The following is a 144179-nucleotide window of genomic DNA, read 5'->3' as shown; positions in this document are numbered from 1 at the left end:
TGTTAGGAATAAAGAAAGATTGGTATGCAAAGGATATTCACAACAAGAAGGTATAGATTATGAAGAGACATTTTCTCATGCTGCCAGAACTGAAGCACTAAGGATGTTGTTGGCTTATGTAGTAAGTACACAGTTTAAAGTGTATTAGATGGATGTAAAGTCATAATTTTTGAATGGAGAACTTGAAGAAGTCTACATAGAGAATCCTAAAGGATTTCCTTTAACATAATAAATGGACACGGTATGCATACTAAACAAAGCATTATATTATCTAAAGCAAGCACCTAGAACCTAGTATGCAATATTGGACAAATATTTGGAAAAATTGGGATTCACTAAAGGTATGACAGATAGCAATTTGTATTTGAAAGAAATTGAGAATGGATTGTTGATTGTTCTGATATTTTTGGATGACATAATATTTGGAGGAAATGATTGTACAGAACAGTGATGGTATCTTCCTATCACAAGCTAAGTATTGAAAGACTTGTTGAAAAGATTTTCCGTGGAAAGTTATAAGACTATTGGAACACCCATGATAAGTGGTCATAGGTTATCTAGCAAAGATTAGACACCTACAATTGAGTAGAAGAAGTAAAAATTGATGATTCGAGGTTTGCAATATCTTACTCACACCAAACTAGATATAGCAAATGTAGTTGGGATGGTAGCAAGATTTTAAGCAGATCCTACAGAAGCACATTATGGAACAGTAAAGAGATTATTCAAATATTTAAAAAGGTACACCTGATTTTGGTTTATGGTATGAAAAATCAAGTTATTTTACTTTTTGTGTTTATATTGATGTGGATTGTGTAGAAAATATGGATGACAAAAAGGGCACTAGTGGTGGAGCATTTTTCCTTGGAGGAAGATTAGTCTCTTGGCTAAGCAAGAAACAAGATTGTATCTCACAGAATACAACAGAAGTAGAGTATGTAGTAGCAACAAAAACTATAATTAGATCATGTGGAAGAAAAAAATGTTGGAGGACACTCAAATAGAATTTTTAGAACTTTTTATCATACATTCTGATAACACAAGTACAATGAGTATGTCTAAGGATCTTGTTTTGCATTTTGAGACTAAGCATATATCTATCAAGTATCATGTTTTGAGAGAGAAAGTTGTAGAAAATATATCAAATTATAGTATGTGAATACAAAAGAGAATATTGTAGATATCTTTATGGAGCATTTACCTAAAGATACATTTGAGTATTTGTGAGGTATGCTTGGGGTTATGCCCCTACCTACTTCTGAGTAGATGATGCAAAAAGTACACCAATCCAGTGGTATAGAGTACTATTGTTTATCTAGACTGAATGACAATGCTTCCTATATGGGAGAGTATCTATGATGAGAAGAATCATTAAGGGATCTCGAGAGATGGTATATAACATTGTCTTTGGACACTTGAGCTAGCTAAATACTTTGAGAAGATGATTAACATAATGAAGCCTTTGTCATTGATGTAAATGGGGGAGAGTAGTGTACATGAAAAACATCCTCTGACATTATGAGGGAGAGTTTAGTATGAGTTAGATGTGTATATGGGGGTGATATGTAACAATGGGGAAGATGCACTATTGAGAGTGATTGATGTCAATGGGAAGAAACATCAAATTATATCAATAAGGGGGAATTTTTGAACAATTGATTTCCATCCATGTAAGAATGAGGAGGCACAGACAGAATAGTGTTCCTGTGAGTTTCAGATTTGATTGATGAAGAGGATTTGAAAAGAAGAGAACAACAATAGCAAGATCATAGTATCCTAAGAATTGGAGAGACTGTGTACATGATTGACATGTTTCATTCATGATTGTGTTTTTCATTAATGTCAACATAGCATTATTTCTATGAAGACTAGCATAGTAGCAGATAGAGAATGAGGTCATATAGATTTTGTATTGATAATTAGGTCAAGTGGATTTAGGGATGTATTCTACATTGATTCATGATGAAGTGGACAAGTGCACATACAGAAATTCTATTGACTCCTAAATTAACAATTTTTCAATAACCTGATGATAGGAACAAATACATCTAGGGGCAACTAATTCCCATCTACAAAATACCTATTCAGACATCAGGACCAACTATAAGGCTATACTCCTTCTTCTTCTTTAGGCTTTGCTAGACCTAGGCATTTGAACCTCAAATTCTTCATATGCTACCAGTTTCAAAGCATACAACTGAATCTAGACAAAGTAGATAAAACCCTTATTTCTCCTATACTCATGCAATGAGAAAGATACACAATAGAAAATTTCAAGACTTATGAAATCCATAAGTTGAGTGAGGGCACCCTTTCAACTCTTAAATGGGAAGGAAAATGAATAATTGATTTAAGTTTGATATCAACAAAACCCAAATATGCAACAACAAGAACATGTTGATCCTATATCTGACCAGTGCCTTATCTATTGGGCAGTTCCATAAATCACACACATACATTAGTGACATATCCCCCTACATCAAGATATCGGATCTATACTATCACTTTGTGAATTAGACATTAGTGTTCATAAAGACCTCATACTCATGAAATATCCTTCTTGTGTAACCAACAACCCTGTCAAATGTATCAAGCATTTACTTGGCTCTTTGTTCCAATAGAAAAACACATAAGACACACAACCTTAGGGGGTTGTCAATGGGTTTAAGTTCTTTGTTCCTAAATCACAAAAAATTGTAGATAACAGAAATAGGAGAGAAGAATCAAAATGAAACTAAGAAGTTTTATGTTCATTGTATTCATTTCTTTGAAACTATACATTCAAGATGCATGTAAATAAATCCTAAAACCACTAAATAGACTAGAACTATCTATATTAACTTTATTACTATTGTTCATACAAGAGAGAATGTTGAAGAATGGTGGAATCATAGCAACAAAAAACCTTCCAATCTGGAACCTTCCTTGTGGTATCACAGTAGTGAAAAATATCCAATAAACTAAAACCAACCCTAGAGAAAGAAAGAAAAGAGAAATATATAGGAAAGGAAAGAAATCTTAGATCTAATCTAGAGGTGACACATGTCCACTTGAATCTCCATCCCCTATTGTTGCAAAGCATCTCTTTTCTCTCTACAACCAAAATCTGAAAGTAATCTCATCATTAAGCTTTAAAAAACTCAAGATATCTTCTCCAATTGATAAGAAACTTTATTCTGATGAAAACACTAGGTATGCATCTGAAATGCTAATAAAATCTTCACTAAAATGATTTAGAGGTGGAAAAACATCACCAACTGGATCCTTAATAACTTTGGCACACACCCAGTTTACCATTTCACCAAAAACCAAGTTTAAATTGTCTTACTTATGTGAAAATAAATGGCAACTATGGAAATTTTTCTCCAAGATCTTTCTATCAGTATATGATAGTCATATGTTTTCTTATCAGAGATGCCCAGAGGATCAATCTAAAAATTAGGTTCTTAACAGGTTCTCAAGACTACATTTGATTGCAAATATTTAGTTTTTCACTAAGGTTCAAACTTTATTATATAACACCTTTTAATTTAAAATGACCCTGTATGTGTTTTCAAAAGGAAAATAATAATAAATTATTTTCTCTCAACTTCAAATTTTCCCTCTCATCTCTAAATCTGGGCCAAACTGCTCTGACTACCTGTGACACATGACATCATGGGATTGATCCATCTTTGATCTATCAATGTCACCTAGGTGCCACATGGCACCCTCTGATTGGTCCACTAGTTTGTAACCAATCACCTGACACACTGCCACATAGCAGCCTCCCATTGGACCTCCATGCATATCACCTTGCCATGTCATCTTCTTGCTGCCACATCATTGCCACATGGTATTTCCTAATTGGTTGGAAATGCTCTATGTCACATCATCACTCACCTAGGCCCACTTCCATGTGATGCCTTATTGCTTCCTCACATTCCCTAACTACCTTGCATCTCTAAATTGTGGTCAAGTGCTAGTCGTTAGATCTGCCATGTGTCACGATCTAGTGAAGTGCTCCTACCCGGTACCACATCACCGCCAATTGCCACGTGTCAACACAGGGCTTCCCCACATTCCTAGTCAGAAAATTGCCATGTTAATGTGGGAATGTGACAATGCACCTGAGCTTACCACATGTGCCAAGGCTGGAGACTACTACCACATTTCATGTTGCTATTTGTCCATCTAGGTACCATGTGTCAACTTTTGGTTGGTCTCTATTCCAGTCGTCGATGCCACATTAGTTGTTCATGCCAACATGTCAGTTCAAAATTTCATTAGTTTTCCTCTAGTCGATCGTTCATCCTTAGTGGGCCCCTTGTGTGAGCATGTGTTCCAAAAGGGGTATGTCCTTTTAGAAACTGAGTGTTTTATGGTTTTTTTAAAACCAAATGGTCTCCTACTTTATGAATGTGGGACTGAGCATTTCACCATTTTTTATAGATGTGATCCTCCTTCATGTTATTGCTTCCATGAAATGTTTACTTCATACCTAAGAACAACCTTGAAACTCATTATTCACCTCCTCTTACACAGCTGAGGATGCACAAGTAGAGTGGAGGGAAACTTAAACATAACATATAACCAATAGGCTCTTTTAGACTTCATGTTCTTGCTCACATGGACCTTTGGCTTCCATAGGAAAAACCAATCCCTTCTTAACTACCTCACATTGACTTCCAGTCTTCATACAAAATCAACCATGAAAGGAAACCAAATGGGCATAATATAGGGGAGACAGTATAGATGCAGAACTTATGCACCTTTGTCAAAACCAATTTGAAGAAGAAAACAAAAATATTCGGTGTTGGCCAGTCACTCCTATTCGATCCCCAAACATGGTTCAGCTCCTACAAATTAAAAGAGCATCAACTAGGAATGCATTTGGTCTTTATAAACTCCACTTGCTATCTTCAATTCTCAAACAACTTCTCTCACACATGTTGCATTTGTCAATTTTAGTGATCCTATATAACACACTGTACTCTGTTGGGTTTTCCTTCAAATTAGATTGTAGTCACCAGTTGACATCCACCTCATATTCTCTTTTATGCAAGGACATACACAAATGCTCATGATTTATCCAAATTTGGCCTTATCTACTACCTCAAGGCCCATTAGATGTTGTGTCACTACACAACACTAGGTTCACATTAGTTTTAGCTGTCAATATCACAATTTAAGCGGATTGAACTGATTCCAATTAGTTTTTATTGAATTTAAACAATCACTACATAGTGCCACCAATTTCCATAAGGCAATAATTAGGCCTAATTTGATTGTATAAGGAAATTTCATAGATATCTTGTCTTTGTGTTCCATTATCCTTTGACCTACTATTTTCACCTTCAAAAAATCCAACCTCTAAGCAACGATGGATGGTTAGGTTTAGACCTTCCCTCCTGTGCTTCTCCATCCCCATCCAGCCAAATGGTGGGTGAGAAAAATGCATTGAATTACAGTGCATCAATAGAAACGAAGGAGAAGAGGATGGGTCAGTCGGTGACCTAATAAAATACTCTACTAGATTGGCTTCGTTACTGGTGAATCTTCTCTACTATTATTTTCTTATTTAAGTGGTTCCTATGTCTTTGAAAGTGTCCTTTGCCACATAATTAGCTAATAGAAAAATATTTGTTCCTTTATTAACTCATTTCCATCTCAAAACCTTGGAGTTGATTTACACCTAGATAGGACACCTCCCTTCTGCTAGTTATGAGAAATGGATTTTACACCTAGTTAGTGATATCTTCAAACAATATCTCTTCGAGATGGATCACCTAGTTATGAAGCTGCAACTCTTCCTCCAACAATGTTCATTATGGTTATACCTCATACCAATGCCTTCATCATTCTCAATGGTAGGCACCTCATTCATTTAATTCTCATCTCCATCTCATCTCCATATGGCTCAAAATGAAACACACTACAAAAGGCAACATTGTGTTGTATTTAGAAACAACACCCAATCAATCTAAGATACAAAAATCTCAACCTCAAATGTCCTACCAATGCCACGATATCCTTATTATTTTGGCCATTCATCCTTAAAAGTTATAAATATACCTTAAGACTATGTGATCCAATCATCATCATTATTCTTGACACTAATTTACTAGTTTGATAAAATTAGTCGAGCCCCAAAGTGGGTCCGGCTAAAAAAAAATTCAAATCAAAACACTTGATCCTTCGAACTAATCAATTAAGTTAGCTATAATAATTGGAATCAAAATCATTCATTGATTGGTCATTCAGAAAACAACTTCTACCCCTTTTGCAAATTGTAATTATCTGATAAGAAGGCTCTGAAACCAACTTTAAAAACTAACCAAAACCAACAATCAAGCCCTAAGATCTGACATATTGATTCTTTGTTCCACATTCTCGTACCCTATTAGATTTCATGTCATGACAATATCTGGGTCAAAAGATATTGAGCATCAAAGCTGCCTTCTTAAAATTAACTGCAAACAAACATGTCAGAAAATAATAAAAAGTGTTTGGTTTTGACTTTGAAAACATGTTAAATGGAAATTTGGAGTCACAAAAATTGGAGCATTAGCTCATTGTCATGAGGAGAGTATCAATCTGTGATTTGGGATCATGATGAATAACTAGATGCATTTGGAAAGTGGTCAAAGTGTGGTACTCAAAATTGTAGAACTAGAGACATTAGTGGAATTGTGATTTTTACAAACAGAATGGACCTGGGAAAGTGTGTAGATGGATTCATCAAAACCTAAAAACTAACACACTTAAAGTATTTTCAAAATTGAAAATAGTGGTACAATTCATTTAATCTCATCAATCATAGATTTAGAGTTATGACATCCCGAATAGGGGTACTAATCAATTTGCAATTTTAGACATCAGTAAAACTTTACAAATTGTATTTGGAATCGCATTTGAAAACTAGTCAAAATGGATTCATCATAAGCTCAAATCCGAAACGTAACAAGTGTCTAACCTCTAGAATGCAATACAAAAGGAATTTTCTCATTATGGGCAATTGGTTCAAAGTTACAACTAGTCAAACAGGACTTCCCAGATTTTTGAACAATACGCAAGTTCATGACAAAGATAAGTAACCAACTTCAAGGGATTGAAAACTTATTCAAAACAAAGAGAAATGACTTAAAAATTAAAACATAGGTTCACTGATATGTATGCTAAATACTCCTAAATCAAGGAGTCATGAAACATAACTACGTGTAAGATATTCAATTTCAAACTAGGCTTTTTGTCATTGTTTGACACTTAAGCAAAAATTGCAGATCTGAACATTGCTCAAAATGAAACTTTACGGGATGACTTGGAATGGAAATTTATCATTATAGGATGTATGGACATATTGAATGAAATGTGTTAGAAATATAAAACACCTCATAAGCCTCAAAATGATAGTTATGTATACATGCATTAAAAGCGCTTATAGGGCTCAATTTTCAGGATGGTACTCAAATCAAGGCTTCAATTTTGAGTCCCAATAGATTCAAAGACATGTAGAAGTTGTTCATGAATTACAAAAGACAATAAGTAGACAAAGTACCTAATAAGTGGTTTATGATGTTTGGATTGTGTCCCTTTACAGGGATAGAATCATGATAAGCACAATTAGACAATGACAATAGATAGCCTAATGATGTTGGTAGTAAGTGTGCAAGGTCATCGGTTGCATGTGTGAGAAGTTGTAAACACTGTGAGCCGAAAGTGTTGTGTAATTGTAAAATAATTACAACATCTTAATGAGGTCCTATTATAATTAATTAAGAAATCCTTAAGGCTGACTCAAGGAATCATTTTTTAGGATATGGATAAAGGAGGTTATTTTCCTTGTTGTGAAGAGTGTGATTTTATGTAAGAAGTGCAAATTGTACAAGTGATATGCGAAGTGGTAAATGTGTGTAAGAGATCAAGGGATTATTGGATGTGATGAGTTGGAAGATCTGAATGGGGATTGGTTTGGTCAAGATGATAGAGGAGTTCAATATTATTTCATTTCTATTATTCTGCAAGGAATAATACAGAGACCAGTTGGACAGTGAGTTTGATGATCTTGCCCCTAAATTTGTTTGGATAGTGGATCCCTGTGTCTTCTATAATTCCTACTAGGGTTGGAATCTCCTAATAGGGATTCAAAGTCTCCTAACATGTACTAATGGGTACTAAATGAATTTCATTGACTCCTTAAAAAGTCCATCCTTTTACAAGGAAATTTTATATTAGTACATCATTTTATGGGTAACATCCCCACCGGGGTTTTCCCTCTGATCAAGGGTTTCCCTATTTAACATATATGGTGTTATTGTGTATGAGTATCTTCTTATGGTTGTTGATTGTATTTCTCATGTGGTTAAGGATTAATAAGGTTGATAAATGTTTTAATAGTTGGATAACTAATTAACCCACATCCCCCCCCCCCCCCCCCCTTCGGTTGTCTTGGTGGACTTTAATTTCAAACAATATTTTTATGCGTAAGCTTGGAGTTACAGGAAGACTCCAAAAAAATAGTCCAATCTTTTTTTTTACACTCCTCAAAGAGCATAACAAGTTTTGATTTTCAATTCCTAGTTGTTAGTGAGAAGTCTGATAACTTGATATTGAGACAAAATTAGAAGTCTAGTATTCTATTTCCATTTTTCTAATTTTGAAACAAACACAAAAAAATTCAAATCGAGATTATAAAAAAGCCAATTCCCATCATCTTCCATGAACCAAATGGGCCCTTAGTGTGAAAATAAATCATCAAGATCATTTTGATGAACGAGCTAAAATGTACACCCCAATTAGTACATGTTGGTTTTTGAGAGAAATGAACATACATTTAGAAGAAATTATAGTTGAAAGTCTTGAAATAGTATGAATTCGAAATAATTATATGGGTATATAACTAACACAAAGATCTACAATATCATGTAACCTAATTTTATCAATGTTCAACCATGAGGAAACTTGAAGGAGAGCACACAAGAAAAATCAATCATTTTTCTATGCTTGTTGCAAAACACCTCTCAAACTAGTTTAGAGACTCCAAACCTTTGGGTTGGATCCCCAAGGAAAATCCAAGCCTTAGGCTTGGTAGAATCCAATAAATTGAAGGCTTACATAGCACACACGCACTATAGCATGTACACATTATAGTGCGCATGCACTTTGTAAGCCTTGTATTTCAATAGAGAGGATGGATAGGGAGAGAGGGAAGGAGAGAGGGACAGAGGGTAGAGATTGAGAAATATTAGAGGATGGGGAGAGAATAGGAGATGGGAGAGGGTGGGATAGGGAGAGAGGGAGGGAGAGGTGGAGAGAGAGAGAGAGAGAGAGAGAGAGAGAGAGAGAGAGAGAGAGAGAGAGAGAGAGAGAGAGAGAGAGAGAGAGAGAGAGAGAGAGTAGGTGGGATAAGGAGAGAGGGAGAGAGAGAGAGAGAGAGAGAGGGAGGGGGAGAGAGAGAGAGAGAGAGAGAGAGAGAGAGAGAGAGAGAGAGAGAGAGAGAGAGAGAGAGAGAGAGAGAGAGAGAGATGGTGTGAGAAATATATAGTAAAAGAAAGGAGTGGGAGATAGATTTAGCTAGAGTGGGCCTAGTTACCGAAGTGTCAATGGTTTGAGTGTACTAGTTAAGCTTGGTCATACAGGGTCACAACAGAACAATAGATCCAAGGACAACTCATGCCTTCTCTAGGAACCAAGTGGGTGTATTCTTTTGTGTAGGAGCACCCTGCTTTGACCTACATTTGGGACCTCCATGAGGATCTTAAAATGCAAACTTTTGTCAACAACTCTCGCGCCTTTCCCTAGCTTAAATGGGTCTTCTACAAAGTCAAATGCCACAATTGTAACACCTAGTCAACATTTTTCCATCACCCTCACATTTTCTTGGTACAAGGGGGAAATTTTACTATTGATCCAATCACAATATGCCACATCAATAAGCACATGCCTAGTCAATAGTCTAGTCATCTAGTGATTGGCCCTTTTCTGCCATGAGTTCCAACTCGATGTGCTAAAATTGAATAGTAATTTTATTTTTCCATTGACAAATTTGACCATAAAATTTAATGCATACGCTTGTTGATGTCATTGCAGTTTGAATTTTCTATGCCCTCACCATTTGTAGTTCTAGTTTTGCATTCCAACATCAAGCGGATTTAACTTGGTACTACAAACTCCATTTTTACCATTTTCAGTGCAATATTTTTGAATTTTAGACTAAATTTCCAAAAACATTTCAATGTTGTAACTATTTTCTAATTTTGGTGAGCATATTTTCTAGAATTTATATATATTATCAATTGTACTTTCCCTAACCTTGATTTTTGCAACTTCAGAGTCTTCGTTTGAGCTCATACAGGCACATTTTTAGATGCCATTTTTTTTAAAGAGCATAACTTTTAAAGAGAAATCCAAATTTGCTATCATAGAATAGTCTTATTTGGATAAAAAAATCACTTTTAACATTTGGTCTATTTTGGTTTATTGAGTATACAACTATATGGATCCTTTAGATGTCTTTTATATATATATATATATATATATATATGGAGTTTGTTATTGCTTCATACTTTTTGTTGTAATTATCAAAATTGGAAGTCCACTTTGGCCAAATTTGGATAAGTGGAAATTATGTTCATCCATTTTGGGAGATACATTATTGATGTAATCATCACAACACTACATCATGCATTCATATATTTAACTAGGGATAATTATGTATTATGGGCCCAAGGAATCATCACACATTGTAGATGGCTTAATATCTTGCCTCATCTTTATGGACTTATTCTCAAGCCAGAGACATTTTGGAAGAGAGAAGATTGGGATACTAAAAATCATCATATTAGAGGTGTGATTTGTTTGAGTCTTCTCTCTTTTATGAGATATCATTGAGTCTACTCAAAGATCAGGGATAAATAATCCCCTCACCTTGTTTGGAATATATTCTTTGGGAACAATTTGGAGATTCAAATATTCCTCAAGTACTAAAAAATATATTTGCATTTTGTCTCAATACACTTGATGATGCCTATAATATTCCCTATGATGACAAAGCTTTGAAGTTCATCATAAGAATTGCATTTAAAGAGTCTTCATGATGATCAAAATCCTACAATTGCATCTTCTACTTCTCCAATTGAGATCACATATATTATTGTTCATGATTATACTTGCATTCACATAGCCATAGATTCAAGTGATTCAGTGCAATAGGGCACTGCGTGTCTTCCACTGACAATTTTGTGGGATGATTTCTTGATAGACATTGGAGGTTTGTTTATGGATTCCTATAGTGAGGATTTGGGAAACATCATTAATGATATTCATCTTCTGTTTGTTGATGATGGTCCTTTTTCAATTATTGCAAGGGAACACTTTAACCCTCATCATTCTTCATTGATCATTCCTTTGAGTTTGACATGATTGTGGATCATTTGATACAACAATTGTAGGAGGTCTCTTTCACTTTAGATAAGACATTTGAGTCTTTGGAAATTGGCATTCATGAATCTCAAACTTCACTTGAGATGTCACATTTCATAGTTGATCATACTCATGTGTTGGAGTTTCCTATTCAATTTCCCAATACAACATACATATTGAGGGTTCTTCCTACTGATTGGGGAGGATTTTTTGATACACCTATGACGCCATTTCTTCCTAAATGGAGGAATATCATCCACTTCATGGATGAAACTTCTATGTTGATCTTGGAGCATCTATCATTGGTATAGTACATTCTACATTGGAGGATTATTTGCTTCTCTTCCTCTTTCTTCTTTTGAGGATACATTTTTTTCTTTGGAGTTTGAACCATATTCTTATATATATTAGTCACCATTAATTTATTGTTTGTCACCTTCTTCTATTGGGTTTGATCTTGATTGGTTTGTGCATCTTCATCAAATAAGGATATGGTGATATCATTAGACTTCAAATGCATCATAATTCATATGGGTTCCCCTTTGTTATTCCTATCCATAATGGGAAGTATTCTTGCATTTTTACTTGGAATGTGTCCTTCGTAAGGGGATAAATGTTGTGTGTATACATTGGAACAACATTTTTCTTCAAGCACTCATCATTCTTGAAGGAGATCACTCAATATGGGGGGGGATTATATGTCTCCTAGTTTCCTTCCTTTAGAGGGATTCTTTATTGTATATGCATGATATAGGTGGGGGGGGTGGTGTGTGGGGGGTGGGGTCTTGATTTCTTCACTCATCCATGCATCATGTTTTTTCATCCCTCTTTTTCGAGGATGATTTTCCACATGAGGCTTTCCCTCTTTCTCTGAATTATGAGAGATTGCATTGCATATCTTTTGCGCTTGTAGTTTGTACATAGGTACCCAACATGGCCTAGTAGATAGGACCGATCATTATTTTGTAAGCTTTAGTGCATTCCACTAAGTTTCACTTAAGGGAGGGTTTTGGTGTAATTAAATATTACTAATTACACTTTACTTGATTCTACTTAGGATAATGCATTTTCATATTAGTTGTCATGTAGACACCTAGGAGTTTGCATTCTATTTGAGAACATGGTGTAGGAGAAATCCACATGCATATAGTTTTTGTCTCACACCTTGTTGTTTGTGAGCTTCACCTTTGTATTCTTATCACATTATCATCCACCCATTATTGCACATGTTGTACATACTTTTTTATACAATGGAGGATGATACATCTTTAGTGGACATGTGATTACACCTTGTCTAGTTGATAGGTTATCTCTATCATCACTCCTAGTTATCATGCATTGCCTATATATTCAGGCACATGTATGGTGTATTTATCTAAATACCCATTATCATTTTATTTTTATTGATATTCTCATTTGATCATCATTTTGTCTCTCTTATGCTATCTCACGAGCTTCTAGATCTTGGCATTGCATTCATTGTTTTAGGAAAATGATTATATGGTATCAAAGTCATTTCTCATATTTTTAAACTCTCAAATCATTAGGCACATAATAATAGATCATCCTAAGGTATCATTAAGCTCAAACAAATAATCAAATCCATCATATTGTTTTAAATCTGCCAATATTACATGCTCCACCTCAAGAACATTGTTATCCTTAACTAAAATGCTTGTAAATTCCATGTAAATTATTATAATAAAAAAACCTCTAAATGGTAGAAACATTTCTATGTCCTTAAAACATTCATAGTTGTGCAACCAAATATCTCATCATGTGTTCTTGGGAAAACTCAATCTCTACAACTATGTCACACTGTCAAATGATAAATAACCAGTCTTTATTTGTGACATCGTGACTTGATCAAGTAACTATGTTGGCATCTGAAAAATGATATGAATCATATAGAAAAAAATCTACATCATCCCATATGGTGAATGAATTTTTATCTTGAGTAACCTTCTTATGCAACTTATCTAAACCTTCCCTATAATTGGAAAAAATACACAACAAACTTTCAAATTTTATGATTGTCATGTAAACTATATGAATAGACATTCAACCTTCATAATAAACATATTGACATCAAATGATAAACATTTTGATGTCAATGAAAAATGTTCAACTTTCCAATAAAACCTAAGGTCTCTGCTAAATAGAAGGATTTTAAGAGTTTTCTATGACATGTCTCTTACTTTACAAAATTCATTAAGAAATTCAACAATATTTCATCACTATTATTTTTTGTATCAAAAAATGATACATAATTTGATTGGATTCATTCTTCTCTGAAATGTTTCCAAGAATTAGAGGATATATGAATTAAGGCACCTATTCTCAAAGGTCCAAGTTGGAATCTCCCATTACATATCAATATTGTTTTCTTAGATCATGTTGTTGGAGTGGCTTTTGGACAGAAAGGAGTTATGGAAAATTAATTATCTACTATGTTGATACAAATTTGCACACAATAAGCTGAACAACACAACTATAGAAAATGAGATGTTAAAAGTCATCCATGCAATAAAACAAGATAGGCATTACAAAACTAGGTACAAGTAATTGCCACATAGATCATGCAACAATAAGGAACTTGATGGTTAATCTTGTTGTTGAGGGGAGGTTAGTTAGATGGTTTCTCTTATTTAGGATTTTGATTTTAGCATAATGGACAAACCACGCAGGGTGCGCCAACACTTTTGCAAATCCACCTTGACATATACCATAAAATGAGGAGACTTACCAAATATGATGAAATACATTTTTAGCCTCAACTAGTGCTAATACCCTTGACAAATGAGATTAGGCATTATTGGTCCCATTTCTCTACCTTCCAACAAAAAATATATATTCTAACATGTATTATTTATTTAGCAAAAATGGTGGACATAAGAGGTATAAAACATGCAAGAGATTATAGGTTTACAAAATTTATCTACAAAGAGATATTTCACTAAGTATTATATACCAAGAGAAGGATGCATATATCAAGTTCCACAATTTACAACTACCTTGATACAAACATTGGTGGAGTATAAGATGGAACATAAGACAACTAAACAAAAATACACACACTTAGATAGACATGTGGAACTGAATAATAAACTATTAGAGGCAATAATAATGAAGATAATTTTACAATAAATATTTTCTTTATACATCTATAAGTTGTTTGGGTGTATAAAATAACCTAAAAAATAACTATTGATTTCACATTGTTTGAGTTGGTGTATTAAATAAGGTTGTTCTTTTGATACATTTTAATAGAAATTTATATCAAATTATCATGATCACAATAAGATTAATTCAATAACTTGAATGCTTTGGATGATTTTAGGAGAGAAGCACTTGATCACATTGAGATATAGAACTAAAGAACTTAGTGACGATTAGGAATAACAATGTGCAACACACAACTAAGAGTGCATGAGAGACGAATCAGTTGTGATTGAATTAAAGTATTGAACCATTCACCATATTTTAATTATAAAAACTTAAAAGACAAATCAAATCAAATATCACCATACCACATAACACCATTTTTTTTGCATGGAAACCCTATTAGGGGAAAACCACGATGAGGATTAAAAAAAATCCACTAGATGGCATACTAGCACATGTAGTACCCTAGTAAAGGTAGATGAAGAATGCAAATGCATTCAAACACTCACTTAGAGCTCAAATATCTATTATACATAATAAGGGAAACAACCTAGAAAATAGAAAATATAAACTATGCTGAAATAATTCCTTTGAAGAACATTAAAACATTCCACTCGCACCTCTTCTCAATCAACATTGATCTTTGTCTCTAATCAAAACTTGCATAATTAGTTGTACATTATATCATGATATCATACTCTTCAATATCATCCACACATCCAAATTCAAAAATGAATTCACTCCTTTATACAAGTATCTAACACTTATTAGATTGGCTCAATATGTACCTAATTACAGAATAAATTACATCAATCAATTTAATTCCATAAGTTCCATTTGAAACATATATAGAATACATAATAATATTAATCCAAATTCTACCAACCAATAATTAATCATAACAATCCAATCAACACACTGCCTGACTGAGTCAACCAAGAAATAATTTCCCTTTACTATCCAATGAGAAAACTGACTTCCAAGTCTTCAATCCTCAAACAAATTTGAATAAAGATGCAAATAAAAATCTTCACAATGTATGTAGAATCACATACCATAATTTTGTTTTACTGAAATTAATTGAAAATTATATCAGACATATGTTTGAAATGGTTCTCAGTAAATATTGTCTATAGCCAATTGTTATCATAACTTTATTAACATCTTAAAATCAATTTAGAAACATGTGATGAAAAATATAGCATGTAGACTCGCTAGTCATCATCCCATAAGGTTTCCAAGCGTAGATTCAACAAATAGTTTATTTACCAAAACTCCCTTTGTATCGTTGATCAATAGGAACATTGTTTGATAGACATATATATTGACATCAATGACAAAACATTAATGTGAAACATAACCAACAACAATTCCTAACAAACATCTCTTACATTATCCAAAAATATCCCTCTTTGGCATGGGTGGTAACATATGATGTCAAAAACCTTCAATGTACAAATTACCATCATTATCTTTTTCTAGAATATCTCTCTCCCATATCTCTTTCTGATAATTTTTTTCTCATTTTTCACATAATCCTCTCACCCCCTTTGATACCATTGGAAAAAAATTACCTCTTCCTTTGCATAGATATCATTCAAAGATTCTCCCCTAATGCATATGTACCTTAGTATACCAACTACTCAATTACTTGAATACTATTATTTAGCAACAACTCTCAAAAAATCAAGTCTAAATATAAGATAAGTTAACCAAGATCATTAGATTTATGCCATCCTATACTAATTCCCATTATTAAAAGGAGGGGACATCAACCCAAGCATACCTCTAAGATTTTAAAAGGTATCCTTCAATAAGAGCTTTATAAAGATGTCAAAAATCTATTCCTCCATAGCCACATTCACTTCCTTCTTATTCACCTTCTCTCTCAAGAAATGATGCTTGACTAAAATATGTCTTGTCTTCAAATGCAACATATGATTCTTTAGAATATTTATATCACTCAAATTATCACAATGAATAGTAATAGGTTCTTCATAGATAACTCCAATATGCTTCAGTATTTTCTTTAATCAAATTACTTGTCTATAGTTAATAGTAAAAACAACATATTTAGCTTTTGTAATAGATTCTGAAATAGAATTATGGTTTTTTACTCAACCAAGAAACTAACTTTCTTCATAAGGATAATTCTCCTCTAATAGTGATCCTTATGTCATCACTATTTCTTGCCCAATCAATATTAGTGCATGCATGAAGTGTAAAATCATAAGATATTTCATACCATAATTCATAATTTATTATTCCCTTCAAGTATCTAAATATTCCTTTAATAAAAATATGTGATTCCTTTGGTTTAGATTGAAATATTGCAACAATTCCTATTGCATTAGATATGTCAATTCTTGTGTGAATTAGGCATTGCAATCCACCCATCATAGATTTGTATCCAACCTAATTATTACTCAAAAATTCATCATCCATTTCCAATTTACATCTTGTAACCATCAGTGTTCCATGAGAGATGGGTCCATGTTAATCAAATACCATAAAACATGGGTCAATGAGTTTGACTCAAAAACTAAACAATTAAATCCTGATAGTAATATCACAATTTGACATGTTGAGGAAAATATCTCCTACTTATAAATTGATGAGTTTGAGGGGATTTCTAATGAATGGTTCATAAGGAAAAACACTTGGTGAAGGTTTTGCAAATGGGGTTGCAAGAAGAGTGGGTTTAACCATGTAGGAAACTTTGTAGTTAAGTGCGCTCAAGTTGGAGTAGTACTGGGATGGGTGACTACTTGAGAAGTCTTGGTGCATCACCTCTATGAGCATCATCTAGATCCAATGAGTACTAATTGTTCCATTTATTCTTATGAGAGATGGATTCATGTGAATCACTATTCATGGAACATGGGTCCATGAATTTGACTCAAAAACTACACAATTAAATCCTGATAGCAATATCAAATGGTATTCCAACTAGCTTTGAATCTTCCATACCAAATTTCTTAAATAATTCTTGCATGTACTTTCTCTATGATATGAAATTCCTTGTCTCAATATGAATTTTCATACAAGAAAGAATCTCTCCTCTCCTATGGTAGACATCTCAAATTCATTCTACATATGATTAGTAAAATGTTAACTCATCTTGTCATCACCACCAAAAATGATATCTTCCACGAAAGATTCAATAATCAAAATGATTTCAAAATGAAATTTAAAGTATAAATTACTTTTGGTGGTAGCTTTATTGAATCCAATCTTTAACAACTATCTATCTAATCCTACATACCAAGCTCTAGGAACTTTCTTTAATTTGTATAAAACTTTCTTCAATTGGTAAACTATTTCTTTCAAATCATCCTTAGTAAATTTAGATCAGGCTATTCAACGTATACTTCTTCCTCTAGATCTCCATTTATAAGCACTGATTTAACATCCATTTGATATATCTTGAATTTTTTTAAGAAACATAGGCAAGAAATATTCTATCAACTTCAATTCTAGTAATAGATGCAAATATATCATCAAAATCTATACCTTTCATATTTGAACATCATTTTCGAACCAATCTAGATTTGTTTCTTACCACTTCACCATTTTCATTATTATTTTTTCTTCATCAAACCCATTTAGTTCCAATAAAATTTTATTTAGGTCTAAGAGCTAAAATCCATGATTTTTTATTTTCAATATGATATCATTCTTCTTTAATAGCTTTAATCTAGTTCTCATCTTTGCGAGCTTCATTGACACTTTTAGGTTTAACTTATGAAATCAAACAAATTTCATCTCTAGAAATATTTCCTATAGTCATAACTCCTAGAATCTTATCACCAATAATCTATTATTTGATATGATTAATCTTTACATACCTTGGATTCCTAGGGGTGTGAGACTCGTCAACTTCAATTCAATTTTCAATTTATTCTACCAAACCTTCTTCTATTCTATCTTGATTTTAATCGTGTTCTTCTATAACCTGTATCAAATTATCTTCACCATCATCTAACTCATTATTGCACAAAATATTATACATCTAAAATCTTTCCTCAACTTTCACATTAGAACTCTCAACAAGTTTCTTTAACCTCTTTTTATAGCATCGATAGGATATTCTCTTAGTACAATAACCAAGAAAATTTCCTTCATCACTTCTATGATCACAGTTTCCTATGTCATCATCTCTCTTAATGTACCAATTTCATTCAACTTTTTGGAAATACTTAACTATATACCATAGCTCATAGGGTGTCTTATTGGTTCCATGATTTATTTTAACTTTGATCAATGTGTAGACAAACATAGTAATAACTTCTCCCCATTATATCTGAGGTACTTTCCCTTCCAACAATGCAATCCTTGTAGTTTTACAAGATTTTTCTATTTATTTTCTCTACTAGTCCATTTTGATGAGGGATTCTAGAGGCAAATATTTATCTCCATATCCTATATTCTTCACATTATGCATTGAATTCTCTTAAGTGTAAATTCTCCACCATGGTAAAATCTCAGTCATTTATCTTTACTCCACACTCATTCTCAACTTTGGCTTCAAATATTTTGAATTTATCAAATATTTCCAACTTTTTTTTCAAAGATAAAACCCACGTTATTCTAGGATAATCATCGATAAAAATAAAAATGTATATGTTACCATAACAAGTCCTTGTATTAGTAGGACAAAATAGATATATATGAACCAAATATAAAATCTCGGTAGCAATATATGTCTTGCTCTTAAAAGTTGTTCTTGTTTTCTCTCCATAGTGCATTCCTTGTGTAATGTATTAGTAGGCTTCATCAACTTCTATAGATCTCTCACAACATTAGTAGTATTGATATTCACAAAATTATCAAAATTATCATGAAAAAACCTTATATTTCATAACCAATTATCATTATTCTTTACAACCAAACACCTATTCTCTCCTCAATTCAAATGAAAATAAGTTCTTTTAGTTTTTGTTCCAAATGCAATCTCAACTTTAGATTCATTTGTAATAGTGTGCATTCCATCCTTAAATGTACATTGTAACCTTTTTCAACCAAGTGTCCAACACTCAAAATATTATGCTTTAGTCCATTAACAAATAAAGTATCATTAGTATTATTCTTACCATCGAGAGACATTGAGCCTGATCCTTTAATCAAGCAAGGAGATTTAACCAAATCTAAAAACACCACCATTATACTTATCAAAATTTACAAATTTATTGACATCTCATGTCATATGATGTGAGCATCTATTATTTATTATCCATTCATTCTTCTTCTCAATTAAGGAAACTAGGGCTTTTTCTTCAATCATAGGACTTTCATCTTTAATAGCAATTATGATGGTGAAAATGGGATGCATCTCCGCCATGGAAAAATAGCGATCAAGATGAAGAAACAAACCCAATAAAGTAGATGTAGCAACAACCACTAAGGAGAGAGGGAAAAATCATGGGATCTACTTTGGGATCTTTCTAGGCTTTGACCTTTGTGATAAGAAGATAAGTAAAGTAATAAAATACACAAATCTTTGATCTAGGAATTGAAATGCAAAAAATTAGTATAGAAATGTGTGGACCCATAAGATAAATGTAACAGAAAGGGACAAATAAATGATTTGGTACCATCTGGAAGCCCGAAAGGACTTGATTTCTTATCTGAACCCCAAGAAATTGCAAATTCTAATCTAGGCTAGAGTAAAAGAAAAATCCATCTATCTTTTTCTAGTCATGATTAGGAGTTCATGTCCAAAAGTGTGCCCATTATCCCATCCTTGGTGCATTTCAATCATATCATTTATGTGAATCTGTTCAATTCAAGGAACATGGTTGGGAGGTGTTAAAGTTCTATAGTACTTAAAATAGTATGGCACCATCTACATGTGTTCACAAACATAGGTGGGGAGGACCATTCTAATAATTTGAAAGGCCCCTCTACAAGTAGGAACAATAGGCTGGGGGTAGGGGAAAATGACCATCGATGTAATTGACCTTGATCAATAAAAGTCATAGGTTTTTGTAATTTCCATACTTTGGCAGTCATTGCAGCCATCTTTGCAACCTTTATTCATGGTCAAAATAAGTTCTTCTTGAAAATATTTTATTTTCAAATGTTAGGGAATTGAATCAACTCTATTTTGGTTTTTGTGGCATAAAGTTTTATTGAGTATGAACAAAGAAGTCAGTGTTTCCTGATAATTTGATCAAACCCTCAAATAGGGAAACCCAAGGTTCTCCAAAATGTAATATATCCAAAATTTGCATGTGATAAGTCCCAAACTTGGACAAGAAAATGAGAATAAACAAGTATTATGTCTTACAAAGGTTTATGATTGACATGCAAGAATTGATGTGCAGGTTGACCATCGAAAGATGATTGAAACTATTTCTATATTAACATATGTATGATAAGGTAATTTGGTTAATACTTTTTCCATACAAAATAATTTGAGAGTGTTATAAAAAGTTGTAGGGATAGTCCTTGGAGGGACTTAAAGAGGTTTCTTGGTTTTTGAAGGATCATGACTCCAAGATATGAATAGTGAGTTGATAGCCTATAAGAATAGATAGAGTTGGAATGCCATGACAGTAAAAGATAAACAATGTTCTTGTTTGGGAATAAGTTGTTAGTTGGAGTTGTGGATAGTATGGGAAAATTGTAGAGTGGTGAGTGTTCAGAACCCAAGAGGTAAAGAATTGGCTTAAGAAAGGGTCCTATTGTGAAAGTCATAGTAGATAGGGCGGTGAGTAGGAAGTTTAGATAGAGAGTAGTTTAGGCACATTGTTGGCCTTAGCAAGTGATTGGTTGAGTTCTTAAGGGAGTGAGGAGCCCAAGCATAGTTTTGAAGGGGTAAAAGAGTGAGTATGGTGTTAGAAGGATATATACGTGCAGTCAAGTGTATGACACAAGAAAATGGATAAGGAACTATTGAAGATAATAAAAAATGGCATGTGATCAGACCTTGAAGTTGTGAGCAGATTACTATATTGGTTAATGGACACCAATAAGTTAATGGGATCAATAGGAGAGAGAATGGTCCAAGGATGAGTATAAGAGGGTATGCTATCATAGGGTACTAAAATAAGAGTGAGTGATCAGTGGGAGAAAGGGTTTGAAGTATGAAATTAGTAAATGAGTTTGTGAAATTAGTTATGTGATTAGTTAAAATGAATATAATTTGAATGTGATTAGAGCTATAGGAATAGACAATGAGTGTCTTGACCATTAAGATGTCATGAAGAGGAGGAGTGCAGAGGTGAATGATCAATAGAAGGGATCTAAGTATTGATCCAAGTTGAATCTAATTAGTGATTAAGAGAGTTCATTTTGATGTGAGAAGTTGTATCTCACAAGGAGTTGGAAGTTGTTCTTATTGATTAGGACATTGGGAAAAAATTTCAAGATGCTTATCATCAAGGGAAATTGTCATTTATTGATCAAGGTCAATTACACCAAAAACACAATAATCAACATTGTTTGTTCCACAAAACACCTAAATTGATTTCAATACCTATTTATAACCATAACATTAAAACCCCTTTCACATGAAAATCAGTCATATTCGACAGCCCAATCAGTGCATTCGACTAATCCTATTATAGCACTGATAACATTGCTATATATATGATGTTTCCTTTTGTCATAGGTATAACAACTTTTTCAGTCCTATGATGGTTCCATTCATTGAACTTTTGATGAACCCCATCATATCAAAGACAAGGTTGTTGTACCTGCAAAATTTCTCTTTGTTATAGGTACAATGTAATGTCCCCACTAGCAAGGACAATAATATCTACAAAACCAATGTTAGAATTTATACAATAATAAAATATATTTGACTATTCTACCCTCTATCTTAACCCAATCTTAAAGATGTCTCCAAATCAGGATTAATAACCCTCTTGAGGATCCTTAGATCCCTGGTTACTTCTCTATCTTCTATGAAGTGCTCCCTTTAAGGTCCTTCCTAGAAGAGACTTTTTTATCTAGGGCCCTCAACACATATGCATATGTTAACATCTATGGAATATTCCAGCTTATAATTGAATTAAGATCACTCTCTTCCCTCAAAAGAGACTCTCGTGAACTTAAATCTTTTACTATTAAGTCATGTGTGTTATCCATTTCAAATTACACCTTTATATATATATATATATATATATGATTAATTAATATAAATAAATTCACAACTATAATTAAGAAAATATAAACCATAAACATACCTTTCTTACCTTCCTCTTTGCACGGTCTATTTAGATCCTTATTTGGCCATTTTTGTTTCTTCTTTCTCAAGAGTCACAACCTTTCATAATAGAAATATTTTGAAAAGTCACAACACTTCATAATTATAATCCTTTCGAAAAGTTACAACACTTCATAATCAAGATCCTTTAGAAAAGTCCAAATTGTTTATAATTAAAATATTTTTGAATAGTAACAACTATTCATAATTATGACCCTTTCAAAGGTTCACATCCTTTCAATATCATTGATACCTTTTCAAAAAGTCACTTTCTTATTTTCTTTATATTATATTCCTCTTTCGTTTTTCCTTTTTGAACTCCTATCTTCTCCTCCTTTTTTTCTCTCTCTAAAATAAACTCTCTTCCCTTTTATATCTTAATTTTAAGTAGTCATGTCTATTTGTTAAATATCTCTTGACTTTTCATTAGATTTAGTTAATTTATATTATTCTATGTTATATTATTTATTTATTTACTTATTTATCTTTATTATTAATATATTATTTATTTCTATTTAGAAAGTTAACATACTTTCTACAATATTGTCTCTTGAATTTAATTTAATTTATTTATTCATTCATTTTGATTTTATTATTTTTTAATTATTTAAAATATCATACTAAATATGATTTCATTGATAATATAGATTAAATAATAATTTTCTCCTATTTTTATGTTTTAGTATTAGTTTTAATATAACTCTATTGTCATTATTTATTTATTAACATTGTATAATCTAATTATTATTAAAATTATATCTCAAAATAGGGATATGATAGTCTACCCTTCCTCAAATTGCTTGTCCTCAAGCAATTAGATTATTTCTTCTCTTGACTTTAAATAGAGATTTATTTTAGTCTGAATTCTTACGTTGCTATCATGGATACGTTTGAATCCTTTCTAATAGTTATTAAATTTCTACATTAGTATTTCATATAGATTATTTTTCTAGATCCTATTTAACCCTAGAGGATGGCAAGATCATGCTTTGATACCACTTTAATGTCCTCACTAGCAAGGACAATAATATCTGCAAAACCAATGTTAGATTTTATACAATAATAAAATATATTTCGCTATTCTACCCTCTATCTTAACCCAACCTTAAAGACATCTCCACATCAGGATCAATAACCCTCTTGAGGATCCTTAGATCCCTTGTTACTTCACTGTCTTCTATGAAGTGCTCCCTTTAAGGTCCTTCCTAGAATAGACTTTCTCTATCTAGGGCCCTTGACACATATGCATATTCTAACATCTACAGAATATTTCGGCTTATAACTGAATTAAGATCACTCTCTTCCTAATGGAACTCTTGATCTTAAGCTATTAAGATCACTCTCTTCCCAAAAGGACTCTCTTGATCTTAAATCTTTAACTATTAAGTCATGTGTGTTATCCATTTCAAATTACACCTTTATATTTATTTATTTATTTATTTATTTATTTATTTATTTATATACACAAGTATAATTAATTAATATAAATAAATTCATTACTATAATTAAGAAAATATAAACCATAAATATACCTTTCTTACCTTCCTCTTTGCATGGTCTATTTAGATCCTTATTTGGCCATTTTGTTTCTTCTTTCTCAAGAGTCACAACCTTTCATAATAGAAATATTTTGAAAAGTCAGAACACTTCATAGTTATAATCCTTTCAAAAAGTTGCAACACTTCATAATCAAGATCCTTTAGAAAATTTCAAATAGTTTATAATTAAAACATTTTTGAATAGTCACAACTATTCATAATTATGACCCTTTCAAAGGTTCACATCCTTTCAATATCATTGATACTGTAAGAATTTGCCTAAGATAATAATTCAATGCCAAGATCAAGAAACTCAATAGATAGCACAAGAGAGACAAATGATGATCAAATGAGAATGGATATAAGATGATTGGATAATTGGATGAATACATCATAGAGGGTATATATATAAAAGGGCAACCGATATGTCTAGAAGTCACACAAGAGATAAGGATTACAACTCAGCACATATCCACCAAAGGTGGATTATCCTCCATTGAGCACGGGAGTTTGTGTGATGATGAGAGGATAAGTTTACATAGGTGTATCTCATAAAGAGATGTTGTAGACACCATATGCTTAAATAAGTTGCTAACTTATGTGTTGTCAACAAGACAACTCATATGACTATGCATATTCCTAAGTAAACTTAAGTGTAATAATAATTATTTATTTACACTAACACCCCCCCTCCCTCCCTTAAGTGCAACTTAGGGGAATGCACTTAAGCTCACAAAGCTAAATGCAAGATGCAATGTGAGTCTAGGCTACTAGGGCATGTTAGGTACCCATGTACAAATGTAATGCTCTACATACAGTGTGATGCAATGCAATACAATGCAATCTCTCTGAAAACAGAAAAAAAGGGAAAACCTCATGAGAAAAACCTCCTCCAAAAAGATAGATGAAAAAATACAAGATGCATGCAAGAATGGAGTAATCAAGACCCCCCTAGTATGACATACATCATGCATGTACAAGCATATATCCCCCATAAGAAAAAATACATGATGGTATCCCCCCATATTGAATAATCTCCTACAAGGATGTTATGAATACAAAAAAGTATCTAATGTCTACAAATGACATTTCTCCCTTTAGGAAGAAGATACACCAAGTATAGGTGCAAGTATACTTCCCATTGTGGATAGGAAGATGGATGATAAATCCATATGTAGTATGCTATGGATGTTGCCTCTAAAGTCCGCTCATATGTTGACAAGTCCTTAATGAATGTAGATGCCACAAGCCAATCTGGTGGATGCCCAAAAGAAGTTGAAAAACAAGGTAACATGTCCATGTATGAAAGTGAATCAAACACCAAAGATAAGGAATCATCCTTATAGGAAGATATGGGAAGAGAAGCAATGTAGCCTCCCCTCAATGATGAATGCACACCCATGAAAGAAGCTTCTTGATGACTGAAGAAGCTGCACCATGAAAACTAAATAATGTTCATCCTTGTAGAAAGAAGTGGTGTCATAGGTGTAGTACAGAATGCTCCCCAACTAGTAGGAAGAATCATCAAAAGATATGATGTCTGAGGAAACTGGAATACAATCTCCAAAAATTGATATCTCTCCTCTAAAGTAAAAGAGTCCTCCTCCAACTGCTGAAAACAAGTGTCCACAATCATGCCAGTCTCAAAAGAAAGATTAAGTGGTTGAGGGTCAGAGTGTTCCCTCGCAACAAGTGCAAAAGAATTCTCCTCAACAAAGAGAAGATGGATGTCGTCAATAATGTCTCCCACATCTTCAATGTAATATTCCACAAACAACACTACAATGTATGGAAGGAAGTCATCCATGAAGCTAAAATAGGAAGACATGGTGTTTCCTACTGCACTAAATTAGGAGCATCTGTGGCTGAAACTGGATTAGTAGAAGCAACAGGAGCATCAGGAGGTATGATCTCAACTGGAGTTGTAGGTTCCACAACTGGAGTGACTGGAGGGAGAATTTCCTCTGGGAATGGAGGGACTTTTGGATCTCCGTATGCTTTCCAAAGACACATCTAAAGTTCATAAGGATTATTTGCCTTTCTAAGGACAGCAAAATAATTCATACTGATATTTATAAAAATAGCTTGAAAAATCATTCTACGAACCATCTAATCAATAGAAGAAGGCAGTTATTTGGAACATAGATAAGGAAATACTTCCTTATGTTCTCTTAGATGATCAATCATCAAAGCACTCCATTTTCAATAGTTCCTTTTTGTCAATTTAAATCCTAAACCAAACTGACACTTGCGACATGACTCCATGAGATCAAATGAGATCAAATAATGTATTCACCCCCAAAATGCAAAAAAGAAATCAAAGAAACCCCACCCCTAATGCATGATTTGGCACTTTACATTTAGTGTCATTACAATGGGCCACTTGCCAATTTAGGGTGTAAGTGGACTTCTAATTTTGATAGTTACAACAACAAATATGAAGCTATATCAAACTCAACAAGATAAGACACAAGACCTCTCAAGGATCTAATTAATTACAAGTGCCAATAGGCCAAAATGAGACCAAAATTTGAAAGTACTATGTCTATTCAAAATTACTCCAAACTGATACTAGATCTAGAAAGTAGACAAAAATTCATGCACTCTCAAAAAAAATAGCACCTAAATATGTGTCCAAATGAGCCCAAACGAAGCCTTTGAAGTTGCAAAAATTGAGATTTGCAATTTGCAAAAAAATTCAAGAACAGAGATCTCAAACAACCTACAGAAATGTGTAGATCACAAAATTCTACCCCAAAACAACAAAAAAAATGCTTGAAAAAAGGATTCCATATGAGGGAGATATCATTGTTTGAAAATCACCTCTATAATTATTTTTTTTGAATCGCCGTTGTCACACCTCCAAAAATCAAATGACTCTAGATTTCACCTTAGATGTTCGATTTTGATGAAATAAAAGTCAATTTGGGAGTTTTTTGACCTTTTGAATATGATACCAATATCTAATTTGCACCAGCAAGCTCCAATCTTGACCTACAAAAAAAAAACTCTCCAATGGCTATGCAATGAAACTCCCATGGCTCTGATACCATGTAAGAATTTTCCTAAGGCAATAATTCAATGCCAAGATCAAGAAGCTCAGTAGATAGCACAAGAGAGACAAATGATGATCAAATGAGAATGGATATCAAATAATTGGATAATTGGATGATTGGATAATTGGATGAATACATCATAGAGGGTTCCTATATATAAGGGCAACCAACATGTCTAGAAGTCACACAAGAGATAAGGATTACAAGTGAACACATGTCCACCAAAGGTGGATTATCCTCCATTGAGCATAGGAATTTGTGCAATGATGAAAGGATACATTTACATAGGTGTATCTCATAAAGAGATGTTGTAGACACCATGTGCTTAAATAAGTTGCTAACTCTTGTGTTGTCAACAAGACAACTCATATGACTATGCATATTCCTAAGTAAACTTAAGTAAAGTGTAATAATAATTAATTATTTACACTAACAAATACCTTTTCAAAAAGTCATTTTCTTATTTTCTTCATATTATATTCCTCTTTCATTTTTCCTTTTTGAACTCCTATCTTCTCCTCCTTTTTTCCCTCTCTAAAATAAACTCTCTTTCCTTTTATATCTTACTTTTAAGTAGTCATGTCTATTTGTTAAATATCTCTTGACTTTTCACTAGATTTAGTTAATTTATATTATTCTATGTTATATTATTTATTTATTTACTTATTTGTATTTATTATTAATATATTATTTATTTCTATTTAGAAAGTTAACATACTTTCTACAATATTGTCTCTTGAATTTAATTTAATTTCTTTATTTATTCATTTTGATTTTATTATTTTATAATTATTTAAAATATCATACTAAATATGATTTCATTGATAATATAGATTAAATAATAATTATCTCCTATTTTTATGTTTTAGTATTAGTTTTAATATAACTCTATTATCATTATTTATTTATTAACATTCTATAATATAATTATTATTAAAATTCTATCTCAAAATAGGGATATGACAGTCCACCCTTCCTCAAATTGCTTGTCCTCAAGCAATTAAATTATTTCTTCTCTTTATTTTAAATAGAGATTTCTTTTAGTCTGAATTCTTACGTTGCTATCATGGATACGTTTGAATCCTTTCTAATAGTCATTAAATTTTACATTAGTATTTCATATAGATTATTTTTCTAGATCCTATTTAACCCCACAGGATGGCAAGATCATGTTCTGATACCACTATAATCTCCCCACTAGCAAAAACAATAATATCTGCAAAACCAATGTTAGAATTTATACAATAATAAAATATATTTCACTATTCTACCCTCTATCTTAACCCAACCTTAAAGACGTATCCACATAAGGATCAATAACCTTCTTGAGGATCCTTAGATCCTTGGTTACTTCTCCATTTTCTATGAAGTGCTCCCTTTAAGTTCCTTACTAGAAGAGATTTTCTCTATCTAGGGCCCTTGATACATATGCATATGTTAACATCTACGGAATATTCTAGCTTATAACTGAATTAAGATCACTCTCTTCCTAATGGGACTCTCTTGATCTTAAGCTATTAAGATCACTTTCTTCCCAAAAGGACTCTCTTGATCTTAAACAATTAACCATAGTAAGATCTTTCTCTTCCCTCAAAAGGGACTCTCTTGATCTTAAATATTTAACTATTAAGTCATGTGTGTTACCCATTTCAAATTACACACACACACACATACAAGTATAATTAATTAATATAAATAAATTCATAACTACAATTAAGAAAATATAAACCATAAACATACCTTTCTTACCTTTCTCTTTTCATGGTCTATTTAGATCCTTATTTGGCCATTTTTATTTCTTCTTTCTCAAGAGTCGCAACCTTTCATAATAGAAATATTTTGAAAAGTCACAACACTTCATAGTTATAATCCTTTCAAAAAGTTGCAACACTTCATAATCAAGATCCTTTAGAAAAGTCCAAATGGTTTATAATTAAAACATTTTTGATTAGTCACAACCATTCATAATTATGACCCTTTCAAAGGTTCACATCCTTTCAATATCATTGATACCTTTTCAAAAAGTCACTTTCTTATTTTCTTCATATTATATTCCTCTTTCATTTTTCCTTTTTGAACTCTTATCTTCTCCTCCTTTTTTTCCCTCTCTAAAATAAACTCTCTTCCCTTTTATATCTTAATTTTAAGCAGTCATATTTATCTATTAAATATCTCTTGATTTTTCATTAGATTTAGTTAATTTATATTATTTTATGTTATATTATTTACTTACTTATTTGTGTTTATTATTAATATATTATTTATTTCTATTTAGAAAGTTAACATACTTTCCAAAATATTGTCTCTTGAATTTAATTTAATTTCTTTACTTATTCATTTTAATCTTATTATTTTTTAATTATTTAAAATATCATACTAAATATGATTTCATTAATAATATAGATTAAATAATAATTATCTCCTATTTTTATATTTTAGTATTAGTTTTAATATTACTCTATTATCATTATTTATTTATTAACATTTTATAATCTAATTATTAATAAAATTCTATCTCAAAATAGGGATATGACATACAACAATCCCTTTCATTAGAATTTTGATGAAAACTAGAGTCATCATTGCTTTTCTGGCGACTACAAACCCTCTTTGCATAGGTCTGATGTAGATGTCATATTTATGATGTCTCTGTCTCTATCAGAACTTTTGATGAAAAAATAGTGGCAAGCATCTTTGTCATCGTTTATCAGAAGTTCAACATTTGCTTGTCAAAATTCTAACGAATTCTCACCAGAAATCAACCCCAAATGTATTAGTGTGACTCTATATATTAGAAACATGCATGCATACCTAAGACATATTATCTATTGCGGTAACTTCATTTGAAAACAATATAATAAAGTTTGAATCTCTTGATTTTTTAATATATCTATCTCTCTTTTAACCTAAGAAAGACAACTATCCATTCCTATCAACTATTTACTAACAAATGATTGTTAGGATAGTTAGGAACTTTCAAAAAGTGTAAGAAAACACTCATTCCTTGGTAGTTGTCATAGCATAACATCTGCTCAAAAAATAATTTAGAATGCTTAACTCACCAACTTTTCCCATTTGTTTTATTGCCATTGCATTTCTAAAAATAGCTTCAATGGAACCTTTATATTCAACATGCTTTCTTTATCTTTTCAAATATAAATTATATTCTAAGATATTCTCAATATGTTGACATTGATCCTTTGTTTCCCATCTTATCAATAATTTTTCTATTCCATTTATGATTTGTTTTCATAAACTTTATCGATATGTTTTCTATGGTGTCAATTTTTAGCTACAACCTCTTTTCCTTTGTATGTTTCCACCTAAAAACATTACACCTAGATTGGGTGCTCACCTTTATTTGGATTCTCTATTTGTATCAATGAATGAATACTTTTAACACCTAATCACTTTGAAAATTTCTTGGCATATCTCACTCTCAACCTATTTTTTTCCCCCTTCCCAACATCATCATTATTTGTGGCATTGTCTTTGTTACCCAAGTTGGTGATCTCATTTGTGATACCTTGGGTATTGAGTAGGAAATCTTCTTCAACTTAATTGTCATATGAGATATTAGGTTTATTGTCATCTTCAATATTTGGTGCAAGTTGTGAAAATTATAGTTGTGATGAAGATATTAGGTTTTTTGACATCTTCAACATTTAGTGCAAGTTGTGAATCTTATGGTTATGATGATGCACCTTCATCATTTTGACCACAAGTATTGCCAAAGTACTTAGTTAAAGTTATGGTTTTGTATTTTTATGGTCTCCCATGGCCTTTTCCACATTTAGGGGCCTGACCTTTCTTCCTATTTGGCATCTCTAACAAAGAAAAGGCTACAAAAAATTTATCTACTTGATTAAAAATCTTAAATAAGACTATATGATTATTTGGCCATAACACCTAGAATCTAAATATGATTCTTTGACCGTGACACCTCTAATATAGATTCTAGGCATCTAGGATCTCCTCACTCAATAAGAATGAACTCAAAATTTTAAATAGATTGGCATGAATAATATTATAGCACTTTAAAAAAATGATAACTTACCTTTAGATTCTTAGTAAGTAGCACTAGAAGTTGACAATGCACCAGTACGTGTTCCTAGTCTAAAACTTGGTTATTGCTTGGAATTGAGAACTCAAAATCTACCAAATTGAGTAAAAATAAAAGTGGTCTTTAATAGTATGTATACAAATATATAATTGGAAATTTTATAGAGGATTGTAAATGGCTTGTATATGTGATGAACTCATTGAAAATATAACATGTATTAAATATAGAGAAAATCAAACCTCCACAAAAACATATTAATTATAATTTTCTAGGCAATTTATTGAATGTGCATTGGGATGAAATTGTAATAAAATTCATTAATATTGTGGTGTATTACTATGAACTTTAGAACAATCCTAGGTGAATTGGATCCTCATGAAAATATAACTTTTTGTGGCTTTTGGTGAATTATGACCACCATTTATGACATCTTTATAAAATTATGGACAAACATATTAAATAGACCACTTCGAAATGTAGATTTTATTGGCAAAATATTTGTATCAATACAATTAATTAATTTAAAATTTGGGTTAATAGAAGAACATGTGAACTGTGTCTTCTTTTGTCCTAAATTATTTGTCATTTTTAAAGTGCCAACATGAAATATTCATCAATTAGTGAATATTCACAACTAAAGATCTCCCTAGTATAAGGTTCCTTGAGGCTCAACCAAGATTGACAAAATTATAATTTCAAGAGGTGTGTCTTTTGATTCAGCCCTAGTATCTATACTCCACCTAAACACAAGACTTGATGTTATTCCATAGAGTGATCTCTTCTCTAGGAATGATCATTAAAAGGAAAAAGTAAGATCCCTTATTTATGGTCAACTCAATCTCCTTACCAAGAATGCAATAAAAGAGCATACATAAGGAAATGCTCAGGATTAAAATACAAAGGTATTCATATTTAAATCCTAAATCCATATGTTAATGATAAATTTTAAGTCCCTTTTTTTAAAATGTGAGAAAGACATATGAGACAATTTGATCTAAAATAAGGAAACATCCTATGTTGAAAGGAAATGTCTATGATTACTTTTTAGAATGTACATTAGGGCTAGAGACAAGTGTACTCAAATTTAAAACTGCAAATAGTTTTGAAGTCCCTTTGATAAAAAATGACAAGCCATAAAGATGTCAAATGCACATAATTGGTTAAGCAAATGTGCAAAAATAGAAACAAATACTCATGTTGGGATGAACTATGCCTTGTTTTGTCCTAAATTATTTTTCATTTTTGAAGTACCAACATGAAATATTCATAAATTGGTGAATATTCACAACTAAAGCTTTCTCTAGTATAAGGCTCCTTGAGGCTCAACCAAGATTAACAAATTTATAATTTCAAGAGGTGTTTCTTTTGATTCATCCCTAGTATGTATACTCCACCTAGACACAAGACTTGATGTTATCCCATAGAGTGATTTCTTCTCTAGGCATGCCCCCCAAAAAGAAAAGGTAAGATCCCTTATTTATGTTCAACTCAATCTCCTTACCAAGAATGCAAGAAAAGAGCATACATAAGGAAATGGTGGGGATTACAATACAAAGGTATTCATTTTTAAATCCTAAATCCATATGTTAATGATAAATTTTAAGTCCCTTTTTTTAAAATGTGAGAAAGACATGGGAGACAATTTGATCTAAAATAAGAAAACATCCTATGTTGAAAGGAAATGTCTATGGTTACTTTTTAGAATGTATATTAGGGCTAGGGACAAGTGTACTCAAATTTAAGACTGCAAATGGTTTTGATGTCTCTTTGATAAAAAAATGGTGAGCCATAAAGATGTCAGATGCACATAATTGGTGAAGCAAATGTGCAAAAATAGAACCTAAAAAACTCTAGCAAGACAAAAAAAACAATTAGAGGTCAAAGTGCATAAATATAAACCAAATATAAAACTTTTAGAGAGAGAAATTGCAAGAGGATGAAGAAAACAAGACTGATGAAGTTGGAAATTAAAATTGCATAGAAAGGAAAAGTGTTAGAAGATGAAACATGTACGCAACTTTAAATTATTTTATAAGTGTATATGAATCAAACATGTAGAAATATGAAGTATATGTGCAATTGTAAAGAGAGAAAGAAAATTTTGCAAAATTAGGGTGCAAAACATGTAAAACTAGGTAACATATGCATAGTTGTTGTGACTGACAAGTTTTCAACTTACAACTCATAAAATGATCTCTAAAAAGATAAGAATGATTAGTAAAATGAGATAACAGTCTCATTAGGAATGCCAAGATAATGTGATAGAATTTGGTTGGTTATTGTGCATACCCACTAAGCCAATCCATAAACCCTAGCTAAGAAAAGAATTCAGCATCATCCAATAGAGCTATTCCTCTTAAGCACATGAACACAAGTTTTTTTTTTTAAATTACCAAGTTCACTAAAGAGATGCTTGACTCCATTACACCCCCTATCTTCCAGTATATTGAATGTGAAATGCACTCTCATATTTTTAGCACATGCACAAGAAGAGCTATGAAAGAATGGAGCTCGTTTAGCAATGTAAATCAATGATTGCGAGTAATATGAAGGAAATGATATCAAGATGATAAAATAATATATAAAGATGGAAAGAGTTCTCCAAATTATAAGATATATACACTTGTCTTGATTGATCAATTTGATTGAGTGATTGATCACATTACTCTCTTTAGTCTTTGTTGCCTTTGATTGATTATGGTATAATTGTGATTGTGAAAATGAAGAAATATATTCTTCATAGAGGTCCTCATGAAAATCAAGGGCTAGGATTAAGAAGTGGAAAATGAGTGGATAAGATTAAAGAATAAGTAAGGGTGATGTAGAAAATAATGATAAATAAGGAAACTAAGAGGTTAATGCAAATGAACGGATGAGATTAAGTGGTAGGTAAGGATATTGATTTTTGGTAACACATCACATGATGCAATGAATTTAGATATGTTGGGAGATGTGAGAGAAAATATATAAATGAATTAATTAAATTAATTAAATAATTTATTTAATTAATCGAGAAAAGATGAAATAAAGAGAAAAGTGATATTTGTTGTACACCTACAAGTTTAGAATTAATCCATGTTGATTGGGATTAGAAAACAAGGATCACAATTCATAAAATAGTTAATTAATAACAACAAAGTAAAAGTAAAAATTAAAATTAAAAACTATTTACAATAAAAGAAGAAAAATCTAATTACTATTTTTTAAATCAAAAGAAAAAATAACAATATATCTATATAAGATATACAATTAGCCAGATTACATACTTTCAACTTTGGATATCAAAACTCATATACATAAACCTTTTCCTAAACTATTAAACCCTATCAATTTGCATCACTAATTTGATGTAAGAAACCCAACATACTAATTTTACCAAAAGTAACATTAAGATTATTTTTTCCAAAATTTCAAAATTTCACCCAAAAATTACATTGTTGATTGAATCCTTTGATAGTTAAAATTTGAATATCATTGAAGTATTTTTTTCCTCCATGGCTATTGGTTGAGTATCATCGGCACGATATGCTCCTTGGCCTTGTTTATCCTCACCAATATTGCTAGCGTGACCTACTTCTTCACCTTGTTCATCGTCATGATCCATAGGAACTCCATCTCTTGCAACTCAATTACCCTTCATTGGTGATTGATTGGCACTTGTGACATAAAAAATACCCTCTCTTGTAGTAGTGAAATCAACAACATTGAAGTGCACAACTTGGCAATGCATGTCATCATATATCGGCTCATACTCAAGAAGAACCATAAGAGCATTTATTTAATGATGAATGTGAAGAAACATATCTTCACCTAAATCATGAAGAAAATGTTGAATGCTCCCTTTTAAGAATGACCCTTGAGGCATTGGATCCTCCAGGGAATTTTGTAACACAATCAACACATTATTATGTGAAGTACTTGCACAAAGTGATGTAAATGGGGCCCTTCCTGAGCCATTAATTTAGAAAAGAAATCAACAACACAAGGTTTCCCTCTTGCACCCACACTATTTGTGATTGTATCTAATGTTGTCCATTCTCTAATGTGAAACAAAAACCTCAATTTCAAATAGAGAAGGAATCACTCGTGCTCCTTAAATGGATAAGGCATCACACATATTTTTCAATATCACTAAATAAATAATTTATGTTGCAAATTAGTTTGAAAAAAAAAACAAAACAAAAAAAAATAGTTCAATGTCATTGGCTACATAAACCTCATATATTGAAGTCAAAAGTGGGTAGCAAAAGGGTCAAACTAGATAATTGACTAGCCAAAATCAAAGACACAAAACCTCAATTGGAATGATATTACCTAAATGTGGAGAAAATGGAGTGGAAATGAAGATAGCTCACAGTGATACTAAGTATGAGGACACTAATTTAGATTGACCAACAAAACTAATTTTCAAAGAATCTAAAATGGCTAGTTGATAGACAATAGAACCTTCTCATAAAACCAATATTTATCATGCCTTTAATATGTTATCATGGTCAAAATTAACTCTAAGATTGTAAAAGAAAGTGGAACAATTATAAGAAAAGGGACAATTACATTGAGAAAAAAATGATAAGAACTTAGGATATAGGATAAACAAAATGAAAGGTAAAGTGAACACTATAGAAATTGTGGTTCCACAAATCATCAATTGTAGAGGTCTAGGCAAGGTGTATAATGTTTTCCTTAGGGAATATTTATTGATTTTTCTGTTTGTACAAGTTTAGTGTGACCCACCTTTCTCTATGGGAACTCTTAAGGAGTTCTCAAAAGTGAATTTTACTTGTATATTTTTGTTTTATTCTTAATGACATTGATCTAAATCCCCTAATACATATTAGAGATTTGCAAGTAAGGACATTTTTCTCTTACATAAATAATGAAGAAAAGGGGGCACACAAATAAATTATTACAAGAAAAAATAGAATTTTTTTGTCTTGGAGACTACTAGTCTCATAAGGTTAAATCTAAACACTTGGATGTCTTTCTCAATAACTAAGTTATATTGATGAATTTACACGTTTCTCAACAAAAAGTGCAATAGTTAGATGGAAAAACTACGATGTCTAATAGATTGGCACATGTTGTAGGTATAAATGTCGTGGAGTTCCCTAAAAAGAAAATATTGCAAGAGCTCATTGATGAGCTAAAAATGAAGGAGCCTCATTCTCTATACAACTACCTTAATGCAACCATAATGATGATAAGGAAGTATACATCTAGTGGGCCAGATGTCATGATGATGTAGTGCACCTAGATTAGAGAGTCCGAAAACAGACTATCCAACCAAACTGTTGAATAACCACAGTAGAAAAAACATCACAACTCAAGAGATAAAATCAAACAAACTCCTTATTCCATTCAAATGTTGATTCCACGTGATGTGTCAGGTTGTAAGGCCTTCCCGATTACGACTAGCTACATCAATGAAATCCACAAAAACAAGATCTCACAAGACCCAACGAACCCTAGTTAGGTCAGATCTGCACTACAATAATTCTTTGACAGAAACAACCAAGAAGATCTAAACTTGTACTTGTAAGCCACCCGAGCAACCTATTTGTTTCATAAGCCCTCAAACCACTAGCTCTACTACCACCTCTAGTTCTAACTCTAGACCTCTACTACAACACCAGAATCGCAAATCCAACTCGAGCTCCACTTTAAATCTCAAAATTTGCTCTACAACACTTCCCCAAACCTTCTATTTATACTACTCAACCACAAGTCTGCTTACAAAAGAAATTAAATGAAAACATAACAAACCCAGCCCTAAAATAGGTCCTTACACATCCCAAGAATTGATTACAACATGATACTTACAACACATATTAGATGCATAGGTTGGTTATCCAATATCGGTAACCAGAAAATGGAGAAACAACAACAACCACTGAGCAAGGGAACCACCACTGAGATAGCTTGATAAAGCATCAATCGAGCACCAGAGGACACTAAGCCACTTGGTCACCGAGCAAGTCAGTGAACAAAAATTGAGTATCATCTAGAACTTTGCCGAAGTAATCGAGAAAAAAGCTAGTTTCAACCGAGCTCACCCACTTCCTTCATTGAGATCCAGAAATCAACTAACATCCATTCAAGATAGTCAACAACCCTGAGATGCTCATGATGTATCAAATACCCCAGTTTCGAAAAGAAGTTCTAGTAGCTCAAAGAACATTTTCTGGGATCCAGCACCCAAATCCTATGTTGTTGATTCTGGACATACATGTTCTCTAATTCCTTTACTTGTACACTCTTTCCTCTATTCAAGTTTTGTGAATCCTTCTCAGCAACAAACAATTTCTTGCCATGCCTTCTCACATCTTTCTTTGAGTGCTACAAGTCTTCTTTCCATGTTGATCTCTAACCCTTTTGGAATTCTTCAACTCAACTTAGTCATCAATACTCAAGTTCCTCCTACTAAAATCTACATACTGCAAAGGAATCAAGGTTGTTGCCACCCTTTACTAGAGTAATAACATTCTTGACATAATCATGTGCAGCCCTACAATCATACTACCAAGGTCTACCAAGCAATATGTGACTTGAGCTTATGTCCACAACATCACATAACACCTTATCTACATACTGTCCAATCTAAAAATTAACAAGACACTCCTCCCTCACCTCTAAAGCATGTTCATCTTGTAACCAACTAATCCTATAAGGACTGGGATGTCTAACTCTCTTCAAACCAAGTTTCTAAACCATCTCCTTGACAACTAGGTTATCAGTACTACCACTATCCACAATCACATTACAACATTTACCAGCCGACTTACATCGATTTCTGAACAAGTTCATCCTCTGACAAGGTTCCACCAGCTTCTTATCGAACAACGCTTATCGAGCCAGCAAGTTATCTACCTTAACCTCAGGCTCATTCACCAAGTTCTCATTCACCACAACATTCCTTCTTCCACCAACCTTCTTCTAACGAGCACATTCAAAAGATCCATGTCCTTCACCACAATTATAACACATACCTTTAAATTCACCTCTACTTGTTCTTCTCCTTTGTTCAACATGTATTGGTTCATTCTTAGCCACTAATTTATCATTTATTGATTATTCTTGCTTCTCCTTCCCTTGAGAATTACCTAGATGTCTTCTCTTCAACTTATCTTCTACCTTCAGGGCATACTGATAAGCATCCTCAACTAAATCAATTTTTAACATATCAATCTCATCCTAGATATTGAAATCTAAACCATTGACATACATAGCAATATTTTCCTTAGAAAGTTCTCTATGTCGAGATCGAATAGTCAACTTGTAAAGCTCTACCATCTCTTACGCTAATGTGGCTACTTATGAGGCCGGCATTGGAGGTCAGACTATGCATTCGGGGCTCCGTGATGTTGTGTCAGTTGTTGTAAGTAAACCAATAATGATTGATTTAGAACTTGATATAGTTGATGAGATCCCCACTTATGTGGATGATTTTTCATCCACTGTTGTTATCTTTCGTTTTAAGGGTTTCTAGCCCTCTCTATCAGATCTGCACACCTGGATTACCCGTGTTTGGGAGCCCATCATTTTGGAGACAGCCCAGATATACCCTGTGGCAAGGGGTTTTTTCATTGTGAAATTTGATACTATTAAAGATAGAAATGCCATCCTGCGTCGTGGTTTCTCATGGGGGGAGAAGTATCCCTTGATGGCTAAACCTTGGTATAAGGATTTTGCCCCATTGATGGAATCCTTTAATAAGATCCCTCTATGGGTTAGGTTGTCGAATCTCCCCCTTCACCTATAGGTGGATTCTGTCTTGGAGGTGGTGGGGGAAGCCCTCGGGGACTTCTTGCTAGTTGATATTGCATCTTCCAATGTGTTTCGGACATTGTATGCTCGAATTTTAGTTGAGATTGACATATCCAAGGGACTCCTTGAAATGATTAAGTTGGCCTCTCCTCTTGGATCTTGGATTCAACTTCTTGATTATAAGGGTATCCCCTTTCGTTGCAAGAAATGCCACAAGACTGGCCACCTTGATGCCCACTGCTCCTCTAAAAAATCTAGACTGAAGAAGTCCCCTTCTTGGTGGAAGGGGATTTGAAATAATTACTACACGATTTAGAAAGTCCCCTCTATGGGGGATCGTGACTCTTCTGAGGACACTTTGTTGGCAGACTCGACTGTTGTCTCTGATGGTACGATTGTTGCCCCAATGGTGGTGTCCTCTTCTATCCACCCCCTCTCGCATTTTGTCACTAGCGATTTGACTGTTGCCTCTCCTATGGCTCCATCTCAAGATGTTGTTGGTTTGTCTCAGGATGCTATTATCTCTTCTTTTGTTGTGGTCCTTTCCCCGGCTGAGGGGGTTTTGGGGGTTGGTTGTGGTTGTTGACTTTGTGTGGCAGAAGGTTGTTGGTATGGTGGAGGATGGATGAACCACAGTAAAAGAAAAAAAGGTCAAACCCTCCACTCCCTCTTTTGATATGGCATTACGCTCTCAAAAGATGAGACCAAAAGGGAAAGCTTGATGTGGATGTCCTGTTTTTAACTCTCTTGGCTCTTTTGGCCTATTGTTCTTTATAGTCTGACATGGTTAGGGACTTGATTATCTATTCCTTTTTAACCATGGGGTTTCAGGTGCTTGGTCAAAACTTATTTTTGTGGTTGTAGTGAACTGTGTTATCTGTGATGCCACCCTAGTCAACTTGTCTCGGTTGGTGACTTGTTTCACCTTTGGGCTATAGCTATATTTGGTTTGGGCTTCATTGAAAAAAAATTGATTTGTAAATGGTTTCAGGCACCCTTCAAAACCTATTTTCCTTAATCAAAAAAAAAAAAAAAACTCTTTATTCCATTCAAATGGAAATTTCAGACAATGAGTCAGCCTATAAGGCCTTCCTGACTACGACTAGTTATATCAATGAAATCTACAACACCAAGATTTCGCAAGACACAAAAAACCCTAACTGGGCTAGATTTGCAATACAATAACTCTCTGACAAAAACAACCAAGAATATCTAAATGTGTGCTCACAACCCACCCGAGAAACCTCTTTGTTTCCTAAGCCCTCAAGCAGCTAGCTCTACTGCTAACTCCCAGTCTAACTCTAGACCTCTACTGCAAAAAAAAATTTGCAAGTCGAGCTCTAACTCCACTACAAATCTCAAAACCTGCCTTACAACACTACCCCAAACCTTCTATTTATACTACTCAGCCACAAGTCAGCTTACAATAGAAACTAAATGCAAACATAACAAACCCAACCCTTAAATAGGTCCTCACACATCCCAAGAATCAATTACAGCATGATCCTTACAACACATATTAAATGCATAGGTTGGCCATCCAAGATAATCAACAGACACCAACTCGGTAAACCAGACAACCAAGAAACAATAACAACCATCAAGCAAGGCAACCCTCACTGAGCTAACTTGGTAAAGCAGCAACTGAACACTAGAAGGCATTGAGCCACTCAGTCACCGAGCAAGTCGGTCAATAGAAACTGAGTATCACCGAGAACTCCACCAAAGTAATCGAGCAGAAAGCCAGTTTCAATCGAGCTCACCCCCTTCCTTCACTGAGATTCATAAATCAACTAGAATCCATGCAAGATAGCCAACAACCCTAAGATGCTTGTGCATCACAAGAGCTCACTTTGTTGCATCTTCTTTTCCAAACACCACTACTTGGGTGGCCAATATTTGATTGGAGAGGGATTGCGGGCTATAGGGTCATGGCAACACAATCATACTTTAGGGAACTTGTTTTTATGAGAAATAAATTCTATATTCTTACTTTGGGATAAGTAGGAAATTAAGTTGGGGATGACAAGTCTATATTTTCGCTTTTTTTAACCTTTCTCAAACTTAGTCAAGACTTTTATGTTTGGTATGCTAAATACCATTATCTTAAGTTGAATCTTTCTATTACCTAGAACACATGCGAGCATTATGATATGACTATTTAATGAATGTTGATATAATATATATTATTAACATCATATGCAAAATATGATGAGATCAAAGAATTGGTCTCATATGTGATGTTTTGTACACTAAAATCTTATGCAACGTCTAAACTGAACTCGCTAAAGCATTTCATGCAACCAAGATCATATTTACTCCTATATTGATAGGTAAAAATTAGTTTAAACATGTCAACATTCTTGAATGCATTGAACTAATTGAAAGTGCTAATAATTTGAAGACCTCTTTAATATTTCAGCAACCACTCTTAGAAGTGTCATTTAATGTTCAATTGTATCATTGAGATTGGACACTCATAGTTTGATATGGACATATGATGTTGTCCCATCAGTGTTGATTTTTCTGATCTGTTGCAAATGTAATAGCACTACCCTATATTTGGTATGCATTTTTTCAAATTTGACAATCACTTATAGTTATATTGAGTATAAGCCATGAATAGACATGTCCCATGAAGGGACATGTCTATTCAGTAATCAGATAATTAATATAATAATAAATTTAATCATATATATATATAACTTTCTCTCATATACTTATATCTCATATAATTATATATAAGTTTATCTAACATAAGCTATCAAACATCAACACTCCCTCTTAGCACAAGACATATATTAACCATTGGTAATATTAGGAATGACAAACTTTAAGAATAACTATGATTAGAAGATATCCACCATTTTGATATTGAATTTGATATCAAGAGTATTGGTCTCTCAGAATATCAATGATATTCACCAAGTACTCAAAACAAGGTTTGATATCAAATCTGATATCAGAGTATTGGGCTCCCAGAATATCAATGATATTCGCCAAGTACTCAAAATAAGGTTTGATATCACATCTGATATCAAGAGTATTGGCCTTCCAAAATATCAATGATATTTACAAAATATTCTCTAAGTAATGGTCTTATAGAATGTTGAAATGCAAGACATTCACCATATACTCAATTTGTTTGATCTCGTCATACAAGTTATTGTAAGATCATCACCTTACAATAACTTCTACAAATACACATGACATCATTTGGAAGTCATCACTTCCTCATGATGTACACAATGGGTAAGCCCATTGAAATCACATAGTCACGAGTAATATTCAAGAATCACAATCCTCTTGTCTGATACAATTTATTGATCATAGGAGAATCCATCTGATTGAGATAACTAAAGGTTGACTAGATCATATCCTCTATCTACTCCCTCTCTTTCAAGGTTCCCTCTAATGAAATGTTAGGCTCCCTTTGAATCTCAATCTTCCTCTTCCTGCAATAACATTCTCGGAGGGAAAGATCAAGGAAACATCTTATAGTACATATTAAAATAAGAGAGATTGGTAAATACTCAATAAAATAAATCATTGTCTGATTTAAATATATACATTAATCTATTCTCATTAATGCAAATTTTCCATAATCTTATATTCATTTTTTTTTAATTTTTCCCTTATGTTCTTGAACATAACTAAGTCTCTAGAAATAAAATAACATAAATTCATGTAAATGAAATAAATTCATAAACTTGCCTCACATGAACTTTACCTCTATTCCCTCCAAAAAGTAAATCACATTTATTGATTATAAATGTTCTTGGTTGTAATTTGGCCCTCTTCTAATTGTCCACATTGCTCTATATACACCATGATGAAACCATGTAAGTGTGGACGATGGTAATATTTTTATATCCGCAAAACAACTGTCCTCCCTTACATTTAATGTTTGGTATGTCTATTTTGTAGTGATTACAAAGGTTTATCTCCAATCCATCCAATGAATGCTCTCTTTTTTTCATCATCCTCTGAAGTTAAGTGTCAGATGTCTCACACTATTTCAGTAATCAATATTGGTTCCACTGTCACAAAGCACAATACGGAGATGAATTTGCATCAATTTGTATTATCGTGTATATGCAGCACAAATTTAATATCCCATGGTCTCACACCACAATGGTTATAGGAGAGTCTGGAGTCCAACATCATAGAACTTAGAGCCAAAGAAGAATTGTTAAGGCTAGTAATGTTGTTTGTTGCTCCCACTTAATTTACATTTGCATCCCAGCTCTGATACTATGTGATTTGATTTTTCTAGATCTATTGCAAATGTAATAGCACTACCATATATTTAATATGTGTGTTTCAAATGCAACAAATCACTTATATTTATATTGAGTATAAGCCACAAATAGACATATCCCTTCATGGGACATGTCTATTCGTTAATCAGATAATATAATAATGAATTTAAATCATACATATATATATATATATATATGATTTTATCCGTTAGAAGCTATCAAACATCAACAATTAGAACTCTTAAGTTTACACTTTTCCTCAAAGTGTTGTCTTGTGAAAGTGTATTGAGTCCCTTCATTTGCAATATTTTGTGTTCATGAGGCCGAAAAGGATAGCTAGAGGGAAAAAGATTGTGGAGGACAAGATAAATCCTCCTAAGATCACCCCTGATGTTTCTCACCTAATCTAAGAATTGGATTTATCAAAGGTAGATATATTTTAGAGAACTTATTAGTTGGGAAGTTTGGAAAGGGCAAGATTCTCTACACAAAACTTTGCTATGCTCTTACAAAAGTTTGAAAGTATGAAAAAGTTGAATGCTCATTTTTTAGAATGACCCTTGAGGTATTGGTTTCTCTAGGGAAATTTGTAACATAATAAACACATTATTATGTGAAATACTTGCACAAATTGATGTTAATGGGGGTCCTTTCTAAGTAATTTTAGAAAAGATATCGCTAACGCAAAGTTGCCCTCTTGCACCCACACTGTTTGTGATTGCATCTTATATCCATTCTCTCCTAAAAGAATATAAGATTATTGTTAGGATCAGAGGTATAACTCTGCATGACAGAAATGGAATTGTTAAATATACAATTTGCAGATGACATTACAACCTCTGTGGAACTTGAAGAAAACAATGTAATTAATCTTATCGAGAAGCTTAAATTCTTTTGCTTGGTATCTGGAGCAAGAGTGTTTGAAGTCAAGCCCATCGTACTTGGATGGACTGGTACACCTTAGAGTGGTTCAATAAGGTGGATTTTCAGTTGGAGAATGGGAAGTGGCAGAGGGGGATAAACAAGGCAGATACTTGGGGATCCCCTTTCGTATTAGCCTTTCTTAAAACAAATGTGGTTGAATCAAAATGATAAATGATAAAATGTCAGATGGCTGGAATAGGTAATATTTGTCTTTGGGTGGTAAGATACATATTTAATAAAAGTTATCATCTCCATATAGTCTCTACCTTGCCTTGGATTGGCTCTTCAGCAATTACCAACTAAATGAGATACAAAAAAAACTCAGACGCTTTCTATTGTTAGATGGTAAATAGGACTGGGGGGGGAGGGGTTGCGGGCAGGGGACGTTACAGTAGGTCTTGAAAAATCATGGCATTACTTTGGCAGTGAAATGGATTATTAGAATCCTTGCTAAAACAGAGCCGTGGAAATTTTAGTAAGGAATAACACTCTGTTCGGTGTTCCCAAACATTCCAAAAAATATGACCCTATTTATAAGTCCCTATCTGTTTGTGATCTTCTCATTGGTAAGTGTGTTATAAACACATTTAATAGTTTGTGGGAAGCATGGGAGATGGTTGAGGACAAAGTCATTGTCATTTTATGTGAGATCATAATAGAAACATTTTTGCTCATACATCTATCTATAGGAACCTGGAACTTAAAATGCAAACCTCTTGCTTTACTTAGGGATGTTCAGCCAAGGGTTATGTGGGATCATAATAGAAACATTTTTGCTCATAGATCTATCTATAGGAACCTGGAACTTAAAGGCATACCTCTTGCTTTACTTAGGGATGGTCAGCCAAGGGTTAATAACAATAAGGCATACAATGCTTTCGTGATATCAACCACAATGGGCAACTAAAAGATCGGACCTCCCTTGGTGATGAATCGGGGCAACAATGGTCAAACTGGAGGACATAAACTATTACAAGGGAAGCCTCTAAAGGTTTTCCGTTTCCAATCGACTGCATTCAGGATATTGAATAATTTAAAAGCTATTCTGTTTCCATTTCCATTCGACACATTTACGTAATCTAAAGCTAAGATCATATATAAAGAACTTTCTTATGCTCTTACCTTTCTTTGATCACCATAGTGAGTGTTGAAATGTTAAACCAGAAGATAAACAATGATGGAAATATTTTAGACCCTAAAAAGGCTTGTTTTATAATTTATATGGTTTATTTATTTTGCAACCTTACATTACAAATAATTATATTGACATCTGCACTATCTGCAGAACCGAACATATATTTTTGAATGGTTTTTGCAAAAGAAATATGGAATCTGTTTTGTGCAGATCTGAAAAACTGGGATATAAGCAATATCAATTGGATGGAAATTGTAGTAGTACCTGTTAATAGGTTGGATAAAACTCACGTTTACCTGGAAGGCAAAAAATGATAGAGAAATTTAATGGGGTAGGACACTTACTGAGTTGGTACAGAGACATTTTTCAATGTTACCATGTAAGTCATGATTGCAATGGAAATATTGAAGACCTGTATATTTGAAGCTGCTTGGTGATGGTACAATGAGAGAGTTCACAAGGAGCAGGTAAGGTATGGCTATACATGGTCATATGACCAGTCTGAGAAGCCACCCCTCCCCTTCTATCAAGGACCAATGAAGTTTCTGAGAACTACAACGAGAAAATAATAGTAAATACAGAGGAGCACATAGATTTTGATTTTATCTTGAAGAGGATAACAGTGCCATTGAAGCAGTAAGAACTCGCAAAGAGCTATCAGTGGTGTCACACAATGAGAGTAGAAACGCTAAAGAGACACTATACACAGTAGTGCAGCTGTCTTAGCAGTATAGAGGAATTCTTTTTGTATTGTAGACTCAGTATCTATATCAATATGTATCAATTGTAAATTATGTGAATATGAGATGCCTTTTAAATAGGAACAGCAGATCTAAATATATAGAGTTGAATGATAGTAGCAAGTAAAGTAGATATTATATCTCCATTCTACATTAAACAAATGGTCTGAACTGTAAGTTGATATTTTGTATTGTCATTTAAACTAAATCCAATGCAAACAAACGAAAAAAAAGATTCATCTCTTTATAATGCATGAATGCAATGGCAAACGTACAGAAAAAAACATTATTATTGCGAACTTAAAGTATTCGAAGACAATTTCATCAAATACAATTGCCACCAATTTCAAGAGACCCAAAAGTGATTATACAATATTTGAAGCAATAAAACTCTTTTCTTTTTCAAATTAACAGTATTTTATAGTCCTTGCACAATAAGATTAACATATTTGGGAGAGCCTGGGACATTATTGATGCATGTATGCCATGCAAAAATAATAATTGATGTACATGATAGTAAGAGGTTTCGAGTCTTAAACATTTCCAGCAAAACCATAATATTTTGAGCTTGATGCCATTTTCACTTCCATCCACGAGGCTGAGCATACTCTTTTGCATATAGGACACTTAACTAGTTAATTATGCCCGACAATTTCTTCTGAGCACATTGAAATCAACTAATCAATTCTTTAATTGGTCTTCTTAAGTTCAATGCTACTAGATAAGCAGAGTACTTCATCTGAATCCACCATATTGCCTCTGTTGACTCGCAAGACCTCCCTCGCCTGTACCCATTGTGAAGTTCGATGCAAATCGTGCCCCAGAGTTTGATGGAATGGTCATGGGATTTCCTATACCAATTTCAGGTGCATTTGTCCCTGGAGTCGATACCATTCCAGGTCCCATCATCACACTTGTGCCACCACCAATTACCTTACCCACACTGGTTCCATATGCACCCATGCCTATATTGGTGCCATATGCACCCATGCCATATGGGCCCATCATGGAAGAAGCAGGAGCAGCCATTGTACTTGCACCTGCACGACCCAAGCCAGAACCAGATCCCATGGCTTTTCCCATAGAAAAAGTTGGTGTCTTCTTCTCCTCTTCCCTTCTTTCTGAGCTCGGAATAGAATCTAAATGAATGCCAATATCTGCCAAAGAATGGCTCCTTGCTGCATTACAAAAAAAATGCTGGAATCATTTGAACAAGAAGTTTCACTTATGAGAAGAAAAGAATAAACTTTATTAAGTTTGAATTCAAAGGTACTCGGAAAACATACGTGCAGTAATATTTAAGTCAATCAGGCCACGACTTAACGTATCAGCCCAGATTGATGATTTGGGCTCAAACTTTTCTTTCTGCTGCTGGAACTTAGCTGCAACTGCTGCATTTGACTGTTGAGCTACTATCGGCTGTAGTTGGGTAACTCCAGTTAGAGAAGGCAATCCTTGACTCTTAAGTATAGTGGGTGGTTTTGAGGCATCCGGAGTTCCAAATGCACTGAATAAATTGTCATCCAATGGATCTGCCTTGCCATAAACACTTTTTGCAGAACTGGATTTAGGAGGGGCAGCTTCAAACATGCCGAATTCTTCGTCTATCCCAAAGTTTGAAGATGTTGCAGGAATTGTACTTCGTGTTTGAGGGGCAAAAAAATCTCCAGAGGATGGAAACAAGGCATCAAGTGGTGACTGGGCAAAAGAAAAAACATAAGTTGCCAACACTTCAGAGCTCTGTGCAACTGTGGAAACCTTATAAATGAAACTACATTGTATAGAGATATGTACATAAACATGCATCCAATGAGTATAAGGAATGATTTCTAACCTTATTTAGAGAGTTTGTGGCTGACGTTGGAGGATCTACAAAAGTTGTGCTAAAACTAGCATCTGCAAACAAATCTGTTCCAGGCTTTGGACCATTAACTGGTGCACCTATGGACGGACTCACAGCAGATGGGGGAGGAGGCAGAACTGCTTTCATAACATCAGAATGGGACCCTGCTGAAGGCGGTCCAAATAGATCATCTGTGAAATCTGGGACAGGGGTAGCAGCCACTAACCACAACAACAACGACATTATGCTCCTTCAGTCAACATTTCAAAGAGAAAAGCACAAAACAAAACTAAGTTTGAAAGTATAGGAACAGAGGAAAGCATTCAAAAGATATAAAATACACTTCAATAAACCTCCCTTGCCTCTGACGGATAATGCAGTTATCAGGAACACAATGTTTTATCATTTCTATTTCAAACTGCATGTCCTTTGTTGTGCTAAAAGAAACCAGTGTCAGTTTCAAAGCAAGATAATCTGACATCCTTAAAAGAAACAATAACCCGCATTTGCCATTATTTCTGTCCTATCTAGCACAGAAGTTAATAAAGAAGCAACTTTTATTAAGTGCTATGTAATATACCATATGTCAGAAGGAACTTGCCATTCAACAAGCTCAAATAAAATAGCATCCACCAAACTGTTATGTCTTATGGAAAGTTAAGGAAAAGGAAATGAATAATATCCACTGTTTCTCCAGATTTTGAAAATGGGGGGAAAATATGAAGATGGGGAGCAGGTTTGGAAACTGCAATGTTTCTTCCAATTTTAGAATAAGCACAAAACAGGGGCTGAAAAAAACATAAAAATATACATTGATGACTACTCAAATTTCGTCTGGATTACATTATCAAGCAAAATTTCATACTGGATATACATATAATCTGATAATAAACCTTCCCTACATATGATAAATAATGCAGAGGACAGGGGCACAATGCTCATCTTTTGTTGTAATCACCTAAAAATGGTCCTCTAGACTATGAGCCCCCTTCCTAGCAATTCTGCATAATTTACCTATCACTTATTCTTGATCAAGTCATCACTTCATTATTTATTCGATTAGAACCTATAGTTTGGCCACTTTATTGTAAGTCTTTTATTTAATTGAAAGAACTTGTCCCCTTTTAATTAAAGAAAATCCCCAAAGTCCTTTTATTCCTAAGTGTGTCAATTCCTTCAGAGGACTTAGCATTAGTAAATCTAAAGATCAGCTCTGTGTGGAATCACCCTCATCACCGCACGGCTTCTTTACCCTCAACAAGCTCTTCATTTCCATCACCATACGCCATCTTCTCCTCCTCACCGTACGGCTTCCCAAACACACCATCCTACAGCCTCCCATACAATATCGTATGGCTTCCCTTTCACCACCATACGGCCTCTCGGACAACACCGTACGGTACCCCTTTTCCACCATACGATCTTCCCAGTTTCAACTATACGGCCCCTTGTCTCAACCATACGGCCCATTCAGTCTTCATCGTAAGGCCTATCAGCCACTACCGTACGGCTCAGACACTCCTCCCTCCAGGTCGTACACTGCCTCTAGTTCACTTCTAAGATTGAATTGGGTATACAGAGGAGCCACATCTTCAACTGCGGGGGTCGGAACATTAAGGAGGCTCTCTCCTCACTCTCTCATACCCTATGCTTGCACTCTATTGTTATGTTGTAGTTTTTCTTTCACTCTTGAGCACTTTGCACTCACATGTGCTTTACTTGCATTCTTAGCTTAGTTTCTCTTTTATGCAATAGCTTAGCTCATCTAGTCTAATTAGGGGTTTTGTAACTCTTTGTTAGCTTAGATTTTGCATTTCATTTAGTTCTTACTTGCATTTGCATTGCATGTTTTATTCTTGGATATTGACACTCTTGCCTCTACTGAATCTCTCATTCTATGGTGCACCTTGCAAGGTTACCTAACTAGGTTTGTTTGAGAGCCACCATACTACATTGCACTCTTGCACGTCATAGATAGAGAGCTATAGACCGCTTCTTGAGATGCTCTTCATCATGGGTATTCTTGAGAATAATGGTCTATAGAAGTGTGACACTTATTATATACACACTTGTTAGTATAATATCCTCATTCTGAAATAGTATTTAATAATAAATATTAAATAATAAAATGAAAACATAATAAATAAATAATAATCATAAAAATATAAGATATATAAGTACTAGCAATCGCACCTTAGGGTGCAATGGGTACAACAAAGAGATTGAAGATCAATTTTTAAAAATATTGGTGATTTCTTTTCCATACATCTGTTCAACTAATAATGAGTAATAGTAAGGCTAAAGAAAACCAGAAACAAATGTCTTTTTTGTATCAAGAAAACTCTAATTGTAATTTTCAATAAGTCACATTTCCCTTCCAGATCAAATGTATTACAATCTAAAAATTAAATGGTAAATACTTTTTTAAATATAATTTATTAAAATCTAAAATTAAATATATTTCATATTTATATTGTAAAAAGTAATAGTATATAATACATATATTTTAAAATATACTTATTTAAAATGCAAAATGAAATCTAATTTTGACATCAATATCTAGTTAAAATTCAATACCTTTTATCGTGAATATAAATTAAATAAAAAAATTAATTTAATATATTTGAAAAAATATGTTAATTAATAAAAGCCAAAATTCAATATAATTGAAATTGTAAATACCCAATTATCCATCTCAAACAATAAAATACCTTCATTATCTACATATAATTATTGTAAAATAAAATCATATTACTATAAATATTTCTCCATTTGAAATGTTGAGCATTTATTATAATTGTAAAATAGAAATTTATATCCACTCTTCTACACATTTCTATATTTATTTTTATTTAAATATTTAAAAATAAGACTTGTGAGATTGGAATATGTAGTAGGAGGCAATCGTGTCCATCAAGCTCTCCACTACGTTATCTCAAGTCACATGTCCTTTCCCTGATAAATGACAATTGGGCACACGTAAACTAAAAAAGAATTAATAGTAAATCAATGTTTATGATGGAGCACAAAAGTTTTGGTTTTAAATGACAGATACAGTAATAAGTGTCACTGAAAGCGGATTGTCCATAAAATGGTAACTATGATAATCCTAATTCTGACCCTTATAAAACCTATTATAATTCATGATTTCAATAATCACTTAAAAGAAACATTGCGAGGTTGAAATTTATTTCATCAAAATCCAAAATATAATTTCCTCATTAACTAATATTTTAAGATGATATAAAGCTATAAATAAATGAGGTATTTTAAGATGTTAAATAGCTATAAATAAATGAGGTTTAATGATTTGTAAATATAAATTAGATTTTATAATTAACTTATTATTTATTTTTTATTTTAACATTAAATAATTTAGTTAGTATTTACAATTTTATAAAAATATTAAGTAACTTTTAGATAAATAATGTAAATTATATTTTATACATTATGGTATTAATTTTTGAGATAATTACATTATATATTACCACGAAAAAATATAAAATGTTTAAATTTTCACCATCATATATTTCCATAATCTCATTCTAAACCATCATTTCTATGGTGCCTAAGAATTTTTCCTTCAAAATTGTTTATAATGTTGTCTTTCTCGGAAGATTTGTGTTTCTTTATGATTGTCCAAGTATCAGATAGTAAAATTGATTTACTAAAAACATAAAATCTTTCTTTTCTAAAATTTCTAAACTAGGGAAATTTTTTGGCTGGCCTATTTCAAAGGATAGAAGATTTAGAGTTTGATTTTTGAAAAGCTTGTAACATTAAGTAGAAGAAATTTCAATCTCTGGTTGTGCTTCTATAGCAAAAGACAACAACCATCGTATCAATAACTTAGATTTGATTCTAAAGCTTATATAGAATATTTCATTATTTTTATTATCCTGATAGTCAATCCGATCGATCTTCTTTGCGGAATTCATCTTAAAAATTCTTGTTTAACTTCAACCAAAGGCTTTTTCTTTTGACACTCATTGAGTATGTGAAAAATTTCAATCTTCTATTTTGGGAAGAAGAGGTGTAAATGACAATAAAATTCAACCCAAAAAACTATTTAAATGTTTTTTTAAAACTGGTCGCCCCTAATTACAATTTGGGTTTTCCTTAGAAAATCCTATTTATCTTCTTTTGAAATTCCAAAAAAAGGTTTGTTTAAATTTAAAAAATAATTAGGTTTTCTTAAAGACAATCCTATAAACCCTCTTTCCCATATTCAGCCAAAACAAAGAAGCACTTGCTGTTTAAATTCAGTCGAAAAGCTTTTTCTCTCAAGCCCCTGTTTATCATTGATCGAAGTTTTCAATTCAAGCACTATATTTTATGTACAAACCTAGAGATTCAACAAATGAAAATACCCACCAACAAGACAACAAAGTCAGAAAGCAGACTGCACCACTCCAACCTTGAACTTGTCACCGCACATAAGACCCACTCCCAAACTATATCTGCCATGGAGCACACAGAGCTTGCAGGACTGCAACTGGAGTCCATGGAAATCTTGTATTGCCAACCTAGTAGACGATCAACAAAAATCATGACCACGGTACGTAGAGTCTCGTAACATAAATTCGCTACGTGGAGAAAGCGGTGCCTTTTGAAAGCATCTGTCAACAATCGCTGTTTGAACCTATGGAAGCAGCTTGCTGTCATCTTCCCCACTTTGCTTCCTGTCACTTCTGACGAAGACAATGTTGCAGAAAGGGTGTGTGGTGTTTCTAAAATATTAATAACCTTAACAAAAAGGATTTAAAAGATCTGACAATCAATAACATTTCAATCGTCCTGCACTGCTTCTTAGCAAATACAAACAGTCGGTGCAATTCTGACGTTAGAGAACTTCAGTATAGTATAGGTATGCCTTTGGCATAACAAGTTAATTAAGTTTGCTCAAAGCTCCAAAGGAATGCAATGAAGAGTTGCGACTTTTTCAAGATTAAATATAAAATGGAGAATAGTTCATTTGAAAGGGGAGATGTGGATGGAACAAGGAAATTTAGAAAACTAAATATGGAATAATCAGGTGAGAATTTGTAATGACCCTGCTCAAATCTGACCTTAAAATGCTGATTAAAGGCTCGAAGAATTTCGTCAAACACTTCACATACAAGGGTCATATAATGATACAACATTTCAGTTTGCTTTAATGACTCTTTTCTTCAATTAACATCAATGAGAATGTTTACAAATGACTCTAAATTGACTAAACAATGACCTAACATGAATATGCAACTTATTTTGACAATATTCAATGCATATATGTGATTGAAACTACTTGCAATATGCAGCTACAGCAACTAGTAATTATGACAAACACTTTGGATGCAACCTATGATGACATTTATGCACTTACAGCCAAGTGGTATTTTAACAAACATTTGGTATGCATAATTATAACATTATTTATGCCAAAAAAGAGAACCTACAGCCAATTGACATTTTGACAAACAATTGGCATGCAAACTACTAAGTTGATCATGAATGGCAATACCATATTCAATTACAATAGTAGTTAACCAACAACTTATATCTCCTTCTTTGCAATAAAATGTCTACTACAATGATGCTATGAATTGGTCAAGACTCTTGGCTTACAATTGTTTGTCTATAGTGCTAAATTTGATTTTCTGAGTATTCACTTATAACAGCAATTAAAATGCCTATGATAACAATGCAAACTACTTAGTGAATGCAAGAAGACCCTGGTAATGATGACCCCCAATGTTGTTGATGAAGAAACAATAAAAATCCAATGTGATAGGCACCTTCCAAGCTCAAATTGAAATACTCAAGCTGCTGCCCCTGTTCTTGCCTGGCAAAAGTTTAGATAATTAATTGCAACACCAAATGCCTTCCAATTTGCTCGTAAAATGATGGCCTCGACGATAGGAATTGAATGCAACAATACCCAGAATGATTGGCCCCCTCAATCGGAAGGTATGAGCAAAAACATGAGACTCACATAGGCTGATCAACCTCCATGACAGCAGATTATGAAGGTTTGTAATGAGCCTGCTCAATAACATAATCAATCTCAGCAATACATCAGCTACTGAAGTAACTTCTCCATCAAATGCAACAATACATCGGCTGTTGCAAGTACAATAATACATCAACTATTGTACTCAAATAATCTCCTCCGTGAAGCACAAGATTGGACTTCTGAAGTAAAGCCCACAATCAGCAATAATTCAGCTGGTATCTCATAGCCTCAAAATTGCGTAACCAATGAGGGTTTTCAACCCCAAAGATCCTCCAATGGCTGAAACCTTAGCTGGCTTCTCCACCAAATAATCACATCAAATAATCATCAATTTCTGGATGATGAGAATGAGGCCCATGATGTCTATTTATACTTTTTCCTCAAGAGGTTGGCCCAAAATCTAGAAGCTTCCAGAAAATTATTTTTTTTATTAAGTGATTTTATGATATATTATTTTATTTAAGTCACTTCATTAAATTAATTAAATATAAAGTTACCTTTTAATAATTATTTATTTGATAACTTTATAAATAATTAACTTAATACCACTTATTTATTTAATTAAAATAATTAATTAGTCATCCTCATAAAATATTCATTATTTTGAACAACTTAATTAATTAAATTAATTAAATCAAATTACCTCCAAAACGGGGGACATTACAGTCCGCCCCTCCTGAAATTGCTTGTCCCCAAGCAATCTCAACAACAAATACCATTCTCCTCCACCTGGATCCCAAGTGAAGACCTGTGTAATGTCTCAATCATCACCAAATAGCTCCTGTGAAGAAATCATCAGCATCAACAGTACAAAAATCAGCAACTAAAAAACTGCACTCAACACCCAAACAATTGACATCACTGACAAAATCATCTGAAGACCAACTGTAGATGCCGATAGAAGAAACCACTCTGCAGAACTCAAGCCAACTGAAACATCAACTTTGTCAAAACTCAAGTCCCTGTCTAACTGACACTCACACCCAACTCCACTATGGATATGACAACAGCCATAGGTACCTGAGTCACTGCCACCAAATTCAATCTCTGAAAAACTGTCCTGGGTGTGTCGATACTGCAAGCTGTGTAACTTGCAACTACCAATTCCATCTGCAAAAGATGGTACTAATCCATCCCATAATGGATGGTAAGAAATTGGAGCCGATCTACAACTGCGTAAAATTAAATCTTTTATCTCTAGGTCAAAAGGAAAATGATGAGCATACCCCACTGTATAATGCCAGTAGGAACCCCCAAACTCCGCTATTGGCTCACCATCACTAGACTGGGAATCAATAGATGGCTCCAATCTCTAACTCCGAGTGGTTGTAGGTTGGATAGGACCCTGTGCAATCCGCTCACCAAACCCCACCTCAAAATCCCTGTGAGGTAGCATAGTAGAAAGGATCACTACAATCTTCCCAACCAATCTGCGAATAGCACTAGTACCTCGGATGAGAACACCTTCTGACACTTTATGCGAGTCCAGACGAACACTTGCACCATCCAGCAAATACTCCATGAACGGTTTAGTGCAGTAAAAATTGTACAAGGAAGCATCAACATACTCCCCCGCATGCCACAACTGATCCCTCTGTAAAGGTGGCACGGCCAACTGTACCACACCGTCATCTGTGTGAGAAGAATCAATCTGGAGACTCAACTCCACTGGTATCCCAAACTCATCAGGACTAGGTACTCTGAAATCCTGAACATGTGTGTCAGCCCCAACAACATGTTCCTCAGTAACAACTACAAGAGTGTACTCACCACCAACCACCTCAATATACAAATGAACTGGCTCTATGGTTGGTGTAGACCACAAATGCTCCAACTCCACGGTCACCTCCTCTAACTAAAACTGCGACTCCTATAGATCTCACTGTGTGTCCTCCAAAGCCTCAATAGTTGTTGTGTGTCCTCCAAAGCCTCAGTAGTCGCTGTGAGCTCCTGAGTAAGCTCACTCACCTCCTCCTCACGATCCAAGAGTGCCTCAGAGGCTATACTCCCCCACTCAACCAAGTGATCACAGTTGGCTACCAACTGTAAGTAATCCTATCTCAAACCCCTAACAGCTTCACGCAAGGCATGAACCTCTGCCAAAGAAAGGTAACCACTACTGGACTCATCTATCATAGAAGCACCCCAACCAATAACGACCAACAACTGACGAGCGGTATCAAAATGCTCAAGAGCAGTAGTGATATCTCTCTCGCCAACTCTCAACTAGCTGGTCACATGGTGACTCTGCACTACGGGCCTCCTATGAACCGTCTCGAATATGCTGTCCACACTATGAGAGAAAGCTGAATCAAACGAACTCCCCTCAAGATCACCAACGCTCAGTGTACTTACATCTGAGTACACCTCCACACTCTAAACGCAAGCATCGGACTCATCCTCCTCTAACTCTGAAGAAGCTGCTGCTGAAACTATCTCATCATCACAATCTCCAACTCCCTCGTCCTCTACAACTAAGAGTCCAAATCTTGACAAGTATCATCAGGGGTCACTGACAAAGTAACTCCCTCAACTGACAAGGTAGCCCTGGCTGAAACAAACTCTTGCCACTGAGACTCTACCTCATCCTCATCTATGGGTTCCGGCAACACTAAATCAAGAAACCCATCTCCACCAACTATTGACGCTAAATCTATGCCCAAAGTCAGAAATAAAAATCCAAATACACTCCAACACTCATCATCCTCACTCACAGCAATGGATGAATCTGGAATGCTAGTGTATATATCCTCTAACTGCATCTCCTCTACCGACTCTGACCACATACACAGCTCGACGTCGCCCTGTGGATAAGCTATACTGTAGTATGGAGTGTCATTAGATAAAGCATCTATAGCACTCCCATCCTGAGTGTCGTCACTAGAAATCTCCATGCTCACATCCTCAACACAGGAATATAACACTATCTCCTGTACCAAACCCATACTGCGACTGCTATCATAAATATCAAAACTGTCAGAGCTCAAACTCTCCTCATAGTCATCACTCAAGATCATACAGGGGGCATTGTCACCGATGCAACTCACAGCATCCTCGAAAGTGTCCTCAAATGTGTCCATACTAACAACTCTCACATCACCTGCAGGAATCTCAACTGCAGACACGGATCGTTGTACATGATTCATCATCAACCTGTACACCAACAATGTTGGAGCCCAAATTGAAATCAAGTATCCCCTCTGTAATACTCTGATCATCAAGTACACCACTGGGAGACTCCATAGAAGCCTCAGGCCTATCTAAGGAAGCCACTGCCTCTTGCACTGGAGCCACACTACTGAAGCTGACATACACATCCCTAATGACAATTCCCTCCAAAGAAGAATCTGAATGATCAGAGATGACTACAGCATCAACTTCCTCTGTAGAACCCACAATAACTGCTCTGGGAGCCTCAACCCGGTGATGCTCGACACTACTGTCCTCCAGTGGCACAGAAACATCCACTGAGTCTGGTGCAACAAAACTATCATCAACACTACGGATGGTAATAGCAGGTGCTGAACTAGATAATGTTAAATTGTAGCTTCTATCGGATTGAACTATCTTAGAGTTAATCCTTTCTATGGTTATTGCTAATCATTAATTATACATACTCTAATAGAGATATATATATATATATATACATATATATATACATATATATATATATATATATTGTATGCTATATATATTATATATAATATATTGTATGCTATATATAATATATAATATATTTCTATATAATATAGATATGTTATAATTAATAATGTTTTAATTAATGATTAATTAACATATATAACCATAGAAACATGCCTCTTCACAAGACATGCCTCTTGAAGATATATTTATATATCTTGGAAATCTGCAATTGAAACAAATAGAATTACAACAATGTTATTACATTTGCAGAGATCCTAAAACTAACATGGTATCAGAGCTAGACTGCAAATGTAACATCGAACTCTTTCAGAACTAGTTAATGTCTGATCAAATAATATGATGAATTTTCTTCTTCCTCGTCTCTCTTTGCCAAGTCTTAATGTGCAAGTATTCTTAATCTGTGTACTTACAGGATGAAGTTACTTATCTGTGTGGATATGTCTAGCAATGGTATATTATGTAGCCGTGTGTACCTTTATTTTTTACATCGAAAAGGTTATTCGTCCATGTTGATTTTTTACTAGAATAACTAATAGTGAGCAGTGGAATGTTCTATTTCTAATGCATGCTGATATCTGAAAGCGGAGACTCTAGTTCAAGGTATTAAAATTTTAATGAAGTGGCTTAATAGCAGCAAAAGCTGACATGAAGTTTGGATGCCCAAACACATCCTCTGTCTTGTTGCTAGTAAGAGTCTCTAGTCAGGAGACATAGCATTGACCACTCCATATTCTCTTATGGTTACGCTGGAGTGAGTACTAGAAACTGATTCGATTGGGAGGAGAACTCAGTGTCAGTGTCCACTGCTACTTAAAGTTATCTCTTGGAGATATACAATAATTGCATGAATCGTGAAGCCTTTGTACACTTCCATGAATAATCTATGTAGGGACTATACATAATTTTGTCATTGGTGGAAGATATAACAATGTTGATATGACAACAATATATATTCAGTAGTTACATGGAAGATTAGACACGTAAACAAAGAAAATGATATCATCAACTATAAGATGGAGGTAAATTTTATGGTGGTCAACATTAAGAAGAAGTGGAAGTGCGAAAAGTCCTCTAAATGCTACATTGTGCGGTCCGATTGGAAGACCCATTCCAAAACATGCAGAACCATAGAATACATCTACAATTGCAAAACCCTCTTCTCTAGGAGGGATAGCTTTATAACACATCGAGCCTTCTGTGATGCTCTTGCAGAGGAAAGTGTCCAAGAAAATATTAAATCCTCAAACATGGACAGGATGATTCATTCGGTGGGTGGACGAACTCATCTTGTCCTAAATCTGTACCAGATGTGAAGATTTCTTGCTTAAATCCAATGCATGTGTGCCCAATTCCTTTAGCTGTGGCCACTATTAAGGAAATCTCATAATTAGAAGAGCGTAATAGGAGAGATACAGAAAAGGGAGATACAGATAGTATGCCACAAAACCCTAAGAGAAACATCGATTACATTTACTATAAAATCCAAACTACAGTCTACAACCAGCAAAACATGAATTGAAGGGGCAGGGACCGATTGATATTACACTCTTTCCAAAATCATTATAAAGCGGGATGTATCACATCAACCATTAAATAATAGGGACAAGAGTGTGAAGATTAAAAGGAAGGAATTCTGCCAGGCAATGCAAGTACATTATGTAGGAGTGCTATTTACTCATGGAAAATTATGGAGGAAAATAAGTCAAAGGTCATGATTGGTTTGACTCACTAGTGTATAAAATCACAACTGGAATATATGTAAACAAAGGCATCCACATGTATGCGTGATATTTATAAATTCTACTAGCTATTCCAAAGGTAAGTTAAGGTAAAATTACCTTTAAAACTTTCTTTTATATTATTGAGGTGAGGTAAATGAATATATATATAAATATACATAAATCTCATGTGAGGTTCCTAAATATTATTAAGCTTATGAATATATAATATGCCTTGTATTGAATAATGAGAATATATGTAACAAGTATATAAATACATATATAATATATAAATATATATGTGTATTTTTATATGTATGATTGCATTTGATGATAGTGGATATTTGATATAATGATTGTGAGAATAATATAGAGTATGAAAGGTTAAGTATTGTGTTCTTACTTCTATTATTAAAATTATAAAATAAATATTACAATCATTTATGTTATTATTAGTACTAGGCAGGAGTTAAATTCTAATAGCCTAGTTAACATTTTTTATACTTCCTACAAGCTATATACCTTGATCTTTTCCTCCAAGAATGTTCTTGTAGGAAAAAAAAGGGAGATTAAGATTCACTGGGAGCCTAACATCTCATTTGAGACAACCTTGAAAGAGAGGGAGTAAACCACGTTGTGCTGGATTCACCAATGATAGGAATACATAGATTGTAAGATATTCATTCATGTGACACAACCATACTAAATCAGGATATTGGTATATTGTGGACAAGCTTGAGAAAATGGAAGGACGTGTTTGATTCTAATGTTAAGCTAAATGAATGTTTGGGCCTTAAATGATCAAAAGAGCAAGTTGGAAATAAATTGTCATAATTAATTCTAAATTTTTCAACAATATAAGAATGAGTGGAAATTTTGCATTGAAAGGGGAATAAATAGGCAATGTTCCATTCCCACTTGAACCTTATTTAGAAAGGAAAAGTTCCAATCTCTAAAGACAATTCTTGAATCTTCATGTGCAAATAAGTAATCTTAGTTTAACTTCTTGAATTCTCTCCCTTATTTGTAGTTCTAGATGTACTATATGAGCTAATTCCCTTGATCTTTTCCTTTCTAGATGATCTTGCAGGAAAAGTACGATGGTACATTAGGCATATTGTGCAGACTCAATCTTATGAAGTTACTCCAAAGAAGTTGTGATCTACAATTCAGTAGTCTTATGATGATCAAGTTGGATAATGTGAGGAACTTTAAACAAATATTCATAATGATTGAGATTATGAGTATCTTTCTTTATTAAGAGGGAGTCTAACATTTCTTCTAAGACAACGTTTGAGCTCAAAAGATTTATAATCAGAAGGAGTCTAGAAATACATGTGTATGACTTTGTGATTTTGATGGGCCTACTTCTATGTACATCATGAGGAAGTATTGACTTATCACCTGAAAGTTGAAAAGATTAAGACATTCAAAGGAAGTTCAAAAGTTTTTATGAGTAACAAAATGATTTTAATGAGCCACACCTTGTGAACATCACAAGAAAATGAAAAGATCCTTAAATAACTCGCATGATCATACACTAAGTACCGAGTACGTAAAATTTTTTGATGATATAAAGGTTGGAATTTCACTTTGTGGGGGGTAAATTTAATAAACAATGTTCAAATTCCCACTTGAAACCATCTTTAGAGAGGAGATTTAATGATTTGACATTTATGGATTGTCATAGAAAGATAAGTAATTCTTACTCTTGAGTATTATAGTTATCTACTTATAATAGTCTCTCTCTTTCTCGATTATAAACTTATACGTACTATAAGAGTTAAATTGCATTGATCTTTTCCTTTATATCTTCAGATGTTCTTGTAGAAAAGGAAAGTTGGTACGTTTGCTACCAGGATTATTGTGCAGGCTCTGGAAGTGAACATCTTTATGATTAAGATTATTAAGAGGAAATCTGACATTGCTTCAGATTAAGAGGGAGCAAATAAGAACATGATTCTATCAAACTTTTATTCACAGGGAGTAGATCATATCACTTATGAGGTAAACTTGACATTATTGTTTCTTATGCACTTATTGACTAACATCATATGGTTGATGATTATATGCATACAATGATAAATCTACTCTTGTAGAAAATGCTCCATGTCATGTGACCTTGTGATACTGGTGCATTTATCACAAGGATGAGTTATATTAGTACAGATGAGCAAAGTGCTGATATTTTTACCAAGCCTCTTGCAAAGTTGAAATTGTGTACTTAAGAGGTAAAATTGATATGACTTTTTGTAAATGCATTTATTAAAATATATATTCATGAATATAAAATTATTTTTTCTTGCAAGCTTGTATTGTGAAAAGTGACGACTTTTCTTGTGAAAGGTGACGACCTTTTGTGTGTTTTGATCCTATTATAAAGTGATGACTTTATTTTAATTGATCTATTTTCAAACAATGGTTGAATTTGGTGTTATCTTTTAGGCCAAATTTTTCCGGACACATTGATAACCTTCATGGGTCTTTTGGGCGATAGCCAAACACCATGAAAACCCATTGTTTTGAAAGTTTGGGTTATCTTTGTTTTTTGGGCCGGATCTTGCCGGACACATTGATAACCTTCATGGGTCTTTTGGGCGATAACCGAACACCATGAAAACCCATTGTTTTGAAAGTTTGGGTTATCTTTGTTCTTTGGGCTGGATCTTGCCGGACACATTGATAACCTTCATGGGTCTTTTGGACGATAGCCGAACACCATGAAAATCCATTAAGTTTTTCTTTCTCTCTCTTAGTTTAAAACATAATGATGATTACACCTTATTGTGTAAGTTAAACTTATTTCAATTTCCCTTTGCTTAAGAGGGAGTATTGAGGATTCTAGCCTCTTAGTGTGTTGAAGTAAATTCCATATGTTAATTTTACATATCTGTGTTGATGAATTCATATTGTTATGCCATTTTAGGGATATCATAGTGAGATGATATCTCCTTATACTCAAGAACATAGTATATTATATATCAATCTTCCCAAATAAAGAGGGAGTGTTGAGATAGCTTCGATTGTATCTAAGTCATAGCTATGGTGGAAAACAATTGATATACATATCATTGTTAGAATTAGATATTGTTGGCATGTTTGTTCTGACACATTTCATGAAGCAATGCCTACTATAAAAAGATCTCACCTATGATATAGACTTCTTATTGAGACTTATATTATCAAAGGATAATGTATCTAGTGTGATATATATATTAAGGTCTTTAATATGACATTCTAAGATTATTGTGATAATGTATTCTATTACAATCCTCCAGAGCTAAGAGGGAGTGTTAAATTGTAGCTTCTGTCGGATTGAACTGTCTTAGAGTTAATCCTTTCTATGGTTATTGTTAATCATTAATTATACATACTCTAATAGATATATATATATATATATATATATATATATATATATATATATATATATATATATATATATTGTATGCTATATATATTATATATAATATATTGTATGCTATATATAATATATAATATAGATATGTTATAATTAATAATGCTTTAATTAGTGATTAATTAACATATATAACCATAGAGACATGTCTCTTCACAAGACATACCTCTTGAAAATATATTTATATATCTTGGAAATCTGCAATTGAAACACATAGAATTACAACAATGTTATTACATTTGCAGAGATCCTAAAACTAACAGATAATGGTACATTAGCATCACAATCAGCGGACGAAGAAATCTCAAGTCTTCTCCCCTACGAACCTAATGTCGGCCTCCTAAAAGCAGAAGTAAAATATTTTGTTGCCCTATCAACTGTAGCCGGATCCAACAATCTCTCTGCAAGTCGCTATTGATGCAATCTTAAATTTTCAACACTTTCCACCAAAGCATCTAACTCTGTTCTCTTCCCTCTACTACTGTGTCGACTTCCCGAACTCGACCTCCTGTATCTATCCATGGCTGAGAAATAGAAATACTGATCACTCTGATAATAATCTCATACAAATAATGAAATCAATTCTCATAGGATGGCAAGATTAGAGCTCTGATACCACTGTAATGACCCTACTCAAATTTGACTTTAAAATGCTGATTGAAGGCTCGAAGAATTCGTCAAACACTTCACATACAAGGGTCATCTGACTGATATAACATTTCAATTTGCTTTAATGACTCTTTTCTTCAATTAGCATCAATGAGAATGTTTACAAATGACTCTAAATTGACTAAACAATGACCTAACATCAATATGCAACTTATTTTGACAATATTAAATGCATTTATGTGACTGAAACTACTTGCAATATGCAGCTACAGCAACTAGTAATTATGACAAACACTTTGGATGCAACCTAAGATGACATTTATGCACTTACAGCCAAGAGGTATTTTAACAAACATTTGGTATGCATAATTATAACATAATTTATGTCAAAAAAGAGAACCTACAGCCAAATGACATTTTGACAAACAATTGGCATGCAAACTAATAAGTTGATCATGAATGGCAATACCATATTCAATTACAATAGTAGTTGACCAACAACTTATATCTCCTTCTTTGCAATAAAATGTCTATTACAATGATGCTATGAATTGGTCAAGACTCTTGGCTTACAATTGTTTGACAATAGTGCCAAATTTGATTTTCTGAGTATTCACTTATAGCAGCAATTAAAATGCCTATGATAACAATGCAAACTACTTAATGAATGCAAGAAGAACCTGGTAATGATGACGCCCAATGTTGTTGATGAAGAAACAATAAAAATCCAATGTGATAGGCACCTTCCAGGCTCAAATCGAAATACTCAAGCTGCTGCCCTTGTTCTTGCCTAGCAAAAGTTTAGGTAATTAATTGCCTTCCAATTCGCCCCTAAAACAATTGTCTCGACAATAGGAATTGAATGCAACAATACCCAAAATGATTGGCCTCCTCAATCGAGAGGTATGAGCAAAAACATGAGACTCACATAGGCTGATCAACCTCCATGACAGCAGATTATGAAGGTTTGTAATGATCTTGCTCAATAACATAATCAATCTCAACAATACATCAGCTGCTGAAGTAACTTCTCCATCAAATGCAACAATACATCAGCTATTGCAAGTACAATAATACATCAACTATTGTACTCAAATAATCTCCTCCGTGAAGCACAAGATTGGACTTTTGAAGTAAAGCCCACAATCAGCAATAATTCAGTTGGTATCTCACAGCCTCAAAATTGCGTAACCAATGAGAATTTTCATCCTCAAAGATCCTCCAATGCCTGAAACCCTAGCTGGCTTCTCCACCAAATAATCACATCAAACGATCATCAATTTCTGTATGATGAGAATGAGGCCCATGATGTCTATTTATACTTTTTCCTCAAGAGGTTGGCCCAAAATCTAGAAGCTTCCAAAAATTATTTTATTTTTATTTAGTGACTTTATGATATATTATTTTATTCAAGTCACTTTATTAAATTAATTAAATATAAAGTTACCTTTTAACAATTATTTATTTGATAACTTTATAAATAATTAACTTAATACCACTTATTTATTTAATTAAAATAATTAATTAGTCATCCTCATAAAATATTCATTATTTTGAACAACTTAATTAATTAAATTAATTAAATCAAATTACCTCCAAAACGGGGACATTACAGAATTCATGATAAATATTAAAATAATATCTACTAAGTATAAATGTTTCTATTTTAATGGTCAATTCTAGATATTGTAAATATCTTGTATAATAGATTATTTCTATGATTTGCAAGCTTTTTCTAGAAACATCTAAATTGTTAACTCTATAAGAACAATTTGTTCCGGGTAAATAGATCATCCTATTATATACCGATTACCTCTTGTAATATGGTATCAGAAAAAAGGTTCACATATTTTCAAAAAAATTAAAATTTCATAAGAAATTATCCTTTTTCTCAACAAAATTAATCTTCAAAGGTTTTTCTGCAACTTAGCCACGAACTGAATTTTTTTGCAGATTCATGTGACTTACCTCTACCTTTACTGTTGCAACTCGTGACTTCTGCAACTACTGATTCATTTTTTCCATACAAGGTGTCATTTTTCAAGCAAAAACAAAAAAATGCAACCTCTTGTATGATTCACGCGATCTATGGCTCAGGGTTCGGCATCTATCGAAGGTTATGTTTGCTGCTGGCTCGTTATCCTGGGGTACAAATGTGTTTGTAGTGCTTGTTTTCTTCATATCCACAGCGAAAATTTTCGTCCTTTGGCTCGCGAGTTTGTTCTTGTCTACAAAACGATGACCATTATTGCATTCAGCGACCATTTTTTGGTCGATCTATGTCCAAAACGGCCACTTTCTTGGTGATTTTTGACCATCATTGTGGTCTCTTTCTATCCTCAAACAATCTCCTTCAAGATTTCTAGATTCTATGGGGCATTCTGCCATTTTTGAAGTTTTTTTGCATCAAGCTAGGGTTTTGTTTGAAACTCTCAATTTTCTTGCCAAATTCAAAATCCGATTTCAAGAATCTTTGTGGGTTTTTCAAGGACTCGACTAGGTTGTCTTCAAAAATTGTGGGCTGTCTTGGTTTTCATGCCTTAATTTTTGTGCCACTCGGAATTTTATTTTGGTTATTGATTCTTGGTGGACTTTTGAGACCTCAACTAGGCTGTCTTCAAAACAAATTGGGTGTCTCAATTTGTGTACCTCATATTTTGTGCCAGGTGATTTATTGAAAAATGTGCATGTATCTAACTCTGTAATCAGCACTTTCAAATGTGTGATTTCAACCATCTTGTCTTCTCATTTTTCATACCTTGAAAAGCATGCAATGGCATCTTTGACCAACATTATGTTGAAAAGAAGTCAAAAATTCAATGGCAAGAACTAGAATACCTAGAAGCAACATATGAAGACAATTTTTTAGGACATGTCTTGACAAAATTGTGTAGGACACAACTAAACATCGAGAGGAAACACACAAAGAGCAAGATAAATTTAAAAAGCAGAATCGAGAAGTTGTCATACTCATCAAACTTTCCATCCCTAACAATTAGCTCCTGCGGGTTCCTACTAGTAAAATCATTGGGAGCCATCTAAAAGGTTTGCATGAATACTCGAGGAAAAGTGGTGCATTCTTTCTGAAGGACATGCTTTTCTAGATCATGATGGATGATGAGGAGCATCTCAATAGAATCAAAGACATTTGTTATCAATTGGAAGTCATTGTTGGATGTAAAAATGCAGGAAGACATAGTGGTGAACACCCTAAAGAGTCTTGCATCTTCCTATGAGCAATTTGAAGCTCTCATTCTGGTATCTTGTTTTCCAATCTCTGTATAATGCTTCTACAATAAGATCACTCAAAAAAAAAAATATGGCAATAGTACCAACTCATCTTCTACCACTCAAGCCTTCTCAACTAAATCCATAGGCAGCTAGCAATTTTCTCAGTGTTCTTCGCAAATCCTTATGCTCAATCATCAAAAGGCCTAAAAAAGAAAAATGTTCAGTGCACCTACTGCCATGAGTTTGGTCATATGGAGTTCAAGTGTGAGGAGCGCTAAACTACTCAAGCCAAACAATCTAGTTCACAGCCTCAAGTGCCTATTGCGAAGCACACTAAGCTAGGCAAATCTGCCATTTACGCCTTCATGGCTAAGAGACTTGCAGATCGTGTAAAATTGATGCAGGAGCATCCTAGGCTTTCCTGCAATCTTGCATGTTTGGAGAGATTTTAGTTAAGTGTTGAGGAGCATCGAGCTTGGATTTTGGTGAAGCTATGTTTTCATGGTTAGGGATGTGTTAGAGACACTTTGGAGAACCTTTCCTCATGATTGCATAGAAATTGGATGGATTGAGTTGAAGTTTGAACTGTTTTTACCTTGCTGTTGGAACTGTGTTTTTTTGGTTTCTGTGTGCCTGTTGTAGACCATGTAACTAATTATCCTTAATGAATGAGAGGTTGCACACTTCAGAGATTGAAGAGGGCCTAGAGTACTTCCTTGTGTCAAGAGTGCAAGTTATAATTGATTATAGGTTGGGAGATATGGCAATTCTCCTGAAGTATCGATTTCTGGCAGTTTTGTGCGACAGTCTGCTTTGTGTGACTTTCCGGATGGATGTGCACTTTTCCTTGGGGAATCAGCCTTTGCACATTTAAGGTGTTGTAGAGGACCTAGATTTCTACCTACGATTTGAAGCACGAGTTTTAATTCAATCGAAGCTAGGAGATATCGCAATTTTACTCGGATATCAATTTCTAGACATTTAATTGCTGTTGCAGGCCGGCTTGTGGCATTTAATTTATGTATTTGTATTTAATTTGTGTTTTGGGCCAACTTGTGGCTTAGATTGGTATAAGTAGGGGTTATGGGGAAGTCTTTAGTCATATTATTCATCCATCGTGGAGAAGAGGAGGTGGTAGACGAGTGAATTTTGAGAAGAGCTAGTAGTTGCGGCTTGGAAAACAAGGAGATTACTTGGTGGGCTTGCGAACACAAGTTGAGATCTTCCTTGGGGGTTCTACCAGAGTGTGGATCTCGGCTAGCTAGGGTTTGGATTAGATCTTGAGGGATCTTGCAGAACTATTATTGTAATTGCTATTGTATTTGGCCCTAACCCGAAAGGCCTTACAGTCGGGCATATTGCATGTAATCAGTTATATTTTATAAATCAAGTATTGTAATTTGGTATCAAATCTTGCATCATTGCTTCTTGCTGTTGTGTTTCCGTTGTGTGGTTATATAGCTGGGGGCTAGGACATCTCCTTTGGGGATACTCCTACCTTGCACTGCGTCAAAGATACTCTACCTTGTATATTGATTCAGGTGCTTCCTACCATCTTCACTCATCGCCGAGATTGGTTCACAAATTTCTAGCCATTCTCAAATTCACTTATTTTTAGAGAAGAGTACATTGCCGCTGGCAGGGGCAATATCCAATTTCAATCTAGATGAAGGAACCAAATGTTCCTTGATGTGTACTATGTTCGAAGCATGGAACTCAATCTTCTCTTCGCCAGTCAAATCCTAAGACATCCTCCTTGGCTTGATGAGACCTTCAGTGGAGTATCATTGAACGGGAAACTCGATCCACAATTGTCATTAGTGTTGAACATCATGGTCTTCCCAAACTTGTTGACACTGAGGATTCTCAAGAGCTTGCTCTGGTAGCACATCACTCCTCTTTAAGTACACTTCGGCATCAATAGTATGGGCAATTGAATGTGTATGATCTTTCTCAACTTGTTTAGAAAGATCTTGTCATTGGATTGGCAACAATTTAGACCCAGAATCTTGAAGTTTGCAGAGCATGATAGGCTACGAAGCAACATTGCACTCCTATTTCAGATGGCTACTTGTGGAGAAATTCTAAGGTATTATAGTTGTTCCATGCTAATGTATGTGGAGCTATGGCAACTCACTCTATTACTAAGTCCAAGTTTCTTTTACTTTTTATTGATAATTTCACTCGTAAAATGTGGGTGTATTTCCTTTGTCGAAAATTAGCGATGTTTGTTGTATTTCAAAAGTTCAAATCATTTGTAGAAATAGAGTCTAGTCAACATCTTATTACTCTTAGAATAGACAAATGGAATCAACATGGTATAAAGAGCCAATTAACAACACCATACACCCCTTAACAAAACGATGTTCTTGAGCGTCAAAACTGCACAATCACCAAAATTGCCCGATCTATGCTCGAACACAAGTAGGTTCCAAAGAAATTTTGGGCTGAAATTGTCCATACTATTGTCTATCTTATCAAACACTCTCTTACAGTGATTGTCATGAAGCAGCCTCTAGAAGAGGCTTTGTCAGGTCGTAAGCCCAGAATTATTCATCTCAATGTTTTTGGCTCCACTGTCTAGATCCTTGATTCTAAATACACCAGGTTAGATCCCATGAGCCAAAAACTCATGCTAACAGGCTACAATGATAATCACAAAGCCTACTTCCTAGTTGATATTAGGACTAATCGTCCCATCTTCCATCGCAATGTGGTCTTTGATGAGGTAAAATGGTAACTTCAGCTCTCTCCTCTAGTTATGAATTCAAAGGATTAGTCTCTCCAAGCTCTAGACTTGAAATCCATCTCCCATTAGGTCCGCCTAATGGGAAGGCCTCAACTAAGAAGGCTTCAACTATCCCTGTTCAAGCCTCTCCACCAATTCCTTTTCCTGCAGGCTCACCCAGACATGTAGCCACACAAACTAATTTTGCTCAATATTTATTTGATGATGATGATCTCATTGCACCTCCTACTTCTAATGTTAGCACTTTCATCTCCACCCTAAATGGTGGGTTAAGACGATTGGCAATCTTCATGATGATGAGTTCATCGAGGGTAGAATTGATTATAAGAACAGAAAACCTTCTAAATGTAAATTTTACTCTCATGGCCAATATTTACAGTACGTATGAACCTCAAATATACACAAAGGTAAAAGGGATACTTGAGTAGGAAGAAGCTATGCACACTGGGTATCATAGCCTAATGAAAAATAACACTTGGGTTCTGTAAGATCTTCCTACACAAAAGAAAGCCATCGACTGCAAAATTGATCTGCAAAGCTAATAGTACTTTAAGTACAAGGCTCGTCTTGTTACCAAATGCTTCTCTCAATGGGAAGGAATTGATTATGAAGAGACTTTTACTCCTGCTAAAAGATGAGTACCATTAGATTAGTCCTTGCTATGGGGACTCAATGTGACTAGAAGGTCCACCAAAGGGACATGAAGAATGCTCTCCTAAATGGTGAATTACAAGAAGTGTGCATGACACAATCTTGTGCATTCAAGGTTTTCAGTAAAGAACACCAAGTAATGAAGTTAGCGAAGGCGCTCTATGCCTTTAAACAGGTTCCTCTAGCATGATACACAAAATTAACAAGTGTCTCACACATCAAGATTTCCAAAGAAATCCTTCTTACTCAAATCTGTATGTCCAGACTACTTATAGTGATATCACCATTATGGTTATATATGTTGGTAATTTGATTATCACTTTCAATTCCGAACCGCTGATTCCAGGAAGAAATAGAACCACTGTTTGTCTTTTGAAAAATGTAAAATGCTGAAAAGATCTTGAAATACAATACCAGTAATGTCTTGCCAAAAGACCACTAAGTATGTAACTCAATACTGCAATTATATTTTTAATACTAATAAAATTACAATTACAAGAACCTGTATATCAGCATTGTAGTAATCCAGTTGCAGCAGCGCAATAGTAAATGGAATTACAAATAAGATTAGGAACCTGTGATAAACTGACTTGCAACAGTATTATCATGAAACACCACAATTCCACAGTAAGTCCGCAGCAAGCAAAAGAAATAATGCTGCCTAGTATGGTGCCAAATCACTACCCAATATGCAGCTGAGATTTCCAACGCCAGCAATGAAATGCAGCATGTACAAATTCAAATGCAGCCTCTGAATATGTAATTGCAGGCCCTAACAGTGTGATCACAGAAGCATAGAGATGTCAATACTGGCATCCAACAACAGTAACAAATCACCCTCCAAAACACAGTGAATACAGAACAGGAAGACGCCCAAAATCAGATTGAAGAAATAATTTAGTGCACTTTACTTCAGCAATAAAGTGAATGCAAAACTCACATTGAAAATGCTAATCCAATTTGCTATACCACAGCAGCAAATGGATTAACCATTCAAGAGGAATCAGTCCTCAAGAAATTCAGAAAACCCAAGTCCTTACCAAAATATATCAAAAGCAATAGACAAGAATGCCTTCTCAAAAAAAAATTGCTTTTATAATAAATAAAGATGGCTTCTTCAAGACACCTTTCACTTAAAAGCCTCTTTGTTTTATACTTAGGCACATAATTGAATAATACAATTTATTAATTCCCTTTGGCTCCAAAAATTACCGCTTCAACCATATTATGATATTCTCACACACAAGGTCATTGTTTCTTGTGCCCACAATTTAAAGCTTTTCAACCCAGTTCCAACAAGCTATGACACTAAGGCGGCCAATATACAATATTAGAAAAAGTAGCAACCTCAACAAATTTAGTGGAATAATAATTATAATTCACCTATCTGGCAAAAATGACTGAAGAAGCATCAGAATTGAAATCTGACAAAGACAAGTGATCCTGATGACAAAAGATGATGAATGAACTTGACACGGTGACTTACTAAAAATAAATGCTCCCTCAAAGATTCTTGGAGCCCAAATCAAAAAAGAGAAATAAAAATTGAGAGCATCACTCAACTCCTCTAACTCATCTAAGGTCATCGGAACCAAGTGTTGATGATAGTAAGTGCCTCAACTGGAGCCAAAATCCAAGGCCACTGAAGAGCCTACTAACTCTACAACAAGGTCCTCTACACACTGGTATCAACCTACAAAGACACAATAATAGACTAGATCCATCAAATCTGTCATAACTCAAAAATGGGGACATTACAGTCCCCTTCTCTAAGATTGCTTGTCACCAAGCAATCTAGGAGTAAAAACAAACATCACAGTCCACCCGGATCCCAATGGTAAAACTGTATAATTTCCCTATTGTGCATAATCGACTCTTGTAGCACCAACACCCAAATAACTAATATCAATGACAAAATTATCTGGAAACTAATTGTAGGTGCTGATGGAGAAAACAACTCATCAGAACTCAACCCAGCTGAAACACCAACTCGGTCAACACCCAAGTCCCCATCTAACTGACGCTCACACCCAACCGAACTGTAGAGATGGTAACAACCATAGGTACTTGAAACACTACCACCAACTCCAACCATTACTAAGTTGTTATGGGTGTGTCGACACTGCAAGTGATCTAACTTGCAGATGTTGATCCTATCTACAAAAGATGGTGCTAACTTATTACATAATGGATGGTATGAAATTGGAGCCAACCCACACCGGTGTGAAACCAAACCCTCTACCTATAGGTCAAAATCAAAATGATCAATATTCCTCACTGTATAATGCTTCTAAAAAGCTCTAATCCCTATTAGAGGCTCATCAATACCAAACCAGGAATCAAGAGATGGCTCCAATCTCTAAATCCAAACTACTAGGCAAGCAAAATCTTGGGCAAACCTCTCAACAAAACTAACCACAAAATCCCTCTGGGTAAGTATTGTAGACAATTTCTCGACTCTCTACAACCTTTCCCACCAATCACCGAATACCACAAGAGACGTAGATAAGGGTACCCTTAGAGGCTTTGCATGGTCCCTCCTACAAATCTAAACTCTCCAAAGGATACTCCAAGAACAACTCTGTGCAGTAGAAATTATATGAGGAAGCATCAACCTACTCCCCTGCAAGTCACAGCTAATCCCACTGATAGCTAACCATTGCCAACTGCCCGATGTTATCAATTGTACCAATGTTATCAATTGTAAGAGATGAAAAACTACATTTGCTTCCAACAGAGGGAAACAAATCCCCAGGAGAGCTCATCCCCAAATCGCCCAACCTATAAAGAAGCGTTAGTAGTGTAAGGAGTTTGCACACAACACTCTGAAGGTTCCACTACTATCACTTCAAGACTATCAATAACCTACTCTATACCATCTGTCAGTGTGCTAACTACTAGGGAACTTGGCACAACAGGAAACACTTTATAGCTCTCTGTTGTTGCTCCCATCTCCTCTACATCGATTGAACTCCCAACCTAGACAGATGCAAATGCCTCGTTATCACGTCCATCACCCCTATCTGTGGAAGTAAATTTTCCACCAACCACCACTATATGTAACTGAACTGGGCCTAGGGCTGGTGTAGACTGAACCTGCTCCATTTCCACAGTAATCTCATCCAAATGTGATTGTGACTCCTGGAAAGCTAACTAAGCACACTGCAGAGAGTCCACAATCACCTCAAGCTCATGGGTGAGCTCAACCAAGTGCTACCCCACTCAAGGAGGTAATCTCTGTTAGTTACCAACTGAGAATAATGATGCTTCAATATCCTGACGACCTCTCGAAGCACATGAACCTCTGCTAGGAAAAGGCAAAACCTAGTAGTTGGATGCATATATGTGCGTATTTGTTTCATGAGTTGTAATTGCGAGATTCAAATCCAACACCACATTGTTTAAGGAGATATTTTGCTAGGTAAAGTTGCAACCCTAAACCTAATTTGCTGCAATTGTTATTGTAGCGGAAAGGGGTCATTAAAATTAATATCAAAGCATTAATCCTGCCAGTTTGTAGGACAAGCCTACCTTAACTATCATTCAATTAGGGTTAGCTATTCATCCCTCTTTGCTAAAAATCAAAGGTAAAATCGAGTAGGCCAAGGCTGTATTCTAAATATGTGCCTTTAACAGCTCATGTTTTATATAGTGACTCTATTCCAATGTAATCATGACTCTTGTACTTTCCATTTGCATAGAAATGTGCACAAACACAATCCTCAGGTCATTTTTTTTATTTTACTTTTTTTAATGCCAAAGGCACCCTAATATGGAGATGGCCAAGGTATATTGGGATGTTTGGGGATGTTAAGAAATCCCTTAAAAGACCAAGAAGAGTGATTAGAATATTATTTAATAACTATTTGACGGTCATCTATGTATAAAATGTAAATTATTTAGATGAGATCGTTTCAACAATCTTCTTTAGTTTCTTATAAGAAGCTTGATAATTTTGTATTCTTCTAGAATCTATATAATAATATTTCTGATCACTTGTTAATATAACAAATATTTTACCAACTACTTCTCAATAATAGTGTATCACAACTTCCTAGTTTGCAGGGATTTCTTCACAACTTGAAATCCATTAGCAGAGATCACAACTAGGTTAAACTTGTCTTTTCCAGGCCCTTTACTCTTCTCTCGTTAGCCTTTTTCTGCAACTCACACAATTTTTTCCCCCTCTTCAAATCGTTTGACTTTGCCTTTGCAAGTCATGTGGCCATCCTTCTACAAACAAGGGGGTTTGCAAACAACCATTTCCTTCTCCAAGTCTAGGTGATTTTTTACCTGCAATTTCTTCTGCATATCATTTTGCCAACAACCATTGTTATTGTTGAATTACAGACAACACCCTTCAAATCCACCATCACATTGTGTTTTTCTTTTTTTTTCCAAGACAATTTATTCTTTTCCAAACCAACATTTTTAGTCAACTAGGGTTTTCTCATATGCTTTTGATTTTTTGGCCAAGTTGCCAATTGACTATAGATTCTTTGGTGGGGTTTTCAAAAGCTCAATTAGGTTGCTATCAGATTTTTCTTTGTGCCTTGTTTTCCATACCTCATATTCTATGTTGGTCAAAAAAAATTTTTGATTACAGCTTCCTTGTGGGTTGTTTGGGAGCTCCTATGGGTCTTTGATGATATTTTTTGGGTCAGCTAAAAAAAACTGTCAGCCATCGTTAATTGTTTTTTGAAGTTTGTACCTACATCTACCTTTGTTTTATGCATTAGGATTCGTGTTTCAGTTTCTATGTTGTCACCTCTTCTTTGGTTTCATTTTTCATGCATTGGGAAATGTGCAAGATGGTGTCATTGACAAACTTGATGTTGGAAAGCAGTAAGAGATTCAACAACAAAAATTATAAAACTTGGAAGCAACGCATTCTAACAATCTTTGAATAGTGTTGCCTTGATGATCTTTCGGGAACAGAAACATTTCCTACCACAGCTAGATCAAACCAGAACAAGCTTGATGACCAAAATCGAGAAGTTGTCATGCTTCTCAAGCTCTTTGTCACGCATGACATGTTTCCTCATATTCCTTCTAGCAAGTAAACATTAGAAATTTGGAAGCATCTGAAGAAGTTGCATGAGACAACAGACAAGAATCTAGCCTTCTTCCTAAAGACCCAGCTGTTCTCCATCATAATGGATGAATGTATCATTATATAAGCATCTCACGAAGATTATGGACATCAGAGATCAACTTGAAGCTATTGGTCAAAAAGTGGAGGAAGAAGATATGGTAGTCATCACCTTGAAGAGTCTACCTAAATTTTACGAGCACTTTATCAAAACTCTAAACATTGCTTCGACTAATGTTGAGTTGATATGAAATTTCCAAAGTTGCGCATGAAACTTCTACAACAGGATCATTGGAAACAAAACTTTGGTAGCAATACAAGTTGTCCTCCCCTAAGTGACAGTCTTTTGGTCACAAATTTGCTAGAACATTTTGCTACTATTGAGACTCTCCTTGGATCTACAAAATATTAATGACCTAAAAACTATGATGTTGAGTAGAAAGTTATTACTCCTTATGGCAGGACACAGATGAAATTGAAACCACAATTTTGAGGAAAATCCCCAAGCCCTTTTTGTAGATGAGCACGATACCCCAAAACAAAGTGAAAGAAGCCACAATTTCTTTTTTGGAGAAAAATCAGAAAAAACAAAACACGTTTTTTGAGGTGAAAAATCAATCAAAACTAGAAAACAAAATCTGAGACATAGATTTGATGGAGCCCAAAATTATAGTCTCCATTTGTGAAGACATGTTGGAGATCAATATCCCATCTTCAGATCATAACAAGGATTACTCACCTCAAACAAGAGCTTGTTTACGGATTCTATGCAGATGTGAAATTTGCATGTAACAGTTGTACATATAAAATGATCAATGCACAGATATTCTGCTAATATATATGGTTATATGTCATTAATCCTGTATACAATCTCAGAATTTTCACTTGGCAATAGGAAAGGGAGGAGAATAGTCAGAACACACCAATAATGATTCTTGTAGGAGTTTACATCAGGCAATAGCAACTGGCAATGTCTAAATACGTGGTTGTAGCTACAATAACACAAAAACAATACCGTTGTTGATAGCCAGGGATATGGCACCCCTAATCAAGTATGAAGTGTATATGATAAAAGGTAGTGAGTTTTGGGTTTGATTTAATTATATGAAGTAGCCACTGAAGTAATTGATTAGTGATATTTGATGATGGGCATATTTTCAATATCAGAAGCGGCACCAATTTATTCAGGAAGATAATTCATGCAATCTCCCAATGATTTTCTCAGATAATAGTATAGAGAGAGGCATTTATCGTCATAAATGCTTCAATCGCCATGTTTTATTCACAAATAACACAGATTTCAAATCAGAGATTATAAACACTGGGAGAAAACAAAGTTGGCTTCTTCAAGACACCTACGAATTGTTTATATGAAGAGAGTAAAAGGATGTTGTATGTATCCTCTTGATGCTTATGACTTTATTGAATGTCTGATGTGCATAGTCCATCATAGAACCAATATGGATCTGAGCTGATTAAATAGAAAGAAAATAAGAGACATGAATGAAAAGCATGAACAATTGATAGGGGAATTCAAGGTCAATCAGTTGAGTCGCCGAGATTTGGAAATCAGAAATTGTGATGATTCCATCATGCAAGTTAAGGCAATATGCACATTATTTGTAAGACATCGATGCCATGATAAACCTACAAGTGTATACGACAATTGAATCTTCTTGTCTCCTAATAAATATCGCACAATTGTTGCATTAATCTATAATTATTCTTTATTTAAAATATTATCACATTTACACAATCATTTACTTTTGTTCTCAGTTCATAATTTGCAAATTTGAAGTTTTCTATAATTATTGCCATTTGGAAAACTTTTGTAGTATTCGTGTTCTAACCAATCTGCTTTAAGCATCTTGGATTTAAGGTTGTTGTCCAGGATCAAGTACACCCGCCATGGTTGTGCAAAGCCAGAAGTGCAGTGGATTTGGATCGCATCGATCAATCCCATCAAGTTGGCCATAACCAATTGGATATCCCAACATGGAGTTGGCAAGACTTGTAGGATTCCAATCTGCAGTTTTCGGAAGCAACAGGATCAACATACAAAGCATTATTTTTGAGGAAAAAATAGTAAAACCAAATAAATGATTTTTTACAAAAAATTTGTAAACCCAACAAATAAATGTTTAAAGGAAAAATTTATTGAAACCCACCACATAAAAACCTTCATGTGACAAAACATGAGACTTCACATGGTAAAACAGCACATGTGAGAACATGCAACCCACAAAAATCATATATAAATACATGCAAGTACAGCCTACAAAAATCATAGACTTTTGCTCAAACCAAGAAATAACACAATCAAAATCCTTGAGCAGACTCCCAATTTTCATCAATAAAAATCTTTGAAGACCAACCACAAAATTTTCATAAAATACCTCCAATGATTTTTATTTGAAAAAAATAGAAAAACAAGTTTCTGGAAAAAAATCCAAATCAGAAGAGGCTCAATGTTTTCTTCAAAAAATCGCCAAATTTAATGAAATCCCATCAAATTTCTTTGGTACCGTGTTATGATAAATCGATGTATTAAACAGAGGACTTGAAAGTTCCTTATATAGATTTACGAAGACAATGTTTCTATTATGAACAATCATCAACTGAGGACAAAAAAAAAACTACCTAATAAACTGTAGACTAACTAAGATGACCATTAAATAAACATTACAATATTCAAATAAGGGGATGTCTCAAAAATGTCCCTCTTCTTAGGAACATCCTGAAATTCTCAAAAAACTGTTGTTAAGCCTTAATATATGAACAGTTTGGTGTGCAAATCAATATATTTTTGTTTGGTTTCACAGGTTTGCTGCCTTGAAAAGGCCTTCAGGGGCATCTTACATAACGTCCTTGATGCCCAAATACTCATACAACATTGTCAATACTGTATACCTCCTTATTGCACTTTACACCAAATACAACTTTGACAAATTAACGCAATTATATAGGATCAACTAAAAGGAACCCTTAAAACATATACAGATACTGAAAAGCCAAAGAAGAAACACCTGAATGCCTCATTTGGAACATAGCCCTTTCTATTTTGGCATGTATGTGAGCAGTTTGACCATCAGCTGTAGCTAGACTTTAAAACAGAAAATTACAGTTCCACCCAGTCATCCAACTCTCTATTTGTTGTGGACATCAATATCTAGGTAATGTTCAGTCCAGGCATGTCCAAAATTTGTAATGAATTCCTTACTGACATATTATCCTTTGTAACTGATGTTGAATATCCGTTTGTGGATCAAACAGCTAATAGCAATGCTTGATTGCTGAGTACTCCCAGAGTTGCCGAGTACTCACAAGTTTAACCCTCGTGTTTTTATAGAGACGAAAAAACCATGGGTAAAAATGTCAATGCAGATAAAATGCTGATTAAAATGTGTTTTCAACATGATTTTTCTCTAAAACCATGCATTTTCTCTTCCAAGCCGTCAATTTTTAATTTAATATATTTTGTAACTGAATTTCACTTTTAAATTTTCATTCGTTCTAAGTTACCGAGTTTTTGTTGAGTTTCCTCCAAGTTTTTGCTGAGTTGAAAATTTTGGGCTTATCGAGTACTCTACGAGTCTAAGTCTGCAAACTATTGCTGAAAACACTAAATATTTCGTGGATAAGGGGCACTAGTCATCGGTGTCTTCATTTACACTATTATTTATTGCACGTAAATAAGTGAAGTACATGATAATTGATAGCCATGAGAATCCAAATTACAGATTGTTCAATAAATCATATCATAATGCGTTTTGGTTATGATAAATCATCATCATTCATAATATATAAGAAGTTCATGCAGCAATACTTACATTTGAAGGTCATTTATTTTTCCCAGTAATTGACTAATTTTGCCAGAAGGCCAAAATATATTTGTGCGAGGAAGATGAGAATTCAGCTTAATGGCAGTCCCAGTCCCAAAAGGCCTGATGGGAGGGGCCTAAAGATCCCAATATGTTCATAAAAAAAAATGACGAACATATCCAGTAGGATCTGTAGACTGAACATCAGTCCCAAGTCCTTAATGGTAACATGCAAAATAAAATTTAAAAGAACAAACTTCAAAATTTTCATTGTCAGCAGTCCAAGATATTATTCTGTCATGCAAATCTACCCTCTTTATTAAGAAAATATTTTAAGTATCAAATTGAGGTTCCCATCTTAGTCACCTGATTTGTGATCATCTTACAATTCCATAAGCAGTTAACTCTTCAAATTTTGTAATGCATAATAAATATGGTAAAGCTAGGCACTGAGTTTGACAAAAAGAAAAAAATTAAACTGAGTAGACTTTACAATAGAAAACTAGCATGTACGTAAGAATGAAAAACTCCTACATACCTCTACAGAAAGTTTGGATTTATGTAGTTATACTTCGATGCAACTGAATGTATGGGTTCAATTATATTGTTTTTAATATAGAGCATTAATTACTGCTAAAATTTAAAGAAAACCTTATAAGGATAATAGCAGATACCATATATGATAACAGTTACACTAGATAATAGATGTAAGTTGACAGGTTCCCCACAACAGCCACACTAGGTAGTTTTCCAATTATGAAAACCCTTGTTTGATGCAACCAACCCTTGGGAGCAAGTTACACTTTAGCATTTACTTTTCAGGAATCAGGAGACAATTCCTCAAAAACCAGAGGAAGCCACGTGTTTTAAAAAATTAAAAGTCCAATTGATGGAATGAAACCATACGGGGTAAGGGACAACAAGATAAAAGATACTGTGAGAACAAGTAAAGTGGTGTAGAATGTGATATAAAACAAACAATACAATATATATTCGATATTTTGTACCAACTAAAAAAAGAATTTTGTTTCGTATAAATAGCTGTACGCTTTCCAAAGAATGTTTCTGACCAGGCTTAGAGGAACCACGGGGATCAAAGTCATCAAAGTCATCATTTGCGTTAGCTGAATCAGCTTCACCAATCTGTGTAACTTTTGCGGGTGGGTGGACTGGACCTGAATTTGATGCTTTGGCTGCACCAACTTTTTGAGAGCCTTGGGCCCTGTCCAAGAATAACTGTATTTAGAGAGATGCAGTAATACATAATAAAATTTTGAATTGAAAGCCACTGTTTTGAATATTCAAATCAGTTCTAAAAGGCTTTATTTTTTCATCAGCATTATTACCATTTTTATTGCATTCTAAAAACAGTAACTACTTAGAGTGGGAAAAGACAAAAGTCTATTGTTTGTCACATCTTATTTTAGAAAGATTTTTTCATCCTGTGAATGTGCATCGGATATATTCATATTCTCAAAAATAAAAAAAATTCCAAAGCTTCTAAAGCACCATACTAAAATTCCAAATCTTCTCAATTACTTTTTGCAAACGGCTTGCCAATTGAAAACACTAGATGAAATAGATGAATTTTGATCACATTTTTCAAGCAACTTGAAGAAACAATATTGACAAATATATGACACTCTGGATAGAATAATCTAAAAAATCAAATGGGTATCATTTTTTATTTGTATCTAAAAATCTCAGACATAATAACTTACATAACCCTAAAAACCATAAATCAGAAAAACAAAAAAAAAAGTCTGCCACTTCATGTACCTTGATCATCAAATAAGACTTTCAATGTGACAGAAATATGTTCCAAAACCACAATTCTGAAAATTTGATTTGATTAGTTGATTCTCACCCTTCTTCCTTGCCAGGAGAAACCAGTACTTATCTAGGGGGCAGCAATTTTGTTTGCATTTTGAGGATGGTTAGGGGGCAGCAGGGAGGAAGGTTATTAAAATAATATATCAAATTAATATTTGAGTTTTTAAGTTAAATCAATAACATCTTAAAATTACATAAACAAATCAAGAGGGCATGCAATGGTTATGGGTGGCACTATTATTGCACCTATAAGGATTCAAGTCCTCACTGCGTTCATGAACTCCATACCCCTATTGTGCATAGAATTATTGGTTATTGACGGTGGGGCCCCCATTTGTAGCCACACCGACAAGGCTTGGTTAATGCCTAGAGTTGAGACCAACGGTTCGATGAAACCCTTAACTTAGCCATATCATTGACATAAACATGCTTTACATTATGAGATGCAAAGAAAAATTGTTGCATCATGCATAACGAAGTTTGGAAAGATAGATTCCACAGCACAAATTTTTGCATATTGCCCTCAAAAGCTCAAATTTTGTCAACAGGCTCTTGGTCTACTAGTGAAGTTGTATGGCTCCATAATTGCCCACCAGGGACCATGTCTTGCTATGTGCAAGGCTCCGACATCATAGGAGATGAGATCGGGATTGTGCCCCAGGCAAATATGGCAAAATGGTTACCCCTCATTTCTTGGCTCTTGGCCAAAGAGGTTTCATCCTTCACGCTCATGTTCCCCATATCAAGTTGCGAGAAATTCTCCACGGTGTTCCTCATTGGGACTAGGTTGCTTGCAAGCTTCGTGCCTCTATCGGGAAGCCCACTGAAAGGTCTAACTAAACCTTCATTTTAAAAAATCTCAAATTTTGAACTTTTGAAATTTCAAAGTCGAACAATAAATTTTATTATTAAAAAAGTATAAATAATAGTATAACATGGTAGCTATTTACTTATGTTAAAAAAGCCAAATACAATCAACATCCTCTCTTCCCCGTCCCAATGTAAATCTTTTGAGCCATTGAATTAGAAGGTAAGTTGATATCACAAGGACTAGTTTCCTTTAAAAAAAACATTATTTTCCTCTAATGCATAACCTTTGTTGCTCTCTACAATTAAGCAATATCTTCATTAGTGAACAATATATCATTATGCTCTTCAACACGATCAAGGAATTAATTGATGGCATAATGAGGACCCTTCATCATTTATGTTCGAGGGAAAACATTACACTACATGAAGACAAAGTCATTGAGGCACTTAGTGGTGAACTTGTTTCTCCTCTTATGAATGCTCTCAAATAGGCTCCTATTGTGTTCCTACCTACATGCACTACAAGGGTGGGAAAAAACACAACTAGCTAGCATATGAAGATTCTTCTGTTGTGGATCATAATCAAGAGCCCCGCAGTTTTCTAAAGCCTCGCCGACTCAATAAGGTCATTTAGATTGCTCGTCTTCATGTTGTTTTCATATTGTATATGAATGTCCTCATCTGCTGCATAATCAAACATTAAGTGCCGTTCGGTTTTCAGCACCCCTTTATTGCAGAAAAGACAAGTTCTTTTGTCCCACTCTTTGTTAGGGACAGCCCATCTATTCATCTCACATCTGAGATAATAAAAACCAGTTCTCAGCTGTACAACTAGAAGTAGCATTTCCTTTATTTGTCAATTATTACAGAAGTAAATTAAAAAATTGCAAATAAATAATTCTCTTATCCAATAAAGGACCTAAGTATGGTTGCAAATGTAGTTGGTAACTTGCCTAGCATCTTTAACCACACTTTTAACCCATCCAATCTTCCCCATCTCCTCTAGCATAAAATTCAAGCAATGTATAGCACATGGATAAGAAAACATAGAGGGATGCCTCTCCATAATAATTTCATCGCAATTACACATGTTGCATTGTCCATGACAATTGGGACACTTGTTATCAATACCAACCTCTTGGGTCAATTTTGTGTAACAAATTGTGTAAAACTATAAGATATTTTTTACTCCACGCAAAGCATCTACAAATTTTAAGGACACTCGTGTAATCCAAAGACACGAAAAAAAACATTAAGAAGAGTTCTATTCTAGCCATCTATCCATCCATCTGATGTGAAGTCATAGCCATCTAATGAGAAGTTATTAGCCCTTTTTCTGCTATAATTTCTTCTAATCATCATCCACAAAGTGTATTTCAATGGCTTCCTCTAGTGCTGACCACTGTATTATTAGCCCTTGGAATCTTAAACCCCTTATTAACAACTATAAATGGATCTACCTACCATTCCAATATAGGTTATTTGTCACATATAAAAGTAAATTATTGCTGTTGGAACATTATGAGGTATACAGAAATTGGCTGAAGGGCAATGACTGAATCTGACAAGAGTCTCACAAGTAGAGGAAAACGTATGGCAAATGCATGGACAACAAAAGAATCTATAAATGAATCAGCATTGGCATTTATCACCACTGCCATCATTTCCCTTGTCCTCTATCCTTCCATCTTTTAATATCAAATCTAGTCATTAGGGCATTAATTTCTCTCATAACCTCTTCAGACATGCTATAGCACACCATCACATCATGTCTCGATATTTCTGCGAGGAGGTAATATGAAGCTAGAAAAAATTATGTGGACCTTGCCCCTAGCACACCTAGTAATGGGAGCTTACATGTCGGATCATTCTGACAACTGCTTTGTAGTTTGTATTGCACTTTTGAAAAAACATGGTAAAATTTTAGAAGATAAAATAAAATGAAACAATACGTGCTAGAGTTAAGAACTAAGGGAAAGGGAAACAGGCAACGTCACCACTTGGATATCAGCAGAATCAGCATTTTAAATATCAAATTAAAAAGCAAAATACTAATTATGAGATACATACCTTTATAGTTAACATTCCAAAATTCTTTGAGACTTCAAATACACCTTTAAAAGCCATTTTGAACCAGTCTTTGAGGTCATTCTGTCACTTGCCTACAAATCTACATCTGTACTGCTTGAAATGGGAACTCAAATGACAAAAAAGCAAACAGATTATTTACTTCTTTTGAATTTTCATATTTTGTATTCATACAAAAACATGATGAACATTTTTGTTGAACATGTGCAAATCTACTTGAGAGAAAGTGTTGGTATATTTCAAGTTTTAGTTGATATTCTTCTCATTATCAACTAGAGTGAAAAACGAAATATAGTTGATGTACATTAGCACTAATGATCAGACGACTGATATTCTCACCAAGCCTCCTACCAAAGTGAAGTTGGTGCATTTTTTTGAGATAAGCTTGGAATTGTGGAGAATGAAGCTCTGGTTGAGAGGGGGTCTTGGCATCAGTGATACATTGAGATATATCTTCCACCCGCTAAGAGTAGGCATGGTGGCAATGCATTCTTCTCTGGGAGAAATTTGAGGTCCAAGCCCTCATTGTCCACAATCTGCAAGTAGGTATGGCGGAACCACCCCTTGCGAGTAGGCAAGGTGGTAATGCATTCTTCTCAAGGGGGAAATCTAAGGTGCAAGCCCTCATTGTCCACTCTCTTTGTGAATCCCATTTGATTGGTATAAAGGAATATTAATCTTCCTCTCTTGAATAGAGAAAAACAAAAAATATATGATCTGCCTTATTAAGCAAACGCAGTGCTCAAGGGAGACAATCGCAGATTGTCTATAGTTGGGAGGACAAATCATTGCCCATGGTAAACGAGCACACAAATTCAACATCATCCCTAAAAGTGAGTTGGTATTGCATGTTGAAGATATTTGCAAGTGATGTCCAGGAAACAACTACCCTATTTTCAAGTATAGCACTGATTTGGCTGATTTATAAGTCATCATTACTTGTGAAACTGTAGCCACATAACATCATTACTTGTTAAAATGCTTATTGATGACTTTTAGTCGCTTTATTAATCTTTATTTATTTGTTTTCTGTTATCTAAATTTTCAAAAGCAATAATTGTGCACTCCCATAGTACACACAATGATTAACCTTGGTCATCATCTTGATTGATGCATACCAATGACTCCATCAACTATGTTGGTGACTCGATCGCCGCTCTTAAATGATCAATATCATGTTCGTGCTCTAATAAAAATGTAATCAGCCAAGCCTGTAATGCTCCACTCCTACGTCATGTTAAAGGGGGATATTGCTGTTCATATCATTTTTCATCTATTACTCATTGCACCAACTATTTATTTGGACGATAATCTTTACATTGATTCTTCACTCCATCTCTGCTTTTAAAGTTTTAATCATTCTCTGCAAGATAATTCATAAACATTTTAAAGGTATCCTGATAGATAGTTTACAGCCCTTGTCTACTATCATCCTTTTATCCTTGTAGTTATAGTATATCATAATTTATTACTATTTACTTATTTTTATTTTTATTTTTGTTGTTAAATTCTATTTCAGAAACGGAATATACATTTGCAATTATATTGTATTATCATTTACTTATTTATTTAATATTTTTATTCTGTAATAACCCTAGCTGGTTATGACTTTAACAAACACCAATTTCCTTTACTAGTCAGCTGTTTAGCATTTTGTCAAACAGTTTGCTAGCAAGCTCTCTAAGCAAAATGTCAGTAAACTGGTTACAATTTCGCACTTCGAATTTCCAAAATAAATAGTTTATTAATCGCAAAAAAAATTCACAAGAGAGTCAAGCGATGTTCAATGAAATGACAACTCACTATATCTCAAATTAAAAAAACTTGTACTGAACAACAACTTCCATTATTTCTCAGAATTTCCTGCACTTGATTTCATTCACAATTTCTAATACTACAGCTGGAAGTACAAATATTAAAATGGTAATAACAAATGGAACCTGATTTTTGTCTAACAATAATTTCTCTTAGACCAGGCAGCAGACTTGCTGGCAGCTTCACAATATTCTCTTGTTGCACAAGATGCCAGTCCAACCTCCAACTGCTGCATCCCAGTCTATGGCAGAACACAGGTGCCAATATGGTTGCTTGATTGCTAGCAGATAGATGTCCAAATAGGCCTTCAAACAGCCAGTTTGGTGGGTCGATTAAATCCCATGATGAGCACGCCAGCTAGCCACAACAACACAGAATTGGTGACTTGGGATATCCAGACTCGAATGCCAAACTCCTGCTAAGAAAACTAACACTAATATCCAGCGTTTTTGGGCTTGCTAAGCAGATGTATTTTTCCCAAATGCAGGCCTTCCAAATTGAAGGCGACTCATAGAAATAATGAGTAATTGCCTTGCAAGGTGACGGCAGCCTCTAGCAGGCAGATCGAAACTAATCATCGAATAAATGTGCACCTATTACAGAACATAATGGCGCCAAAGAATGCAGATATAAATGGTGCCAAAATTCCCTTTCAGAATATGATCCACTCAATACCATAAAATGAATGTTGATAGCAGATAAAATAATTGTCCAATGCAGCTAGCTTCAAATTTGCTCAAACCACTGAATTCAATTCACCATGAATTTTTCACAACTCCAGATTAATTTCATGCAGGACTGGAGTAGCTCCAATGTCAAGAAATCTTCCCAACTATGGAAGAAACAGTAATGGAAGATTGTTAAATCTCAGAAATCTTATTCAAAATACCTCAGCTGTGAATTACAATGCACTTCTCAGGTCTAAACCCTTATACTTCAGCAAGGGCCCAAAACATCAAACTCAAACTCTTCACAGGCAACCAAAGCAAATAATCAATTGGATAATTGGATGCTTTTCTCATCAAATGGGCTTGTATTTATAATCCTCCAATGGCACAAGTTTCCCAAACTCAACTACACTTAAGAAGCTTCCTCAACACTACATCATTTTATAATATTTAAATATAATAAAACTTTAAAATTTAATTAATAAATAGAAGCCCATGCAATAAATAGCCCAAACCACTGCAAGCAATGACCAATTGTCAGCACCACCGTCTATACTACCAAATATGGTAACTACCCAAATTAGTATTACTAAAAATAGTAAGTCCACAACTGAGACCCCCAAATCACCTTGTCAGCTCACGAGGGTCGCTATAATGAACTGACTTAATCAACCGTAGGAGCTCGCCAAAAATGGAGACATTACATATTTATTTAATATTTTTATTTATTTATCAAATGCTCTTTAAAAAAAGGGACATCACAGGAGAGTTCTCAATTTATGTAGGCTTGTTGACTACAACAACTCGCCAACATTGTAGATGGATACATGTAATGCAACAACTAATCCATCATGGAAGAGTTCACTATGAATGGCATTGAAGAAGATCCTGGAGTTGCCATGGCTCTATTGATCAAAGATCGTTTGGTGATGTGATTTTAACATTAAGGAACATCAATTTGACATAGCTGGGATGAATATTGGTTGCAATACATATAAGCCAAGGGCCATTCTAACTATGATTCCAGAATTTATATCTGCTACTCTCAACATCTCTAGCAATTCCCACACTTCCCGAGCAGCAACTTACAGTCACATGGTGGGATTCCCAAAGTACTAAAATTCATTAGCTAGTTCCCTTCTATAATTCAAATTAATTCCTGTTCTCCAGAATCATTATCAGAAACCACATTGTGGGATAATCATCTCTACAATCTTTGGCACAACTACAAACAAACTGCATGTCTCGACAACACATTCACCTTACAAATTTTAATATGACTTCCAGACCTTTTACTCATACAAGAATTGGATGACCCATCTAGCTTCAGATACATCCCACCATAGAATGAATGATATGATTCTTCAATTATGTAATCTATTGCCAATCTTCACACAAAATTCAAAGATGTCTTCCAAAATCTTAAGCAAACTAAAAGGAACATCAAGGGCAACTTCCTCCAATCAAAAAGCAAATAATGAAACTTCCTGTTGTCTAACTTACTTGTAAAATTTGTAGTGAGTTGAAAAGTTTCAACCACCTTTAATTCAGGATACTTAGTTCAATAATAGCACAATGCCTTATTTTAGTAAGCCCTTATACCTGGTGAGCTGCAAAGGTACCTTGTTGACCAGACCAAATGATTTTTCTACCAGACAACCTATTAACAAAAGTTTCCCCAATTGCAGAAAAAAGTGACTTTCTCTGGGCAAAGAGCAAAGTAACTTGTAAAAGTTGTAGTGACATCTATAGTTGATCTCAAAAATGCATGAATCTTAAATGTTTGTGTATGTGCATATTAGCATATTATAATTATACAAATATAAGCCTCACTTGTTGGTCTCCTTAATGACCAGCTATGCATACAAGTTTGCATCCTCCCTACCTGGTATCTCAGTTGGCATAAAAGTTATTCTCAAGTGGGCTTCTAAGGTCTCACAATAAAATGCAAAACCATTTTAATACTGATTTAGAGGATATTAATCTTAACATGTAATGCCAATTTGATTAAAATTTCAAATCAGAAAACATCAAATTTGTAATCATTTCAAATGGTTCAACCATATTGAAACATTTACCAAAACACTGCAAAGCAGACATGTTTTCACCATGCAATCAATTTGTTTGCATGAACCTTAAGCTTCAGAAAAGAAAATCAATTAGACACCATTTCGATTCATGTAAATATTTTTGTGAAATAAAATTGAGAACCGAGCCAAATAAAAAAATGAATGTAATGCATAGGAAAAGCACCCTGAAAAAGAGCTATCCTCATCATCATACTCGTTTTTAGAGACAAATCTATCATCATCGTGATCCCTGATTCTTGCAAAGTCATCGTCTTCATATTTATCTATACTTTTGTTGTGGAGAGCATCACCATCTTGACCATTGAGATTTCGGTCTTTGTACTTGTAAGCATAATCATCTTTTCTTTGACTAGGACTACCATCAGATTTGCCACCATTCCGACTTCCATAGCGATCATCATCATATCGATCACCATGGTATCCACCACCAAACCCTGAGTATGAACTGGGCTTGTATCCTCCGGATGAAGATAGACCACCATACCTAACAGAATTATATATTATGTTTGCATTACACGTATATAAATATAAGAATAAGCTCATCAAGCAACTATTTTATTCCACAGTTAAGTTTGAAAGAAGCCAATAACTACTTAGCCACTTACTTGTCTCTATTGGCTGCCGCCTTTTGTCTCACTTCTCGTATTTTATCTTTATCGTTGATAAGCGAGAGAATATTCTGAGCCTTCTTTCTCACATTGATTCCCTGATCCTTTCCGTTTGGTTCAACAAACTCAAAATCTGAAAGTGTCTAATCAATGAAAATTCCAACTATCAGTCTCATAGCTAAAACATCAATCTCAAATATTTTAATAGAACAACCTAGAAATATTCAGTATATAGCAGAGAACAGTGCAAGAATCAAACATATAAGCAAATTTAATTTAATTGGCCACTGTAAGTTTCCTAACCAACAAAAATACAGTCTTGGGAGGTCTTATACCGAAATTTGGAAGGTGTGTTCCAATAGTTCATCAACAACACGTTCAGATCCATTTGCCACAAGATATTCCAGAATAGTCAATGCCTTGAAATGACAAAAGATGAGTTTCTTAATAGAATGTTTTACAACTCCAAAGGTGCCATAAGATGAGAACAAAATCAATTTTGCAGTTTTGACAGAAGATAAAAACAGGAACACTTGCATTGCAAAAAAAAATGTTTTTAAAAATTACAAATGTCAGCTCAGGCAAGTCATACACTGTTGTTGACTTTTGGCTTGAACAAATTATATGCAACTTTAAATTACTAACTGCCAGAGAAGGATCAGAACAATCTACCTTGTAAACATGACGCCAGTTTCTGCTGGTTTCACTAACCCTTTTCCAGAGAACACCCATAACCAACTGGCTTTCATTGCTGCATCAAATACAAATTGCTTTATCCATTATTTGTTGGATGACTGCCAAAAAGAAATGTAAATCTGTGTGAGAGTTCTGATGCAAAACTCTAAAGATTGTCTTACAAATTTCTTGTAGCCTGAGCAATCTCAGCCATAACCGTCCCATGTGGACCCCAAGGTTCATCGCTTGTTGCATCAAGTACCTAGAAAATAAAGAAAGTGATCAATGAGCGTCCACTTTGAAAAATGCCAGACAAAAAAATATCTTAAGAGATTTAGCTAAAAATGCACAAGTTTCTCTCTAAACTAAAAAGTGTTCTTAAACCCATGCAGTTAAGATATCCCATTTCAACTTCAGTTGTTGTGGACTGTTCTTTGCCGTTTAAAATTTCAATTGCTTTCAAAATGGTACTAGATCATTTGTCACAACCAACTCTCAGGCTGAAAGAGGAGTTGCACATAAGAGTGCACTCTATTTCTTTTTTAGTTAAAATTTTATCTGTGTCGCTGTATTAGAAAAATCCATTTAATGTTCTAAAGAATCCATATGACAGGTCTTTATTACATTATTACTAGGACAATGCTATTGATTAGGATTATGCTGTACTTAAATCAAAAAAAAAATTATATATATTCTGCATCTTTTGTCCTTAATTTTAACCAATGACAGGGAAAAGTGATAAAAATGCCGTCAATAAATGATGTGAAAAAATCATCAATAAATGATAGAAAACAGTCATATTAAATGCAGTCCAGACATTGCTTCATTTCTTTTATTAAAAGTTGACAAATACAATTGATTATTAACTTTTCACTTAAGTCAACAAAGTATATCAACAGGAAGTTCGTTGACTAGTGTGTCTTTAACTGAAATTGTACAAAACAATAACTAGAATAGACTATCTATGTTGACATCACAATATACATTAGATTTTTTTGTACAAAGCGAGAAAACGTAAATTCAACTTAATTCATAATACATGCAACTCAAATCTGATCCAGTATTTACTCTGCAAGATTAAAATCTATTGCATTTTATAATGACTGGAACAATATTGAAACTACTACCATACATCAACCGACAAGTTATGGTTGCCCATATCTTAACCTACTACACATGCTTTTAGAGCTGCTAAGTTCAACTGACTAGGTTTGTTACATCACCAATAATAAAGCAAATCTCACTAGCATTGAGATGAGTAAGACTCATTTAGTCATCAATCTGCTGCTGTTATGGTTTAAGACCAATTACAAAAGTCAAACAGCTGCTGCTTGCTGAATTGACTGTTTCCAAACTAATTAAGTGCCTTTTGAACAGTGACAAGAAGCTCTATGCAACAAAAGAACATTAAAAAGAAAAAAGCAATGCCTAGATGCACCTAATTCCTTGAGTTCATTACTATTGACCATCTGCATAGCCCAGAGTTCAATGACTCGGACTTGTCTATGACTCGGCAAAAGGTCGACTCAACCAGTGACTTGCCGATGACTTGGCAACGACTCGACAAAATGAAAAAACAGAGATTTGGCTTATGCTGTACTCACACCAAAAAAAATTATATGTATTCTGCATCTTCCGTCCTTAGTTTTAACCAATGACAAGAAAAAGTCATATAAAATGCCATCCATAAATGACGGGAAAAAGTCATCAATAAATGACAGAATATTAAATGCAGCCCAGTCATTGCATCATTTCTTTTAAAAAGAGTTGACAAATACAATTGATCAATAATTTTTCTCTTAATCCAACAAAGTAAACCAACAGGAAGTCTGTTGACTTGTGTGTCTTTAACTGAAATTGTACAAAACAATAACTAAAATAGACTATCTGCGTTGACATCACAATTTACATTAGAATTTCTTGAGCAAAGTGAGAAACTCGATGTGAATTCAACTTAATTCATAATTGCAATATACCGGAAATCCAAGGTGCAACTCAAATCTGATCTAGTATTTATTCTGCAAGATCAACATCTATTGCATTTTATAATGACTAGAATGATACTAAAACTACCAACATACATCAACCTACAAGTTAAGGTTGCACATATCTTAACCTACTACACATGCTTTCAGAGCTGCTAAGTTCAACTACCCAGGTTTGTTACATCACCAATACTAAAGCAAATCCAACTAACAATGAGATGAGTAAGACTCATTTAGTCATGAATCTGCTGCTGTTATGATTTAAGACCAATTACAAATGTCAAAAACTGCTGCTTGAATGAAATGACTGTTTCCAATCTAAATAAGTGCCTTTCGAACAGTGACAACAAGCTCCATGCAATAAAAGAACATTAAATAGAAAATAACAATGCCTAGATTCAACCTAATCCCTTGAGCTCATCATTATAGACCATCTGCATAACCAAGAGTTCCATGACTCGGACTCACCTATGACTCAGCAAGGTCGACTCGCCAATGACTTGGTAACAACTCGGCTATGACTCAGCACAATAAAAAAATGCGAATTTTTACGACTTCCAACTTGTTTTATGCACTCATTATTGACATCAAATGTTCCCAAACATATGTGTAAACAAAAACAAGTCTCGGGCTCAAGCTCAAACTCAGGCTCAGCCTCAGCCTCAGCCTTAGAGTAGTATGTCTGCCTCCTACAAATGCAACTGAGTTAGGTCCTGGTTGACGGACAAGCCATAGTCACAGCCATGGCCTCAGCCTCAGCCTCAAATAAATCTTAAAGACGCTATAACATCGTCAAGTAGAAGCTAAGTTTGTAACATACATTTGTAGATTGGAATATCACACACTTTCTCACAAATATACAAAATAATCCAATTGATACATATGAAGTGCGACTTAGAACATACCATTCATAACATAATACCAGTAGGCAAGGAAATGATTTCTTTATTAATACCCAAAAACCAACGTGAGTACAATATCAATGTTCTAGATATTTATAGAAGGGTTGATTAGTTGGAAACTAACTGACGCATTTTCTTACCACCTAACTACCCAACCCGACTAGCTTTAACAAGTACTAACATAATAGTTACTTTATACCGACTAAATCTATCCCCCCCCAAAAAAAAAGTTGTCTGCTGAACATGAAAACAACAAAAAAAAGTACTTTGACTTCGAGAAGAGGAATGGGAGGACATCCCTGTGCTTGGATCTGCTTTCTCTATCTTCCAAGATTCCTCCATGGCACTTTTTCTACTTCCCATTGATGAGAGGTGGCAGCCACAACCTGCCAATGCTTTCGCTGCCCTTTGCCATCTCACCCTTGCCCTTTGCCATCTCCCTTATCTCTTCCTTTGCTTTTAGTGTCATCTCCCTTATTGCTTCTTCTTTAACTGCCTATATGTGCCACCTGTACCAACCATCCTCCCGAAGTGATGGCTTGCAACTAACTTCCACGTGTTCTACTAGGAATGCTTGGTTTTGTCGTACCTTTGTCCGCCGTACTTTTGCAGATTGTTGTCGTACCTCTGTCTATTGTACTCCAAACTGTTGCCGTACAGCTACCTCTACATATTGTACGGAATTACTCCTTGTGCCCCTCGCCATACGAAATTATTTTGTATGTCTCCTTGTCGTATGGATGCCTGTACCGAGGAAAATCGTTGCCTTTGATGCCGTACAAGTGTATATGTTTGTCGTATGAATGGACTTTCTTGTCGTACATATGTTGGTACAAGCGTCAATCTTTGCTCCCGTATAGATGTAGCTGACTGTCGTATGAATGGAAATGTCTATCGTACGAATGAGAATGTCTATCATACTAATGGAATTGCCTATCGTACAAGTAGAGGTGGTTGTCGTACAGATGGGAATGTCCTTTTTCGTACCTTATTCCTTTGTACCATGCTTTTTCGCACGTTGTTCCCTATGGTCTAACCTAGTACGGCCAATCTTCTTCTTCATATGGATGTTCGTACGGATATTTCCTGAACCACTCCTTCCACCCTTCCTTCATGTACAGATATCCGTACGGTTGGCTGAGTTGCTTGTCCTTGTCCTCTTTCTCTGCCAATTAAAGTGATGTTTTGTGACTCTTTATAAGGACTTGGTTTCTTTTCTCCTTCTTGGTTACTTCCATTTTTTGCTTTTCGTATTTTTTTCCTCTTCTGTGTTTATAAAATAGCTACTTGCCAAATTATTCCTTTTCTCATACGCTTTTAGCTTAGACCCATTTACTAGGTCTCTGATAGGTTTGTTATCAAAAGTAGATAACTTTACTGCCCCATTCTCTTTATACTCTGTGTACTCCTCCGGGCACCTTTCTTCCGACTAAGAATCTTGTATTTGTAACATATTACATTCTAAGTGGAAAACTTCATAATCTCCCATCTGCCAATGGAATAATCCATTAAGGGAATTTGTGTCGTTGTTTGAGCATTCCCCTAATCTGAGCACCCCTTCCTCATCTAGTTCCATCCCTTCATAGTTTTCTCCTTCAGAGTCTAATGCCAAGTCCTAACTTACTAACTGGTTCCCGAAATCTATGATGTACTTTCTTCCTTCAGTCTCAATGGATAGCATGTTTCGTTTCCAGTTATGCATGGCTTTTGCTGCGACCAACCATCCCCTACCTAACAAAGCATAGTACCCTTTCTTTTCTAAAGGGATAACCACAAAAACAATAAAAAATTGTTGCGTACTAACGATGACTTCTTGTCCCACGAGCATTCCTATACTCTTGATTCCATGTTGGTCCGCTCCTTTTGGTTGAAATGTCGGGGGCCAGAGTGTAGGTTTCCCTAATTCCTTCCAGGTTTCTTCTGATAAGACATTTACACTGGAACCTCCATCCACAATAGTATTTGAGAGTTTGCACTCTAGTATCTCCATCTCTACTACCGCTGGTGTTCTCCCCATCCCTATGGTGAACAATGTATTGTCTTCTGTGTATACTCCTCCTTCCTTCTCTTTCTTTGTGGTTGTCTCTTTCGGTTTTGCCCCCTATGTTAGTGCCACCTACAATTGGGGTAATGTTTCTAATAAATCACCTATTGTTACTGGGATAGCAGTTTCCAGTACTTGCCTCACAATATTCATTATATCCTTACTGGAAGTAAATTTTTTCGACGTTGTCTTTCCTCGTTCTCCCGTGCTATCTTGAACGTCTTTCTTTGCTTCATGAAATCTTTCTGTCTCCGTACTAGCATCTGGATAGGTTAATTTTCTGGCTTGCATCCTAGTGATCACAAGAATTTTGTCTTCTACATCTTCAATGTCTAACATATTTACTCCCTTCTGTCTCGAGAAATTTGCATCTTCATGATTGCCTGGCCCACACCAATTACAAAGCATCCCTCCATTTTGTCCTCCTTCGCTTTGGCAATCTCGTGCAAAGTGTCCCCATTCATTGCATCTCCTACACTGGACCATTGGTCTCCCTTTGGAATCATACTGAAGTGAACGTCGACGTCTGTTGTTATTGCTATTGTCATTACTATTATTTTTACGTCCTCTCCTATTGTTTTTGTATCCTCTTGGTGAGGCTTTTGTATTTGCATTCTTCCGCAGAGTGGAAGGAGGTGTGAATTGCCCCCCTAGGGTCAGGAATACTTGGGCACTCCTTGTTTTCAAATTATAGGGGCAATCTTCAATTTCGTGCCCCAGTACCTGATAGATCCCACAAAATGCTCTCTTCAGGCATGCTCCCTTAGTATGGCCTTTTTCACATTCAGTACACCAAAGTTCTCACCCTTCTTCCTTTTCTTCTTTACTTCCTACCACTTCCTTCATCAATCATCTCAGATCTTTTCTTAAGGCTTGAATAGTTTTGGATTCTTCTTCGCTCTCTTCTGAACTTTCACTAGAGGTTTTACTCTCACTTTTTAAGTCCATGGCGCAAGTACACGCATCCCCAAAGGTTGATGGTGGAACTCTCTTCATTTTTTTTCTAAGGGACGATGTTAGTCCTTCAATGAACCATCATTTCTTCAATCCATCTGTTGGCTTGTTGTCCAATTTCCCTATGAGCTCTTTCAGTCGTCTAGTATAGGCTTTGATAGATTCACTTTTCCCAAGTATTGTATTATACATCTCTGTTACAATTTCATCATCATCTCTCAGTAGTTTGAATTCTTTCTCGAAGGTTGTGCGGATGTTATTCCACGTGTTTTTCTTTCCTACCTCCAAATCCGTATACCAATCAATGGCAATACCCCTTAATGTGGCGTGAAAGGCTTTTAGCTATTCCGCCGCGTCATTTTGTCCATTCGCCTACCATATTGTTGTACATGTTTTATAATGGCGAGCAAGGTCCTCCGAGCCGTCCCCTGTGAACCTTGATAATTTTTGTTTGTCTATTGCCATGATGTGCACACCTCCCGATGGAACACTTCCGGCTGGAATACTTCCTGATGGAACACCTCCCGATGGAACACTTCCAAATGGAACAATCTCAGATGGTACACTTCCTGATGGAACACTTCCTCCTGATGGAATACTCCCTCCCGATGGAACACTCCCTCCCAATTGGAAGTTCATTCTCGAGGAGAAACTACTGAAAGTATCCCGTTCTTGATTTTGCTCCTGTCAAAAGTCTCTTCCTGCCGGTGTCTCTGGGTTTTTGTATCCCAACTTCCTTGTTAGTGTCTCAGAGATGACCAAATTTACTATACCCTCAATTGTATGCTCAATCAACCCTTCTTGGATTCTCGTGGAATCCCCTTGTCCTTCTTTCCAGTTACGACATCTCTCCTACTGCTGGAGACGTAGTATCCTCAAGGCAACTTCTTCCTCAATTTCTTCTCCTTGTGCCCGCCTAGGATACATATTTGGAATCAAGGGCATGAATCAATTTTATTGTCTCTCTTTTACTTGTAACAAATTGCTTGCTAACGGACGAGGAATCTCTCCCAAGGGATCGTACACCGCTGGTAGCACTAGAAGTTCGTCGCTTACCGTACATTCAGGGACCGTTCTCTCGAGCTTCCCTTCGCACGTACTGATCAACCGCAACTTCCCAAGCTGACACCAAACCACGTCACTGATCTTCCCTGGTTAGTTCCTCCTCTTCCTGTTAATTGGATGAGCAGTGCAGAGGGCCTTCCCATTACTCCATCCTGCCGACCTCCAAGTTCAAAATTAGGCAACGGCACCAAAAATGTAGATTGGAATATTACACACTTTCTCACAGATATATAGAATAATCCAATTGATACATATGAAATGCAACTTAGAACATACCATTCATACCATAATACCAGTAGGCAAGGAAATGATTTCTTTATTAATACCCAAAAACCAACGTGATTACAATATCAATGTTCCAGATATTTATAGAAGGGTCGGTTAGTTGAAAACCAACCAACGCATTTCCTTACCACCTATCTACCCAACCCGACTAGCCTTAACAAGTACTAACATAATAGTTACTTTATACCAATTACAACATCCATCATGTAAGAACAAATGTAAATTGTAGCTGAAAGAAATAGAAAACATAGATATGCAGAACTATAAATATTGTCGAATGTATATAAATATTAAAATCTATGAAATTCATGATATCAAATTTTCCAAACATGTGTAAGCAAAAAAATGTCTATGCCTCAGGCTCTAGCTTAGCCTCAGCCTCACAGCAGTCTGTCTGCCTCCTACAAAGTCTCTCACTTTTCCTCTCTTTTCATTACAAGCAAATAAATCACCTTTTAGGGCAAAATAGAAAAGATATGTCAAAAAAGGAAGGCAGCAACTTTTTAATTTTTTGTCTTTTTACAAAAACAGCTCACTGTTGACGTCGCTCCGGTCATAGACCACAGAGTCGGGAAGAAATGGCATAACCCTCTGAGTAATGGTGAGTCATACGAGTTGTGGACCAGCCAAGTCATGGCAAGTCATGTGGGTCATGGGCCATCCAAGTCATGATGAGTCATGAGGTCATGGGCCATGAACTGCCGAGGCATTGCGATGGGTGATGAAAACCTGTCTAGTTCATCACGTCTCGATGATCCGCACTACTCAGAGAACTCGCCATGAGTTTTGGTACACTAGCATAACCCCTCCATAGGTAACTAGAGGAATGTAGTTCTCCATTTTACATCAGGTTCAACTTATTTTGACTTCATATTCCTATAATAAGGCTTTACAATTTCTTGGACTCATGTGAACAGTCCTAAATCTTTACCATGTCTCGTATCAATCAAAATTAAAAATTTACCATGTCTCACATCAATCATAATTAAGTTATAGACGGTTTCTAAACAGCTGCCAGCCACACCCTTCTCTTATGCATGTCTTACCCAGGATTATGTCAGATACAGGCATAAAGAATAATTGGGCTCCCATGAGCGGCAATCACCTTCACTTCCTTTGACCAATTCGTGTGCAGCAAATGTGTCTCTGTCATCTACCAGAGACTGAGTTTAGGGCAACATGTTTAACAGTGACCAATCAGATTTACTACCAAGTCTCTCCTAAGAAGTATATTTCAAGTGCACCAAAGAACAGTCATGTTTGACAGCAATAAAACAAACCAGATTGACATTGACTTTTATTCTGAACTAATATAAATTTACACTCGCCTCCTGCTATAACCATCTATAATAATGCTTACCATCACTGAATGAAATATTGTAAATACAATATGTGACAAACAATATCAATGTCCCAAATTAGACTCACACTGTACAAATTATTTAACGTTTCCTTCCTGATTAAAAATTTTACTAATATGTTTTAAGTCAGTGTTCACAATCTACTTCACATATAATATAATCATTCCATGCAGCATACAGATCCTCCCAGTCCATTAAGTATTTTAGAATTTTGAAGATGGATTTTTCTCATGCGTTTTCTTCAACTGGCTTTGCAGTGTAGGTTAATGTGAACAGCTCTTGCTGAGACCTAACTCTACTTTTCTTTGCTTCCTCAATCATTTACTCTCCCGCCCAGATGAACAGAATTATAACATGCATTAAAAATATTATATAGTCTCGTGTAGATTATTATGAAATGGCTACAGTTGTAAAGAAAAAGAAATATGAATAACAGGAGTTTGATGACTATATTCATGGTTATAGACCATAGTTAAATGAACTTCGCATTTACCAACCCTTGGGTACTGGGTAAGCTCAGTTAGATCATATCATGCTCCCATAGCTCACGTGCTAGGCTAAGGACCATAACAATAACTCGTCACACTTACCAATTTAATAGCTGGCAATATACTTGAAAGGTTCTTCCAATTAACACAAAAAGGAGTAATACCATATTTATAAGTATTCTACTAGTTCTTGCCAAGAAAACTCCTATTTTTCTAAAGCCCTGGCTTAACAACATTCATTATAGAATTCAAACATATACACCATCACAACCTTTATAGAATCAAATCAAACATTATGTCTTTCAGCCACCACGCAAATTTTAATAATACTTAAAAACATTATAACATATATGCTGCAGCCAGTAAATCCCTCATTCCAACATATTAACCATGAAAAAAGGCGAATAGTTGGGCATGTGGGAGAATATAGGACTCCTCCAATCCACGTACCACCATGCAAGCTTGGAGATGGTTGGAAGAAACTATATCCACACATATACCATAAAGCCTATAGTTTCATGTTATATGCCTAGGGATATAATAATATAATCTAAGTTGCCAGTTCTGATTCAGGTTCGGGTACAGGTACGAGAATCTGGTACATTGGTGCATGCAAAGGAAAAATTTGGGGGTTTGGGTATGCGTGTGTGTGTTATAAATTTATAATTACAAAACGATTAAAGAAATATACAGAATTGTAAAACTAAAACATTTGATAGTACAATACTTCATCATTAAGCAATGCCAAATGCCAAAGATAAATAGTCAATGCCAATAGATAGTTCCAAAATATTCATATTAGGCTTCAGCCATATCATATATGTCTAGGTTCCTAATTCAAATGAAAATCATCACAATTACAAAATTGACAATCAAAAATGGTCATTGTCTTCTATCTTCAATGTAGTCATCAACCATCCACAGGATTATCAAAATATCATCTATTGCACATTCCACTGTTGCAAGTCCAAGATCATTTGAAATGCCAAAATGAAGACAAAATTAGATGAGAGTAAAAGAGCAAACAAAATGATGTATTGTTAGGTTGAATGGCCTCATAAATTGCCACTGTAGGGTTTAGAGAAAAAGAAAAAAGGAAAAAAATGCTTTTTATTTGTGTTTTTCAAGTCGCAAAAAGCGAATAGCCCACGGATGCGCACAAAGGTGTGCATCCCAGGCTGTGGATGCACTCGGATGTGTTGGTTGGGCATCCAAAGTTTGGGATGCACATCCAGTATGCATCCACAGTTCGGGATATGCATCCTGTGTGCATCCAAACCACATCTGGAGCACGTATCTGGATCCAACGCACTCTAGTAAGGCACCATACAGTAACTTAGGATATAATGTATTTGGGAGGATGGAGATGCATACATGTGGAGTGCATTCCTTAAGTTGGTTATATTGGGTCTATAATGTCCCCTCTAGCATAGCCATAAGCATTTAAATAATAAAATACTAGTCTAATTTTTATTACCTCATAGGCTATGTATTATTCATAAAGGAACAAGGTAATATTTTAAAATGAGGGGAGAGTGCTGACAGGATTAAGTCCTGTGGTGGGGTCGAATGAAGTTTTCGAAACTCTAATTTTAAGCTTTCCCTTGTGTTGGATGCCAAGTAAAGATTATGGATGAGATCGCCGCTTTTCCAGCTTAGTGACTTTTCCAACTCAGTGCTTTTCCCTGTTATGGGATCGATTAGAGTTTTGAAGATTATTCTATGCTTCAATTATTCTGTTTATCTCTCTCTACAACTTGCTTCAGGATGAAACCCCTGGAGCTTCTGCACTGGACACAACCCCAGATCAGAATACTTGTTCACAGTTTACACATTCTACTGTTTCATATTCAGAAGGAAAGCTCAACAGCCATATACAGCAACAGCACTTCCAGGCTCATACATCAGGATTCGAAGGAGGAGGAAGCAACAAAGTCAGATGTTTATCATTAGCTAAAAGCAACGACCCAGTCTAGAAACACAGCTGCATTATGTGACAGGAAATAGAAACCCAGAACTGTAGGTTACTGTCGATAGCTTACTCTGAATAACTGGTTTTAAGGCCACCATAGTGTCTGTGTTAAGGTCGGGTATTAATACCAGTAAACAATGTATCTTTCTTGTGTGAGTTTGCATCTAGAAAAGCTGTGTATCTCAATAATAAGCTTTTTAAGAAAACAATTTCCCTCAAGATTATATCTTTTTGTTCATTATATGAAATCTGGTAAACACAATCATGGCAAATTAGTAATTTCATTCCAGCCTCAGAAGAAAGGATGTTCCAAATTTGGACAACTCATGTAACTAATTACGGTAAGTGATAAGTAGGCCTCCATTGAGATTACCCTGCCATTATGTCATTAGGTATATGTAAAGGAAGTGATTATTGATGTAAGGATATGCATTGAGTATGATACTGTATTTGGGATGTCTTGAAGATGTGAAAGGAGTGGCTTCTTGTAATGTCCTCTCATGTTAGTTCTTAACAATTAGGGACTATTAACTCACAAACAATCAATTGCAAGAAACTTCTTTCCAAACAAGCCTCATAAAATCCTTTATAACATTTAGATTGATAATAAGTGATACCTCTGAATATAATTACAAATAATCATCCAACCAATACTACTAATATTCTGGGAATCTTGATCACTGTATAATATATCACTTGTCAATGAGTATCTTTGATAATCTTAATCACTAGATGCTTATTAAAGATTGATGGGATGCAACGAATATCTTAGACATTTAGATCTGCAATAAGATAGAGAAAAAATGCAATGATGATCTCTTCTTGCTAACTCCAATCTGCATTTTTAAAAATCCTGATATAACAATATTAGAATGTTGTACATCTTTTGCTTTTATTTTTATAGAGACGAAGCCCAAAAAAAATCTGATCTAAACTTTAGAAGTATGTGATGGACTCCTCAAAGTCACCTACAGCTGTTTCAGATATGAAAATATGAGTTGTGCTGAAGTCTGCCATCTATCGCTTTACAGTGGTGATTCAATTTGCTGTGTCTGATTTGTCTTTAGAAATCTGCAAAGATGGTGATGCACTTCCTGATTTCTATCCTAAAGTATATGCAACCAGATTTGCAAAAGACAAATGCTCAATTGGGCAATCCAACAAAGATGAATAGATAATAATAAGCAATCAATGATTTGATTGGAATGCTTACCAATCTTCTTAAAATATCAAGGTCTAATAGTTGAAGGTGTGTGCCTTTTCATTGCAACCATAATATGAATCTCTTAATCACACATTTTGATGGCATAACTAATTATAATCGCTGCAGGTAATCCTTAATATCATGTCTTTAGAGAGAAAGTTTCTATCATTTGGAAATGTTAAATACTCCTTCCATGATCAATTCAAATAAACTGTCTCTTAGATATGAAATTTACAAGCCTTATCTTAATCGTTATGCTTCTCTCTAAACATGCCTCACTGTCCTCGATGACTATCTGTGATTGGCTCAATATTTTAATCATTGGTTAAGGACTCTTGGCAGCCCTATCAGTCCCTGCTATCCACATTGACACGTCTGTCTTTGGTTGGATCTAATCAAGGTTATCTTATAAAACGTCAATTAGATAACCTTATCAACTCACATACCTATTGACTAGACTATCCATCAATTTAAGTTGCTGCTATCCTCCATCAAAATCATTTTACATTACAAGCCTTGTCGTTCTGTATACCCAGGCGATATTCCTATATTATTTCTACCTTGTGCTTCCCTAACCATATCTTAATCGCTGCCCTTTTGTATATATATTGGTTAGTTGTCTTCATGACCACGGAATCATAATCGAATCCTAAATCGCTGAAGTTATAACATCCTCATGACACCAGTACCATATATCGCTAAAATGTCCACAAACTCTATGCAATCTCATGACTAGGAACATTTTGACTTTTGCTTCTCTACGATGGTATACGCAATCAATGAGTTTGCCTAATAGTAGTAATCTTAGTCAAGTTATATTATATTATAGTTTAATTCCTTATTTATATTTATAATTTTATTTTATTGTTTAACTATAATTATAATTATAATTGATTTTTTGATTTTATGGATCTTATTTATTTTAACCCTATTTCAGAAAGGACGTGTGATACTTCTTTCTTAAGGAGTATTATACAATGTTACCCTGACTCAAATGTTTATAATGTTTTTGCATAAATTGGGTATTTAGGGACCTTGGCCCACAAGCATCTATTGTATTGTATGAGATCTATCTTCTACACTATGTTATTTCCATTGTTATGTGTAGATCATATCATTTCATCAATATAAATATACATTGAATAATAATCTCAATGCAATGAAACCCATAATTTCTAATCAAAACACGTCTCCATCTACAAAAGAAGTCAAGCAGAGGACTTGGAAATTTTCCAGAATGGAAATGGCAAATAATCACTATGGATTTTATCCAAGGGTTACCCATGACCCAAAACAAACACAATATCAACAAAGGTATCTCATTTTATTCCAGGAAATTTATCAGATGAGGCCACCAGAAATAGCCCACAAGTTTGTGAGAGTGATTTTCAGACTTGACGAAATTCTAGAAAAGATTATATTTGACAGAGATGCTAGAATAGCATCCAGATTTTGGTAAACTTTATTCTCAACCTTGGGAACAAAATTGAACATTAGCTCAGCCTACCATCCAAAGACTAATGGCCAGACAAAAAGAGTAAACCAAGTACTAGAAGATCTCTTAAGAGTATATTGCATGGATCGACAATATCAATGGGAGATGTATCTTCCCCTAGTCAAATTTGGCTATAACAACTCATATCACTCTGGGTGTAAATGCAAAACCCCTGTGAGTTGGAACAGAATTGAGGACTGAATCATTGTTAGGCCTGAGATGCTTCGACAGATGGAAGAATAGGTAGTTCAGATCTATCAAAGGCTGAAGGAGGAGAATGACCAACAGAAAAGCTAAGCAGATGCCAAAAGGATTCCTAGAGAATTTGCAGTGGGAGAAAAAGTTCTCCTGAAAGTCAAGCCACAAAAAAGTACTATCAAATTTTGTAGGAATGCCAAATTAGTCCCAAGATATGTAGGACCTTTTGAGGTGTTGGAAGTCACAAACGCTATAGCCTATAGAATTCCCCTACCTCCAGCCCTTGCCAAAATGCATAATGTGTTTCACATTTCATATCTTAAGAAATATAGAACCAATCATGAACATGTTATTCACTGGAATCTATTGCATGTGCGAGATCCAAAGGTGGTGGAAATAGATCCACCCAAAATACTCGAGGTGCGTAAGACCGATCTGAAATCGAGATATAACTCACTAGTATACTAAGAATAATGCTTCTTGGGAAGACTATGATGAGATCTTCTTTCTAGGATCGCTGCAAATGTACTAACAATACCATTTTCTTATTGTGCTCCAAATGCAAATCAAGGCTTATAAATACGAGAGGAGGAGACATGTCTCTATGGTTAAACATCACTAGTTAATATATTAATATAATAGTAATATAAATAACCATATATGTAACTCATCTTACACATATATGTAATATTAATATGTTAACCATATATGTAATAATGTATAATATATAATATATATTATATATATAAGATATTTATCTTAAAGATTATTTACCATCAACAAGGTATCTCATGTTAAAATCAATCCAACAGAAGCTATAGCCTTAACACTCCCTCTTAGCTAAGGAGGATTTATAGAACACATTATGCTCTCAAGAATATGAAGAGATATCTTCCCAGTATGATATTCAATTCACTATGAGGCTAAATTTCTCACCTTTCATAACACACAATTGAACTAAATTCCATAACTTCAATACAAGTTTAAACACCACCTTAAGTGTGGTCTATAATAGAAACTATGTCATTGTGTCCAACAAGATCCGGCCCAAAGAACCATAACAAGTTGGTAATCATGGTGTCCAACAAAATCCGGCCCAAAGAACCATGATAACAGGTCTACCATTTATAAGATTGCCACCTTACAATGGTTACCTTCTGTATATTCGTTATTATGACTTCAAGCACTCTGGAATAACAATTTAATGAAGTTCATCATGATAACGGGTCTACCATTTATAAGATCGTCATCTTATAATGGTTACCTTCTGTTTATATATGTCAATGAAAGATCATCACCTTTCATTACATATCATAACAGCATCACGTAGTAACTTACACGATATCCACCATGAACCACCATAGTTGCTACTAGAGGGTGGAACAAGGATTCTCACCTTAGACTTCTCTCTCATAGAGGACAGCACATTACAAGGAATTTCACTTCTAACTTTTCCTCATAGAGAAGATATCATCCACAAAGGATTACATCTCAAAATTTCTCCTTCTAAAGAATGATCCTAGGAAGTCAAGTCCTGTAGTTACTTCGTCAGAAACTCTCTTCACCCAAGGATGCCTATCGAACTCACTTTGAATCTTATATCAATCTTTTTTATTTTCTAGTAATAAGTCAATACTTTCTCATGATGCACTCAAGAGTAGGCCCATCAAAATCATGCAGTTACACACATGTATTTACAAACTCCCTCTCAGTATCAATCTTCTAAGCTCTTTTTAGAAGAGGTGTCTTACTCCCTCTTAATGTAGAAGGATCTCATACTCTCAATCATTAAAGATGTTTTATCCATCTTGATCATCAGGGTCTTTGCAGCTACTATCATTAGATTGAGTCTGCACAATATTTGGTAGCATATGTAAAGTACCAACCTTCTTTTCCTATAAGAATATCCTCAACCATAAAGGAAAAGATCAAGGCAAATAACCCTTATAGTATGTATAGAATTACAAATAACAAAGAGACTACAAAAAGTAGATAAATGTAAAAGATAAGAATACTTATCTGCACATGAAGATTCAAAAATTGTCTTTTTAGATTATTTGAGAATGGAACATCTCCCCTCTAAATAAGGATCAAGTGGAAATGGAACAATGACTATTATTCCCCCCACAATGTAAAATTTCCACTCATTCTTATATTGTTGAACAATTTTGTATCAAATATGACAACTCATTTCTAAGTTCCAACTTGCTTTTTGCATCTATTTAAGGTCCAAACATTCATTTAGCTTAACAGTAAAAGTGAACATGTCCTTCCATTTTTCCAAACTCGCCCACAATACGCCAATATCTTGATTGAGTATGATTGTGCCACATGTATGAATCTACAACTCATACGTCGAGTTTCATTCATCAAGGAGAGACTCGTAGATGGTTCAAATGAATTCTTAAGAACTTCATTAATGTCTCACAACAACTCAAATTTCCTTTGTTCATGCAAAGGTATTTGTTTGCTCTTTTGATTGAACCTATATTATGCACATTTTGCAATTTGTGTATTCCAAATTTTATGATTGAGATCACAAAAGGCGGATTGAATCATATCCTCTATTTTCTCCCTCTCTTTCAAGGTTGCCTCTAATGAAATGTTAGTCTCCCTCTAAATCTCAATCTCCCTCTTCCTGCAATAATATTCTCAGAGGAAAAGATCAAGGCACATAGCTCTTATAAAAAATAAGAGAGAGAAAGACTACAATAATAAATAGTTTGCTTAATGATACAAGATCATTTCAATTACATATATATATATATATATATATATCAATCATATTTATAATTTTCCCATTAATAAATATATATCCTTGATGCTTTCTCAATATACCAATATTCATTAAAAATATATTATACTTTATATAATGTTTGTTATCACCTATTTTTTCAGTTATACTATCTCATTTTATATTACTACAAAATAATTATTAATAATGTCACATACATACACTTATCTGAATGGTGCCTAATATCTCTTTCTCCCCTTACATATTAATGATGCATAGAACTTAAACAATGAAAAGAAAATCATAATACACCATATATACTTACCTTAATTTACTTTCTTGTGAGTGGACCCCAATACCCAATACCTTGCTGGCAACCTCCTCTATATGTGGTTGGGGATCTCGTTCCTACTTAATGGGGTGATGTGGCATCTTGTGGTGGAGTAATTACAATCCCCGAATCCCTCCTTCACAATTATTATATGGGCTTGTCTCAGTAAACGACGAATATTTCTGCTATTCCTTATAACAATTTAGTTGGCCTTATCCATATATTTTTGCATGGATCGATTGTCCAAAGTAATAGTCAAAGGCAATGTAATGCTCAATTTCACCAATATGATTTTTATGTACGATTATAATATTTGCTCTATATGATTACACAACCTTTTACTATCTCTCGGGAGCCAACATATAGTTAGCATGATAATTTGTCCACTTCGGTGTTGAGTGTGCTTCCCTTGATGGAGTAAGGCAAATGATGTTGAATCCTCCAATCGTTTCCACAATATAGCAATGCTAAATTTTGTCACAATGTGTATTTGACTCGACATGTACAATGTTCCTTATTCCTTGATTGGTCTCTGCTACGTGATCTCTCATTGGGTCCCAAGCAAATCTACCGATGTCATTGATCACTCCTTTTGCCACATAACCTAATGTGCTAGATTTTGTTTTTTTGGCAATGATATTTTTGTTAAGACGATAAACATACGATCCGCCGATAATACTCACTTGCAACTTCTCATTCCAAACTGGTTTGCACCCACCATGTGTGTCAATATGCGTAGAAACAGAAGAATTAACATCATGCCTGGCAAATAAAAGGGCATAAGTGCGCATCCTTCCACTAAACTTTCTTACATTTTCCAAATCTTCGACAAATATCATCACCTTCACGACTTGTGCTTTTCCCTCCATCAATCTCCGAACTTGGCAGAACAATTTGTACTTCGAACCTCAAATGACCTCTTAATTCTCTTATGCTTAAATTGTTTTATGTCGTCTGCTTACTCGCATTCACTTTTAATCTCTGTGTATATATTTTATTTGATTCCCAAGTTTTCTAAACATAAGTTGCACAATGAATCACCTGTAGACGGTAACTAGCTATAGCTCATTCACAGACTTGCCATTTTGTATTAAAACATTGTCAATTGCATGTCCTTGTATAGAGAATTCCTATTTTGGAATAAAGAATGGTTCATTGTTGATGTCATGACATTTTCCATTTGGTTTTCATGACTTATATTATAAGACCCTTCCACCTCAATCCATTTGTTATTATTGCAGTAATATATTTTTTCTTGTCCATACTTTTCCACAATGGCAGTGATGTTGCCAGGATACTTCTTATAAATGGGTTGCCATATTTATATATCCCTTATCAATTCATTAGTTCTTGTCATTGCCTTTGCATTATTGTTTCCTCTCTTCCTACTTACATTTGCAGTCTAAACCTAGCTCTGAAACCATGTTAATTTCTAGGATCGCTGCAAATGTACTAACAATGCCATTTTTTTATTGTGTTCCAAATGCAAACGAAGGCTTATAAATATGAGAGGAGACATGTCTCTTCATGAGACATGTCTTTACGGTTAAACATCACTAGTTAACATATTAATATAATAGTAATTTAAATAACCATATATGTAACTCATCTTAAGCATATATGTAATATTAATATGCTAACCATATATATAATAATGTATAATGTATAATATATAATATATATTATATTACATATATAATATATAAGATATTTATCTTAAAGATAATTTACCATCAACAAGGTATCTCATGTTAAAATCAATCCGACAAAAGCTACAACCTTAACAATTTCCACTTCTCTTTGCAAGAAATCGAATTATGAATAAACTTTGATTAAATGTTATGTGATGACATATTTTTTAGTTAGAATATTTTGATTTACAAAGTTCATCGAGGGCAATGAAATACAAGGGGGAGGGCATGTTACAACCGAAATTTTTGCCTTAAAAAATACATTTTTATAGCCGTTGAGATTTCATGTGAAGTCAGATGATTGTTACAATTCATTAAATATTATGATCCAGTGAAATGGAAAATGGTTATTCGTTATAATTTAATGTGAAGATGACATGTTAGTTAATCGTTATGATATTATTTGAGGATGATTATTTGTTATCTTGGAATTATGGGAATATGTTATTACTCTGGTAAATCTTTTTTTTTTGCAGGAGCGTGACGAAGGGGGGAAGCATTGCCAAAGAGGGAGTTAGGCATGGGGCACCAAATCCACCAACGAGCCAACATGTATGAAATTTTAACCACCTTGACTAAGGACAGATGGTTAGGCAAGCAAGAGTAAACCTTGGACGACAATGAGCTAACCAGTTAACGTATATCATTAAATAATATAGAAAAATCACTAAGCATTAACAAAATTTGTTACCTTTATAATTTGAGAACCTTTTGTTGTGTAAAGCATATCTTAATATACTCATACATGTACATACATATATATGTATATGTGCATAAGTCAATTAAAATGTATACGCCTTTTTTGAATGTTTACATAAAAAACATATGTTTAGGATTTGCGCATGTATGCATGTATGTGTACATGCACATGAGTATAGGTAAGTATGACAATGTCGTTATATTAAAACATTAAGAGAGTGAAGTTATTATTATTTCCCACCTTGGCTATGGATTTATATTATTACATGACCAGCCATATTTTCTTAATTCTCCATCAGGTCTTATAGTCGTTGATGGCCTTTCTATTTTAGAAAAGAATGTTGCCAAGTATTTGCCGATGACCATTGTTTTCTTGTAACTCTCATGCCACCTTTCCATCTTCCACTTAAGAATGTTGCCAAGTATTTGTCGATGACCATTGTTTTCTTGCAACTCTTGTGCCACCTTTCCATCTTCCTCTTACTCATCATCTTCCTCTTACTCGTAACCGAGCATGCAAGGGAGTGCCTCATATTTTTACGATGGTATTGCTCATTTTTGGTGACTGTTCTACACATCTTCTCAAGTTACCTATCTTGCTCGGCAATCATTTCTCCTTACAGAATCTTAGCTGTGCAATTTCTACCTTGCAAGATCCTTGTTTCACAATCACAGTTTAGACAATCAGTTTACTATATAATCACTATCTTCAACAACGTATATTTTTGGGAGCACAATCTATACATTGCCCCAAGCCAAGTTGGAGCTCTACATACTCTCTGCAAGTGCTAAGAGCCAGACATTGCAACGTCCTATTGCAAGGAGGCCATACTATTCAGGTTATGCATTTTTTTCCAATTCTAATACTCTGTTTTCTCTCAAATCAATACTTGAGGTTCTCGATTTTGAGTCGAAAAGAAAGAGAATGATAGAAATTCAAAAAGAGTCCAACTTTGAAAAGAATCTATTTACTTATTTCATGAATGGCTTAGTCAAAATATAAAAAAAATTGAAGAATAATTTTCTTGGTGATCTTTATCAAAAAATGCTAAAAAGAATACTTTATCGTGCAAGTTTATACAGTGGCATCTCTCATATGCATCTAAGATAAGCAACTACACTCTCTCAAGAAAAGCCAACAAGTAATTGTTACAAGAAAAATACACACACACACACATATATCTTTGCTAAGCCAAAAGCCAATTGGGTTGAATATAAATGGCTGTGATTATGCACTATGCAAAAGCAGTCACCCCCAGGAATTCATCAAGGATGACCAATAAGGTCAAGATGAAGGGGGTGAATTGATAATCAATGAATAGCACTATGCAAAAGCAGTCACCCCCAGGAATTCATCAAGGATGACCAATAAAGTCAAGATGAAGGAGGTGAATTGATAATCAATGAATAGCGGGCTAAACCTACAAGATACAGAGAATGAAAGCAGTAACTAATAAAATAATGAATGTAAGAAAATCAACAACTGAGTCAGCTCGTAGTAGTCGAAATTTTAGATCTTGTTTGTCAAGTCGAGCGGTGGGTGATCGGGTACATAATGCCCGCACAAATCCTTGGCCAAGGTAGGTTAGTGGTATGTTTGCAGTTGTGACCACTAGAGGTCAAAGTACCAGCAGTTGGTAGATAGGTTGATGGAAGGTATCCACAACCTAGCTGATTGACTAGTCAACACTCTAACACCAGGATGCTTAGTAGCAAGATAGCGGTGTCCCAAGCCTAATCCCAAAGGAGGAAAGGCATTGTGTGGGGATACTTAAGGGCCCACGGTTGGGAGGTGAAGCCCATGGCAATGCTTCTCCTCTCATCCAGGTGCCAAGGCTTGTACAACACAAGGGCAAAATCTACATAAATATCAGGTACTTTACTTTATGTTTCTGCATTTTCAATTTGATGTATAGGTAAAATAGTTAAATATGTTATTCTTTTCAATATTTAGAAATCAATTTTCTTTTTCAATGTACTAAGGAATCAACTGATTCCTTAATTGTATGTGTAATGTAACTATATGCATGAGATAGACTTACTAGATATTTGTTATAACTATATTTCATGTGACTCAGAAAAGAAATGTTATTTCCTTCAGCTAAATCAATAAATTTGGGATATGTAGATCTAAAATGATTCTATTAATTTCATTAAACCCTTCAAGTGAATATAAGAAGTAGTTAGTATAAGCATCCTTATTTCATGTGAATATGAATGTGAATGTATCTTTTATTTATTTTTAATTGTTTAATTTAGCATGGAAAAATAACTTGGTACAGTTTTACTATGTGAAGTCTCATGTTTTGTCACATGAAGGTTTCTTTGATGGGTCCTCATAATTTTTTTCCCTTAAAAATTTATGGCTGGGTTACTATAATATTTTCCTCAAAAAAAAATTGGTGGGTTTATAATTTTTTCCTTAAAAATTATCTGTTGGGTTGTACCATTTTTCCTCAAAACTAAAGCTTTGTATTCTTTGATCCATGTCTCAAATTCTATTGTCTGGTTTTGATCGATTTTTCACCTTGAAAATCATGTCTAGTTTTCCAGATTTTTCTCCTTAAAATCTTTGGCTTTTTGCAGTTTGTTTTGGGGCATCATGCTTATCTGCAAAGTTTTGTCGATTTTTCCTCAAAATTGTGCTAGCTATTCTCGCTGTTTATCTCTATCTCCAAGGAAAAGAAGCTGTATTACCCAACATCATGTTAGATGTTTTGTGATGACTTTTGGTCAGATGTTGTAATGAATTTGAAAGGGTTAGTGGTAGGTTCTTGTCTCTTTTTGCAAAGCTTTCTGAAGAAGGGGGCACCTTCTGCAATCTTTTCTAAATGGATTTTGGCTTCCTGGCCATTAAAATTTTGCAGATCCATGGAAGGTGTTAGCAGCAGCAGAATGTTTTGTACAATTTTTGACCAAAAGACAGCAGTTAGACGATGACCATTAAGGGACGGTATTAGAATATTATAATGTTTCTTTAATTGTTATCCTAGTTAGTCTTTAGTTTATCAAGTAGTTTCTATTTCGTCTTTAATTCACAATTGTTTCTTTTAGAGACATTGTCTTTGTAAATTCATATAAGGAGCTTTCATCTCCTTTGTTTAACACAACTACAAATTTACCATAACAATTCCACCCAGCCCAAGAACATGGAAAGAGAAGTGTCATTCAGCCTCCCAACCTCACTTGGAGTATCTCTACTGGAATGGCTTTCTAGCTACATGCATTCCCCATATGAACTATCTCCCACCAAAATGGGATGGCCAATTGGACAATAATTTTATGGAAATAGCTATTTTTAATGCATAGGCAAGATCATAGCAAGAATAACAATATATAAAAATATAATATATATAATAGTAGCAAAGTGTAATATTCTACTCCCTAATCAAAAATAATCAGCCAAGTCATTATCCATTATATTTCAAACCACAATATGGGAAAGGTATATAAGTCGACGATTGATATTAATACATTTTGAGTCTACTATCTAATTAGACCAAATGTTCAACAATTCTCCTTCCTCGATGCCCTGACTTTGTTAATGTGTTGAATATTTAATATTAGATTGATTGATTGATTGATGGAAAAATTGAATGCTTCTCTATTTGTGTGATTTCTTCTATTTGATGATTTGATATATTCGTGAATGATAAATGAATAAATGGGAATTCATAGAGTGATGAGTGATGTTTGAATGTAAGTTGCTTTGATGTATTGGTCAACGATGATGGATAAGTCCCTTGAATGCCTGCAATGAATTCTCCTTTATACTTTATTTTTAATGGGTTGCCACTTTTCATGAGAATTTGAGACACCACTTCTCCTTGTTGCCTTTGAGAAAAATATACTATGTTACAATATTTCATTTTTTCGTAAATGAGTAAATTACAAATGGAGATGTTACTTCCTTATATAGAGAATTACAGAGAGCGAAATACAAACTTTGTAAAAGTCTAACACAAAAGTTTCTATGTTATCTTAAAAACTAATAAACTAACTTTGCCAAAATGACCATTAATATAATATTAAATAATTTATTACCCTCTCATAATGATCATTTTACTTAATACCCTCCAAAGGACAATTTGTCTTATGGTCACAAATAAAAAGGAAGCTGCCCCTTCTCATCAGAACATTTTGTCGTTGTTGAGACCCTCCTTGGATATACAAAATGTTAATGGCCAAGAATACATCCTACCTAATATTGGGTAACATAAGCTATCCCTCTGATATAAATTGTTATAACTTGAAACCACGATTTTGTGGAAAAGTCAACATACCCTTGTGTGCAGATCGTTGCCTTAGCAATTCTAGGTGTCAGATCTATGAGATTTCCACAATCCATGAGTATGAGTTTTAGTTTCTGGATTCGATTGTTTGTAGTTTTTTATCATCAACGTTTCAAATCATACTACATGATCCATCATCAGGATGCCATTTTTTTTGTTCTTCATGTTCTTTGGCATCTTGATGATGGATCATGTAGTATGATCCGAACGTTGATGATAAAAAACTACACACAATCGAATCCAGAAACTAAAACTCAAACTCTAGGTGTGATACAAAAAACTACATGAAACATATTTTGTGGAAAAATCACCAAACCTTGAAACTAAAGATTACAGAGCATCATTTTTCAAAAAAAAAATTGTAAAAACCCTCCAAAAAATGTTTTTTAAGGGTAAAATCGAAAAAACCAACCACAACTTTTGAGGATTAAAAAAAATCAAAACTAACACAGAATCTGAAACATGGATCAGAATACAAAACTTTGTCTTAATGAAAAACGATAAAGCCCTTAAACAAAATTATTTTTGAGGCAAAAAATCGCACAAAACCCACAATAATTTTTTTTATGAACAACAAATATAATACCTTCCTAGAAATTTTGAGGGGCGAAATTACTAAAACCCAACAATATAATTTTTTAGGACAATTATTAAACCCAATAGAGATTTTAAAGGGAAGAATTATGAAAACACGTCCACTAATTTTTGAAGGACAAAAATCAGAAGACTCATCACCATGATTTTTTGTGGTAAAAAAATCAAAAAGTCCACGGAAACCTTCACGCAGCAGAACACCAGATTGTGTAAGGTAAAATAATACTGCAAACTCACCAAAAACTTCATCACATGGAAAATAGCACATGCAAGCAACATGCAACTCGCAAATAGCACATGCTCAAACCAAGAAATCGCATGACCAAAACCCTTGACCAAACTCACAATTTTCAGCCAAAAAACCTTTGAATCAGCCAATGAATTTGCAAAAGTCATTTTTCAATAAACACGACTAAACAATTCTGGATTAAATTCTAGGAAAAACACGCTACAAATTTTTCTTTTAAAAAAATCATCAAATCTTATAGAAGCCCATTGACCCTAAAACCTGCCTACAAGACCAAATATCTAAATAACCAAATGACGATTAATATTAATCTTTATTACCCTCCCTTAATGGGAATTCTACTTGCCCAAAAATAAAAATAAAATTTAAAACGCATAGAAGGTTGATTCCTTCTTGTCCTCAAACTGCTTTGCACATGAGCCTATTGATGAGACTCTCCCTAGTTGCTCTTTTGATCAATCAACCACTGTTTGTAGAACCTTTGGATATGACCAAGCTTCCCACAATAGTGACAGGTGATTTCTTCTTGAAGCCCTCCTCAAATTTGTGTTGTCCTTTTTGCTGAATGGACAAGCCTTTTTCTTTATCTGTGGCAATAAATGCCTATTCTACTCTAAACATGTCACTAGTACTACCAAAGTGCTTCCTGCACCTAGCTTGTTGCAATAACTTATTGCACAATTCATCAAATTTCAAGTCCACATTAGTGGAGGTAATGTTGAGCGTCTCAACAAAGAGTTTGTAGGATCATGGTAGACAATTCCACATAATCACTACCATTTCCTCCTCCATCTCTACCAATAGTCTCTAGTGGATCACATATATCTTTAATCTTCATAAGATGCTTCTACAAATACATCTTCTCATCCATTACAAGAGCAAAAAAGATATTCTTCAAAAAGAAAACTTGAATTTATTCGACATTCAAAGAGGCTTTTCAAATGTGCTCAAATCTTTGTAGCAGACCTGCCAAATGACACTTTTAGAAGCATCTCATCAGTGATAGATAACTTCAGCAACACAAGTGCTTCTCGGTTATGTTCATCAAATTTGTCTTGATCTTTGCCCATTGTCGTAGGACGAATGAATGAAGTTACCTAGAGCAAGCTGGTCCAAACACTAATACTAAAAAACAGAGTGCAACCTCTACTTCCAGGTATTATAATTCCTATCATTGAACTGCTAATTACCTTCCAACATGATGTTGGACAATGACAACATCCCCCTATTTCCTAAAGCACAAAAAAAGGGCAAGCTTGAACTTCACAAAAATCCAATACTTTGTCAAAAACCTCCAATGAAGTGCTGGCACGAACTTTAAAAAATCTAGTTTTCAGGTCAAAACCAGTGAAACCATGGCACAAATACCAATACACAAGTTAGTTTTTAGGAAACAAATTTTCTTCAATTTTTTCTTATAAAAACTATAAACGTTGCATGAACAGCAAGCAGACCCTAGCTGAAACAAGAACTAATTTGCACCACAACAAATCTACACAAAAAAACAGAAACCCAGATAACATATGTCATCACACAGAAAAAACTGCATGTAGCAAAAATAAAACCTTGACAAGTCTCAAAGGGTGTCTAAAAAAACTCCAACGAAATCAACGCTCAGAAAAATCAAAAATGGGTTATGCGGATTTTGGAAATGCCTCCATTAAAAACGGACCCCATAAAACCAAAAAATTCGCAACTAAGAAAGACACAATCGCAGGGCAATAACACACAACAATTGATGTCTAGAAAGATCTATCCCATATGCCGAAAAATAGAAAGATATGTTCCTGCAGGTAGAAAAATCTGTCTGCGAAAAATAGATGTAGAAAAAATAAAAATCACAATGGAGTAATGTGGAAATACACTGTCATCGCACGGTAAAACCTTGCAAATATCGCATTTAGATTTCTTCTGCAAAAAAAGGCCTCGAAAAACTTTTGCAAGCATAGACAAACTAGAAGAAACTCTCGATCTCTACTGAACAAAAAAGCATGAACAAGTACCCACGAAATAACACTCAAAATTTCCTCCAAAAATTATCAAAATGTTCACATTTTTTCATTAAAAAAAAGTAAAAAATTCTGCATTTTTATTCCACAGATAATTACGGGAAAAATTTACTAAAGACCTGTGGGCTCTGATAACTTGTTACAATATTCCATTATCCATAAACAAGTAATTACAAATAGAGATGTCTCCAAATATAGAAAATAAGAAAAAACAAAATAGAAACTTTCTAAAAGGCTAACACAAAAGTTCCAATGTTATCTAAAACCTAAGTAATAAACCAAATATGCCTAAATGACCATCAATATAATATTAAATACTTTATTCTATTATTCCCCCAAATTGATGCCCCTTGCTCCTCAAATGAAACCATCCCCCTTTTATACCTTCCAATGTGAGGGAGGAGTCATGCCTCTTCAATATCTCTGTCCCTTAACAAGTCACAACCCTTCATCATTCCTGCCCTTTGAGAGAGTCGCACTCTTTCATAACAAACCTTCAAAAGAGTCACAACCCTTCATCATCACCGCCCTTTGAGAGACTCACAACATTTCATTATTACAAACTTTTGAGAAAGTAGCAGCCCTTCATAATAACTTTGGCCTTTTGAAGGCATCGCTTCCTTATTTTCTTCTCTATTAATTCTTTCTTATTCACTGACCCTTCTGATTAGTCCAATCAGAATTCCTTATTGGTGAGAATGTAGAATATTGTATTCACAAAATTGCAAATACAAACAGACTATTTTGCAAAGATCAAGACTACCTGGTGAATATTCAATTATATTTTGTGTGTAGGTTTACTTGGCACAGAATGGTACTAATAACTTATTTCACCTTTGTTACATACAAAAAAAAGTTAAAAATAAGCAAGAATCGTGAAAAGGAAGATGTAATCTACCCTTGGAATCATACAAAGAGATTCACAATAACTACAAAATGGTACAGATGTTGTATACAATCACAAAATACAGGACAAATTATTGTGACTTCTTGTTGCAAGTGTCTAAAAACCAGGGACCATTAGAACTCCAATTTCATACATCACTCTCTTAATGTAAATTAACTATAATCAGAGACATAACAAGTGAGAATCTCATTATTAGTTGCTACAGAGCAATTTCAGTTCCAAACCAGCTGACGAATTTATGGTGTTGCTACTTGATATGTATCCTATCATAATTCCTTGATAAGTATGCAGCAAATCTTAGTTGGCAAAAAGCAGACAAATTTGCAAAGATCAAGACTGCCTAGTGTATATCCAATCATAACTAATAAGTAATATGCATGTTTTATGGGTACCAAAATCACAAAAGCCTGAACTTATGGTGATAATAACATGTTTGACCCACAGTTGTCACGCACATATAGAAAGAAAGGAATACTAATGGGATTGTAAAAATGACTGAAAAAAATGTTGAGTGTGAAGAGTAACATCAGTATTAGTAAATAATCAAGCAAGCAACTAACAAGTAGACATTACCAAAAAAAATCAAGTTTGAATATTTTTCACCTATCAATTGGTGCTTAATATTTATCTTTGACATTTGGCATTGATCGACAATCAAGTACCGTACAATGAAATGATTCAGTTTTAAAAATCTGTATATTTCTAATACATACATACATATATACACACATAAACATACCCATACGCACCCAAACCCCTAAAACAATGCACGCAGCCACCTAACCCGCATCTGTCCCCACACCCAAACGAGTAACTTAGGATTTTTTTATTCTTAAATAAGAAATTCAATTGAGTTTCTATTTAAGAGAAAAATGATTAAAGCAAGTTGGGATTCCTTTTCGATCTTTTTTGGCCTTTTGGATCTTTGATAAGCCTTGGGAATGCAACTTAGATTACTAAACGGACAGCATTAATCAATGTCTATGGTGTGATGTTTAAAATGGCACAATGATGTGCGATGTGAGGTAGACTTTGCAGCTGGGTCTCGAGATGTGTGGGACCTTGCTGAAGCCATGAGTGAAACCACAAAAGATCTGATGGAAGTATAGTCCCTGCAGAGCACAATTTGTGCAGGATGTCATATACCACTGCTGGAGTGTGTGAAGCATCTGTTGCAGCTGGATTGATGATCCAAAGGTACCCACAAGCATCTAGGAGATGCTCTAGTGAACTGCAAATCATAGTAGTCTTCACCTACCACAAACCATAAGAATTATCTCCACATTGCCACAAGCATCACTATTAGTAAATCCCCATAGAACATAGATGCATTGAAGACATATTTGGTTTGAAAGGTTTAATGTATGTCCTCAGAAAAGCATAGGCCAAGCATATTTTGTTGAGAATTGCAAGCAGCTTTCCAAGTTTTAATAGTATTAAGCTCCACCCAGAGCAAGGCTTCTACTCGGCAATCAAATCAAACATTGACCACCAATAAAATTAGATCAAGAGCTTGTTTCTTTTTTATAGGTCCCAAGTTTCACTAATGGCTGTTTATATTTATTAAAAATATTCCTTGCTTCCAACTAATGATGCACTCCTGGCTATATTCTTGCTTTTCGATGCAAAAATTAAAAAATGGATGTCAAAGATTTGATTTGTAAAGATTTATCTATTGGTTTTTAAATTGACTCCCTGTTATTCATTTTAAGGCTCAGATGCCCAGATAACCCAGCACAGTAAAAGCGCACCTGGACATACCACCAAAGGGGACATATCCATGCTCTACAGGGGCGTCCCAAGGATGGCCCCATGTTGAGACCTAGACACTGGTGCTTGTAAGGATCATTCCATCCCCATTCTACAGCCAGCAGGACATTCTCATTTTTGACAGTGTGTTTAAAAGAAAAAATTATACTAGAGCACGGGGTGCATTTAATTTCTAATATTGTTCACAATCTTAGCTTTTGACATTTTTTGGCATTTCAACGTAAACCCATTTACTCGTTATTTACAGGATTTTAGCAGAAAAAAGTAATGTAAATATAGGCTTATATACATTCAACTACTTATGCTCTCCACTCTCGGGTCACTCTAGCTAAGAAGTGGTGAGTGCCAAGTTTTTGCAACAGCGGGAACATAGCAGAGTAGCACCCGTATATTGGTTCTATTTTCCTCTAATAATGTTTCTACACCTAGCTGTTCATATTTTGAATATTTCTATGTAGGCTCATTTCATTGTTATTTATAGCAGCTCTATTTAACAAGAAAATAATGTACAACAGGGCTTATACACATTTCAATTACTTATGCTCCCCATTCTCAGTCTTCCTAGCTCAGTAGCAATTATCATTTGATCCAAGTGTCTGCAACGGTAGGAACATACCTAAGTAGAATCAGTCAGGGCTGGTTATTATAATACGTGTAGCAGCAATCAGCATTCATTGGTATTCTCTGTCTATTTTTTATTTTTGTTTTTGTACTGCACTAAATGGAATGCCTCAATAATGAGAAACTTTATTTTTTTGTCCTAATTTTTGAAACCCTGTATCAGTGATCTCCCTTTAATTTGAATTTAAATCCAAACATCAATAATATAGTGGAATTGCACAGTGATTCAAATAGACATAATAATACAACAATAATATAGTGGAATGGCACAGTGATTCAAATAGACATAATATTGACCCTGGCTTAGGTACCACTTACACACTCCTCACATTAAATAGATCATGTTAAAGAAAGACACAGCGGACAAGATCAGGTGGACATTTGTAGTTCGTAAGCTCAGTGGTGTTCTGAGATTAACTAAGTGGTCCTGCCTAGTTAGTCAGTGACATATTATTATATTAATTGTAAAAATCTACCACTTTTTTGGACCCTAATCAACAATAGATGCACTGTTATAGAAGGCCTGAGGACACGGCATTTACATAGAAAAATCATTTGAAGGCGCGCTCCTCTTGATTTATTTTACATCATGTTAAGTGTTATAACTCACCTCCTAAGGTCAACAACAGAGGCATTCTAAGAGATCTAGAGACACGAAATTTGGATAGAGAACTCTTTTGCAAGGTCTGTAACAAGGAATTCCATGAAAAAGACAAGAAGTAATATATCAGAGGAAATCTAACCTTCTGTTCAATTTCAGGAACTTTGAGAACCTTAATATTCACCTCTCTCTTTCTGCAGTCAAAACAATTTCAATATAAATAACCTTATTTCAGAATGACAACAAACAGGGTTAATATATATTATAATATATTGCAGCCCTAAGCTACCCACTATGAATACAGACAACGATATACTGCTGGTCTAAGCTAAATAATTTCACAATTATTCAAACCAGGGTTAATGCAGAATACAAAAACGTGCAGCCGTAATTTAAAATCTAAGTGACTTCTCATCAGATCAACCAACCGTCAGGAAGCATTGCACGAATTCAGTATCAAACCTACCATACATGCACAATGAACGTATTTATTCAAGTTCAAAGACAGAAGAAAACTCACATTTCTCTAACAGTCTGATCCAGAACTTTATAGAAATCCATTTTCGATATTGGCCAAGCTCGACCCCTAATTTTTGAATAGCATCGTAGAAGTTGAACTTTAGCTTGTGAAACTCAAATCAATTATTTCCATCAGACTCCAACTGCGCAATTCAAAACATTCTATAAAAGTAACAACAATTCTACATACCTTGATCAAAACAAAATAACCTTTGGGAGATTTCCTTCACTAGCACACAGATCCGTGAAAAGGAGCAGTGGATTAGAGGATTAGATTTAGATCTGCTCAGTACATTTATGTTGGGATGGGAACAATTAAAAGTGTCATTACGTGGACAAAAATTACTGACAGCTTGAAATAAATCGCCCGGAAAAATCCAGAGTCGATTTAACCGCGAATAAGGGCAAGGGTGAATAGGGAAATGGAATTCTTATAATATTTGTTTTACCATTGTTCGGAGCAATGAACTTACATTCGACGGAATTAGACATTTTTATTTTTATTTTACAACTGCCTCCAAATGATAAGGATACACTTAATATATATTTTAATTAGCTTTTGTATCGAAAGGAAGTCTAACGGATATTTGATGGATATGTGAGTTCGCATTTTATTGAACTGTATAGAAACAATAAAATAGTGGGATATGTAGATATTTATTTCTTATTTTTAATAGTTTATAATGCATACTAATAAGTACATAGAGGAGATGATTGCTTTGAATCTGCAACCTTTGATCTATCACACGTGAAGTTTCTCCAAGCAAATTTCTTCTTCTTTCCTTAAAATTGTATAGAGTTTATTCTGCATTTTTTAATCTCTCAAAGGGAGAAAATTTGGTTGAATGTGAAGGTTGTCTAGTGACTTGACCCTTGACATGGTTGTAAATGTCAAGCCCACCTCTCAAAACTGCCAATGTTGATTATTTATTTTTGTAGTGTAAGCCCTTGAGATTTGTGTATGGTTATAGCTCATGCCATCATGAGCGGTATTTGTTGTCGGCTATCTAGTGACACAGAATCAATTGGAACAATTTTGGGGTCATCTTTGTCCCACGGTAGCCCCTATTATTTTTCAATTCTTATTGCAACATACATTTGTTGGACAACCAAGAGCTAGGACTATAAACAATTTGAGTTACTTCACCAAGAGCATTGTTCAAAGGCCTTGCTTTTATCCATATGTTTGTTGTTACCATGATGCATTGGCCCCTACAAAGTAGGGTTATTTCTCAAGTTGTTCATTGCTCATTACATTCTTTGTTATGCTCCTAGTACTTATTGTAATGCTTACTACTCCTAGGAAATTTAACAATTTATCATCCTTCTATTGTGTAGCTTGATTGCATCGTTGGTAGCAGATAGGTCCATTGAGTTGTCAAAATTTTCCTTTTCATCTAGTGTTTTTTTTTTTTTTTTTTTCTCGCATCATTAAGAGTTGCCAATCTTTTTATCTGGGGTCTACTTCTCCTATGTTCTCTAATATCCGATAAAATTGTGCTTTTCATATGCCTTCACTTTATTTGGTCATAACATTGTATTGTTTAAGGTGAATATTGTTGTAAATTATTCCTATAATGTTCTAGATGTTAGGTTTGGTGCATGGATAGGATTATCCATTATAGGTGCTAATTGTGACAGGTCACCAACAATGATTATGGAGACTCCTCCAAATTACCTGTGTTGATTATGAGGAAATATCTCTCTTAATTTGCTATCCATTTTCAACAACTCTACCTTGTAAAGCTCAATTCATAAATTAAGATGTATCTTATGTTCTTTAATTCTTCCTAAAATTTTGTCAATGCTTGTCCTTGTAATTTATGCATTTCTTTAATAGGAATCCTAAGGAATGAATGTATTATTGATGCATGTATAATGAATACAAACACATGTAGGTGTTAGTGTGAGCAAATAGATTTTTCTCTGGAATCTCATTGTTTAGTGTGTTCCTTATGTGAGTTATTAAAGGCTTTCTTGTACCTATTATTCCTTAGATAATCATGTGTAGTGGTTGGGAAAAGAGACATTTACTAGTGGTCTAAAATTATTTTAAGTGCAACTTATTACTATGTTGACATTTCATACCCTGGGTTTCAAAGTTAAACAAAGTGGTCTCACCTTTCCCATATGATTTATTTTTATTTATGAATTGTGTTTCGATGTATTATAAATTTTGAGGTATCACATTTTGATCCCATTTGTTGTTATGATCAAAATCATGCTTGCTAAGCATATAAAGTTTATCAACATTGGTGTTATTTGAGGGCCTCAATTGACAAAAAAATTACATACATTCATCTCTTCTATTTTCCTTTTGTTATTATCACTATCACTATTTTTCTCTTCTAAGGTTATTTCCTTTTCAGTGGCATGATTAATATGTCATGGTTGATAACTATCTTCATTCAACTCCTTCCAATTTGCAATTATCGAATCCTTTATAAGACCTATTTTATTATATATGTTGTGAAAGTTCTTTATAGGAGCAACTCACTCCAACGAAATGTTTTTAAATTGATCTAAGTCCTCATATGGGATGTCAAGGAACTTCTAATAAACATTGATGATGGTATTATCTTTTCTCTCATTCCACTTTTAGTGCTTACAATTTGTAGGGTAGGTGTAAGATCATGTAGACTCTAATAGTGATATTGTCTTAAGTTTTGTTGCCCACATTTAGCATATGCTTGAATATAGTGAGACTAGATTTATCTTGCCTTTATTTTCATTGTTATTCATTGGAAGACTTTTTTTCCAACTTGCGAAAGGATAACTACAGACAATGAGGGGTAGTTCTTGAATCGCGTAACGTGTATCTTGTACTCCTATATCACACTCTATAACTATTTATACCATTAATTTTTGATATATTGTGAGGTTTGGTCTATCTAATTGTTGGATAGTCGATATTCTTATTACATATTGGTATAGGTATAAGACTTTTTTTTTTTTGATACGTATTTGGTAATATATTCAAGAACAAGAGCTTGTGAGACAATAGGTTGACAATCTAAATGGGCTCTCCATATCAATAACATGTCCCACTTGTATTTGTTAAATCTATCATCATTTATCATAGGATCATATTTAATCTCATCTGTGTCACAAAAGTTCTTGTACAAGAGCGACTCACTACAATAGAATATTTCAAATTGATTTGTCTTCATTTGGGATATCAAAGAGCTTTTAGTAAACATTGACAATGGTTTTGTCTTTTCTCTTGTTCCACTGGTAGTGCTTTTGATTTGCATGGTAGGAGTAAGATCTTGTTGATTCTAGTAGTGATGTTGTCTCTAGTTATAGAGGGCATTTAATGTGTTTGTATGTAGGAAGACTGCAATTCACTCTCTTCTTTTTTCTTTGTTATTCATTGGAAAAAAAAAATTGTCCAACATCCAAAACTATGAAAGGACGACTACAAATAACGAGGGGTGGTTTTTGAATCATGTGACATGTTTCCTATGCCCCTATATATCATGCTTTGTAACTATTTATGCAATTATTTTTTGGTGTATTGTGGAGGTTGGACTATCTTGTTGTTAGACCATTGATATTTTTGTTAGTGTATTAGTGTAGGTCTCAAATATTTTCTCTACTCTTTCTTGCATATTTGGTAATGTGCTTGAGAACAAGAACCCGCGAGACAATAGGTTAAATTATCTATATTGGTTCTCTATATCAATGACATGTCTCACTTTTACATGTTGAGTTTGTCATATTTTTTCAGGTTCATGTTTTTTAATCCTATCACTATCACATGTTAAGGTGGAGACATTTTGTTCTTTCCATGGACCTTTGTATTGGTATTCTAATTTTTCCCTTCTTATAAAGGCATGTTCCCTCTCTATATTTGATTTGTTATTGGACGTGATTAACAATTATTTCTTAATTCTTATTCTAATCCATGACATCTGTACCTTAGTTGTATTCAACAAGCACAAGTCATTGAATGGAGAGAAAAAACTTGTATTACTTCTTTTCCATGTAGTATGAGGGTTCTAAGCACATATGTACATATCAAAAGTTGGTGTACCCTCTTGACTTTCACAACAATTTTTAAATCAATTTATTCTGTATATGGTACATTGTAGAGCCAAATAAGTTTGTGTGCATGCATGGTTCCTCTATGTTATCACTCATATCTATACCAATAATCCTTTGTACTAAGAACTTGTTCTATCACTTTTTCACAAAAGATTGTGAACCGTTTGTATAGGTATATAATGTTGCAATGTGTTGGTGTTAAATATATTTTCCAATCATTATTTCACTGATTGTATATAAACAATGAATTTTATCAACAACCATTGTAAATCAAGCCACTTTGTATATGTCACACTCAATGTGAAGAATAATATGGCAAAGCGTGTTTGGTTGATCATGTTTGTTAGATCTGAGAGAGACTTGTTCGATTAAGGTCTTGTACTTCTTGTCATAGACCCAAAGTGCATATGTTCTTCAATAAGTTGTGCATTTGGGACATTCGTAAGGTCCACAAAAAAAAATTAAATAATAGATAATGTATTTTCCTATGCATTTCTTGATGAATATGGTGGTGAGACTTTGACTTTGATGTCGCATCATATGATTGAAGATGAGTATCAAAATCATGGACGTCTTCCAAATCTTTGGCCATGATATTGTATGAGGTGTAATGCAAACTCGCTATTTTTAACCTCCTTTGGTCATGGTTCCATTAGTTGTGCAAAACCAATAGGGAAGAGGTTGTGAAATGTCATGTCGAGCAAGCCCTGTATGTTGTATTCATTTATTGGAAAAGTGTTTAAGTCAAGCCAACTTATAATATTGTTTATATTATCGTCAAGGTTAAATAATTTCTAGATTATGACATTTTTTTTCTCTATAAGTAAATGATTTTTATTTATTTTTTGATCGATAAACAGCCGAAGCCTAGATTTTTTTATTTTATTTTTTTGAATTAATTATTATTATATATTAAGCAAAGGCAGATTCAAACCCAAGACCTCCCACATGAGAGGCTCGCAAGTTATCGTTGCGTTGTAGGCTTTTGCCTCTATAAATACAAATGATGATGCATAAGTCATGCTCTTTTTGTTTAGGTCTTCATCAGCATCTACTTCATTGCTTCAAAGCATTGTCTCCTCTTTTGTTACAATACTTTTGAGCATGTTTAAATTGTTCATCCTTATTTCAAGAAACTCTACTAAATAATTTGCATCTATATTAGCATCCCCACAATACATACCATTCTTCACTTTGTAGAGTAATGCATTGTTGACATGGATTATGCTTATATAGCAATCATAATAATGGTCTCGTGTATGCAAACTTTGAACTATGAGCATTTCTAGCTCTTATAATCTTTCTTTATTGTTGTTGCAAAGTCAATCTTCATGTTAACTTTTGTAAGGGTCGTGCTTTATTTTTTTGTGGTCTTTGTATACCTTGTTAGAATGATTTAGAATAACTAAGAGGGGGGGTGAATCATTTATCCAAAGTCCAAGTGTACCAATTGAACTTTTAAACACTTCAACCACTTCAAATCTAAGCATTCAATAGCTCAGCCTCTATAGTAAATAATCAACAACATAGACTTGTAGTCCACTATCCTAATATTTATCAAACTTGCAGAATGTAAAACATCTCAAATGACATTCACACAAGTTGACACTAGGATTTAACGAGGAAACCCAATTTGGGAAAAACTACCAGTAACATGTCACCAATATTTCACTCTTCTGAAGTGAGCTCTATTAGGAGCCAACCCTGTTAAAGGTTACAAAACACACTGTTAAATGTGAAATTGTTAAAGAATTTAATCATCCTATTAAGAGTGGCCTTGCTAGAAGACTTTAGAACATTCCATTAGAATGTCGCCTTGATCAAAGGATTTATATATCACTGTTAGGTCAACCTTGATTAAAGGATTTTAATACTGATACAATGGTTAAAAAGTAACAATAGGTTGAAGCCATGGGGCTGGATATGGAGGGATCAACTTCTACCTGGACAGAAAGCTCTCAGATCAAGCGGTTGATGAGTTTGCAGATTCAGCTAAGGAACGTAATAAACTGGTGAAAATAGGTAATTCTTACTTTAGCCCCAATTCCATTTCACACCCTTGGAGATTTGTGATTATTATCTTACTTTAGATTGGCGCTTCACCAAGATTTACGATCACCATTTCATATTGGTCAACTATTTTAGGCATAGAGTTAGGATAAAATTTCCTTTTTACCTCAGACAATCTCTGGGTAATTTTATTCTTGCATTTCAAAATGACCTTGAGGGAGATCACACGTGCCATGAGGGGTTAATGGTTTTAATAGTGAACCTATTGAAGTCAAAAAAGGTGGATAGGCCCAAACAATGTAAGAAATTGCTTGATTATGACACTAGGGGCAATGATTCTGATGAGGACTTTGATATGGACACCAAGGATGAGGTGGATGATGGTGATTTAAAGAAGAACAAGAAAGGGGATATGGGAAGCTCTTCCAAGGAGAAAAGGAAGGGTAAGGAGAGCGAATCGGATCAAGACAATGATTATGAGGAGGAGCAGAGGAAGGGCTTTTAGAAGAGAGGAACCTTGGGAAAGGTCTCAGGAATTAGAGGTTAGGCTGTGGAAAGGGATTATGTCCCCTCTAAAAATGAACCCTTAATTACAAGGATGGAAAGAAAAAGAAAAAAGGCGGTTTCTCAGGATGCAGGGGATGACAATGATCTCAAGGAGGTAGACCTAGATAGAAACAAACAGGGGAAGCAGGAGGACTACTTTGATAAAAAGGGAAGAGGATGAACAGGGGTTCCTAAAGGGCATCATGAGTAACCCAAGATCAATTATGAAGGATATTGGCACACTTAAATAGAAAATTTAGGATATATTAAGGGACTTTGATTAGCTTAGCAAGATGACAAGGGGGGAGTGTACATTGGGTCAGCACATTGATAGGCTATTTGAGGTTATTGGCAATGTGGAAGAGGTAAAAAACTTGGTGAAGCATGTGCCAACAATTGAAACCAAAAATAGGAATCTTGACCAATCAAGTAAAGAGATGCAAAAAAGGATGGATGGTCTTGTTGCTTGAGTGAGTAACATGGAAAATACAATCAAGAAACTGGCAGATCAAAACTGCACTATTTTGAAGACTATGGCTGATAATTTCAATACCCTACTGAACAAGATGGAATAGAGTAAAGGCCAAGACTCCCTTGTTGTGAATGAAGACCAGGGCCCAAGCAAATGTACAAGGGCCAATTCCAAGAAGATTGAAGGAGTGGAAGCCAAAAAGCTAGATGATATGAAAACTTCTGCGAAAAAATATGAACATTTTGGCAGATCAAGTTGCATACCTATTGAAGACAATTTAGCTATCTGGGTGTTGTCCTTTTGCTTTTCTTTTACTATCTTTTTATGCATAGTTGTACTCTGGCCTCCTATTTCTGTGACTTTTTTTGTGTGATTTCAAAGGCCTTCTGTTATCTGAACTTTTATGTTTGTATTTCTTAGATACTTTGTTAAAGGTTTCGGGTCCTTTAAAACATGTTTTTATGTAATCAAAACAATAGGTTTGATCTGACAAATACAACTCACTTTGCAAATATATATCATAATTTGATTCACATGTTGATCCACTGACTAGCCTTCATTGTCATCTTTGTCTTTGATCTACTTGGCATTCCTTCAAGCAATCACACTTTGACTCTTCACAACTCTCCTTAGCCTCCAACTTAAGTTCACTAATCAATAACATCAACAACTGCTCCAACCTCTCTAGGTCTTCACTGGTTCTATTAATCTTTCACATACATTTTAGATTAGCCCTTATGCCTCCTTAAATAGGAAATTACAATCTTTTGTCACTTAAACACCACCATAGATCTTAGGGTCTAGTTAGCTTCATTGAATCCTTCCAACATTTTGTCTCCTCTTTTGTCTTCTAGAAACTTCTCCAAACTTTGCCTTGAATTATTGCATAGAAATGCTCAAAGACGGTTTCCCTCAAATTAAATGCTCTAGGTCGTCCATCCTTATCTTCCACATGTTTTACATATTCTAAGAAATCAACAGTGTTTGTTGGAAATCGTGATTTCCTCTTAATTTATCAAATGTTGTCCCTTGGTCAACACTATGTTCTGATGCTCGATCTCTAGATTACTTGATCGTTACTAAATTTTATGTTCGGCACATATACTAATGCTTGGTTAATATTGATGCTCAATTGACACTATATTTGCTCGGCTTATATTGGCACTCGGTTGACATTAGCATCACTTGGCATAAACTTCAAGTTTCATAATCTTCTACTCTTTTTCTCAGTCAAGCCTATGTATTTGGTCAATATTTGATCACTTCTTCAAGGCTTTAGTACAATTGTCTTCTTCACTTGTAACATGATTAAACAATCACTTTATCTCATCAAAGTCTAACTAATCAAGTGCCCATTGTTATTCCTCTCATAACTCAACCTTTTCTCTATGTGTTTTTTTTATGTCCCTCTCAAATCCTCTTCATCAATCATCTTGATATGGCACTCAAATCAAATAGCATATTGTCTTACCAATAAGGTTTGACATCAACAACAACATAACAATTATCTCAATTGTAGTTTCCAACGTACCTTTATTTGCATACATTAAATTTGTGTCTGTACATTTTCTTGTTCTCTTCATCACATGTGATAATTTTGGGTGGCCCTGGATTTATTTATTTATTTTTGATCGGTAAACAGCCAAAGCCTAGATTAATTATTATTATTATTTGGAATTAATTATTATTATATGTTAAGTGAAGGTAGATTCGAACCCAAGACCTCCCACATGACAGGCTCGCAAGTTACCGTTGCGTTGTAGGCTTTTCCCTGGTGGCCCTGGATTGTTGTAATCATTGTGCTTGTACTTTTTCTGGGCCAACTTGTTCTTGGTTTATCTTCCTGATGTGTTCAGGACCGATGTTTCACCTTTATGACATGCAGAATATTTGTGGCTTCTTCTTTCAAATTCTAATTATGCAAGTTCACGAGGTGAAGTGTTTGGATAACCCTTTTTGTTGTTACCACTCATTTGTTGAACCTTGTAAACATTTTTAAATATTTTTTTTGTGTAAAAGAAAAAATCACATTACATTCTTGTAAAGTTCAACTAAACAAATTCAGGACTCCAATTTCAAGAAGAGCATTACAAATTTAATCCTTTTTCAAATGGATTTAATTTGTACAAACTCTTACAATTGTATTATCTTTTAAAGACATTATTGTACACAACCTCTTGCACATTATATTTCATTCCCAAAGTAGAACTACATGTCTTCACTAATGAGAACAAATAGCCATTTTCTATCAATGAGTAGAAGATGAGTTTTTGTGTAAGCGAGAAGGTATTATTACATACACAAGAGTTACGTTTTCCTTATACACATAGGATTTATGTTTTTTTTTCATCTTTTGTTTTTTTACAACACCTTGATTTCACTCTTTAGTATCAACATCATTACTTTTTTTTGCAAAAGAGCAATTTGAATAGATTGCAAACACCTTTGACTCAATTATTTCTTGTATTGTTTTTTAATGGGTAATAGAGTTCAGATGAATTACTATTATTATTTTTAGATTAACTAATTAAATATTATTACTTGTTAAGATGAGTAGACTCAAACCCAACCTTAAAGGTTGGTTGGAATTTTGGTTGATTCTAAAATAATCCTCTACTTTTGTAATAATTTAGCACATCCTTCCTTCCACAACTCTATGGGAAATCTAGAAGAGACAAAATAGGATGGTGTTCCAAGAGAAAGAAAAGGAGATTCTAAGGTTCTTAGCTCACTTGGAAAGGGTAGTCTCTGAACTAGTATCAAGTGCAACATCCAAGGTGAACCCAATTAAGATGTCATTTAGTCAAAAAGATGCCTCAATTCAACGAACTTGGCCAATGGTGAGAATTGGGCCCATTAACAAGCCTAAGAGGGATAATCATCTTCAAACTCTTAAGGAGATTGCAAAAGATAGTTGGGCTCCTCTAGATCTAGGATGGATCAAGATTACTTTTGATGGTGCAGCGAAGGGAAACTCAGGCCCATTGAGAGTTGGCATTGTAGCAAGGAATGTAGAGGGAAACATTCTAGCAACTAGGGCAAATCGTGTACAAGATGGAACCAATAATCAAGTGAAATGCTTGACGATAGTTGAAGCAGTCTTGATGGGTATAAAACTGGGGGCCTAGTACCTACATCTAGAAGGTGATTCACATATTGTGGTCAATGAGTTTCTTAAGGGAGAAATGAATGCGTGGTATCTAAATAGATATTGTTGAAGTTGATGAAAGATCAACCACACAACTCCCAAGAATCACCTGCATGCAAATAACCATCACATAAAGAGAAGCAAATGCTATGGAGGCTCGAATTCTCAAATCCACATAGGAGACATTACAATTGATTCAAACAAAAATATATTTAGTGAATAATTATTACAAAGAGATCAATCCTCATAAAGGAAATCAAAACCCTAAAAGATAAAACCTAGTTTGCATAATAACAATTAATAAAATAATTAATTATTATATGCCTAAAGCTTAGCTTAAGTAAAATAAAGTTGATTATAAAATATCTAATTGATAAGTAGGATATATTTCCACAACAAGTCAATTTGTGATATTGCTATCAAGATGTAACTATGTAGTTTTTGAGTCATACTCATTGACCAATATTTCATGAGTAGTGATTCACACAGGAATCCATCTCTAATGAGAATAAATGGAACACTTAGTAGTCATTGGATCTAGGTGATGCTCATAGAGGTGAAGCACCAGGACTTCCCTGGAGGTCACCATCCCAATACTACTCTAGCTTAGGTGTGCTTAACTATGGAGTTCCCTCCATGGTTAAACCCACTCTGCTTACAAACTCATTTGTAAAACCTTCACCAAGTGTTGTGCCTTATGAACCATTCATTATAAATAACCTTAAGCTCATCAATTGATACGTAGGATATATTTCCACATCAAGTTAAATTGTGATATTGCTATTAGAATTTAACAGTGTAGTTTTTTAGTCAAACTCATTGACCCATATTCATGAGTATTTATTCACACATGAATCCATCTCTCATGATAATAAATGGAACACTTAGCACTCATTGGATCTAGTTAATGCTCACAAAGGTGAATTCCTAGGAGCTCCATTGGAGAAAGTTGTATAGATAAGTATTTATTGCCCTTTAAAATATATATATATATATATATATATATATATATATATATATATATATATATATATATATATATATATATATATATATATATATATATATATATATATATATATATATATATATATATATATATATATATATATATATATATATATATATATATATTTGCTCACTTTAGTCTCTCTCTCTTATTTGTATTTTTATATATACTATAAGATCTATTTGTCATGATCTTTTCCTTTATCTCTGGGGATGTTCTTGTAGGAAAAAGTAGATTAATATTAGATTAAGAGGGAGTCTGACACTTCATTAGAGGCAACACTAGATGAGGAGCTCAGGAGATTGATATTCAGAGGGAGTTTGAAAATCCACGTGTGTGTGACTATATGATTTTAATGGGCCTAACCCCTTTGTTCATCACAAGGAAGTGACAACTTCCTAATGATTATCACTTGTATCTATAATAGTTATTAAAAGGCGATGATCTTTCAATAACTTAATCTTCTATTATATTGAACATCTTATGATGTCTAAGCATATAACGATAGATTATAATTTACATGATGGATTAAGTTCTTTAAATATACCATGGTCTTCTATTGTGATGGACATCTTATGATGTCTAAGCATATCATGATAGATGATAACTTGCATGGTGGATTAAGTTCCTCAAACAAATCATGCCCTTCTATTGTGATGGGCATCTTATGATGTATGAGACAAATCATTATAGATTATATCTTGCATGGTGGATTAAGTTCCTTAAATATACCATGATTATTTCTATGGTAAGTATTATTAAGGATGCATTATCTATGGACATTTTTGAGTACTTGGTGAATATCATCTGACTTCATATTTTGAATTCATTATTCTTGATATCATGAGATGATATCTAAATGGTGGATATCTTATGATCAAAGATATCCTTAAAACTTTTCACTCCTGACATTACATTGAGGGAATATCTATTCATGTGTTTATCATCCCCAGCTAAGAGGGAGTGTTAATTTTGTAGCTCTAAATGGATTGAATTGACCATGAGATACATTAGTATGTGTATATATACACATACATATGTATATATACATGTATGTATGTATATATATGTGTATATGTATATGTGTATATATACATACGTGTATATGTACATATACACGTGTATATATATACATATTTATATGTATATGTACACATGTGTGTATGTGTGTATATATACACACACACATACATACATACACACATATGTGCATATATATGTATACACACATACATATACATATATATAGACACATATAGATATTGAGCATAAAATTCACTTGGTTCTACAAGTCTTGTTTAAGTCTTTCTTTGCCTTCATTATGATCGGGAATCAATGAGGCTACTGCATTGTTGCTTGGATTGGTAAGATCAATTTCCTCGGTTCAACTTTCCATGGTTAAGCAGGGTTGATGTGGTCTTACTACAATCCTTTGTAATTGTTTGTTTGTATTATTTCTTTCATTGATTTATCCTTCATGCTATGTTCTTGTTTGAACTTCTTCATGTTGTGTTTTAGTGATTCATGCTTGGTTGGGAGTTTTATTTGCTTTGCTGACCTTGCTTAAATTTTTTTAGACCTTTTGGTTATCTAGATGTATAGTATAGACAATTATTACGGCCTTGTTTGGGTGATAGAGTTATCTCAACGAACATTGTATATTCTATCATACATATGTATCCTATAGTATTTTGTGCATGTATTATTAAAATTGAGACTACTTACCTTATTGTTGTATAGTTGTCAATGTCTTGTATGCATGTGTGTGTGTCTATATATATATATATATATATATATATATATATATATCTCACTAGGTGAGTAACTAGGACTTCGTCCCCGGTCATACAAATAGATCACAATGATGAAAAAATACATATATGTAAATATCTAAAATGTATCCAAAGGATCATGACTAAGATGAGCAGAGTAATAGTTAAAATATAATCATATTTTAAATCGAGTGCATAAAATTATTATGCTCATGGGCTGGTCCCATCAATCACTAAGGATACCTTCGAATATATTCTTATCAAGTAATAAAGAATCTTATAATATTGATATATCAAGTTGAACATGAATATCAAAGCATCAAAATCAACCCTAAGATCTTGAGTCAAGAATAATCATAGTCATCAAGAAGAGAACACACATAGAAGCCATAGAGGTCATTCTAGTAACCATCTTAACACATAACATCAAAGTCATGAAATATCATCGATACATAAGTAGAGATCATGAATAAATACAAAGTAAGTAATTATGATTAATATACCTAAAAGTATTGATATATTTATCACCGTCGAGACTAGATTATGAAGTTATTAAAGTTAGAGAAGAATTGGATAAATGCTTCAATATCACTAGCTAATACCAAATTTTGCCTACATCAAAAATAAAAGAAGCATAAATATTTCTATAGCATTTCCTAAACTCTAACAGGCACATCAAGACATGTTAGGATTATACATGACATGTTAAAATTTCATGGTGACATAACTTTATATCTAGATCAATCTAATTTATGATTGAACTTGTATGTAAATGTATGTACATGGGCTTGGAGTTTGATATGGGATATTTTATTTAAATATATAGTTAGATAGGAATTGTGTGTGTGCATGCAGGTAAAAATTGATTATGTACTTAACTATGAAATTATTTTTCGTAGTCCATGTGTTGGAAACAATTCTTCAATTGTATGTTGTCATTGATGTTTACACAAATGTCAATATTAACCGAGCAATGTAGAGTTTGCAGTATAAACCTTTTATATCTCAATCCTAACTAAGCAATCAGGTAAAGAAGACTTTCTAGTATTAATTGAGTAGTCGGTTAATGAAAGGATTCCTGCTTGTAGTATTGATCGAGTGGTCAGGCATCAAAAGAAGAACAATATTGACCAAGTGGTCAAGCATTAAAGGAGTCGCAGTGTCAATTGAGTGTTCAATCTTAGTATTAACTAACTGACAACGAAATGTAATTGTCAAATATTTTATGAATAGAGGCCGACTATTTGGATGTTTATTGATGTTTTGAAAGGGTATTCAAGCTAACTTTTCTTATCTTATGATATATTCAAGAAAGGTCGAGTTGTGAGGACAAAACGTAACAAGTGGATTATGAAAAAGATGGATATGTGACTGAAGGGAAAAACATAGCAGGAAAGTGTGGAAGATAAACTACAAATAACATCTTATCAAGAAGGATCTAGAGGTCAAGCCAAAACAAAGATCTAAATCTGCAAAGAAAGTTGCTTCATAAATCAGGTCAAATTGTTGTTGCTTTCTAACCATTATAGCAGTAAAGAAATTTCTTAACAAAGTTGACTTAACAGTCATTTTGTAAATCCTCTAATAAGGTGACATTTCAAGATTGAAGTTTTTGAAGCCATGTAACTAGGCCACTCCTAACAGGGTGATCTAAATCCTCTAATAGGGACATACTTAATAGTATGTTTTGTAACCTTTATTAGGGTTGGCTCCTAATAGGGCTCACTTCAAAAGAGTGAAAATTATTGTGACTAGTTGCAACATGGTTTTTCCCAAATTGGGTATCCATGTTAAATCTTGGTGTCATCTATGTTCACGTTATTTGCTTATGTTTTATGTTTCTATAACTAAGTTACTGAAGGTTGAAACAAATTAATAAATCTTAAGATTTCTTTGCTAACCGAGTGACAGTAAAATTATAATGTTAATCGAGCTATCTAGTATTGCATGATAAATGGAAGTTTGTATTGACATCAAAGCAGAAAGGATTTGATTTTGTGGTAACTAATTCACTCCTCCCCTCTTAGTTACTCTCTTACATTTCCAACAATTGGTATAAGATCAGTTGGTGCTTGCAAGAAAAGGTTTTAAGGACCTAAGCTAAATTTCAAGGTGTCTTATAGAAGGGATAACCCTAAGCTAACAAAGAAAACATTTCAGCACGGTAGGAGTTGATGAAGCTACATATCTCAAGCATCAGTGATGTTGGTGTGCTCTACTTGGAGAAAAAATATGTGCCACCGCCCAAGCCTATGATTGTGGAGCAAATAAAAGAAGCAAAGGATCACAATATTATGATGATTGATATTGCTTCCTCTTTGAACTATTCTGAATTTGATGAAGTCAAAGATTGTCCTACTTCATTTGACATGTGGGAAAAGATGAAGAAAGTCTTTGGAGGTGACAAAAATATGCAAAGATCCAAAGCATAAAGTTTAAGAGGTAAGTTTGATCACTTTATAATTAAAGAAGGTGAGAATAATACCCAATATAGTGAAAGGGTCAAAGAAAGTGTAAGTGCAATTAGAGTTGTAGGAGGTAAAATTGATGATGAAATAGTAATAAAAAAGGTACTAAGGATTATTCTTCCTATTTATGCTATTATAGTTTCAGCTATTACAGTTTCAACTATTCAAGAGATGAGATGCAATCCAACACATGATTTAACCCTAGATACTCTTGTGGGAAGATTGACTAGTTTTTGAATTGGATAACTTTGATAACTATGCTCCTTCTTCTAACAATCTTGAATCTACAATCAAAGCAAAATTAACCCTTGGTAGAAAAGGAGGGAACTCAAAAAGCAAACAAGTTGACAGTGAAGAAGAAGATGATTCAGATGAAGATTTTGAAGTCATTGAAGCTCTTGTAGAAAAAAGAGCAAGAAAAGGAAAAGGGCAATGCATAGGTAAAATTTCATTGATTTGTTTCTCATATGAAGAAGTTGGTCACATTGTTGCAAGGTGTCCAAACAAGGAAGATAAAGTTTAGAAAAAGTTCAACAAGTTCAAAGGCATGAAAGACTTCAAAAGCTACAAGGACTACAAAGACAAAGGTTAGAAATCATGTTACATTGCAAAAGATTCTAATAGTTATAATGATGAAGATGAAGTAGTTTATATTGTTGTTAAAGGTGAATCTGATGATGAGGAAAATGAAACGATGGCACTTATCTCTAATGTTATCAAGAATGATACATGGATCATAGATAGTGGTTGATCTAATCACATGACTGGTGATAAAACTAAATTTGAACATTTGGAACACTATGATGGTGGAAGTGTTAGATTTGGAAAAAATGAACCATGCTATGTAAAGGGAAAAGGAATCATAGCATTAACTAATGGAATCAAATATGAGAATGCCTATTGGGTTAAAGGATTAAGACATAATCTTATTAATGTAGAATAGTTGAACAATATAGGATACAAATTTGAATTCATGAATGGCAAAGCTAAACTATTGGATGGAAAAGGAAAAGTAGTTGGAACTAGTAATCAGACAAAAGGAAATTTGTTCTACCTAGATCTCACTAAAAGTTCATGTTTGCTAGCTTAGATAGAATAAAGTTGGCTATGGCATAAAATGATGTGTCATGTTAACTCTGATGACCTGATCACCATAAGCAAGAACAAAAGAGTAAGAGGCATACCTTATCTGAAGAAACTTGAGATGGGCATGTGCAAACAATGTCAAATTGGTAAAATGAGTAAAAGAAGTTTCAAAAGTAAGTCCCACAATTCTAAAGAAGTTTTGGAACTAGTTCACATAGATCTCTGTGGGTCAATAGGTGTGGAGCTATACTATGGAGATATATATTTCATTCTATTTGTTGATGATTATTCTAGGATGATGGCTGTAATATTTTTGAAGGATAAGTTTGATGCTTTTCAAAAGTTCAAATGGTATTTGGGTAGAGTTGAGAAAAAAATAGCAAAGAATCTAAAATGCCTGAGATCATATAGAGGAGGGGAAATCATCTCAAATGAATTCAATGAGTTTTGTAATGAAAGAGGAATCAAAAGATAGGTATCAACATCTATAACTCCATAGCAAAATGGAATAACGAAAAGAAGGAACATATCCGTCATGGAGTGTGCAAGAACACTAATGATAGAAGAATGTTGCATCAAAATACTAGAGAGAAGCAATCAACATAGCAATTCATACACTAAATCGAGTTCAATTGAAGAAAGGTGCAAACAAAATACCTTACAAATTATGGTATGGTTACAAACCCAATTGTTTGTTGTCTCAAAGTATTTGGAAACAATTTTTATATCTCAAAAGATGTAAGGAAAGGAAAGCTTGATGCAAAAAGTGATGGGGAGAGGTCTTCCAAGCAAAGCCCTGGAAACTTCTAGAATTCCTTAGGCTTCTTTCTAAACCTGACTAGAGTTGCTACAGAACATTATCTAAGCGGAATTAACTTTCCCCCTTCTCCAAGACTTTGTCCATTAATTTTAAACACTTATGCTACTCTCTTTCTCTCTTTGATTGATAAAGATCAATCACACTCTTCTAACTCTACTTTTCTATTACAAGTTCTCAACCGAGGCATGACTTTCTTGCCTATAACTTGTTTCTAGAACTGGCCAATATCTCCTCGCACAAAGCATGAAACACAAATAGACTATGTATAGATGACTTTTCCTGATTCCAACAGTCCATTGGATTAAAAATTGAAATCAAGAAAGAGCCATGGAAAATAATCTACTTACGTACAACAAACTAAAACTAATTAACCCCTAGCCAAAATAGTAAATTAGAAAATGAAGATGAAATTAGCACACTCTAAAACTGTTTTTATTAAACTTCAAAATTAGAATTTTACATTCAAAAAAAATTAAACAACTACCATCTCCCACTAAATTATTCTAACACTATCTTCCAACCCTACATCAGAAATGCCACCAAGTTTTTATACAATTTCCCAACTCATCCACTTCCTCAACATTTCCCTGAGATCAGGCAAAATTGAATAGTGTAACTACTTTTCATTTTTTTACTATTCTTTCTTTGTTTACCAACTCTAGTGTACTGTCAAAAGTTTTTCCATGATGATGTAAGCATTTCTCACGATCTCGCGATCTATCCTTCTACCACCAATTATTTTAACAGGGTCATGAAGTTGCAAAAAACCCTTTATTGCTAGGTTTAACACAAACCTTAAACTTTAGTGGTGATGACGTGATCCATGGTTAGCCACTTGTTAGCTTTCCAAAACGTCATGCAGGTAGGTTTTGTACTTGCAAAGAAACCTCCCAAAATTCAATCACCCTTAGCTACATGTCAACATTACGAGACATTCTATGAAAAGTCTTATGCTTGACCAAAAAGTCACTTGGAATAAAATTGTCACCATAGATTCAACCCATCATATCAATGACCAACAAAAAGTTCACTTGGATTGGTAATTACCAATCCATTTATTTGACTCTGATCTACTCCAAAGACCAAAAACAAAATTTTAGACTAGGGTTGGAGTAAACCCTAGGGTGCTCCTATACCATTCTCCCCCTATACGAGAAAATCATGGTAGATCATGATTTCAAATTTATTGATCAATTCCCAACTTCTTGAAATCACTCTCCTCAACCTGGGTAGCCTCAGATTCGGACTGATCTTTTTATTTTATTAGATCTTCCATGTATGTTTATCACCTAGTTTTGTTCTTCACCCTAGAATCCAAAACTTTCTCTGCTTGAGCTATGGGCTGGTTAGGAATTTTGAATTCCTAAATATCCGCAATGACCTTTGTATCTTTCTTTGCTAATTCAGGACCTTTGTATCTGATTAGATGTTTGACAATGAAAATTGGAGAAATAGATATGTTTCTGGTAGTTTCACCTTGTATGCATTATGTCCATATTTAGCCATGATTTTACATGCTCCAATCCTTCTCATTTGAAGCTTGCTTGGAACTCCTTTCGAAAGTCTAGCATTATTCAAATGCACTAACACCAAATCATGAACTTCAAATTGTACATCCTTCCTCCTTTCATCCACCTTGCTTTTCAATTTTTTATTTGCCTCTATCAAAGTCTTGTTAACTTGGTCATGAACCTCTTTCGTGTATTGAGAAAAATCTTCAGTATGTCCATTGGTTGATTCATGTTCTTTCAACTCTTTGAGCTTACAAACTCTTCTTAGATGTGGGCCATAGACAATTTGAAAGGGCTCTTTCCGATAGTCCTATTAATGTTGTCATTATAAGAAAATTCAGCATGTGGTATCACTTGATCCCATGGCTGCCCATATTCTTTAACTAAGAACCTAAGAAGATTTCCCAATATTTTGTTGATGACCTCAGTTTGACCATTAGTTTGAGGATGGTATGAAAAACTATGAGACGAATTGGTACCCAATCTCTTCCATAACGTTTTCTAGAAATGACCCATGAACTTAACATCCCTATCTGATACAATGCTGACAGGAAGACCATGATTTTTTGACTTCTATGAAAAAGAGGTGTGCTACGTAGTTGGCATCATGATTTGTCTTACATGGTATAATGGCTCATCTTATTGAACCTATGCACTAGCTACCTTGTTTTGCACCCCCTTCTTATGTTTGATGGTAAATGTGTAGGCTTGTAGGTATTCCACCCATTTCGTATGCTCGTTACTAATTTTATCTTGGGAGTTAAGGAAAGTAAGGGCTTAATTGTCTAAGTATACAAAAAAATCTTTTGGAAGCAAATAGTGTTTCCACTTCGTTAGAGCTCGGACTAGAGAACACAACTTTAAGTCATATGAGGAGTACTTCCTCTTTGCATCATTGAGCTTCTCACTGTGAAAATCCACTGGTCCTCCTTCTTGGCTTAGAATAACCCCAATAGCCACATTACTAGCATCACACTTTACTTGGAAAATTTTCTCAAAACTAGGAAGCACTGGTGTAGGCAGCTCTTCTATCTTCTTTTTGAGTGTCATAAAACCATGATCAGCTTGTGGGGTCTAATGGAACTTTGTCTTCATTCCACCCTTGATTGTATCCAACATAGGAGCGCATATGTCACTGAAATGCTTGATAAACTTCCTATAATACTATGCCAAACCATGGAAGCTTCTCACATCTAATGTAGTCTTGGGAGTAGGCTAACTTAGAATGACATCTACCTTGTCTTGGTCCATTTTGAGGTTACCTTGAGACAAAACAAAGCCAATATAAACTAGCTCCTGTTTCATGAAGTCACACTTCTACAATTTTATCATGAGCTTTTCTTCATACAATTTCTTAAATATAATTTGTAAATGCTTGATATCCTCCTCTTTAGTTTTGCTAAAAATTAATATGTCATCTAAATAGACAACAACAAACTTACCAATGTAATCTGCTAATACCTCATTCATAAGCCTCATAAAAGTAGATGAAGCATTAGACAAACCAAATGACATTATAAGCCATTCAGACAAACCTTCTGTAGTTTTGAAGGTTGTTTTCCATTCATCCCCTTCATTTATTTTAATTTGATGGTAGCCACATTTTAGGTCTATCTTGGTGAAATATTTTGCTCTCCTTAAACAATCTGATAGGTCTTCAATCCTAGGTATTGGGAACCTATACCTAATGGTGATTCTATTAATGGCTCTAGAATTGATACAAAGTCTCCAAGTTCCTCCTTTCTTGGGTGTTAAAATGGTGGGGATTGTAGATGGGCTAATGCTTTTCCTAATTAGGCCTTGGTCTAGGAGCTCTCGGATTTGTTTGGCAATTTCCTCATTTTGTTGAGGGGTCATCTTATAGGAAACTTTGTTAGGTAGGATAGATCCTGGAATAAAGTCTATTTAGTGGCTAACAAGTCTCTTGGGAGGTAGGGTGACAAGTTGTCCATCCCTAACAATGGCTTTATATTCTTCAAGAAATTCTTGTACTTCCCTTGGTATCTCTATTGTGTTGCCAAAAACTTCATTTTTAGGTTTCAAAACTAATGCAAACCCAACTCCATCTCCTTCCTCCAAGGTCTTTAAGAACTCTTTCTTATTAATCATGTGAGCACACTTGGACTTGATGTCTTAATCTCTCCTTCTTCCATCAAAGACTAAATCTTGAAAGTCACTTCATCCTTCTTGAATGAGTAGACATTTTTTATTCCATCAAGTAGAAGGTGACATACATTCATGGGAATAATATCACAAAGGACTCTATCCTTTTATCTCCTTATGGTGACCTCTACCCATGCTTTCTCTCCAACAAGAATATGTTGTCCTTTATTGAGCCATGTGACCTTATATGGGTTGGCATGTAGAATTCTCTTTAGCTTCAACTTGCTAACTGCCTCTTCACTGACAATGTTATCAGTTGAGCCTGAGTCAATGATGACTATACACACCTTCCCCATAATTTTGCATCTGATTCTAAAGAGTTCCCTTCTTTAACTTGGTTCTTCCTTGATTGCCTCCTTGATCAATGTTCTTCTTATCACCAAGTTCTCCCCTTCCTCTAATTCTAGGGGTAACTTAGATTGTTTATGTCACATAATTGACTCTTTTTGTACTTTCTTAGGAAGTTGAGCCTTTTTCAAGGCATCTATATGTAGGGTATCCTAGTTGGTTGCAATGATAACACTTCATGTTGGCAAGTAGGATCCTCTCCCCTAGTTGTTTCTCCTTCCTCTGCTGAAACTTCATCTTCCTAAACTTCCTTCTTGTTGTTTAGTCAAATTGTTGTCTCCTTGTGGCCTATAATCTTATCCTCTTCCACCATAGCCTCTTTGACCTCTTCCATCTCTGCCTCTACCTCTAAAGCTTGCATCTGCCTTCTTCTTGTTCTTCTCTTCCACTTTCAGAGCAAGTTTGAAGCATTTATGGACTATTATAGGAGTCCATAGTCTGATCTCTTCTTGTATGTTCCATTTCAAGTCTCCTAGATACCTAGCCACTTTGATAGGTTCATCTTTTTGTACTCTTGACCTCAAACAAAACTTTTGGAACTCTTCAGTGTAAGTTGCCACATCCATGTCTTTCTATTTTAAACTTTTCCTCCTCTTATGTAACTAAATTTCATAGTCTTTAGGTAGGTATTATTCTTTCACCTTTGTTACCATGGTTTTCCAATTCATAATGGGCTTCTTTCCCACTTTCTTCCTCTCTTCTTGGAGGTACTTCCACCATGTTAGGGCTAATCCCCTTAGCCTAGACTTGGCTACACTAACCCTTTATGCTTCAGTCACACCTTCACACTCAAAGTGGTTCTCCATCCCTTCAATCCACTCCATCACAAGTTCAACATCCATATTTCCACTAAATAGTGAAGTCCCTTCTAGGGATTTTTCACCTAATGCCTTGATGACCTTTAGGAATGGCTCTTCATCTATTAGAGGGTTTGGTTCAGGGATAATATCTTCTTCATCAATCTTCTCCTTGCCCTTACTATTACTTTCACCTTCTTGGTCTTTCTTCTTAGCTACCTTGGAAACTTCTTCTAATTTGCTTTTCATTTCTTCTAGAGCTTCTTTGAGGATTATATTTCTCTCATTTTTCTCACCCATATCTTTGTCCAACTCTACATTGGTCACCATGATTGTCTCTCCAACTGACTCTTTAGTCTAAATCATCTAACCACAAGCCAAATCTTTAGGCACTGATACCAATTTGATGGGGAGAGTCTTCTAAGAAAATCCCTAGCCCCTTCTAGGACTCCTTAGGCTTCTTTCTAAGCCTAACTAGAGTTTCTATGAAACCCTGAGAGGAATTAACTTTTCACCTCCTCCAAGACTCTGTCCATTAATTTTATACACTTATGCTACTGTCTTTCTCTCTTTGATTGATAAATATCAATCATACTCTTCTTAGTCTACTTTGCTATTATAAGTTCTCAACCGAGGCATGACTTGGTTGCCTAGAAATTATTTTTGGAATGGGCCAATATCTCCTCACACAAAGCATGAAACACAAATAGACTATGTACAGATGACTCTTCCTGATTCTAATACATATGATTCTTCCTGATTCCAATAGTCCATTGGATTAAACATTGAAATCAAGAAAGAGCCATGGAAAGTAACCTACTTATGTACTACAAACTGGAACTAATTAACTCATAGCCAAAATAGTAAATTGCAAAATGAAAATGAAATTAGCACACTTTAAAACTGTTTGTATTAAACTTCAAAATCGGATTTTTACATTCAACAAACATTAGACAACTACCATCTCCCACTACAATTTTCTAACACTATCTTCCAAACCTACATTAGAAATGCCATTGGGTTTTTATATAATTTCCCAACTCATCTACTTCCTCAACATTTCCCTAAGATCAAGCAAAACTGAATTTTGCAACAGCTTTTCAGTTCTACAACTATTCTTTCTTCGTTTACTAGCTCCAATGTACTATCTGAAGTTTTTCCCTGATGACAAGCATTTCTCATGACCTTACAGTCTATCCTTCTACTGCCAACCATTTTAATAGGGTCACGAGGTCATGAAAAACCTTTTACCACTAGGGTTAACACAGACCTTTAACTTTAGTGGCGATGACGCGATCTACGATAAGCCACTTGTTTGCTTTTTAGAACATCCTGTAGGTAGGTTTTGTACTTTCCAAAAAGCCTTCCAAAATTCAATCAC

The 144179-nt window shown here is 34.4% G+C and overlaps 1 protein-coding gene across 7 annotated transcripts; it reads right to left on the bottom strand.

The window, feature by feature from the left end:
* Nucleotides 1-46634: 46634 nt before the first annotated feature.
* LOC149550990 (ENTH/VHS family protein) lies at nt 46635-121007 on the bottom strand. Of its 7 annotated transcripts, none has more exons than XM_089786546.1 (12): nt 120792-121007; nt 120603-120714; nt 120225-120276; nt 89816-89895; nt 89631-89709; nt 89294-89377; nt 88956-89101; nt 88514-88834; nt 80117-80268; nt 48094-48323; nt 47546-47957; nt 46635-47437 (listed from the first exon to the last, which is right to left on the bottom strand). In XM_089786546.1, the coding sequence occupies exons 2-12, from the start codon at nt 120641-120643 to the stop codon at nt 46995-46997; spliced, it is 2040 nt and encodes a 679-aa protein (XP_089642672.1). In that variant the 5' UTR covers nt 120644-120714; nt 120792-121007; the 3' UTR covers nt 46635-46994. The 7 variants fall into 7 exon arrangements, with proteins under 7 accessions (XP_089642672.1, XP_089642676.1, XP_089642671.1 ...); XM_089786550.1 differs by having other exon boundaries at nt 88544-88834; XM_089786545.1 differs by having other exon boundaries at nt 120603-120705.
* Between the last annotated feature and the right edge of the window lie 23172 nt (nt 121008-144179).

This window comes from Cupressus sempervirens, chromosome 6 (assembly GCF_028749045.1).
Source record: "Cupressus sempervirens isolate cs-2001-9-10 chromosome 6, ASM2874904v1, whole genome shotgun sequence".
NCBI lineage: Eukaryota > Viridiplantae > Streptophyta > Pinopsida > Cupressales > Cupressaceae > Cupressus > Cupressus sempervirens.
This window is presented reverse-complemented; position numbering and strand designations above follow the sequence as displayed.

Bases quoted from the DNA above. Each gene is read 5' to 3' on its own strand.
- LOC149550990 (XM_089786546.1), bottom strand. From the start codon at position 120,643: ATGGATTTCTATAAAGTTCTGGATCAGACTGTTAGAGAAAT. The intron at 120,277-120,602 runs GTGAGTTTTCTT...TTTTGACTGCAG, and splicing joins GATCAGACTGTTAGAGAAAT to AAAGAGAGAGGTGAATATTA. The intron at 89,896-120,224 runs GTTAGATTTCCT...TTTATTTTCTAG, and splicing joins TTCCTGAAATTGAACAGAAG to GTACTTGATGCAACAAGCGA.